Below are 121,896 nucleotides of genomic sequence, written 5' to 3'. Positions count from 1 at the left end.
GAAAAAGACAGTGCTTAAAAAAAAAAAAAAAAAAAAAGGCAAAAAAATTAACTGAGGAAGACCCATCTCTCGCTTCCTAAATAGCTGATACCCCTTCTGCTTGTTTTCACCTGCCCACAACACAACAGTTAAAGCCAGAGAAATACTGCGCAGCGGAGCATGGTGCACAAGGGAGCACATCCAGACAGGCACGAGCCAGACCAGAGAATGCAGGGCGGGGACAGGGAGGGGGTCGATGCTCTTCCTTGAAATGGTAGCTCCGGGGACAGCCAAGGGAGGGGCGGAGAGGGAGGGAGAGGGGGCAGGGATCTCCCGGCACTCCAAAAAACAAACAACACCCCCCCCCCCCCCCCGCCCCCATAAATAAGATCAAATAAAATATACACCGATGCAGTCCATGAGGAACTTCGCGATGACGAATTCACACAAGCGAGAAAGCATTCTGGGATGCCAATGACGACTCGAATGAAAATGAAGAAGAAAAGGAAAACAAACAAACAAAAAAGATGTCCGACCAATGGAATAAAATAAAATAGGTCACATGGTTAGAAATCATTGGTGCTTCCTAGTATCTAGTAGCAGATTGCTTCCCAAAAACAACAAAAAAAGTTTTTGGTCCTTCTATATATATACATATGTATATATATTATTATTTTTAAAATGCGTGTGTGTATATATATATGTATATATATTTAGTTGCAACAGTGCTTCTCCGAAAAAAGGTCCATCTATAAATATAATTTTATTTATTTTTATTTTTAAATTTTAGTTCTTTTAAGTTAAAATTCTCCATCTCTCTAGGTATTATTTTTTGAATGGTGTTAACCTGCTGAAGTTTTGCCAGAATGGCGCCTGGCTGCGTCTGGGTTCGGTGAACTCGAAGACCTGGGACTGGGATATGCCATCTGTCACCATGTATTGTCCCTGATTTAATGGATCCTGGGGTGGTGGGTAGGCTGGAGGAACCGACTTGGAGTAGCTCACACCTGCATCGATGATTGGGGGGAAAAAGAAACAGATCAGTCAAAGTGCAATTGGGTCAATAGTCTTTCTTCGTCATGCTATCGCTTCTTATCACTTAATAACCAGGGTCCCAAACAACAGGGAGATGTGCTAGAGACGGCAGATCTACGGAGGAACGCAGCAGCTGCCTAAACTCTCAGCTCAGAGGCTACCTATGCTAGACCACGAGTTGAAGCTTTGGAAAAGATCCATCACTTTTGTACTGGCAGAGTTTTGCCTGCCCTCATGGAAAAGTCCTGCGTGACCTAACGAGGCACGAGCGTGGCCAGGCCGTATGCAGTATCAATCTGCTCAGACGAAGGCAGACAACCGCATCGTTCAACCCGCTCGCAAATTTAACGCTTGCTGTTGCCAAGCTCGTTTTCACCCTCCCTCCCAGCTACGCTCGGAAAGCATTTTTGCCCCGACATGCCCCGGTGACCAGCCCCGAGCAGCGCGACCCCGAGGACCGCTCGGCGCCGGTTCCTGCGCCAGAACGGAGCAGAGCTGCTTCGGAGGAAGCGCTACGCTGCAGGCACCCGCACCGCTTCGGCGCCGTTCTGCCTATGCAAAGGGCAACTCACTCCTTGCTTTAAGAAAGTTGGTAGGACTTTTCCATAGGGTTCGGTTTTTCAATTTACCAGTTTGGTTTCAGCCAAAAACGGCTGCACGCAACGCAGCAAAGGCCGATTCTGCTCAATCCAAACTGGTAGCAATGGATGGACTGGCAAGGCTACGCTTTCAGGTTCTAGATGCAGAATTCCCACATACGTGAGTCACAGCTCCTCTGCAGGAACAGGGTGAGGGGACGCTGCCCTTACAGCCTTCCCGTGGAAAGGGGGAGCTTCGGCAAGCTGGGACCTACGCGACCCGTTGTAAAGGATGGTGTAGAAAGGGCGGCTCCGGGTGAATGGAAGTGGAACAGAAGGGAGGCATGTCCCCACCGAAGTGTGGACTACAGGGAACAGTAATAGAGCTACGTCTGGATTTCCTTCCCCGCAACACCACTGAGGAGGGATAATCCCTCCTTCAGCCTCAGGGCAGCGTGATCGGCTGGAAACCACAACTCCAGAGAAGGGCAGGAAGGAGAGAGGAGCAGGGCTCTGAAGCAGGTTGCTGTAAGCTCTGGCCATCTCTGGATCCCCTCTGCTGCACGCAGAACTGCTCTTCCTTCTGCGGGGAGGGCAGCCCCGGCCGCATGACGGGTGGCAGCTTCGCAAGGGCCATCTCGAGGCCATTGCCTCCCCTGGCTTTAACCGCAGGAGCGAGGCGACTCTACCCAAGTAGATCAGTGTCCTCATCTGGAAAGCGGGATGGCATCACCCACCTACCTCACACGAGGGTTGTGAAGCTAAATTAATTAATGTTTGTAAAACACTTTGAGATCCTCGGCTGGGAAGGTGCTAGAGAAGGCAAAATATGGTGATTAGCACCCAGGTACCACAGCAACGTGTGTAAAAGAAATGCGACTCTTTGCATTCAGTTAGCGGATCCTACCCACACACAAACACATGCTTTGCGGGACCAGCGCCGGCCGGCCCGGGCACAGGAAGGCTGCACACAGTCGGGTACTTACAGACAAAGGAAAAAGCCTCACAAAGCGCACTCGCGGAGCTCATCAGACAACCGTTATATGTTGCCGCGTTATAATTCAGGACCCCTTTTAGATACAAAGCTAAGGCTTTAGGAAAGAGAATTAATTCACGTCCCCTTGCTATAGAATTTACCAATCAAGGGTTGTTAAAGTCCTCAAAAGGTTCAGACCAAATGGAGGTATCATCTTGACTATGTCTAACTCATTTCTCCTCCTTTAAAGCAAGTACCATCAAATCATGCAGCGCTCTGTCCATGGTAGGGAGTAACCAAGACCCTTCCTTACGGTGGACAAAAAAAACGCTCTGTGATTCATACTTATCAACCTTTAACAAATTCATCACAATTAATATTTCAAACTTATTTGAAAAGAACAACCTGGAGATGTTCTGCATTTGTAGCTGCATGCTGGAATAGAGTTACTCATCAACAAGTTTTCTCCTCTGTCTTTTCCAGGCTCCTCTCTCCCGCAGAAAGCCTGCAGAGCAGCATGCAGCCGCAGAGCCCTTGCTGTCCTGGGGTCAAACCATCAGGCCAACTAGGAAACCTGAGGCAACTCCTGTACCATCCTTGTTGGCAGGCCCCATCTGTCAATTTGAATTTACCACACTCTGTGACTTAAGGCAATGATGTCCCATAAGGGTAGAGCATGGGCCGGAGCTCATCTCCGCCCTACCTCTTCCATCCCTTCTTCTACTGCTGGCCTGCTCGGAGTTGCCTTGTTGGAAGGCAGGTCAATGTGTGGGCAGTGGAACCCACTGCGGAGAGTCTGCTCTGGAGGGCAAACTCTAGCCCTGAACCCATACCAGAGTGTAGCCATTCTGCTGGAGGCCACCAGCCTTTAGTGCCTTGGCCACTTTCCCCAGGAGAGACTGGTGAGGAATTTTAGGATCTGTGGTAAGGATAGGATCTGGTACAGGTCCCTTACATGGCTAGACTTGGGAAATAGATCTTCTGTCTGGTAAGGGGTTTGGGTCTTCAACTGACCCAAAGGACCAGGAATTACTTCAAAGGCAAACAAGCCTCGTGCCACCAACATTACTAACGTTCTACAACACAAAGGAGCTGTGAATCTAAAGCTGCTACAAAGGGACATACAGCAATTGTTCCTAGCTTTTCAAGACCTTAAAACCACACTGCTTTAACGACATGGGCCCAATGTCTTTTGCATTCTGTGGCTGCAGAGTAGCAGTCAGCCTGGTGATGCATCCAGCCTGCCATGCTGAGCTGGGCTGAGCTCTTCATTGTCTCTAAACCAATTTGTGGAGGGTGACCTAATGTATATTAATCATGATACAGAAATGCTAAGAAATCTCCTGGATCAGCAAAAACGTTATGCACTTGGAAGGCTGGAGAAGTAGAGAAAGGACAGTCTGGCTGAAGTCCACTGACATTGATGGACTTACAAAGAATGTAATCCATAGTCTGTCTTCTCCAAAAGAGGAAAAGGCAGACTCCCCTGGCCAGATCACTAGCAAACCCCACTTAGTTCTTTCCCAAAATAGCCTTTTTGGTCCAAACTCCTGAAAAATATCTGTCCTTGCTTGAACCGTACCCATGCACACGCTGCCACTGCCCTCAGTGAAGAAGCTCAGACCCATATTCCCAAAGCTGTTTGTGTGGCCCTGCTCAAGGATCTAGGCTATTGACATTAACATCTAACCTGGATGAACGTGAAAAGCTCCTGGCTGGTTCTACTTGAATAAGCAGCCGAGGGTTTGCATATTTATCGTATTTATCAAATGGCGTCCGTGGCCTGAATGATCAAGACTGCGGATCTCAATGGCATGCATAATTACCGTGCGTTTGTGGGCATGCAAATAAAAACATTTGTGCTCTGGCAAGTCAGGCTGATAATTCCATAAGAATACATTTTCTTGTGAAACTGTGATACAGCACTTTGCAATAGCTTGCGGTGCCCCAAGAATGGCTTTTTTTTTTTTTTGACATACCCACGTTCTTGACAAGGTGGAACAAAGGAATTGGTGGGGGCAGAAGGAGGGAGCTTCACCTAATCTGCACATCTTTAACTCCTGAGAAAGAGCAATTCTGGGAAAAAGTACGACAGGTTGGTATTTTTCTATTCTGCTCTGAAGTGGTTTGCTCCCTCATCAGAACTCGGGGCCGTTATGCAAAATTGTCTCTTGAGGAATTTTTTTTTTATATGCAAAGCTATAACTCCACTGCAATTCAACAGAAAGCAACGAGCAAAGCCCTTTTCCAATGCAATTTTGGGCTGCCTGGCGAACAGAACCCAAAGCGCAAAGGGAAAGGATCGATAGGTAAGTATTGATTTCTCGACACAGCTGCTGCGCTGCGTTTCCGAGGCATAGGAAAGCAGCTATACACCAATGACCAGGCCTGGAGCTCCTTCTGCTGGTTCATGCATAATTCTGCACTGTAGCAGAATAGAAAGGCTGCAGCTGCACAGCACGATCGTTCGGCAGGGTGGGGGTTGTGGAAATCTGTTCAGAATGAGAAAAAGAAAACTCCAGGGTTTATAATTTGGCTAGACAAAACTGGTAAAGAGAGATGCTGCGCCGTCAGTTGAAATCATGTCTTTTTTTAGTACTAGGCAACGTCACTTGGAATCTTTTGGATTTCTCAGCTCGGAAGAAAACAATTAAAAAGATTTAAAACTGTCTCTTTTTTCCCTTCTAGTTCTTTTTTTTCAAAGCATCTCTTCTATCTTTTGCAACCGAAACGATTCTACGATTCTATGATTCTATTTGAAGTTCCAACACGACCAGTAGCATTTGAAGATTTAGGAGCATGCTATTAACTCACAGGCAATCCACATGGACACGTGCAGACAGAGCCGGTTATAATATAGCAGGACAGCTACATTAACAGTGCACCTTTCCAGAGTTCATACAAAACATACACAGAATACACGCAGATTTGCTTATATATAAGCATGGAAACTTCCCTTACAAGCTGTTTATTCCATCCTCAGCCTTTAAGGTTTTAGCTTATACTTTGATCAGGAGCTATTTCATAGGCTTTTCTTCCACCTAGCTGTCTAGCTATCATGCTGTCCATTAGCCAGAGTTGAGTGGGAGACAATAAAATATCAACCCCTGCTTTCTCTACTGGCCGAGCGGAGGCTGCTGGTCGGAAAGGAAGCAGTGCTGCGCTGAGGAACCTCTCATCTCCCTCGGATTGCGACAGCAGCTGACCCAACTTGCATCCTTCAGGAGCCACGCTCAGAAATCCCCTAAATTGTGTTTCCTCCTGAATATTGTAACCCATACACAACGTGGGGTAGCCAGGAACATACCTCAAGAACACTAATTGTTGTACGGTTAATTACTCCTGCAATAACGACAAGTTAAAGAAATAAGAAGCAGTAATGGCTGAACGGGTACAGCCCTTTGCCTTTCTTGAGCACATTTCAACAGAGGATCTCAAAGCACTTCACCACTATTTACTTGGTCGCTGTTACGTTTAGAGTTAGCAAACTACGCTGTGTCTGATAGTAGCTCTGCTCCCTGATTGCAGCCCTGGTTTTTACAGCAAGAGGTGTGGACGGCAGCTGTGAACAGGAAACGTCTGCCTCTGAAGGCAGTCCTGAGCAGCCGGGGACTTCATCGGTTCACACTTCCATGCTAAACTACCCGACTCAAATTTTGTCGTACTCGCCCAACGCAAGAGGAATTTAAGCGGTGCGTTAGCCATGGCTCTTTACACAGCCGGGGATTTCACTCAATGGCCTGGCAGAGGTAGGTACTGTCAGGGATGGTACCGGTACCGGTGAGGAGAACGTGCCTTAGCTCCCTTTTCTAACCACTAGCCTAACTTCTCTGTTTTGGAGGAAGAGGGAGGTAAAAGGGCTAACTGCAGCTTGAGAAACGCAGCAGAGGAAAACAGTAATCTTGTGTCGTGGCTATTCCAAAGCCAACCACCGTCTCTACACCTACGGAGGTAACTTGACCTTTCTGAGTCTATTTAACAAGTCTGTTACTGCAACCTGATGTCATCAGACTAGACATTAAGATAATGATACCTCATGTGATAAGCAAAAGCTAAGCGAGGCAAGATGGAATAAATGCTACTAGGGCTTTATCAGTCAAAGCCAGGTGAAAACTAATTTATCCCATCCTGTATTTATATAGCCTCCCTCTCCTCCAGCATTCTGTACACTGATAGCAAAGATCACTCCGTCCGTTTCATTGATGGGAAGAGATCAGTTCATCCATCAGTGCCCTGAAATGCAGCCTCTTCTGGGTAGCAACACTGTCCCTTACCTAAAATACCTCACCAAACTGAAAGTGCAGGAGAATCTGGGCTGACAGACTTATTTCAGTTGGAATCTCAACGTGACATTGACGGCAACATCTTGGCTCTTCAAACGAGGGCCAATGGAAAACCCAAGAGGCCCGTTTCACATCTCAACAAAAAACTCCCCTGGAGAATTTGCTCAGAAGCATGTGCCCATTGCCGAGTCACCGGTACCATCCTTAGAGGTCTCCCAGCCAAGAATTTACTCATGATTTTCCTTAGCTTGTATATCTGACTGGATCTCAGATGAAACTGCTGACTCCAGCTGGGTTACTGATGCCTTGAGCGAGAAGCCATCTATCCATACCATCATCAATGAGACCAGTGCTTGTGGACCCAAAGCACAAAGCGTTTGAGCGAGCCGCAGGTGGGCACTGCGTAACGCCTGCATTTTGGATGTTTTGGGTAGGGTCTGTATTCTACAAGCAATGGGATAAGCTCTGTGATTTCGCTGAATCTGTGGGGAAGTATCACGGAGAACATGATTAGCTCCATTCTTTCGCCTGCACTGTGGGAAGCTCTGTGAAAAAAGGGAAGTGACCCTGATTATCTGAAAATGCAAATGTCCCTCTTTGTTTTAAAGCGGTTAGTCTATGTGTTGCTCGGTTTCTTTGAGTCCCCCCCAAAGCTACACCTACATGTGTGAATAGGATGGGGAAACACGTCAGGGCCACATCAGTCTTGTTAGCAATGAAGATGCAATAAAATAGCCTTAAACACTCAGGAGAACCACAGGAGATACCTACAGGCTCTGTTACCTGGTAAGACCTGTCCTTGCCAGCACAAGTATGCTAACGTGCAGTCACCTCGTTTTGCTATGCAGACTTGCTGGGGGTGAGCTTGCAGTGCAGAGGTCTGAGAAGTCAGAGAAAAGCTGTTGGGTGTTTGGGTCAGGGTTTTTTATGACATAGTTTGCTGTGAGCTCAAGTGATCAGAAAGGAAGAAATTAGCAGGAAAATTCAGTGACTCAGAGGATGTTTTACTGCAGGCCAAAGAAGTTCATGCTGTCTGATGATTTAACCCCTGCTGGGTTTGCACAGCTGACTATTTATGGGCAGGTTGAATGACAGCGTCCTTCTAAGGTCGGGGCTCGGGGAGGTGGTGATTGAACGCATGTTTCCGTCTTTCCGCAAGTCCCAGACCACCAGGCTAAAGACTTGTCTGGGCTGAGGGCATCTGCTTTGGTGAAGCTGTGGCACAGTGCAGAGAAGAATACACGGGACAGAGAGAAGGGCATGAAGGAGCTGGCGCATAGCGTGGGTCTGAAGAGCTCTCCCGGGGCAGGAAACCCTCCCGCCTAGTACTAAGGTCGCTTCTTTCAATTTGAACAGACATTACATTTTCCAAAATGGAAACATCAGTGGGAAACGGTGCTTTAAGAATGGGGTCTCCTTCCTGGGCAGTGGAACCTCTAATCCCCCTGACACCCCCGGCTGACAGCTTCCAGGAACAAGGGCAAAAATCCCTTACGTGTACACGCTGTCCTGCCTGGGGACAGATGGGGACAAAGCTGAGGATCAGAAAAGTAACTGAATGTTTCTGAAAGCTGCAAACACTAATCATTGGAGGGGAGATTAAAAGTGGCCAGCAGAACAGAAGCCCTTGATGGATCGAGGCACTAAAGGAGCCTTCTGTTTTCAGACACTTAGAAATGGGAAAAGTACCCTGGATAATCCTGTGGCTGTGTTAAGGATGGACTGGAGATCCACAAAGGATCCATTTTCAATGGAACTTTAGACTTGTTTCCACTGCCGTAGTCAATAACGAGCGCAATTTGGAAGCACGACTCGATGCTATCTTAATGTTGCAGTGTCAGTGCAGGCAGCAAAGGTCCTCAGCGGTACCCGGACTTATCTGCAGAAAAGTTGCACACTTGACTGGCTGTAGCTTAAAAAGGGTTGTGGGGTTTTTTGTTGTTTTTGTAAGTCAAGACAAATCAATTTCTCTGTTACTTTAGTGTTTTCTAGGAGACACCACGCTGAATTCTACTCCCAGTTTCCACACTGACATTGAAAGAGGCTAAAGGGCAGTAACCGAGAGGCAAAATCTTGAACAATCAATGCAAAAAGAAAAAAACAAACCAACAAACAGTCCTTTTCTCTACCTGTTGGTAAGGTGCAGAGCCAACACTACCCATTTAGTTTATGTCTAATGGACTTAAAGAAGGCCAAAAATTGGTTTAACGCTGTCTTAAGGCACCTGATCTAATATCATTACATTTTGCCCAATCCAATAAGTATTGCAAATCCTAGTATATTGCTGAAATCTGACCTTGCGCATCATTAAATCGATTTGGAAGGAAGCCTGGCACTGCATGCGCGCACGCATTTCTGTGCAGACGTGAGCGCTCGGAGGGGGCTGCTTCCCAAGGGGGCTGACGTGCCCCACAGAGGACCCTCATTGCGGGATTAAAAAACTTCTCTAAACACTGAGAGCTGTGTTCTCTCTTAATCACCTGGATACAGTTTCCGTTAGTTTAAAAAGCAGAGTTTTAAGGTTTCTTCTCCCGCTATCAGCTGATCTCTCGGCGTCCCTCCCTCGCCCGCTGCAGCGAGCGGTAGTTTAAATGCTTCCTTTTCAAACGCACGCCAGCCAGCTCCCGAGTGCTACTTCTGGGAGGTGTGGTACAACAGTGCATGAAAGAAGCGGCAGTTTATACTATTTGAAAAATGTTCTTCTGCTTCACCTCTAACAAAGTTGATTGCATTTTCCATTTCACCTCCTTCACAGCTTTTCTCTCTTCCTTAAGTATTCTGTGACAGGGAAATTACCGTGGTTTCCCATTTAAGAGATGGAGGGAACAAGTGAGATAATCTAGAAACAAGTCTGTAATAGGCATCCACCGACATGGAGCAGGGCTCTCGACATGTCAGGTCGAGCTGTTGAGCCGTCAAGCCCTGCTGTAGCCTCTGAGACCTGTCCTGCAAAGTCCGTAAATTTAAATGAATAAAGAGTACAGTTGAATGCAGTGGAAGTATTCCTGTTCCTAAAGGGCTTCACTGCTTTCCAGGCATCACTGATTCTCCGAAACCAACTTAAAGCCCCTTCCGATGCTACCGTCATGCCGTGGGAGGCTGCGCGGGCAGGGCGAAGGCAGCGCGCGGTGCCTGCAGGCAGCAACCTCCTGGCACAGGCAACACCCCTCTGCCTCTTCCCAGCCCCGAGAGCTGCACCTCAGCCTCAGCAACACAGCCCCAAGTGCCTGCCAAAGTCTTTGGCAAAAAAAATTGTTGGCGATATATGTAAAATGCATATGGCAAGATTCAAAAAATCAGTCACTAAAAGCCAACTCTCAGGAATTTCCTCCTACCTCCCTCTTCTGAGCAATGCCACCGGCTCCCTGCTCTGGCAGCCTCATGCTTCTCTTTGGGTCGTGGGCACGAGACAAACCACAGAGTAAGAGTTTTCAGCAAAACGTTCAGTGCCGGTACTTAATTTAATTAATCTGAGACTGGGCTATGATTACGACAATGTAGTACAAAAGAAACACAGCTTCTAATTTAATGACCCTACTTGCTATTTTTCAGATTTCATGTCTTCAGTAAAACAACCCGGCTTCACTTAACTTGATGCTTGGGGTCTGACTGAATTTCTGTCTGACTTGAGGACTTCATCTCGTAAAAAGAACTGCCAGTGTTACAGCATGAGCTCGTTCTTCCTAAAAGAAATGCTGACTAATGTTTTAGGAGCTAATTAATTTTATAGTCAGAGAAGTCTAAGACAACAGCCCCTCCTTTTTCATCTCAGAGAGAAAGAGAGAGAAAGAGAGAAAACAAGAGAGCAATTGCTGTGTAAGCAGTACGTATGGTTAGGCATACTGTGTTTGTCAGGATGCAAGTCCAGTGATTTAAGTGGGCATACTGGTAGGCATGCTCAGGCACCTCTGAACTGTGTCACTGAACGACTGAACAGTGCCATTATTAATTAATTATTGCCTTAATTAATTAATAATATAATTAATTGAACAGCAAATAATAATTAAAACTGGTTTTGTCGTGGCCATCATGCAAGTCAGCTCCTCTAATTTTCCACTTGCAATAATCTCCGTGGTCGCTTCTGCGCCGAGGGGCAAGCATGCTAGTGGCGAGGGGTGCAGCTGCAAAACCGAGCTCGTGGAGCACCCGCTACTGCCTGAACTACACGTCCATTGTGGAAGATACGCGTTCCCTGGGGCCGTTTCTGGGTGCGTGCATACTTTAAGCTTAGAAAATCTGGCCAGGAGAGTTTTTAGAGAACATCTCAGAAGACAACATAGGAAGTTAGTAGAGAGGAGAAGACTAATGACAATGGAGAGACACAGCAAACCAAGGAGTTTACAGGTGGCCTAGCAAACCACTACTGGACCAGCAAAGCCAGTAGACAACAAACAGGTGAGGCAGAAAGCAAGGAGTTCCTTAAACTTTTGCAAAAAACAACCCAATGCCTGTACAGAGCGGGGACAAATCTGCCTGGAACTGACTGTAGCCAAGAAGCGATGAGTTATCTCAAAACCCATTTATAGGCCTAGTTGTGCCACGGTACCTCGGTAACGAATCGATATGCCTACGACTCTGTGAAGCTTGGGAAAACTTGAGAAATGACCTTTCTGACTTTCCCTCCGTATTTACTATTTCAAAACCTGCAGCTGCAAGAGTTATTGCGAGAGATAATTAACGCTGGCGGTTTCGCCAATTGAGAATCTGTTTAATATCTAGCATGGCATTTATTAGTTGGCCGTAGCCTGCCTGGGTGGGGAAATGAATCTGACATTAGAGAGATATAATGTCTTCTTTACTAAGATACTTTATTTCCTAGAGCTGATGCTACTATGCTGTCCTTAAAAAGTTACAGGTAGCCCCAGGAAACATGACTGTCCCCTTTCCAAAAGCAGGAAAGGGGTAGATCCCTCACCATCTCCAGTATTTTAGCCATCTTTCTTTCTCTGCTAAGGGGAGACTTTGGGAATTAGCAGAACCCCCCCCATCTCCGCACTCACTGCCATTGCAGCCTGAGATAAACAACCGAGAGATTTCTGCCCCCAGGGACAGCTTCTGGACATCAGACTGGAGACACGAGATCAAATTCATCTCTGGTGAAACTCCACTGGCTTCAGCCACATTAGACCAGAGATTAATTTGGCCCACAGATACATTAAGAAAGGATACAAAGCACAAACGGTATTTTATAAAAAAAGAGAAAGGGGAGGGGGAAATTCAAGGGGGATGCTGGATCCTAACCCAGCAGGATTCAGCCCAGCCCGCTCCACCCTCACATCACCAGGCACAGTGCATGTTGCCGGTTACCTTTTTGCTTACTGACTTTCTTTACTGTCATTGCCGCTTGCCGCTTTTGATTTTCAGAAATTTCAAAGCCTGAAAAAGGGAACACGGCAAACACAATTCAGAAGATTGCTTACAAAACCTCTTTTTCTTTTGGGGAGGGGGAATGTTCTGCACTGTTTGGCAAACACAGAATGCCCTAGGTGGCAAAGCATCACCCAGTGAGCTGTGGGTACGGGCAGGTATTTTACTGAAAAGCAAATCTTCCTTGAAAGGGCAGGCCTCTTTATAATCTCGCTTGTGCAGGGGCTGTATGGAAAGTAAGATTAGACCCGTTATTATTTATACAGTATCATAAATATGCCCAGTGCTCTACAGCTGAGCAACACAAACTGAGCCTGAACTGACGCTGGTTACAGTCAATTTATGGGCTGATGCTGAGGGAAGGGCATGGCTGAGAAGTCATTGACTTCGCCACCCTCCTACCCTGCACGAGACATGCGTAACCAGAGCAGCAGTGACGCAGCCAGGACGCTCTGAAGTCAGATGGCCAAAGACCTCCTTCTCCCACAATGCCCACGGAGGGCCAGGCTTGAAACTATGGGCAGAATTAGTTAACTGAGGGCCAAAAATAACGGTGTCTGAATTGGAAAGAGACCTATTTATGACTATGAGAGCAACCAAGGACATCTGAACAAGGTTGAACTGTAATTCTACTACCAAGAAAAATGTGGGCTTCTCCAACAGTTGGGGCTAAATTAAGCATTACCAACAATCTCCTTTCAGATTCATTTCATATTCCTCACCTATCTTTTCATCTTCTTTTACCATCTTCCTTTCTTCTCTGAAAGCTCTAAGCCATCGTAACTTCTCCTCCAGTTTCTTGGCAAAGAATAAGTGCATTTCCTCAGTCTCCTTGTTATGAAGTTTGAAGGCATTCTTCATGCTGACATTGAAGTCATCATCTCTCCCATCTTCTATATCAACCACTTCATACTTATCCATGTCTATGCGACCTTTGTAATACAGAATATCTCTTCGTATCAGATCCTACAGAGAGAAAAGGAGAGATGGGTTAATTGTAAGATACTTACAGAGCCTGAACTTAGCAGGGAATTCATGGGAGGGCTGAAGAAAAGAAAGAAGTAATGGTGAAAACTGGTCGGATTCCTCAAGCCTCATCTGCTGTGAATACATTTGTTGCTGGCTAACAAACAGGGTAGGTCATAGGCATAAAAGGACAAAATACAAGTCCTCGTGCTGCAAAATTTTGCTTGCAGGCATGAAGAAATGCCTTTGAGTAGGTAACATACTTCCGTCATTTCCCATGATGGGAAGTTTTGTTCCATAGGAGGAGAAACCTGAAAATACAGGCCACTGGCCTGATGGGATTCCGATGCTGCAAATGAGGCTGTGTAGAAGCATAAATCCTGAGAAATCAGCTCGGGCATGTTTGGCAGTGCAGACTGGGTGGTGCAGATCTCTGTTTTCCAAACGCATTGGCAGAGTCAGGGGAGATGAGGCTCTGCCCCTTCTCCTTAGAACCCATTTCCCTTTCATACACAACTCACTGGCGAGAAAGTCACCCTGATTCTCAGTTCAAAGAACTCCTAACCTTATCTCTCTGGTTTTAACCTCTTGATCCAGCTTAAATTTTTTTTCTTTTTCCCTCCTTGATGTTTATAACCTTTACAACAAAACCTGTTCATCCTCATCTCCTTTCTAAGCTGATTATTCCTGCCCCTTGTTTTTCAGCAAGAGCTCATTTCTCTATGTTGGGAAGGGAGAAGTAGAATAGTCTTCGTTATTAATTTTTCAGAACTCAGATGAGAATACCCACAGCTCCGTGGCTGTTCGACATGCCCAGCACAACCTCCGCTCCATGCCGGCAGCAGCTGGTGCCGTGTATCGGCTACCACGATCCCTCCTGCCAAACCACAGAGGGCGCGCGGTCACGGCAGCCAGAGACAGCGGTAGGTGGAGGCAACACTAAAAAAAGTGTTTTGAGATCTATTGTGTCAACTGCTCAATCACAGATGTGAAATTGTGGCTGCTGGTAAACTGTAGTAAAACCCAGGTAATTTCCTGTTTTCTTCCTTACCTCTTCATACTTGTTTTGGCTTTGCCCATCAAATTTTGTCCTGCCTTTACTAGAACTATTCCTGATTTATACTGGTGTGAGAGGAGCATTGGTCCCACATCTCTATGTCTTTATAGGAACAAAAAATGATCATCAGAAAACAGAATGTTAATTACAGAATCATGACCACATAAGGTGATTCAAGTTACAAGGCATACATATTTAAAAAGCCAAATTTAGCAACGCACAATCAAGATTTCCTTCCTCTACCCACTCTCAAAAGCCAGTATCTAGGTGTATTAAATTAATTTAACTTAAATACTTTTTGATTTTTGAGAGTGCCCTAAAGATAAATGCTATGTCAAAGGATTCATTTAAGAGGAAAAATAAAATCAATGTACAGCATTTATTTACTCAAATAAGATTTAGTAGTGAGGTTTTTTAAAGATAAGCAGTAGGCATTATTTTAAACAAATCATTAATCTTGGAAAATAAATTGTACAACATAATTTTTTTAGCAAACTTGCTCATGGATCTGCCAGACAGTATTAACTATCATGAGACAGGGTACTGTCCAGAAGCTCGTAGTCTTTAAAACCTGGCTCCTTCCCCTGGAATGCTCTAGGGGGGGAAAAAAATCCCATTAACTAATGTCTTGTACAAGTATTTTCCTCGTATGTAGGCTTTGAGTAGCGATGCTGTCCAAAACACGAGAAAAGGATATTTCAGGCTGAATATGAAGTAGAAAATCTTTCCTGTTTTGTCCTAACTTGGAAAATTGCTTCTTTCCTCTCCCTCTGCGCCCAGTGAAGTGCTGAGAAAAGGCTGTAAGCATCACACTAAACTTGGTCAATTAAATCAATACTGTGCACTGTGTTTAAATTTGAGTCTTGGACTAGTTCTTAGAAATAGCATTTATCTTCACCACGTTCTCCAAAAAACTTGATTACAAATCTCACAGGAAAAAAAGATGTGCTCCTTAAATTAGCTATACCGGCAACTATTCGTCTTCCCAGGCAGGCAGAACCAACTCACTGCTGATGAAAACTTCCAAAACACAACACTGAACAGACTGCCCTTGTGAAGGAGATGGGCGAAGCGGGATCGAACATACTTTTCTATGCAATATTTATGATTTTGTAGAGATTTGTTCATAGAAGGTATTACAAGAATAAATAATCACAATCCTCCTTCTCACCTGGCTCTGAAAACACAAGGCTCTGTGCATTAGCTTTTTTCTTACACATACTAAATATGTTTTTTCCTCTCTTATCTCTCCGATTTTGATTTAGAAAACATTACAGGCTATTTTTAATAGCTAATGCTAAGTGAATGCTTTAACAGCTTTGTGCTGTCACTATACTTCCAGAGGACAATACACGGGGTTTGGACACGTCTGACGGAACCGCTCCGTGCGTTTCCCCTCCAAGGCTGCCGCGGGAACAATCGCTGCCTCCCGCGAGGCTTCTGCAGCACGTTTTGGAGGCTCCCGCGCTTTGCAGGAGTTGCTGAGTACAGGATGCGAAGCTAACGGTGTTGCCTAGGAGTTACTGAAGGAGCAATGAGGAGATAATGGAATCATACAAGTGCTTTTTGGAAATAAAATGGCCCCAAAGAATATTATTGTTGGTGAGAGTGCAACAGCGGGAAAGAACAAGCTCAGCTATCGAGACTGCAGAAAACGCACGAAGAAGAAACACCACGTTTCCGTCCTTGAGCGTTAAGTAAGCACACGGGCGAAGGAGGGAAGGACAGCAAGCGCAAAGTCCTGCCTGCTGTTTTTACTTTCATTTGGAGAAGAAACTTCCATAATGAATGGAGAAGAAATGAATCAGCTTTCCTCCCATCGCCCTCCCCAGGGCGCTCAGCCTCCAGCTTGGCAGGAACCTTCCGGTGGAGAAAGAGCCCCTGGATGAAACCAGCCAAAGAGATGCAGAAAAGGTAAAGAGCTTAGAAGAGCAAGTCCATGCCTGACGTTACCCAAGTGCGGGTCGCTGCCCTGTGCCAACAGCGCATTTCCTTCATCCTTCCACAAAAGAAGGACCGTTCCCCGCTCGCTGACGGTAAACTCCAGCACCGAGACCCCAAGTTTTTAAGAGACCCTTTATTTTTCACCGAGTGGTAGAGCACGTAAACGTCTCGGTGAATAACACGTGTCTGCAGATGGAAGACGCTTTGTACACACCTGGTTTCGAGAAAGTTCAGTCCATACAGCAGATTAATAACTGTAACTGGATAATGTCATTTTGTACAGGTTAGGCATTTCCTACTACCACTTCTGCTTTCTTCCCCTCTTCTTGCCAATGCTCAATAAATGGATATTATTTCCTAATGGACAAAATTTTAACACCCGTAGTATGGGAAACATAATAATTATTTGATCTGTGGATATTTTATCACATATGTCCCTACAGCTCTTAAAAAGTAACATATATGCCCTAACTCCTTAGCGGAGCGTGGGCAAATGCACTTGGCTTGCACTGTAATTGATTTCAATAAAATTTAGGAATTCATCTGGGCTACATGAGAGACGTACAGCAAACAAGGCCAAACCCCTGTTCAGAGGAGCTTTTTTATGCATGCGGACAAGAGAACAAAAAATCAGGGAACAGGCAGGCAATGAAGGCCACGGTGCTTCGTGTGATTTCTGCAGGGTGCAGACAGAAAGCCCGTCGCAGTGTTGAGGGATGAACCTTGTTGCTCTGTTTTGTCAAGCGCACGGCTATCTTCCCTTTATTCGAGCACGTAAGCCGACTCTAACAAGCGCACGCAAGATAAAGGAAAGCAGATGTGTGGCTGGAGGTGAAAATGGATAGTTTAAACAGACTGGCATAAGTACTACATGTCAGAAGGACAACGCAAATATGCATGCACAAAATGGAGATTTATCAGCTGTATCAGCAGCCACACTGTCGAAAGGAGCTCAGGCTTAGGGGAGGGCAGAAATGGCAGCTGGGACAGGCTGCTGCTATTACTCCCGATTATCCCAGGGATAACATACAAGAGAATTAGGAAGAAATCATTACACTATAGAATTTACCTTCATTTATCTGCTGGATATATTAGTACAGTATTATATATTATCCTGTCCATCATTAAGCCAGGCTGATGACTAGCTGGTTTACACTGTCCAGTTTTGAATGTCATACCAAATTATTTTTTGTAGTTAAATCAGACGAGTGCAAGAAAATATAAAAAGACAAAAAAACTCTCAAAACCGGATCAGTGGGGAAAGGCCAAAGAAATGGGGTTGTTTAATCTAGAAGGGACATAAATCAAAGGTCATGTGCTATTGGTATTCCAATATGTGAAAGCTGCTTCTCTTCTAAGGAGGCTGGTGATCAATTATTCTCCATTTTGATTGTGGCTTGGCTTAATTTACCACAAGGGAGAATAGGATTAGATACATGGAAAAAAATCTTTCTAGCTATAAGAGTAGTTAAACACTAGAGCAGACAAAATAGGGAAGTCTTGGGACAGCATTCCTTGGAGATTTTAAAAAATAAGGTTAGACAAACATCCATCAGAGATGATCTCAGTATACTTAATCCTGCGAAGGGAATAGCTAATCTCCTGGGGTCCTTCCCAGCTCTGCATTTTGGTGATGTCTAAGAGAAAGGTGACAGATGGAGGAGAAAATGGGATGCGAGCAGGTGGGATCAGTAGGGAATTCAGGGGCGGTACGGGAGAAGCCCCAAGGCACAGACCAGGACGGGACCAGGACGGGACCGGGCCGGCAAGCACGAGGAGCGGTGACACAAACCTGCAGTCGCTGCAGACAGCATCCAGATTGTGTTGCATGGCTCTTAAGGAAATTGATGCATCTAGGTCATCTGCACTTATTTGTCTAAATATTATCTTTTTTTACCCTACAGCTTCTACGATTTCCTTTTCTTTCCCTAGCTGAGGTTAATTAAGTTCTTCTGAATAACGCTCTGCAGCCCATTCACGTAATTATGTGCTAAGGATTCACAAGGAAAAGACGAAGCCGAAAAAAGTAGCGTTTGATGGGAGCACAAAACAAAGTTTTGACACGTTACGTAAACCTACCACAATTCTGCTCTCTGCAGTCGCTCTGTCAGAGGTTTACAGCAGAAGCGCTCGTGCCCGCGGTAGCGGCCACGCTCAGGGGCACGTACCTGTCCGTGTGACCTGCTCAGGCCATTTTCTCCTGCTCTCACTCTGACTTAAATCTCCCCGTTTCACTGTCCCCTCTCTGAAGGGGGGAGGTGACTTTCTCTAGCTGCGCTTGAAAGAAAAGAAAATCTCATTTGCGACCATCATAAGGAAACCAAGGCTGAACTTTTACTGGAAAACCTGAAGCTGTGAAGCTGGGATATGGCTTCCACAATCAATTATGCACCCACCCCCAAATTATTGCAGTGGATGTAGCTATCTATAGAAAGGATTGCACCTGTAAATCAGACTCCTCAATAACTCATTATTACGTTGACTTCTACTTGTCTTTAGTACTGCTTTCTCCTGCTCCCTAGCTTTTTTTCGGCCACGAGCACCCTGGGCCATAGCTAGGTGTGCCAGGCGCTGCATCTGCACGCTGTGGTTGTGCAACACCCTAGAAGAGTGAAACCCTCCCGTGACCCTGCAGAGGAAATATAATATTAATCACAAGGAGGGCAATCTCCCTGTGCAGCCGATTGAAAAATGGCATCAGAATTAAAAGCTGTTCAACGGCTTAAGCAGCACCTAAGGAGGAAATTCTCCCCTCCATCAGAGGGCACAGGTAAGCACTTGAGAGGACCTGGCCTGGTGCATCTCCCCGGTAATTTTTCCTGTTAGCTTTGTGTGCAGCCGTCTTCAGGCTTTTCAGAAACTCCTCCGATTTATTTCTTAGCAGGTGGCGTGCAAGGACGGATGGGCAGGTCTTAAGCGAGGGTTGTGATTTTAGGATGGCACCTTTTTTTGCAAGTTACTGTGGTTTACTCTATGCTAGGTCACACTCTACTTCTCATGCATAAAACAAATCATCTGTAAAACACAAGCGGAGAAAGAGCCATTTCCAGCCATGAGTCATTAGAGCCTTCTTATGAGCTGACAATATAAAAGATGCAAACCACAGAATAATGTTACAGGCTTCTCATTGCACATGGAGGTTATTGGTCCTGCTGGTTACCAAAATCCCGCATGTTCTGATGGGAAAGTAGTTTCAAACTGACTTAGGGAGCAATTACGCACTCTGAGTACACGGATGCAGACAGGTCTTCTGAGCGCGGCTCCCGAGGCTGGCAGGGACCGGCTGCGGGCCTCCGGGTGAAATGCAATTCCTCCCTCAGTCCTTCCCCATCTCTATAATGGGATAATGACATTTGCTTATTTTACAGGGCAACTGGGAGCTGTAAATAAGTAATCAGTGAAAGACACATTGAAAGCCTATGATGGTGGATCTTGAACAGCTCAAAGCCTTGTAAGACTAGCTTAGCGTTACACACGCTTCGGGATTCGGAGCCGGCAGACGAAAGGGAGGCAGAGCGGAGGCTCCGCAGGCAGCAGACGCAGCTTTGCCTCCGTCCCTCCCGCGAGGCAACAGGCGGCCTGAGTAACGTGCAACAGGGTGGCCCTTCCGCTGGGCGTCGTCACTCCGTCCCCACCACAGCTTCGCAGAAAAGCATCCCAGTAGAGGTTTTCCGAGATATTTTCCTCTTGCGCTGAGCATGGGTGACAGCGGAATGTCGCATGAGGGGTTCCTCCCCTCGCTCCTCCCTACCCGAGAGCGTGGCTTGGAGCAAGGAGCGTCGCCGGTGAAGCAACAGCCCTCGCAAGCACTCATGGGGCTGGAAGGCCGAGAGTGTCACACTGCGTACACACGCATAAAGCAAAGCCAGGGCTTGCCTGAAAGGACTAATGATTGAAACGTAACACAGACAAGGCAGCAAGGTAGCAGTGTAGTCAGTATAGAAAGCAGCAATCCCTGCAGACTGTTTTTGCCCAGAAGATGATGTGTTCTTCAGATATCAAAGGAGAATGGGGATCCAAGGATGAGGCTGAAGGAAGACCTGCCTACAGGCAAGCTCTACAACTTGGGGAATAGTTGACGTAGGAACAGTTGATGAATAGCGAATAGCTGATGCTGAAATTGGGCAAAGACTAAACCAGGGTCCATAATACCTGCACCCAAACACCAACCCGCGATTTGGAAAAGGCAGAGATTTGGAAAAGGCTGAGTTGTCTTTTGCACTAAGGTGTGGGTCTCAGACCCCTCTCTGATGATTCCTTGTTGACCTGGGCAGAGCTGCAGAGCAGAATGGAAGAAGCAGAGGGAGCGAGCAGAGTTTTTCAATTTACTCCTGAAATTTGTCCTGATTTTCCTGCCTGCCTGCTCTCTATCTTCACTCTGCCCAGCCTGCCGTGAGCAATGAGAGCATGGCACGCTGCCACTTTGCCATGTCTTTGGGTGTCTTTAGTCATAAGGGCTTTCAACGTTCTTTGGCTTTTTAAAAAAAGATTCAGAGCCTACATTTTTAAAATCTAATTTACCTTAAAGCAACCCTTTGAAGAAAGCAGCCCAGCCTGCTTTTCATGAACACCAAGGACACAGTCTTCCATAGCATTTGTTCATTTAACTTAACCCTACTGCGGGCTGATTTTTAAGACGGGACAGTTACGCGCTGTTCTCATCAACCTCCCCGGAGCCCGAGCGCATTACAAAACTGGGCTTCTCTTCTGTCCAAATGAGATCTTAAAACTCAATGAACCCTTTCGAATGCTTTTGTCTTAAATATCCTTGATTTCAGAAAATAAATTTAAGCCCTGCTAAGTGGTTGGATGCCAGTGACTGTGAGCTTTGCTATCGGCCTGTCGGACACAGCAGTTTGGGCTGAGGCAGCCTTTAGGAGCAGGGAAATGTGGTCTGCACAGCGCAACCCAAAAATGCAACGAGGATCGGATCGTATTAGAAACGGGGTGTAACACCGCCTCCGCGACACAACCTCGGCCGCTCTCTTCCTACCGCAGACTTCCTAGGATGGGCTAAATTGTTTGCTACACATTTCCCTAGGGGCTGCCATGGGCAGAGGGCAGCTGAAATCCCTGCGATATCAGTTTATGTAACTCCTCCTTGCACAAGGACAGCTGTGCCGGGCAGGTCGGCAGATTCCTGCCAAATTATTCAGCAGTGTCTGTCTCCTGAGTTTGGAAAGAGACGTTTGATTCATCCTTGCCAGCTCCATGAAGCTGCAGTGTGGGATCCGAGAGGGGGAGGACTGGAGCTGAAAGCATTTATGTGGAAATGCTATTTTCGTTCAATGTATTTAGTGGAACATCAGTGGCATTTTGATGCCTTGTTCCACCTCAAGCCCAGTCACACTGGCTGCGAAGCAGTGAGGCAAGGGCGAGTGCGTTTCCAAAGAACTAATAACAGGAAGAGACGGGAAACCCTTCTGCAGACACGTCACTCGGCTTTTCGGGTCTCTCCAGTTTGCTCCCAGGGGCTTAAAATTGTGCTGCTGAAAGGCCGCAGCAGGAATGGGTTAGATTTTCAGCTTCTGAGGTTTTGCCTGTGGGCCAAATTTACACCCACTGCAATTAGAGGAGCGATAAATTAGTCACAAGAGTATATTGTATAGCATCTTGCATATCTGTATGGCTCTGAGTAGGCCAAACCTGTTCCCTATCCAGAAAACACAAACCGTGAAGGACTCTAAATTCAGCCCTTTCTGGATTTTACCACTGAATTAGCGACAAACAACCTAAAGCCTTCTCCCACCCTTCTCCAGCTGGCTCCTTTGGCTGCCCCTGATGTTCTTCTCCCTACACCTCCTGCATCCCAGCGACCCCTCCGGAGCCCGCTCTTCCCTCTCTGCTCTTGCCCGCCGAGCAGCGGAAGGGCAGCACCCGCCGCCCCACGTCAGCAGAACGGCAGTGGGTTGCTGCAGGGTGCCGGCTCCGCTCGGGACAGCCCGCTAGCACGAGCCCTCCTGCAAAACCCCGCTCAGGGCACATAACTGGCACGGGCACATCCCTGCAAAAGGCTCACCGAGCAATGCATTCGGGGCTAGTTTGACTATTAACAGGAACGTTTTCAGATACATTGCCGTATCTGAAAGCTAAAGTACTTTTTTTTCATAACTGTTTTTAATATATATCCTGTCCATTGCTGGAATTCCTCCTTCGTGTTCAGCTATCTGCTAGCCAAGGAGGCTGACAGGAGGAGCAAACTTCCTTGCCATGCTCTGGACCCCCAGAAACCTCTCATCAGCAAGACAGCACCGACTGATCAGTGGGGCATGAACGCAGGGCTACGTCAGTGGGGCGGCGGAAGCACTGTTCTCTAAAAACTTCATTTTATACTTTGCTTTGGGGCTTTGACCAAGCCCATGTGTTTTCTTTGGTCGTCTTCGTGCCCATCTTCAGCTACCTCACTAGCTGAAATAGCAGCACGCCTTGCCTGTCAGCGCAGCGCAGTGCCGCGTCTCTTCCGAGCTGCTGTTTGGAAAGAGTGAAACACAGCCTGACCCGTTTTGCCACCCTGCTGCAGGCTGGACTCAGGCCTGACCCAAAGCATGGCACTTCATGGAGATCTGCATTACTGGGAGGAAAAGAGAAGGGATGGAAGGTGCCGCGGAAGTCCAACAGCGTTCCTCGTGGGTCAAAAAACCACTTGAAGTAATAAGAATTGTCCCAGAGCTACTCTGCGTTTGCAAACAAGATTTTCGGCTAGCCCTGTGAGACCTATTTATCCTGTAATAAAAGCAGGGCCGTTGTTTTGGTGCAAAGATTACCTCAATGTTTTTAACAGACGCGATATGGGAACTAGACCTTCTTACACTAAAAGGCCTCAGAAATGTCTCTTCTATCTTCCCATTTGGAAACTTGAACTGCAATGGAGTTTGACAGGATTATTTTATTTATTCTATCTCCTATAGCACAGCTATTTCTGGCTGGCTGGCTGGCTATTGCTGTTAAACTGGTCTCATTTTGCTTCTCATCCAGCCTGCTTTGCTCTGAGAGCTCAAGGGAAGACAGCAATAGCAATAAACCACAAGCTGGAGTTTACATTGCCTCGTGATTATGAGAGACACATTAAAAGTGCAAATGAAAACTAAATGCGTTTCATGCAGCCACTGATCTTTCTGCTCTGTCAGAAAACACTAAACACGGAGCCCCATCAAGGACTGTTCAACTTGGTGAAAGAAAACCGTAATTTGGTGCAGAAACTCTGTTAACCCTTCATACTTCATACTGTCATTTCCAGCCTAATGCCACAGCGCTCTCGAGCCCGTTGGGGAAATCCAAACTATTGCCCAGAACAGAAAAAAGAAGATCCTCATCTATTACATGAGAAGCACCTCAAGCATCCCCCAACATAACCAGCTACGATCATAATTAATGCTGTGTGTCACAGTCCTGGATGTTAAGTCCTATAATTTGCAAATTTAAAGCATCCCTGTGTCAAACTCTCTCAACCTCAGAGCGATAAGAAAAGTAGACCCTGTGCCTTTAAGGCAACATCTTTTAATGCTACCATCATCAAGGATTGACTTCATTTCTTGGTAATTACGGTTAGCATACTGGAATATGTATTCTTCCTTCCTGATTATAGACAGATGGTAAGTCAAACTGAGGCCAGTGCTTGCTTCCTACACAGTTTATTCCCTTCTTCCTTTCCAAAAGGCATTTTTGCATGAGGGTAACCAACTGACAGTCTCTTCTGAAGAAAGCACCACTTTGTTTTCATGCACACTGCGATGTCCCAACCTCTAGTTCAGGAAACACAGGCAGAAAATTCTTTAGAAGAGTTTGGCATTAATCCAATAGCTGAACGTTACCCAGCTTTGCAAAGAAAATCATGAGCTCTCCCAGTGGCTCTTTGTCAGGAACCGTAGACATCCAAACTAACTCGGTGCTCCCCTTTTGACACAGGTTCTGGAGATGTTCTGCAGTACCTACCTACACTCACTGGTATTTCGGTATTCGGTTTATTGAACACTGAAATGGTTGACATGGCCACGTCATCTGATTAAACTTCCCACTTCCTAGCACCAGAAAATAACTCAGTGGTGATATTAGGAAGTGACCAGTGCCATCTCCGATGACAAAATCTAAGCCAAAGAGATTTATTTGTAAAGCTCGGAAACCAATTTTATTTGTGAAAAAACTTTCCCACAAGAGTTGCTTTGCAAGATGTTCGCCAGAATTGAAAGCTGGCTGCCATAGTGTCAGCTTCTCCACCTGCTGCTACTGCTCTTACTCATGCAGCCCTTGTAAATCCTAGTGCAAGTTTCCTGCTTGGAAGAAAGACTTAAATATACCCATACTGGCAGGGATAACATCTGTCAAGCGCGTTTGCATGCAGCCCTTTATAATTACTCATTTTCACAAACTAGGTCTCTGTCTGAAGTCCCGTCAGTTCTCCAAGACGTGGTGGTCATGGAAATGCATTTGGGGTTTCTCAGTCTGAGGCAGTGGAACTTACCCTGGCAACCAGGGAAGGCTCTGAGCTTTGCCACTGGATCCAACCAGTGCCATCACTCCTTTCCTGACAGCTGAAATACATTAACGCCTAGTTCATTATAGTCAAATAGTTCAATATAGTCATATTAATGACTATACTAATACCTGGTTCTTTTCATGCAAACCAGCCACCAGCCAGGTAGTCGCCCACATGCCCATTTGCAAAGACAGACCCTTGTCTTGGCTCACATTGCAAAAGCCCTTGGAAAAATCCTAGGAGATGCAGCCAGTGGGAAGACAAGACGAACATTCACGTTCAAGGAGCTGCTCCCACCAGCACCTCTCAGTCCATCCCCCCCATCTGCTGAGCAGCAGATCACCTTTATGAGACGAGTGAGCAATAGGATACAAGGGGGTGATTCCAACCTGCAGAGACCTGTGGACACCCACGATCTCAAAAGACCAGGCAGATGCTGAAACCTTGCTTGAAATGTTTGGGAATAGCTAATAAATACAGGGAATGCTGAAGAGTGAGCTCCTGTCTGGCAGACGGCTGGCCTGGCGTTGCTGATGATACGCCACTTGTGCAGGCGCATCAAGCAGGGGAACATCTAGGTGATAATCTCAAGAAGAATCACCCTGAGAGTTATCCGCCCTCACAGAAATGTCTTGGCCAGATGTTCAACAAAAAAAGACCCCATAACCTTGAAACATTTTCAGACATCCACAGAAAGGGATGGCAAAGCTTCTGGAAAGTAGGTCATATTCAAAGCAGGCAGGGGTTTATTTGGAAATATGTTAACCGCTGCTGAAAGCAGATAGCTGGATCCTGGAAATACCACCATAGCCAACAGACCTTGTTCCTTGAATAACAAGGAATATTAGAATAAGAATAGAATAAGAATTCTAGAATTAGAATAAGAATTAGAAGAAGAATAGAGTAAGTTCCTTGGGCACAGGCAACAATGGATGGATTGGGAAGAAGAAGAAACTTGGTAATTCTTGGTAGTGTATGGTAGGAGTCCTGCTGAAACTTTCCTAGGCCACCTGCCTGTATAGCTGATGCAACAAATGTCATCCAACATACGAAAAAAAAGAAAAAAGATGTCTTCTGAGACTGTGGCTTGTGCCTTGTCTTTAGAGCCACACAAAGGGCACGGAGCAGCTGAACTGGAGCCGTCCTCATCGTTTACTACCTGATAGCAAAACTGCTATGAAGAAACCCAAACTTATATGGGGGTGGGGGGACATACTACTTTGCCCACAGCACTCACCTTAAATAATGGGTGCAAAATGAGTTGTTACCATGGCTATAGATAGAATTTTTTAATACTCTGCCTGGGTTCGGCAGCAATACAGCCTGCCCAAAGGATCGGCAGCTCGCAATACAGACACAAACAAGGGTTGTGGGCATGTATGTAGCAGCGTGCTCTCTTGGGACTGATATATCCAGCGCATTGGTTGGCTGGAAGCAGAATGCTGCTGAAATTTTTGCAGCAAAAGAAAAACTGGCTTTCACCAGCACTTTTCCAGATATTGCAGGAATTCATAGGACCATCTTCCTGGACACACCATGCATCTACTAGTATCAGCGAATGCCACTAACACCTCACCTTAGCCTACCAGGGTGAAGCTGATTCCAGCCAGTTTTGCCGCAGAGAAATTATTTCATCTTCCACTGCATGACCTAGTGAGCAGGAATCTGCCAGTCTTTGCGATGTAAGCCCACCGTGTAACGAGTTTTGCAGACAATGGAGTTCAAAGGGAATGACAGAGAATACCAACACCCAAAACTGCCACAGAGCTTATGACATTGAACTGTGTCTGTTCCATCAGCAACTCACGTATCAGTATCTGTCAAAGCACAGAATCCATATGCATTACTAGGGGATTCAAGAGCACAGAGCTGTGGCAGCTGCAAACATCTACTGGGGAGGCAACAGGTAACAAAGGTGAGGATGACGTGCAGATAACTGCAGCGAAGATCTGGAGGAGTGGGAGATCTTGTATATTTGTCTTCTAGAGCCTCTCAGGATATCTAGAATGCTTTCATCAACTAAAGTATCTGTGATATATTTAAATAAGGAATTGGTTTTAGTTCCTTATTTCTATTAAAAATCTCTTTTGACCAATAAAGAGGTAAAATTCAACCATTATAATTCAAAAATGAATGTATTCTCAAATAGACTGTGTCATGATTAAGGATGTATCATACCTACTAATTTGTTTTATCTGAAAACCCACATATGCAGAAGATTTTCCGAAGAGGAAGATTCACTGAGATGTGCCATCGTAAGTGGTACCAAAGCTGAAAATTTTGATCAGGCTCAGTAACTAAACAAACCTCATGCAAAACAGGTCAGGTTGCCATGATTTTTCTCATTGCTTGTGTCTGGAATAAGAGGGGTACTGTTCAATCTGCTGCTCTGGAAACCTCTAAAGGACTTAATTCTCCCTGTACACAAGGCAGAGGAGTTGGCAGCCCTGGACCAGTCTGAACTCCGAGACCTTCTGGAAATCTCAAACTTTCCCTTCTGGACTCAGACAACTCCAGTTCCCGGAGGGGTTGTTCAAGTGGGACATGAAAGCACATTGCAAGCTCACGCCACTCTTGAGCACTTTAATTGCCATGACTGGCACAGGCTGTGCTGCAGATGACCGCAGGACACGGTGCCCAGCCCGTGCTGGCCCGGGGAGCCGGAGCACCAGCACCCCCGCAGATCTGCCGTCTTCTCCCTGCTCTTGGGGATGTGTGGGTCATACTTCATCTCCCTCAGAGAATAATTTCAAAGCATAGGGTAAAGAAGGCTGGCCCCAGCGTCCCACACCTTGATATAAACAGTGCTTCACTAAGAAAGCCCCAAGATATAGCGTTCTGGCTCTAAAGCAGGTTATCCTGCTAGATGGTTGCCTGTTGGGATCTGTAACAGCAAAGCCTGACACAAGGGTCAAGACAACACAGGCTATAAACCATTCAGATTTATTTCATATAGGATGCGTGATCCCAAAATGTGAGCTAACACTCCTCTGAATTCCATACTCAGACAATCTTTCTTAACAATGTTCAAGGAAAATGTTATCAAGACGGGAGAGCCCAGCTGTGACCCTGTCTCCCCTCCTACCCCAACACTCTGAAGAAGAATAACAACTGCAGTTTGATGCTGGAAAAAGAGATGTAGAAAGGAGAACCTACAACAAGGTGTGAACCCTGTGCCCATGGTATCGGGCTCACCAGAGGAGTTACCACCCTCTGCCCTGTCACCTGAAAGCTCAGCGGGCACAGTGTCCCACAAGACCTCGGCTAGAGGCAGAAGAATCTGCCAGATCCTGACATGGAGCCAATCTCTCTACCAGGAAGACCCAGACCACGGTGCTGCCAATGAGACAGCTAAAATCTGCAGGGTGTTTTCCCGTGAAGGCACCTCTTGTGCAACTCTATCCCAGCCGAAACCAGGCCAGCCACGCACGCACCACAAAATGCCTTTTGAATACCTGAGGGAAGAGGACAGTGTCACACTAACGCTGTTTGCATACCGATACAACATTTTGAGCCCCCTGCAGCCTGCTGTGAATTGCTGAACGCTCTCCACTTATCCTGATGACCACGGAAATCCCAGCTCTGATTTTCCCCGGGAGTTAAGGGAACGCTCGATACCTCTCTGGATAAGACCCAGTGCAAGCCAAACTGGATGCTGCCTTATGAATCGGAAATTCAGGGTCACAATCAAAGTGTAGGAGGTCAAGATTAAAAATTAAACCCAGCTGTGTACTTCCAGACTCATTTTGACAGTTCTCTGAACATCTGACTTTGTCATTGTTGCTCTGCGGTTCTTTTTTATACAGAGCCAGGAAAGAAGCAAAAGGCACAGCAACGAGGAGGGGGGAAAAAGAAAAAAAAAAAACAAACCACAAACCACATGCATTCCAGAAGGCAAAATTTCAGTCAACCATGACTCAGGAGAAGAAAGTGCCACCCACTGAACGGCACAGGCCGCAGCTCCGCGTACCGCGGCAGCGGGCAGTGATGCCGCGGTGAGTCAGGAGCCACCCCCGCGCCCGCCCCCGCCGCTCCCTGCGGCGGCAGGGCACTCCTCGGGGGGCTGCCATGCGGCGCGGGTCTCGCTCAACCTCTCCGTCGCGTACGAGATGCGACGGGAACGCAGCCCTGGTGCGTTTGGCTGGAGACGTCTGCAGCTCGCCCTCGCTCCCGCCTGAAGCCGGTCCAGGGGCCTCCCTCTGCAGAGGTATCTGTATAGCTGCAGCGAAAATGTCAATGAATCCCCGTCTGTCAGGAGACAGAGACACCCAGGACTCGTCATCTCTGTCACTTCACCTCCAGCAGTTGTGATGGTAATGAGCTGGGATCACCTTAGCGGGACTACAGCAATACAGCTGTGATGCTGCTGCTTAACACAGTTGCTGCGAAACCCAGTTCACCTGCTGCTAGCAATACCACAACACATTAGCATCAGCATTCCTCACTACCTTTTGCTACCTTCACGATGGGTTTCACGGCAGAGATATGCCTCATAAAAACCAGCACAGCAGCTACGTGAGGATGAGGCTTAAAAAGCGTTTTCACCAAGTGACAGCACATAGACCCTGCTACAGACCAGGCTGCTGCCTGGTATTTCTTCAAGAGGCAGCAAACATCATTTTAATGCAGGAACTGAGCTGTCAGGCTTCACAGTTCATACCGAAATTGTAGGGCTATCTAATCGCAGATCATATGCTGCAGCCAAAGCCCAAAAGCAGAAGTGAGGCGACGAGCCAAACAAGGGGCACATGAGAAAAAGGCACAAAATGAACAAGCGGAGGCTGGGTTTGCTACGAGCATAAAAATCGCTCTATCAAGGTATACTCACCATGCTGTAATTCAGTGTTTCTAGCATGTGGATTGCCCTTCCTCAGTGCTTTCCGTGTCCTCTTCCGCATGCGTAGCAAACAGCCCCCTTGCCCTAAAAACCACTTTGGACTGGAAAGCCTGTCCGCAGCATGTCCTTAGCTGTGCTGCTTTCTCCCTGGATGTCCTTACCTTCTTGCAGAGAACCATCTGGTGATCAAAGAGAAAGAAAACACGCTGCTGGTTCCGTCCATAAGGCTGGTAAATCCAGGACATCTCTCCCGTGTAGATCAACTCTGAGCTGCGGTCCAAGATATCGTCTCCCTAGAGGGCACAGAGAACGAGGCCGAGTGAACCGCCGCTCCCAGCCAGGGCAGTGGACACGTTTCTCTTTGCAGGACGGGGAGGAGCAATAATTAAATGAGTTTTTGGCCCTTCCGCAGCTCTCAAAGCTGCCCCATCTGACTTCAGCAACTGGAGATAGGGGATAATTCTGAAGGGAGGGAAATAAATGCAGTAAATTCTGGACACTCGAAGCACCGTCGTTACGGTTCACATCGCAATGACGAAAGAAAGGGCAGAACCGCTGCTCCAGGCGCTGCCCCTGTTCCCCCCTCTCCAGGTACCAGCAGACCCTGGGTCTCACTGCAGGTGCCGGTGGCACCCTGAGAGCAAAGCCCCTTCCTCCTGCCCACGGCAGAGCCACTTAGGGTAGAAAATTCCCCGGCACCCCCGCCGTTGAAAGTAGCATCCCAACGCACATCCCCTCCGGAGATCTCAGGGCAGCTACCAAAGTCATCTACAGTGGGGTTTCGATTCCGCCGCCCGCGAGGCTGCCAAAACTCAGCCCTCCAGATTGTGGCCTCTTCCCACTCATTCAGGCGACTACAGTCCCTTCTCCCATAGCTCATTAGAGCTCCCCAGCTCCAAAAAACTGTCAGGACCACCCCAGCTCCTCTAGCAGCCTCCGGCCCCCCCGGCTGGCAAGGCCTTCCCGGCCGGCTGGCAAAATGCCCTCACCCTTTCCCTGCCTCCGGCTAACGCTTGTTTTCCTCATGGATTTTTTTTAAGGATTCATGAGCAGATGGTCTTGCAAACACAGCGCTCGCTCTCCCACTCTCTGAGAGAACAAATGCAGTCACCCTCCACTAATTGGGATGAGCTGGACTTTTCAAAACGTTAATTAAAATCTATTTATTAAAAATGGGTGAACTCACTACCACCTGCCCTGTGGGCATCCCAGTGCCTCTCTCACTCTGAAACGCCACAAAAGGAATGAGGAGGACTTCAGCTGAAAGGTAAGGAGCAGGATTCAGGAGCAAGTGAGAGAAAAGTTGTTTGTTTTTTTTTTTTTTTTTAAACTTTTTGGCTCTGAAACTAGTGCAATTCTGGCTTTGATGCCAAACTAGAACCAATTTCTGGGACAAGACCATCACAAAATCTCAGCAAACAGCTTGTAAAGGCTCAGCCAGCTATGGGGGGCACCTAGACAGACACGCTTTTCTGGTAGTGCTTACACTTGCAGGTGTCAAAGCAACCAAGAGTCATCCCCACTCCTAATTTCTCGGTGAGGATTTCAGACTGCTGTTCAGGTAAATGTGTAATTAACCTCTCAGCATTGATTGGAAGCGACTGCCTGAGTCCCTGGGCCCTGTGACAACAGCAACTTCATTAAGTCGCTGCATCATCATGCTGCAGCACAGACTTTCAAATCGCCTCAGCGAGGTGTTTATCCACCTCTCGATCTCACTTCTGTGGCTGTGGTATCTGAAGGCCTAATTAGGGATAACTTCCCGGGAACGCAGAGGGTCGTTCCCAGAAGGGATGGGCTGCGCATCTTGCAATGTCTCAGGGTCCGGTTTCGGCCGTGGTACCTCCTGGCCAGACACCGGGGACCGTGCGCTGCTGCAACAGCTCAGGTGTACGCCAGCCCTTGAAAAAGAAGCCTCTGAAGAAGATACACCATCTCCAGAAATTGTGGGCTTCCCTGGCTAAACGTGAGCTTGTACGAAGAAGATTCATACAAGCCTATGGATGGGAGCTTTTATGAGAGGGGGCGAGCCTAGAAGAGGCTGGCTGCTAAAAATAGAAAGCCAGTTTTGTCTTTTACTCCTGTGGTAGCGTCTCAAGCCTGAGGACACACAGAGGACTCTGTAAACACTTCTACTTGATTAGCTGAATCCAAACTGCGTAGTCCCTGCGAGCAATATAAACCAAAAAAATTTAGATCTGAAATGATAGGATTTGTATTGCCTTTTTTTTTGTTGGGAAAACAATTTCTATATACAGTCCATAGGCTAGAAATAGATGATCTCCAGTGCCTGCTTAGCAAATTTAGAAATATATATTGCAAATAGTTTTGGACTAGCACACGGCTGGCCAGCCTTCAGCCCCCAAGAGCAGCATATCTCCATGTTCCTCAAGCCCTCGGCTGCTATAGCAATACGCCAGCGTGGTTGCGCTGCCAGACCTCCTAGAGCAGATGCAATGAACCTTGAAAGGCTTCTTTTTTTCCCCCGACACAGTTACACCACCTCTTTGAACAGCACGAACTGTCTTCTGCTGGTGGAGCGTCCCTACTGGGGAGGCTCATGGGGTCAGTTGCAGGGTGGCAGGCAAGAAGGGAAGCATTTGCTTTTCTGCTCCACTGCCAGCGTGACTGCCCCAGCAAGCCTCGATATTTGGTCCTGACTTGAGGCAGGCTTTCCGCAATGCCTCTGCCAGTCCTTCTCTAAAGCCTGGATCCCTCCGATCCTATACAAAGCCAGGAAAAAATTTTCTTTTCCATTTTTTTCTCCCAAGCAACTCCTGGAGAGGCTGGATCACCTATATCCTTCTGTAAGTTAGGAGGAATACCGCTAAAAAAGGAAGAGAATGAACTTTTAGTTATTCTGAACTGGCAGATATCCTACTGACTTCAGCAGAGCACAAGAGCAAAATGGCCAAGAGACGACCAGATGACCTCCTGAGGTCTCTTCCAAACTGAGTTATCCTATAAGCCTATAAGAAAAAAACCCTCAGACCTCTCCAGCCTGCATCAAGGGTTTGCACTGTGCATCCTGCTCCATACAAAGGGCAGGAAACAGAAAGCCGACTCCTCTTTTCGTCATGCAGTCCCAGGCAGAGTCCTACTGCTCAGCGTGCAGTAATGGGAGCAGAAGGTCACCCAGATCTAGGCTGGACGTGTGCTTCATGCTCCCTCGAGCTTGCCAGCGCTAGAATGACACAGAAAGTCCTGGGGCTAATCCTGACTGGTGCAGCAGAGGGTCAGCTCTTCTGCTGCAACAGGAAGAAGTCATAGAATCATAGAATCATCAAATCGTTTAGGTTGGAAAAGCCCTTTAAGACCATCCAGTCCAACCATTAACCTACACTGCCAAGTCCACACTAAACCAATCATCAGCTCCCCAGCTACGCTATAGGTGACCACCGCTTTCTGTAACGAGGAACTGGGAGGAACTGAAGGGTTTTTACTAGCGTCACGGAAGAAACGCTGTTGGGAGCACCAACGTTACAAGGAAGGCACGGCGCAGCGAGCTGCAGCACGTTACGCCTCCCAGTCTGCCCCGCTCCTTCTTCCCGTGAGCAATCCCGGAGCAGCCGCCGTCCCGGGCTCAGAAATGCTCATCAGCCCACTGGGCCCGCTCCCCTGCGCCCGAGCCCACCTCCTGACACGGCTCCTTGCTGTCGCTGCTGGGCACAAAATCCCCTTTACTCGTTAACATTCAGCGAGCAGGGCTCTCTTCTGCCTGACACTGCTGTTCTTTAATTAGAGACTGACAGGCTGATTAGCACTCTGGGCTACGGAAAGATCAGAAAAAGGAAAGCGAAAGGAATGTTGTCCTTTTCATCAGGCTCATTTTTTGATACCTTCTGTTGCTAGGGGGGAGGAAAAAAAAAAAAAAAAAAGAAGAAGAAGAAAAAAAAGAAGGATCTGTTTCAGTCCCTGATGCGATTTTTTTCCCACGAGGATTTCTCATCAGGCTGTCCTCACTTTGAAAACAGTACGGTGGTTGCATGCATCTTTTTTTTCATGTCATTCTTGGATTCAATAACGTAATATTAGGCTGAGGCCAACTGTTGTATATTACATAATTAAGGGCACCAGGTCTTGATTTAAAGGCCTTGTAAATAACAAGAATGGGAAGAAATTTAAAAGGACAGTGTTCATTATATTTCTCAATTATATATATTTTTCCCTTCATGTAAATTTAACACTCTTGAAACCTGCCAAAGCGGCAACCCATGGGAATCTTTGGTAGAAATATCTGAATATCTACGTAAACCAAAGTCATCTGTTTAAATAGCAAGTTAAAACTAATCCGGGCTGACGAGCAGGGCTCTCTCCTGTGGCAAACATCCCGCCACCGGCTCGGGGGCCTCCACGGATCCCCTCCCAGGGAACGGGTGCCACATCGCCTCCCTCCTCTGGGAAAAACCTGCGCTGGAAGGGAGGAAAACGCTGCTGGCAGCTGCCACGAGGGCCGGAGGGGGAGCCCGAAATGCTGCAGGGATCGCTGCCTCATTTTGTTTTGAGGTGGTTCGAGAGCTGTGTGGAAAGGTGTAACAGAGCAATTCCGAGGCGCGCCGCAGCGCAGACCGGCCTTCCCTCTCCCCGCCGTCCGTCACGGGCCCTCGGCAAGGGCGCAGCTGCACTCGAGGCTGCGGTGGGCACCGCCGTCGTGCCCGAGCGAACGGCAAGCGCGCAAATCCTGCCCAGGAGCGGGGCGGCGGCGAGCCGGGCCCTGCGGCACGCTCACGGCTCCGTGGGCTGGCAGGAGCCCCGAGGAGGGCAGGAGAGGGGTGGACGCGCTCCCGTGACGGCCGCCCAGCGACGACTGGGACGCCGGGAGGAAGGCAGGGACGTGCCGCCCTGCGCTCCCGCTGCCTCCTTTGGGCGCCTGTAAATCCAGCGCTGCCCGAACCGGGGCTTGCGAGGACTTAGAAACGATGATGGGCTTTGTGGAAATAATCTCTTTGTAGTACTGTATGTGTATATATATCCAGATATTACCCATTAACCTCTGAGATGTGTAACTCTCTCCGAGGGCAGGAGCGCGAGAAGGGCCTGCCGCCTGCAAAGGCCGCCCAGGATGGGCTCCGTCCGGCCTCTTTGAAGCCCGATCCAGAGGAGACTTCGCAGGCTGTTCTGAACCCGCTCCGGCTAACTTTGCGTGCCCGTTTTGCCTGCCTGCTTTTAAATGTCCCTGTTTTGATCTGAAGGTCTTTAACTCCAAGGAAGGGGATGACGCTGAGTGAAGGGAAATAGAGGTTGAACATCAGGAAACACTTCATAACAAGGAGAGCTCTCAGGCATTGAAAGGTCTCGGCAGGAGGTGGTGGAAGCCCTACACTCTGCGCCATTAACAACCGAAAGGACAAAAGGCACTGGAGAATTTGGTGTAGGCAGGGGCAGCACCTCTCTAGGTCTGTTTATATATTGGAAATTCACGTTACAGACTAAAGAAGTGAGTCATACCATGGCAACGGTCCAATCCAGGCTTTTCGGGCAAGACCGCATTCCTACGAATTATACAGGAACCCATTTCAAAGTGACCGGGATTATTTCTCATTTACAGTAGTCAGTGAGATCTCAATCTCCCCTCAAGATTCTGCGCAGTCATTACTTGTATAAAGCTGCCAATAATTCCTTAAGACTTCACGCCCTGCCAGAGCATGGGGATCAGCTGCCCCTAGAGCCAGGCCACCCTTTCTTGGTCCCCTTCGCAATTTAAACCATCAGACCCTGCTTACGTGACCTCTTGGAGACAAAAATCTGGCCTTGGTTAACTCGAGGGCATTCACATTTTTCAAACGCTGACCCTGAAAATTCACCTTCACAAGGCCATGCAGAAAATCTTGAGGGATGAAAATGATTCCTGAAACACACAGGCACAACTCCATGGGATTCAGTAAAATCCCTTCTCCTTAAATTAGCTGGGACATGGCCCCGACTTTTTCTATTTGTTTTAGGATCAGCAATATGTATACATTCCCAATAACACCCTCTCTGTGCAAGAAAATGTGTATATACACTTCGCATATTTCAAGGAGATTTCAAATATTCACTCACTAAATATTTTTTGTTTGGTTTGAATTTTTTCTTCTTCTTTAAAAAGCTTTTTCCAACATCTCGTCGCAAAACATGGGTAAATTTAGAAAGGAAAATGCAATTTCAAATCAGGGAGTCAACATCGTTAGTCTAGGGATGTTGAGGAAAACCAGACATTTCTCCAAATGAAAGATTTCAACGGGCTTAAACGTTTAGCCTTGGTTGCTGCTGAAATAATTCACCAAGGGCAACACACAGTGGGAATTAGGGATTATCTCTATCTGGTGCCCTGGCTGGATTTCGGGGGTGGGGGGGGAAGCCTGAACTGATAATTTTTCTCCTAGTTCCTGCTTTCTTGTACGTAGGGTTTTTTGCAGATCATCTCAAGGAAGACTGTGCTGTCCACCCCGGGCCCATGCTGCTATTGCTCGTTTGCACTGCCGGGCCGGCCGGAGAGCTCAGGAAGCTGCTGTGACACGCAGAGGGCCAGAAAGGGAGCGCTTTTGGGTGCAGACTCTCATTGGAGTAGGAATAGGGCCACAGAAAGAGGGGAGGGCAATGCTGCGGGCTCCTGTCTCTCTTTCAGTGAGCACTTAATATAAACTGGATACGCATTTGTAGAAGCACAAAGCTGATAGTAGGTCACTCTCTCAGCTGAGTGTCCTCCACCGAAGACGAACTGGGAGTCGTGGTCTCCTACTCTCTGACCCAGACAATAAAGGCATGTTCCCCACAGACTGGAAGAGGCTAGGGAGATGTACCAGGAAAGTCCTCCTCTACTCCACAACTGCCTACGCGTAGAAGATGAGAGCTTGAACCCCACAGGCTGGGTGAGAAATCAACCCCTAATGGCCTGTGTCCTGGGAGACACGTCCTCTAGACAGAGATCAGCTGAGTGGGGTTTTTGGAGGTCAGCAGCTTGGGTTTGCAATGCCTAAAGAGAGTATCTACACAGATCTAGGACAGATCTAAGCATCTGGTGCTGCTTTTGATTTCTCCCGCTCTCTTCCTGCATTATACTATAGTTAACTTCTGGGTATTTTGGTTTTTTGTGCATTCTTCTGGCCATTACATGGACATCTGTGAAGTGGGGGCTGGATCTGATGATTCAGAAGTTGCTTTAGAGGAAAGAATCAAGCAGTGAAGTCCCCTGCTGCATCTAGCGCTCATCCTCTAGTGTACTCATCACAACTCTATGACTCTTCTTGATCCAAAATACAGAATAAAAATGGCAAGAAGGGTGTTCTCCTTTGAATGGAGGCAGTAGCTGTATTCCCATCAGATCTCTGAGCCGTAGCAACAGCAGGTTTTGCTATATGATGAGAAGCTGAAGGATGTTGCTGCAATATTGTGCTTAAAATCTGGAATAGTTGGAAGAATGATTTGGCAAGTTCCTGAGAATAGGATGGAGATAAAGAATAGGTACTGCTAAGTAGGAATGAATTATGAAGGATATGGCTAAAGCTAAGCAGGAATGAATTATCAAGCATAAGGCTAAATAAAAATGAATTATCAACTGAGCTAATGGAAGAGAAAAAGAAACTGCTATTCCACAGATCCTAGGCGGAGGTCACCTTGGCTTTCCACTCATACACGAATATTTTACTGACTTGGAATTGATCCGTCCTTAATCTAGATTTATTTACAATGAGGGTCTTGGCATTTCTCACAAATGACACACATTAGCTCATCACATGGAATATACTGAAGGCTGAAGATATATCTGACGGTCCTTTGCCTCCTTGAGAGCAGTTTTCTAATTCGGAAAATGATTCTGCGTTTCAGTGAGACAGAGGTTTCTTCGCAGTAAACAACAATAAAACAATCAAGCAAATCATCTGCATTCTCTGCTCTCACAGGCAGTCATAATGTAAGAACCAACTGTGATTGCTGAATTTGTGTGTTCTAGCAAGAGACCCAGGGTTGAATCCAACCTTCGTTATAGCAACGAAACTAATTCAGTCAAGGAGGATACACAATCAGAAGGTGAGGCACCTGTATTTCTCTCCCTCTCGTCCCAGCCTTCCTAGCTCTTTTCCGGAAAAAAATTAATTAAAGGATTAATGCATCTTTCCCATATATCAATTTACATAGTATGATCCCATTGACTTGAATGTGGAGTTATTCCAGATCTTCACGACTGTGAGGAAGAAGAAAGGCTGTTCCATCACTCTAAGTATCCACTTGCTAAACACACGGATCAATGAGAACATAGAGAGGGATTTACAAAAACTTGTCCTCTGTCTGCTTCAAAAACCCTATTTACAGGTTACATTCATACAATGGTTTTTAAAAAATCAAGGACAAAAAGAAAAGGAGAACATAATTTTAGTGTGGCTTTTTTTTTTTAAACGCATGGCAAAACTGTAGGAGACTGAAGGCCTGCTAGTCAGGAATCCCTCTGCTGACTTTGCCTTGCCTGTGTTTCTCAGCTCCTCAATGATACGATCACTACACATAGGGTTGGTTCAGAAATATCTTTAAGTGGGTACTCATTTTAAATGTGCAAACAGCATCTCTAATTTCAGCTTAACGTTTTGGCTTCTAATCATAAAGCAACCACCAGAAGAATTTTCTCCATTTTCTTAACCTGTCACAATTTCTAGGGCTTTTTGCTATCTCTTTTCCTGCTTCTTCCTCAATGACAAAGCACAGAGCCAGAATGCACATAGAGTTTGAGCCAAAATCTCACTTACTGCCAGGACAACAGCATTGCAATTGCAAAAGTTACTCCAGATTTCTGTTGATGAAATTGGAACTGGACCCTAGATTTTCTTCAGGCTACCATTAATGTTGTACAGCTTAAGTACTATCTCTAACGTCTGTAAATGTGTCTTCTCTGTCCCAAGCTTAATCCCAAGAACAGGTTGTGTGAAATGAACTATATGGTCTCGGATAATTCAACAACTGCATGAAATTTACTTTTTCCAGGTTTATAGCACCTAAATCAAGGCTGAGCGTTTACTGTACCTCCCAGTCCAGAACGGAGGCCTGCCACTGAGCTATCTTGTCAATGTTCTCCAATCTCCGCTTCCGCTCGTTGATCTGTAGGGTCACGTTCCTCATGACGGCGAGAGCAGCAGCCACATACCTGTAGTCGCTGTTGAACACAAAAGAAAAGTCCATGAAATGGAGCCTCATGTGCAGTGGAAATGCTCAGGAGTCTTATTGTTAACAGCAGCATAATCTCAGCATCCCTGTAAAAAGAAGGTATGATTTGCCACTCCGTTCTATGATGCCGTGTTTTTGCCCCTCAGGAATGTCTTTCTGGATCATCACAAAAGAGCAGCTTGCTTGAAACTGAAATCGCCTGTGTATGAGACAGCGAAGCCAGCCAGCTCCTCAGCTTGTTTGCATCAGGGTAGCCCCAATGAGTACAGTCTAGCCTCTGCCAACCCAACGTACGACAGCTAGGAATATTGCTCTGTAAAGTCTTAAGGTGCTCAGCTAAAGAGCATCCTAAAAGAAAGTCTGAACATTTTTATAGCTTGTGTCTTTGGGCCTGGATTTTTCCACTTTTTAAAATGAACCTATTTATCGATCAGGCACAAGGCGAGAGCGCCTTCCAAGCCATAAGGTGACTCCAAGAGTGCCACAGAGCATTTATCCCATGGCATTCACTCTTACTGCAGACTTCAGGTGAGCAAATCAAAGCAATTTTTTTTTTTTTTTTTTTCCCCTGGATGGGCCTGTGAGTGTAATAACAAAGAGTGAAAATAGCCTCCTGCCAGGACCAGCAAAGATGATGATCAGTCTTTTTGAAAAGTGATGCTGAAATCAATGCTATTGATTTCCGCCCTGTGCCTTCTTTTCCATTCCAAGGAACCTTAATGTTCATTTCAATCGGAAAGACAGACAAGGCCAGCTGCCATAATGCTACCATAATATATTATTAACTTAAGGATTGATATTGATTGCTGACTAATGAGAAAAACTGTGATCTTGGGCAGCTGCAGGGGGGAATGGCTTTATTGATTATTGCTAAGAATTGCACTGGTTACAGCTAAAATAGGGGTGAATGCTGTGAATGAGATCCATTTCCCCATGTGATCCAAACAGGATAAATATTAAGAAACAATCACAATATGATATACAACAGAATATTACTTGCTATTTTGCCATCCTTTCTTGGGTGAAATCTTGAGATGCATTTTCAATTTTTATTCAATTCTTATGTCAAAATTCCAGCTGAGGTTAAAAAAAAAAAATTCTACAAATTCCAGAACATAAGGACTGGTCCTTCAACAAAGTGAAGGAGACTAGAGGATGTCTGACATATCCATCATGATAAACAATGAAGAATTTCTTGTGCCTTCCTTTGCGGGGCCATCTGTATGAAGCGAGCGCCTGGTTGTGTAAGGGAGAAATGGAGCTACACCAGAGAGACATTAGTCTGGTCTTCAAAATGTCCATGAGTTCTTGTAGGGAAACAGGTAAGTCACTATGGTCAGAAAGGATCCGCAGAGGTAGGGAGTGGTGTAGGGTTCAGAGACAGCCCCTAATAATCTCCTAGCCATTATGCTCATGCAAAGAAGGGAGGCTAACGTCTGTCCACCCGTTAGCGGAGTCTCCTCTTTCTCACGTAACGTGTTCCTACACTTCTAACTCCAGCTCAGTTCTGCAGCAGGAACGCTCAGGACACCAGCAAGCTGCACTTAGGACCTTCATATATTTAATTCATATTAAGCTGGAATAAATCTTTAAGAGGTGAACAGATGTGGCTTTGTGAAAAATTCAAATGAACCAGTCTCAAAACAATAAGCAATTGAAGGGAGCCAGGCTCTGAAAACACCCCCATGCCTGCCTCCGTGCGGAGTGGGCCGGTGCCAATCAAGCTGGGTTTTATCTTCGTAATGCTAATTCACTAATTCTAATGTTCTGTTTGAAGAGAAAACCCCATGTGCATTTTTCTTTCACGCAGTAATGAAGAAAGAGTCATGACTGAACTTTTTGGGCTCCTAGCCCATGTCTGTGGCAGAGCTGGCAAAAACTTAGAAGAAAAAATAACAGAAGCAAAGCATTTGGCCAGTGAAATAATAATAGGATAGCATTAACTATGAAATTAATTGTTTGTCAATTATATTGGGGCTGCAATGACCTCTTTGCAGTGCTCAATCAGAATGCAAGTCTAGACTCTTGTCAAATATCACATACTAACTTGGGGGAGAGTGGTCAGGTTTCTGGTTTCAGCTCTGTTGTCCTGACCTGGTACAGGGAAGATCCAGAGCTCTACAAGTACGGTATTAGTGAAGAGGAAGAAAAAAAAAAAAGGTAATATAAAGCCCCACTGTTAGATGAAGCTAGTGTATTTGTTTTCATTGGGATTCCTGGTCCTTTCTGAGTTTTGCCTTACTCCGTAAATGGTTCAATTGATTTAAACAGTATTTTCTACATATTAAATTCTAATCAGAGTGCCCAAGAGACTCCTGATCCAGCCAATGATGAGCCTGATTTCACTGGGAGTATTAGTCCACTCTGTCATTTTCTAGCTTCAGTTTCAGACTCGCAATCTAATTGCGAGCGCTGTCAAACTCCGACCAAGTGCACGAGGACAACTCACCGCCTGATTAATGGGCCCAGCTGAAGCTCCCCGGCTGGCTTCTCAGTTTCTCTCATTCATAGCTGACCCTGACGATATCCCAACACGCAGGTGTCCGGCTTTTCCCTGTGTCTGATATTGTCATGACATGACATTCCCCAAAGATTATTTGCTCTTCCCATCTCAGGCTTTGCTCATCTCAGCCCCAATCCCAAAGCCAGAATTACTGGAGCAGAAACTATTTGTATTTCAAGCAGGCAACCACGGCAGCCTGGGCTTTCTGCACAGCCCCAGTGCAGAATCATCTGGTGGTGGGACACGCTCTCTGCGCCCCACTCTCCCCGTTCGTGGCATTGAGCTTGTCCGGGACGCAAGCTGGGTTGCCGGGAGGATCGGTCCCTCCCAGGCAATTTGAGGGCGTGCATCGGAGGAGCTAGACCCCAGGGCGGTGTGGGATAACCCACCCCACTTCTGCGTTATCACACCATTCCTCCACGAGCCAAGAAACTCTCCAGGGCATGCCCACGCTATCGGAAGAATGCCACGCTCCAGGGCTGAGACAAGGCACAGGGCTTTTGCTGGCTCTCTGTGCAGGCACGAGTTTCATACATGCGCTGTGTTACAGCTTCAGGGGGCTTACTCTCTGCTAATGTGAGGCAAACAAATATAATCCTGCTTTCCCTTTTCAGAAAACGAAGAAACAAGAGAAATGAAGTACCCATGGCTGTCCTATCACTGCCACAATCCAGTAAAGAAGAGCTCCCGGTTTGAATCAACTAATTTTACTTAACCATAGGGAAGGTCCCAGTCTCCTCAGAATATGACTGTATCTGATTACTTAACAACATGTTGATTTTAAAAGATCCCAAAGGAAACTCCCAAAATAATTCAATTCAATTTGTACTCCCAAAATAATTCAACCCTTGTGTAATCACACTGTCCACATCCCCTTTGGTATTGCTACCAAATAACTCAGAGAAGGTCACTTTAAACACAGACCTCTTCTCTCTGAGGCTGCTAATGTCCTCCCGCTGTAAAGCCGCATCTGAATCCACACTGTAAGTACTGCAGGGACATCACATGGCTGGTAAGGAAAAAAAGCCACAACATTTGGGATCCTAGGGCTGCTTTTTGATATCCTAATGTTCCCCTGAGTCCACTCCAAGTTTGATTTGGTCTCGTTATGAAGGGAAAACCAGAAATTGGATCTTGGAGCCAAACGAACTGGGCATTCAGCTAGTATGAATCAGTCAAACTCGTGAATCAGGTCAAAGCAAATCAAGGCATCTCTCTGCTCACATCATGTCTCTCTGCACTTCTAGAGCTGGGTTTGGGGAAGAACAAAAAAAATCAAACACTTGCAGAAGTTTCTGAAACATCTGTGGTCTTTTTTTGTTCTCTTCCTTTTAAATGGGTTTTAGAAAAAGAAAGAAAACTGGCAAGGCAAGAGAAAAATCTACTCTTAGGGGGCCTGATTCTTCTTTCGCCTAATTTTTATAGCAGTATATCACAAATGGTATCATAGGTACTACTCTTGGTTTACACTAAGTCAGAGAGTCAGGCTGATTGCCCTCAGCAGCAGCAAAAGAGATCCTGGAAATTTTGGGAAGTAATCAAACTGCTGGGTGCTCCTCTGAACCTAAACTCAATGGCAGAATCAGAGACAGAATCAGGCTGAAAAGCAGAGCAGGTTCTGAATTCCCCCCCAGATGTGAGCATATTCAGGTTTGAGTTGTGGATCCTGGCCCTCTACTTGCTATGTGCTGAAGTCCTCTTCAGGATAAAGGAACGAGCTTTTCTGACCACTGAATGCTAATTAGTAATTTTTCTAGTGTAACTGGTAGCATCAGAAAGTACATCCAAGGGTAATTAGTTCACATGTCTGATTATAACAGAGATGAGTTTGGCTCCATTGAGAATCAGTGCTTTGAGAAGCTTTCTAACTGTCTGCTGAACCTTTGCCCTGCTTCAATTTATACAAGATGTCATGAAGAGAAGACCGGGAGAGAAAAAAACCCCAACCCCTGTGTGTGTGCAGAGGCCACGTAAAGAAGCAGCGAGCAAAACCTTTCCATGTAATCAGGGATGGGCGTACCTGTGATCCTGCGCGGTGTACTTCAGTAGCTCCGCGAGCTGCAGGGGGTATTTGCAGATCTTCTGCACCGGCGTCAAAAGGAAACCGTCTATGGCAATATCAATCATCTGCTGCAATAGACGACACGCTTCGAAGAAATGCTGGTACCTGCTATCTTTCATCAGCTTGGAAAGCTCCATGCATGCATCCAAATGGTTGTTACAGTACTCCGAATAGATCCAGAAGCCATCTTGCTGTGAGAGGCAGGAGAAAAGGGATGCACACAGAGGGGAGCACACGTCAGACCAGTGCAGCGAGCAGTCAACCACCCGGCTTGCCAACAAGGAGACGTTACAACTAAAGAAGAAAGAATACCCCAAGCAGGAGGAGGAAGGACTGATCCTAGAGTACTTCTCCTGCTTGGAGGAGGTGCTGCATGGTTGCTCTGGGGGAAAAGGGAGGCGGAGAGGGACCTGCACGCTGACACGTCGCTGAGGTCTCTGTAGGTACAGGGTGCGTTAAGGTGAGCCCCTGTGCAGCGCTGTGGGTGTTCTCAGTTGCAAATTGTGCGGTGGGGTTTTCTTTATAAAAGGTAAAGGTAGAACCAAGCAGAGCTCTGGCCTTTAGCAATACAAGAAGACAACCTTGTTATTTCTACAGCTCTTTCCCTGAAAGATCATCAAGCACCTGGCCAGTGTTTAGGAGCTGGGTATATCTGAAATTCTCTTCACCAACAGGGAACCCGAGGCACCGACCACTGTGTGGATCTCCCCAGGACCAGAAAGCCAGAAAACACCAGAGACTGGAAAAACAAACACAAAACCACTCACACATGTGCCCACCCACCCTTTGCACCGGTCTAACAAGTCTCTTTGTGCTAATTTTGTTGGAATCTCCTTTTTCTGCCTTCACTGACCAGAGATGGGGCCGTGGCTGTTGGTCACCCTGAAACTCAGGCTTGATTCATCTGGGCCACACGGACAAGGCAGACGAAAGGTCGAAGAGAGATTACACTGGAAGGGAGAGACAGACACAAACTGCCTGCCCAATATCACAAATTAAGACTGGAGTTGAGACAGCCCGGATATAAGCCCAGGTGTTGCAGGTCAACAGCCTGAGATGCTACATCAGGTTGTGGTCGATGCCTTACAGACTATAAAAAGGACAGATTGTTTTTTTAAAAAAATACACTTGACTGGCAATTCTTATTTCTCAGTCCCATAAGGGCCCAAATAACCTGCCTTTCTGGGAACAGGGGAGCCTGGTTTCCTTCCCATCCCCAGAGCTGACCAAGAACCAAGCGGTGACACCTCTCTCTTCCTGAAGCAGATCAGGAACAAGATGCTTTGCAGATCCATGTAACAGGATCTTAACGTCCTCATCCCTCAGTTTCCCCAAATGGCTGAACAGGGATAATTTATCAGGAGTTTATTAGCCAGCTTTCAGCCCGTACCTGATGACAGGCAAGTGTCAGATATTCCTCCAAATAACGGTAGTAATTCTTACTATTGACACTGTAAATGAATTGACAGCACAGCCTTGAGACATGAAGTTTTAGCTACTGATTCTCCCCAAGATTTCTTACACCTTTTTAGCAGAGAGGTGGAATACGATGCTGCTTTGGAAGCAAGCAGCAGAGATGGCACGCTCTGATAAAAACGAGCAATGCTAACGCCATCACGCAGCTTCTCAAAAAGAAACCTGCTTTTCAACGAGAAGACCAACGATGCTTAAGAGATGCCGTGAACCTTTTTAGGGACGCCCTGCTGAAGTTTCATGAATGCCTATCAGAAATTTCTCTAATAAGAAGTGAACTGTTGCCAGCTCAGCCCCGACTGCAAGTAATGAGGTGACAGAGTACAGGATCTGCGTGCCGGGTTGGAGCACCTCATACGTAAGCTCTGATACAGCACTTCCCTCTCCCTTAAAGGAAAGCCTAGAACTGCAGGACTATAATTTTCTTGACATTTCCTGACATATTTACAACACTGGCCAATTTATCAGCTCCTGTAGTATGTGGCTTATGTAACAGTACGATGGGCCGGGCAAAAGCCTCCGGGGCTATATCATCAGCTAAAATGTCCCGTTCAGTGTGCACTTAGCGTGAGCGAGTATCTGCTGCCCTGCTGCCACCCGGGCAGCCAGAAGCACGAGCTGACACCTCCCCACCCGGCCCAAGAGCTCCGCAGGGGAAGGCAACTGAAGCTGCCTTGGGTTTTTCATCCCTTGCAAGTGCATCTCGGTGCCACAGCGACCAGCCCAGGCGTTTGCTCTCCTCTGCTTTTTTTTGTGTAACACACAACTAAGGCCTCTTTTCACTCCTCTGGACTTTCTTACCTCTTCCAACCTTCTGGTCATCCATGACCTGATGAGGATGGCCTGTGAGTGGGTTTAAGTCTGAAGAGCAAAAGAAGGTGGGGAGAAGGTAAGGGACATCGCGCCCACATAATATGATTAGGGGTGAATGTGAAAAGGTGTCAGGATTCAAATGCACTGGGGGATTATCCAACTATATGCTTCACTTCAAATTCTCCCTTCTCTATATCTCACGAAGCAAACAGAGGGCCATGGAGTAGTCCCTGATATGCAACCAGAACACTACTGATGCACAAAAGTTATTCTGAGTGGTTCCTGCCTCCTGACTTTTTCTGCTACTCCTCCCCCTTGTCCCCCACCCCCCAAAACCAACCCCAAACCTCCTAAACAAAAGTGCTGAATTAACTTACGTGTTCAAGGAAACATGGTCCAATTTCACTGAGATGGGGGTCTTCGTTGTTGTACTGTTTCTCCAAGTCCCGGACAAAACCCATCTGAAATCTGTAGATATCTTCGATGTTACCAAAGATGATTTTTAGCTGTTCATCACTGAACATATCCCTCCTCTTCCGGCACTGCTTTAAGTAACCCTGCAAGGAGTAAGAAAGAGCAATTCATAAAATAACCCAAATGCTTATACTGAGGCTGCTCCCAGATTATTCTTGAAGAAGGAGCAAGTAAAAACAACATCAGAAAATGGCTATGAAAACAAAATCCAGATGTTATGACATGACAGTCTCCATCAACTCCTGTCTATGAGTAAGCATGCAATATGCAAAACACGCCTTGAAATGCTATGAGTCCTTTTTTGATTAGACAACATCTCATTTGCAACTGCTGGTTCCCCCCGCAACCTACAGCAGACCCACCGCAGTGCTCTTGCTAAGGACACGCTAGCCCCAGCATGCACAGGGCTCCGCAGCCTGCGTCGGGAGGTGCGGGAGGCCGCGCGTGTACAGCGCGCTGGGAGGACAGCGCTGCGTTCTGCCTCAACGTCCCTCAGCATTTTGCATGGAACAGTTTTGCAAAGGGAAGGTTCCCCAGAGATCTCGACCAGCACAGCCTGAACGGCTCTGCCCCTACCTGTGCTGCAGAGAACAGCAGAATTTGGCTGATAGCTCCCAAGAGGTGTGTTACAGTACTGTATGCCCGTTCCTTCAAAAGTCACTGCCTCGCAATACCAAATACCCAGGATAGCTCCTAGAAACATTGCTGTTTCCACGTCCTCTTCAGTGGCACATGGCAGAGAAAGCTGCGAGGGGCTGTTTGATCCTGCCCACTCTGATTTCTCCTTTTAGCCACGGTAATCAGGACAAGGAAGCTGATAATCATGCTGAGAAATACTCTATTATTGCATGCCCTTGGTCTAGGCAGAGGGTATGGAGGGTGTAACCACCCTAGCTGTTCCAGCACCAAGTGAAATGTTGAAGGGAAACACTCTTCAAGCATTTCCTGACTTGGGAGGCAACGTGGTTTATCCGCCCCATTATTCATCTTCCTGAGTCTGAGGCAATGGCAGGAGGGCTGCTGGCCTGCGAGTGCCACGGCGGGGAACCCCGGAGGCGATGCAGTGGGTTGGGTAGGTGTTCTGGCTTGCCCGAGCAAGGCAGCCACAGTGGGAGCAGCCTGAGCTGCTGATCGATGCCATCTAGAGGAAAGCAGCATTATCTTAATTTTGTTTTCTATACCCTCCATTCCATTAGCACAAATATGCTATTCCAAACAGCATAAAACGAGGGAGGATTTTCCTGCTGTCTTCTCAACTACCGTCTTTCATTGCTTTTCTTCCTTTTTGAAGTGGGACCAGAGGAAAAGGCTTTGTACCCTTCTCTGTAGAAACATCAGGCTCCCATACTGAGTCTACAGACATGTAAGTCAAATGGAGAAAGAGAGAGGAAGAACTAGGATGTAGAGAGTTTAAGGAGACTCTCCAAAATCACAGGATGAATCTGCAGTAGATTTGGAAACCATTAAGATCTCCTGTGTCTCGGTCCAGCACAATAATAAAAAGATCCTCCTTGTTTATTCTTCATCTGCCCATGTTACCCATTAGTACTGAGCCTGAGCTTAGCTGGACATCATATGAACACAAATCAGTAGGCGAGCACTGCCCTGAAGATCTCCTGACCTAAAAAGACTGAGTGGATCAATATTCTGGCGAAAAGGATAACACACCAAGTTCTGTCTGCCTCCCCATTTTGCTGACCCTGCCTTACCCACGAACTCGCCATCCTGGTTGCATCACAAGGGCTTCTTCAAACACACTTGCCTGAAGCACACGTGGTCCTGGGGACGGGGTGACACATGGAGGCTCTGGGTGCCTGGGCTGAATTTCTGGCTCTGCCACCGACCTGTGCGACACTGAGCAAATCACTTCATCCCCCCTGACTTCGCCTGTCTGGATGATTTAGACTAGAAACTTTGCAAGGCCAAATATCCGATGCTCTGCCAGCCGGGTCTGGACTGCGGCCTCTTGACTGCAAAGAAATAACACGCGGGTCATCATGAGATGACTTTGCCTGCCTTTATTATATAGGAAGAGGGAAAAAATGCCAACAGCTCCAGTTGAATGGCTATATTTGGGAACTCTAGATGCTTAGTCACACAGACAAACCGCCAGCTGGTGACACGCAGCTGCTGGTCCACAATGGGAACTATCGGAACGCTATAATAAACTGTCCTTCAGCCTCACCATGTGGTTCCTGGGAGGGGGAACTTCAAACAGATGAATGATGAATGCAACTTTGGCCGACCTGGCAAAGAACCAACCTCTGCGATGTCCAGCTTAGCTAGAAGGATGCCACTACCCTGAATTTGCTGGCTTTTTCAGCTGGGAAGCTTGGGTTATGGAATACCTTCCGTATTTACTAAATCTAGGTCTCTCTTCTTACAGGAGCTCCTTGATGACTCATTTCCCTGGGTTTCCCCCTTTTATTTTTTCAAGGCCAGGAGGAATGGGAGCAGGCTGGTTCCCATGTTGCAGGGCAAATTAAATTTGAAACTAGCAAGGAATAATGCAGAATACCTTTCCATGCTGCTTTTCATGTTTACCTGCTTATCTCAGAACAGCTTTCAAAAAAAAAAAAAGAAGAAAAAAGATGTGCACCTGCCCACGAGGCCGGGCTCTTTTTGACAGGGGCTTTGGTGCTAGCAGTGCTGAATGACTGCCGCAAGCCATTTGTGTTAGGACCTTCGCCACGCTGCAGGCTGCCTGCAAGCCAGCCTCCCCTCTCGCATACTGTTCTCTGAAATCAGTCACTGGATGATTTATGTGAACATCTTTCAGCCCTGGGGTTGCTATTGGCTGCGACTACCGTCTTGAATATTCCCCGTCCTCCCGGTGCTGGTTCATCACTTTGCCCGAGTCACGTGTTCCAGGGAAGCTGAAGCAGCACATTTGTGTACAGGCACCTATAAAACCACAGGGAAAATAAAAGAACGCGCGGAGTTCCCAAGCCTTATCCTCTACCCAGCCTGTGCGTTTGGATGGTTGGTTTCCAGCACAAGCCAGCAAAGGGGAGACTGAAGATTTATATATAACACGCAGCAAGAGCCAGCTAGAAGGCTGCTGCGTAGTTTTTCCAGTAAATTTACTTCTGTTACATAAAACAATGTCATCTTCCTTCTGCTCATCCCTTCAGGTTTGCTCAGAGAAGGAATAGCTGACTGATGAGCAGATGTTGGAGAGTGTTTTGCTCAATGAATACCTAAAAATAGCTGTCAAACTGTCTCCCTTTAAAGTACTTTTCCATGTAGTCCCTGAAGTATAGGCCAAAGTTGGAAAGTATTTGCAGGAGGTTAAGTGCTAAGTTTTCTCCAGCCCGGAGTGGGTTTAGAGACAGTCAGGAGAGGTGGCCCGTCCATCCATCCGTCCATCCTTCTTCTTGTCCAGCTGAGAGCGAGGTGAAGGAGAGAACGAGATGAGAGCCACTGCAGGCTCTAACTTCAAAGGCAGTTGTGATGATATTCCAGTTTCTTTCCATCTCTGAGCCAGTCTGGGGGACACACTGTCCTACGGACCAGCCCACAGTTTGGACCAGCACCACTTGAGCTACCAAAATCCTGTTCCCTAGAGCAGCGCTCACAGCATCCAGGTGAGTGTTGCGCTAATACGCACATACCAAGAATAAGCACAAGAACAAAGCTGAGACTGTTTGAATTGAAAAGGCAAACTAAAGCCAAGTCTGGTCCCAGGCAGTCAGGACTCTAAAGCACTTATTCAAATACCAGTCTACAGCAAGTACGGAATGTCAGGCACCGTGATGGCACTGGGGCCTACCTAAAATATAAATTAAAGTCCCGCAGGAACACAAGCCTGTTCCTCAAAAGGGCAAGAAGCAGTCAGCTCCAAAACAGAAAAACAAGGTGTGCACAAGCAGGCTGTGAAAGACAGCTACAAATTGCATGCTGGGGAATACAAACAGGTAGTATATGTATCCCCACTGATCCGAAGAGCTTTCTGCAGAGCTGCCCTCCGCTCTGGTATCCACAGGTGAGAAACTGCTCGCACAAAGGGGCCAGCAGTTCCTCAGACGTGGTCCTCTGAAGGAGGGCCACGTTGCTGCCAAGAAGGTTTTATGCTGCTTCGCTCTGAGGCAGCACAAAAAAGTGGCTTCTGTCCGTCTCCGAGAATGAGTCAGGCTAATGCCATGCAGACCATGGGAAAAGTCGTCCCATCAGCTCTGCAAAACAGACTCAGCTTGACAAGCTAAGATGCAATGAGGATGTTTTCCACCCGGCATTCAGAGCTGTCCTGGCACCAAAGCAAAGCTCAGGTGGAATCCAGTCAACATTATTAAAACATAAATTCAAAGTGAAATTGCTTGGAAATGAGCAAAACGCAACACTGGAAGTTGGCTGGCCTTTCTAACCTCCCACCCTCAAATTACTCATAATACGGAGGTTTCCTTTGATCTCCCAGTCGCCTCACTGTTCCATCCAAGCTCTGTCGCTTCTCGCTCTAACACCTCCTTAAATTTAGCCTTGTCTTCCTAATCCATACACTGGTCCAAATCCTGCCCATTTCTCAAAGCACGGCACCCTGCTCTTCGTAGCCCTCCTGCGTCTCCTTCCACCTGCGCTCCCCACGGCACGCCGCAGCTCACACCACCTTCTCGGCCCCCTGCTCTCATCGAAGTTACCTGCCCTGACCGAGCGCCTGGGCTGTGCCGCCGGTGCCGCTGGTGCCACGTCATGGACAGACCCTGCGCCCTCCTGCATCCTCCCAGGATCCCAGCCCAGGCGCGGGGCCGTGTCTCGTCAAGCCTGGGGATGGCCACGCATTCATGTGGTGCTTTAGAGGACGGTGAGGGAGCAGCACCGCCTGCCAGCACGGCTGGCTATTGCTACCCCTTACAAAAGCCTTAGTTTTCAGTAGCTCAGTATTTTTTTGAGCTTGAATCCCTAAGCCTGAAATTCTTATTGCTGGGTATTTCCTTAAGGCTAAATTCTTTCTTCTGTCTTTTCCCCTCGGTGATATTTCAGAATAATGATCCATCCACTCCTGATAATGCAGCCCAAGGAAAACTCTACATTTTACCCCTACTAAAAATCTTCACAGAACTGTTTCACCGAGCAGCAGTCAGTCCTTCCTCCTCCAAGCAAGGGCACGACAGCAGCAGTGGTCGGGCCAGTACGGCTTTGCTGTGCTGGGGAATTCCCCTCCAAGCCAGCTGCTTCACACAGGTCTTGGCTTGCACAGGTAATTTTCATTCTGGTGCTGGCTAGCTTGTGAGCTCCTGACTTGGCAGGACTAGTGCCGTGGGTATTATGAATAATAACAGGGTGTATAATAATATAGTAGCAGGTAGGGGGAATACATCCTGAAGCAGAAAAGAGCAATTGGAGGGCTCTTAATTGCCTAGCAGGTACTACGGCCCTCCGCTAACAACCACACATCTTAAGGTGCCTCGCTGGTATTAGGATTTGTTATTCATTACAGCTCAGCAACAAGAGTATAACTACACACTGCTAAGCTCAGTACTAAATCAGGCTCAACCTCCGCCACCCAGCCAGAACTCCTCTTTCATCCCCTCCAATACGTCATATCGCTGCTGTCTGTCCTGACACCTTAAAATAAAGAGCAAAGGGAAGAGGGGAATTTGCCGCTGTCAACGGTACTTCTGCATCTCATCAGCGGTTGTCTGGTGTCTACTCGTTCTTCGGCACAAATAACGCCTCTGGACAAATTCATCTGGTAGCACCGGGAGGAGCTCGAGCCGGCCCGCGTCCCTCCATCTCCAGCCCCCCTCCTCTTATGCCCAAACAGAAGAGTCGCGTCATGCCATGCTGAAATGCCTGGGACGACTGAGCTGTCCCCGAGCCTTCTCAAGGCAAATAGATTGCTCTGATTAAAGAGCACAATGAGGTGCTCTCCAGCAAGAGACAGCCCATCATTTTGCAGATGAGAATGCCTGTTTCAGTCTTCCTCCTTCTTTAAGAGAGGCAGCTGGATCATTTCACAGTGCCCTACCTGGATTTATCCCCTCAATACCATTTTGCATCACACCGAGCAAGGCAAGAGCTTTAGAGATCTCACTCATATCTGGGACATATCATTAAGTGCTGTAAATCAGCGTTACCCCAGAGATGTCACCAAAGCTATACCTATCTGTACCTCCTGAGAATCTGATTTGGCAAAAGCGTGGTGACATGGCTGGGAAATGCAAGTTCAGGTTTATTTAGTTTTTCAACAGAGAAGTGCAAATGCATGAAAAGAAACACTATGTGGCAAAGTTCCTGCAGTTCTTCCCTTCCTCAATGCAAAGCCCTCTGACTGAAATAGCACAGCGAAATTAAGCTCATTTGTTTCCAAACTGAAATCCCAAGACTCTTCCATATTTGCAAAGCGTCATAGATGCTTTTTGGATGGCTGCTTTGCCTTGTCAATAGAAAAATAGCAAGTATGGAGGGAGGAAGACATTTTTCTAAGCACAATTCACAAGGGGCTTCAGCACATTGACTCTGTAAAGACTGGGCACAGGCTCACTAAATCCTAAACACTCAGAGGGATGAGATGAAAGCCACGGACTCTGATTTTAGTGCTAAAAAACTTCTGCCTCTTAGCAATAAGTATATGCCCAAGCTGTCCTGCAACGCTCTCCGGTGCAGCCGTGCATTCTCCTTCCCAAACACCCAGCACCGCACGCACTGTGCTTTGGGCTTAGCTTGGGGCACTAATTCTATACGCTGCAGGACGGTCAGGGGTTGTAGGGGTTAACTGTAACATTACGAAAAAGAACCAAGTTGAAGGTGCGAGGGGTCAGTCACCAAAGTTCATTTGCTTGCTGGTTCCCTTACACCGGATAAACGTAACTTATTTCATTTCCCATGGTGAAAATGCTTTGCTCTCAGCCTCACCGTAAGCAAAGGCAAATGGGGGCCAGCCTGAGCCAGGGGAAATTGTGAACCCAATGTGAAAGCCAGAGATGAAATAGGTAACTGATTGGTTTAATTACAACCTAATTTCCTCAATCACAAGTTCAAAAGTAGATGGCATTGGGTTTTAATTAAGAGGACTGCTTGAAGGATCTCAACCTCATCATTTTTTAGCCAAAGAGGTATGGAAAAAAGGTCAGAAAATTGTACTTTTTGTTAATACAAACTGAAGGCAATTATCAGATCCAGCAGAAAACTCTCAGAAGTATCAATACTTATTGACAGATGCTGCTCCTCTATTAGACACAGTACTCAAACACACCGCATCTTTTTCCCCCGTTACCCAAGGACAAACCCCGTCCTCAGCTCTCAACAGCCCATCCCAGCTTCCGCTGCAGTACCCCAGCGCCACAGCCCCCACGTACCTCGCAAATGTCCTTGAGGTGCTTGATGTAGTGGCGCTCCGTGCTCATGATTTCATTGATGACGTTGGCTCTCATCTGGTCTCGGTTCTGAACGGTCCTGCCGAGACAGAGGCAGTCGGCGCTTGGATCCAAATGGCCATTCTGCACATCGCTGGTTCCCTCCTCCACTCCATCTTCTTGGTTCACCCATAGCTGCGAGGAGAAGAGGGGAGAGCGACAGGCTTATTCATAAAAGCATCAGGAAGCCAACGCGTGAAAGTAGGCTGGGTCTTGGGTTGCACGATTCTGGGAGATACCGGATCGATTCCCTCCTTCCAGCAACGGTGATGCTCTTGCCAGCGCCGCACCGTGGTGTCCACGGCAGCTTACAGCCCAGACGGTCCATTTTTATACTGGTGCAACCAGCCCCAAATGCTTCCCCACATGCTGCCAAGCTCCTCTTGCAAGCAAAGGGATTTCAAGTGTTGACAGTTTTGACCCCAAATATCAAATAATCACGTGAGAGGGTAACTGGACTGTTGGATGCTGTGGAGTGCTCCGAACCGAGATGTACATGTGTAAAACAGACCGACCTAAAGCAAACTGCAGTTATGAGCGTAAAGCACTGCTTTACAGCTCCCGCACGCCGTCCGCTGGGGTCTGCCTCAACAGGAAGAAACCTCTGGGAGGAGGGATAAGCCCCTTACGGCGACTGATTTCAGAAGGTCAAGACACGCCTGGTTCAGAAATCTGAATGAATGTGAACATCAGTCCAGGCTAACCGGGTTGTGGCACTGAGTTGTCTGTAAACTTCCCAGGCCGGGATTTGTGAATGAGCATTGATTTTCATTTCACAGCAGCTTTCCTCATCATTTCACATGAAGAGCCTTTCTCACCCAGGCAAATGCCCTGTCTCAGCATCCTGAGATGGCGATCCCTAAGCCGCGCTGAGATCAGATCAGCTGAATAAGTCTCCTAAAATGGGGGGGTGCTGAGGGCAGCTTTGCACGGGGTGCCCAGCACCCCGGGGCACTGCATACTCTAAATTGGAACAAATTGCAAAAAGCAATGAAAAAGGATCACTGCATTTTCAGCACGCTAAATTGTCTTTCCATCATGGAACAAAAAACATACATTGAACTTGGAAACTAAAAGATAACGCTGTCTCCAGGCCTCTGCGTCTTTGAACAAGACGACATATGGATCAAGTGCCTCCTTTTGTTACCTTTTCCCCCAAATAAAACCTGCTTAAAATAACTCTCTGCAACTCTAACCGGGCTCAGCGTAGTTTGTAAACAAACATTAAATAAAGCTTAAACCAGACAGAAATACTGCTATCTTACACAGATCACCTACGTTGTTACGTAAATGAAGCAACTTTTCTCCTCAGCATTTAAAGCCCCAAATACTGGAGACTTTCAAACATAAAAATACATCTACCTACAGTGAAACTGTCCACGCGAACAGAGCAGCACCTGGAAAACCTCATCTTTCGGTCGTCTTTTCAGTGTTAATAGTTTCTTAATACTTTCCCATTATTCAGCTTAAATTCGGTTTTAAACAGATTGTAAAGGGCTGTGTTCCTGTACATTAGTAAAGTACAAAAACCTAAACCTGCCCATGCTCCTTCCCTGCTTTCCTAACCAGTATCATGTTTTGCTAAACCACTTCGTACAGCTCCCACGTTTTGTCATCCTACAGCGAGTTATAAAGGCCAGGAAGCCGAGACGTTTGAAGAAAACCCGTCTCTTCTCTAGCAGAATGTTCCCGATGCCACAAACTTAGGGGATAAAAAAACCCCCAAAGCAATAAAAAGCCGGACTTTGCAGCCTGCTCACGACTGTGCCCTGTGTCCGGGACTTCACACGAGGGCGCGCTGGGAAGCGGTGTCTGGTTAAATGACAAGATGCCCTCTTTGCCGGCAGCGGGGCAGGAGCCGGTGGGGCATCAACCCTACGCTGAGCGTCGCAGAGAGCTGCTGACCCCAGGCTGTGCTCACGCCGCGTCCTGGCAGCGCCAGGCACTCTCCAGGGCAGGAAACCCAGTGCAGACCATTTGCCTGAACGAGCGAGTGGCAGAGCCAGGATGGATCCGGGCGTCCTGCCCGCCCTGCCCACGCCATCTCCCCCCTGTCCCCCACCCCACACTGCCAACATGGGACCTCCTTTTGCACATCCAGAGACCAGGGGGATGCGCCGAAGCCTGCCAAGGAGGTGAAATAGCCCCCGACGCGGCTCCCGGTGCAGGCAGGAGCCACCCTCGATGTACAAAGGCTTCATACCTTTCCCCAAGACAGTGCAGCAGAGAGTCAATTTGATGTCTTGCATGACAGAGCAGAAGCGAAACCCAGCGAATACGGCTGTCAGCTCGCGTTTCCAACATCATGATGCGCTCCAGGGGGAAGGGGTGCGTCCAGGCACAGAACGGCCGTGCGGTCCTGAGGCACCGGCAGCACCCAGGGTGGCTCGGCTGCGGTCAAAGCAGGGCTGGTCCTAAGGGCGAGCAGCCCTGGGTGCTGCAGAAGGGCATTTCATAGAATCATAGAATCGTTTAGGTTGGAAAAGACCTTTAAGATCATCCAGTCCAACCATTAACCTAACACTACCAAGTCCACACTAAACCAGTCCCCAGCCAGGTCCAGCTATGCCAGTTTGGACACCGGGAAACCCCTGGGAGATGCAGCATGCCTGGGAGCAGCTCTGCATCCCTTTCCCCAGGTCCTTCCCACAGGACGGGGTTCTCCATGGCAGTATCTGCTGCAAGGATGGACTAGGTCATGTTGTCTCCCAATTGTGGGGCTGCATGTGGATCTCTGAAAGGGCTTTTTGTAGGATTTCCATCAGCACTGGGAGACCTGGTCGAGCTCTGGGTCACTGCGAGGGAAAGCGGTGAGCTAGTGATCTAATCACACCCAAAGATACGGGCACCCAGCATGCAAACCTCTCCTGGCGCACTGAAACAACCTTCAGAAGAATGGGACTTGTCCAGCAAAACAACCCAAAAGCCAGTTAGAAAACATGCCTCTTCCCAGCAAACCCTCTCTGCTCTGGAAGTGCTTCAGTTATGCTGAGACAGAGCAACGCTTCACGCACAGGAGCAGCGTATTATGCTGAAAAATAAAGGTCCAAGCGCTGCTTCTGAGTAACTGCCATGCCGGCGTAAGGCTGCCAAAGCGACCTCAGGGGCCAATTCGCTTACAGCGGTGACGCTGATTTTAGTGAGGGCTCTGCTGTGAAAACCTGGGGGCCATCCTCAGAAGAGAAAATAGGCTAGACCTGGGAAGGACAGAATTGCACCGGGAGTCCTTTGGGGGATATGTCCTCATGACCGATTATTGGCGTTCCAAACCAAATATATGTTGAAAATCAAGCAAGACCAATGTAGGTATTAAACCCTGTTGGCTGGAGTTGAAAATAACTTCCCATCCTACCTTCCTGCTACTACAAAACGGTATTTCGCAGCTCTCCCAAACCCAACTGGAACAGCTTGTTTCCAAGTTTCATGACACTCCTGCCAGTTTAGCAAAAGGGGATATTTTTAAACCTCTACCTCCTGGAGTCAAGTGAGCATGAGAAAAATTCCAATTTTCATTTAAAAAATAAAGCAGGGGAGATCTAATCATAATAGTAGGGGCGGAAGCTTGAAAGCATGAATCTTAAAGGCTTTGAAACTCTAAGGCAAATAGCAAGCTTGCAAACTTCCATGATTTCTAAAAACCTCAGAATTTGGTCTGCCTTTTGTACACTGCAGGAGCACTCCCTGCTTCCACATCTGGGAATCTCAGGAGTCCTGCCTTTTTCCTTAATGAAATTTTTGCTCCTTCCTGCTAGGAATCATATTCCCAAAAGGAAGAAATTACAGTTCTAGTCTAGATGTCTTCTGCTTTAGATTAAAAACAAACGCAACAATTTTACTGGTAGCAGAGGAAGCCGAATGTGCCTTCCACCCCGTGCTCTCCAGCCTCAGCTGCTGAAAGGATTAATCCCACTGCGCTGTTCAAACACTTCTGCTTTCTGGCTTAACCTCTAAAGTTCTCCGTATCGTTCTTCCAGGGGATCAGTCGAAGCGTGGCCCGTGACTCACAAAAGATGAGGTACATTGGCAGCTCTGGTGCTGACCTTGGGCCAGTCACTTAAACTGGCGGAGGCTTTCCCCCTCTATAAACAGGGATAATATACCTTACCGACGACATTTTTCATAAACATTTTGGAGGCTGACAGACTTTACGTGGAAGCGAAGGGCATAGAAAAGCTCAGGCATACTTCGAAATATGGACTTAAATGCATCGCTGTGGGCTCGCCGCACTCTCGTACTCATCCACGAGCAACAATTTGGCTAGACGGACCTTTGGTCTGATGCACTGCGGCCGGTTTTGCAACTTCAGCTCTCAAATCCTCTTGTGCCTGTGCTGAGGAGGAGCTGGGCTGCGCTGGGGCAGGGGAAGGCTGCACCTGAAGTGTTAATTGCGTCCTCTGACCCAACACCCCCACCCCAAGCCAGATCCTCTCTGCTTGACCGACCTGCTCGCTCAAACCGCGACGACGGTGTGCTGCAGGTGACAGCAAGGTGACAGAGGCAAACTGGGGGTGACACTGGTTTTTCCCAGTAACTTACTAAATGTCGTATGTAGTTGACTTAGACAATGCTGCACAGGTTCCTATTTTAGCCCAGACCACAGTCACCTGTAAGTAGGGTGTTCGCTAGGGTTTAGACGCGCACGACTTTCCCAAAAACGCTCTCCTGCCTGAAACGCTTGACTTCTGCTGCTGCGGATGCCAGCTGAGATACCACTAATGGACAAAGGGCTCTCTCTTGCCCAGCTTTTCCAACGTGCACTGGACACAAATGCACAGGTGTACCTCCCTCCCAGTGCAAATATCTCTCTTTTTATTAAAAAAAACCCTTCAAAACTCTAGTTTTCTCCCAGTTCCACCTCATCTCGCCAGTCTTCCCTGCTCAGGATGGGTGGCTGCCACCCCTGTGAAGCTCCTGTGGGGCTTTCCACAGAGCAGAGATGGGACTTCAGTTGCCTGGCAGCTTGTCAGCTCTGCTGCTCACTTGGGTTTCAAGAAGTCCTTGGCAGTGTTGGGTTAATGGTTGGACTGGATGATCTTAAAGGGCTTTTCCAACCTAAACGATTCTGTGGTTCTGAGTCTCTCTGTCCTCAGCAATTAGGGGCTGTGGCTTGGCACAGATGGGGGGGGGGATTGGGATACCAACCTGAATTGCTACTTTAAAAAAAAAAAAAATTAATAACAGCTGTTCGGCAATCATCAACAACCCTACAATAACAAATCAGCTTTCAGTGCCTTTTTAAACACCTCTGCAAAGCAAAAAAGCGTGGGCTCTGAAATAATACGGCACTGTGTGGGTCTCCCCCACGCCGTTAAAAAGGTCCAGCATGCCAAACAATGAAGCCTGCCCCGAGAACCATTTCAACTGCTCTGCATTAAGAATGACTTAAAAGAAACCAAGAAAAACTACAGGGAGAAAAAAAATCCAAGTTGCATAATGCTAGTCCTCAGTGATGTTTCACACTGAAAGGCCACCCTACATGTGGGGAGGAACAGGCTTATCATGCGGCTCACAGTCCTATTTCAAAATTCAACCCTAATTAGGAAGTCATGACCAGCTCCTGCATAACATAATAATTTGCAGTGGCAGATAAAAGTAAAATAGTCAAATAAAAAAGCCCCTTTTGCCTAAGGACCCAGTTCTGGGAGCCAGAGCGAGCTGATCATTTCATTGTGCTAGTTAATATTATATGTGATTTATATAAAATCTGTAGAAATGCGATTTATCAATTTGCAGCTATACCCAAATGGTGCATAAAATCACCAAATGGCACCATTCCAACATTAGCTGACCTGTAATTATTATATATTTAGACTGCTGAATGCATACACTGTATATAGAGGACATTTTACTTGAATAGGCACTGAGGGCTGATAGTCTCATAATAATCAGAAAGCATGATAAAACAAACATTTTACCAGCCATCTGGATTATTAATCTCCTTCCATTGGATATTCACAAGGACAAAACTAGCAGATAATGTGCCATCCTGGATTCTAGCTCCCAGTTAAACAACGTGGCAGATTAATGACACAGGCAGATCCTTCCAGCGAGCTGCCGCCGCTCCCCTCAATCTCTGCTCACCGGCGACTTTACAACAAACCCCAGAGTGAGCAGCCCAACCCTTCCCAAAATCTGGTACCAAACAGTGGTATCGCAGTGTCATTAGCCCTGCAACAACTGCAAGGGAGTGCAGCAGACCCCAATAACCCTACAGAAAGAAGCTGCGGCAGAGCCTCAGGGCTGTTTTACCCACCTTGCCGCGCCGCCCTGCTCAGCGGAGCTGCTCTGCGAGCCGCGGGCTTTGCCCCCTTCTCCCTTCTTCCAAAAGCTGGTGGCTAGCTAGCGCTGCGCCCTTGTTTTCAGCCACACGCGCTGTATTACATGCATGCTCTGCTGGAGACTATACTGGATTAAAAAGATCACTTGCTTATTTGCAATCAAGTAGGGCTCATGGTGCAGAGCTTTGCATAAGTGAAACAACATCAGCCTCTGCGTGTCAATCCAGCGCTCCAGGCACAGCGTCTCTCTGCCCTCAGGAGGAAGCACAGACTGTCCCGGGCTCTACGAATGCCCGGGAGCAGATGCTTCTCCCTTCCCTGCCTTCAGAGGAGGTGAGGACCGGGCAGGCGGCGAGAGGCGCAGGGATGCTGCCTGGCCTCCCGGCAGCTGCCCCGGCCGCCCCAGCCTCGCTGCCCGTCTCGGTGCAGGCTGCAGGCACCGGGAAAGTTGGGATGCTGTTCCTTGGGAACATCTCCCTGTATCCTCTTCCAGGACAACTGGCAGTAGAAGGAAAGGCAGTTGAAGCAAGTTGTTTTTCCCTCCTGTGGTCCTACCACTATTTTCTCCCACAGCCCGAATTTTTCCCTCTGTAATTTGGCTCCAGCCTCACCATCCTTGTCTTCCCTCCAGTTCACAGGCTCTTTGGTACCTTCTCTTTCCTTCCTGCAACTCCCCAGCTCCAGCAAACCCACTGCCAGCTCTTCCTTCCCCTCTAAAACTCTCCATTCCCAGCCTCAGAACACCCCTTTACCCAAGCTGAGAAATACCCTTCACTCGTTTCTGGAAAAGGAGAAAACAGCGTACTCTATGGGGACAGCTTCAGACTCCGTATCCATGAAAGGTGAACAAAAATGGCTCCAAAGGACTTGCCCTGTGCTTCCTCCCTACGTTTGCTGCAGTCTCAATGCACAGACTCCCATGCGCTGGAGTTCCACCACGCAGCAAAAGTTGCGTGGCCGCTGCAATAAACTGGATGTGCTGCACTACATCCACCAAAATGCTGTGAGTTCGGGCTCAGCCCTCCCCATGTCCTAGAAACTAAAAGCCCCCGCTGTGGGATGCTACGTGTGATGCGCAAGGGGGAAGAGCGAAAGCTCAGCTTGCTCGTTGCAGAAGCCGTGCCAGGGCGAGGAAGCCACTGCTTCCTTCAGGGGAAGGATCTTTCTTCACCACCCGTTTGGCAGAGGAGAGGCAAGGGGCTGCGAAGATTTGTGCCTAGTTTGCCTGATTCGAAGAACAGCCTCAAAACACTGTTTTTGCACCTCGTACGAGGAAGGGCCTCAGTGCCGGCATTTGAACCTTCGGGGATCTGGCGGATGCTGAGCTGTCTGAGTGGCACGAGTTGTCATGTTAATGGCAGCTGCAATTAGCACAGGCAGCATTTGGATGCTTGACTTTAAAAAACCAAAAAAACCACAACCCCACAATTTGTCTGCAGTGCATCCTGTCGCTGTGGAGCGCTGCTCACGCTGTGTGTGATACCTCTACCAGAAGCTATTTTTATGCTGGATTTGCCACGGGAGAATAAAATCTCCTTTACAAGGCACTGACTGCAGCAGACGCTGCAGCACATACCGTTCTGTTTGTCCAACAGGTGAATGCTACTTCAGCACCATCCTCATCTCCCTGAAAAATCTCACCTAGATGCCACCGCGCCTGGCGCGAAGTAAATGCTAACGCAGTGACTGCAGCAGACAGAAAAGCGGGTGGGTGACGGGCAAGATCCCTCCACAGAGAGGGAGATTTTAAAGGGAAAAAAAAAAGCAGACAGGGCAGCAAGATGCGGCTGGCTCTTGGAACAACACCTGCAACAGAGAGCACAGTCACAACTCCTACGAAAAAAAGTTAAACCCGCCTACCCAGTACAGTGTACGAGCTGCTAGGCACTCAGACAGGACCCGGGTTTCGAGTCTCCTACTAAACAGTGCTTAAAAAGCTTATACCGATTTATCTAGCACTTCTCCTTTAGCAGCAGCAAATAAAGTGGGTCAAAGGCAGTTTTTCAGCAGGAAAATCCATCTAAAATTACAACACTTGGGGAAACCGAGGCAATGGTGAGAGAACAAGGAGCTGCTGCACTCATCCACGCCTGCGTCTTCTCCTGTGTAAGAGGTGCAGACCACCGAGCATTTACACAGCACCTTTGCTCAAGCCTTTGGAGGACCGCTACCCTTCATTTCTGCACAACAACTCAGCAGTCACCGGGCACTCCCAAGAAGTTGTAGCAAAACCTCCTCAAGCCCAGATTTGCTCTTTCGCGTGGCTTAGTAAATGGAAGGAAGGAAGACACTGCTCAGGTGAGAAGAAATGTATTCTGGAAACGCAGTCTGCCTCTCGGTATCCAAAGAGATCCAGGAGAGCTTTATAACAAAATAAATCCCCTTCTCTGCCCAGGATGGGTGCATTCTGCTCTGTCTCTATGGAAAGATTTCACAGCACTAAACATCCATAAGCTTTCATTTTTTTATCTCTTTTTTCAGGGGAAGTATGTCAGAGCCCAAACACGATGCCATTTGATTTCCTGTGTTTGGAGTGTTTGAATCTCACCCGGGCCATTTTGGAGACTTGATGTCAGGCTCTGCAATCAAAAAGAAGTTTTGAGACTTACCGTATTTTCTAAAGGAGACGTTAAGGTATGACAATTGATCCATCTGCAGTATTGGAGTATTATTCTGTGCTGTAAATTCCTCCCTACGAACACTAAGCTTATTTTTTTGAGTGGATGTGGACACTGGATGGGCTGCTATGCAAAACCTCATTTGTACCACGTCATGCAAAGACAGACCGAGGCTACACCATCCACAAAGGAGAGAAAAGCAACAAGTAGCACCACCACTACAAGGATATGAAATCCTGTTTAAAATTCCTGCTGTTTTTTTCCAATCGTACCTCCCATCCTTTCAGACCCCTAAAAGTTGACAGGACATTCAAAGACACTGTGCAATCACGAGATTGATGCTTGCACCCTGTGGTGGTCCGCCGTGCTCACTTGACAACACTCGCTAAAATACAACATAGCTACCTTCATCTGTCCTAAACTCTGCTCACTGTTTGGCCTTAACCCAGTTCTAGAGTTCTCATCCGCCTCTCTAATGACTTACAGGTTTTCATAACTTTCTCCTTGAGCGCAGCAGCTTCCTGCAGGAAACCATTCACCATTGCTTACTAGCTCCAAATTTTCCTTCTCCGATGTTGTGCTTTTCCCCAAAAAGCATCGCTTTATCATCCAGTTTCTCCTTGAAAGTTCCTACGTTCCCAAAACTTTATGGCTTTCCTCTCTCCCCTTTCTTTTAGCCACATCTCAAGCTCCTAAGAAGATAACTGCAGGTGTTCAGACAACAAGTCCTGTACGTGCAGGCAATTCAAGTGCAGTGTTTGTTTGCAACCCCCCCAACTATGCATGTAAAAGAGGCCAAGGGAATCAGCAGGTTACTGTTTTCCTCTGCACTTGCAAATGTGAATTTTTTCCTGCTATGAGATTTTGTGAGTGCCAAATGCTTTGCCAAAGATTTTCATATGATCTGGCTGGAGAGCAAGAAGCGTCAGACGTCTCATTGCTAACTAGGTTTCCAGCCCAGTTTTGTCCTCAGAAGTGATCCAAACGACTTTCAGAGGAATCTGACTTTGCAGTGATCTTCTGCTGCACCCCCTCTTAGTATCTACAAGAGACCTGCGGTCTCAAATATCCTGAAATTAATCCTATTTGGTTTTATACCTGTCTGGTCTGTCCTCTCATCCCTTACTTGAATTGCTTTTCATCCTCTGCTATGCAACATGTTGTTCCCTTTTCCTCCTGTACTTGCATAAGAGAAATACAGATATAAAGGAAAGCAATTATTTTGCAAGTAAAACTAGAACCACCGAGGCTAAATCAGGCAGTTTTCTGGCATCCTCTTAAAAAAGCAGGGCTCAAAGTACAACTGAGAAAAAAACCCAGCCTCCTCATTATGAAAGAGCGATCAGCTGAATAAGAAATACGAGGAAAAAAATGGAGAGAAGAGCAAAGTGAAAAGGGTTCAGGTTAAATGGTCCTCGACAGGACCCTGAAGTAGCACAAACCGGCCGCCATGGTTCTGCAAGCAAAAAGAGGGGCGACAGGCACCTTCTCCTACGGCCCCGAAGGCTCCGCAGGCATCTGGTTCAAATCACTTACCAAGACAGACAGAGAGTGAAGGGGGCGGGGGGGAACATGCAAGAATAGAAATGAAGAGGCAAGCGAGCGACCTCAGCCAAGAGAGGAGAGGAGAACATGACAGCCCAAATGGCAGTCGTTTTCTCAGCACAGGACAAGCAGCGAGTGGGCTGCCTCGTGGCAGCGCACCCAGAAGTGCCGCGGGGAGAAGGCAGCCCCGCTCTGTAAACCCGAGGGGCAAATCTTCCCCTTCAGCCTCCCTTGCAGAGCTGCGGACAAACTGTGCCAGAACTCCGCTTGCATATTTTTTGAAATGCCTGGTACTTATTTTTAAATATTAATTATCATTCATGGCAGCAAAACCATGCAGTTTCCCCCTCTGGGAGCGCATCATTTGGTCCCAGAACAGGTGTCTGGTCCCAGCCTGCGCTGAAAAAGGTGGAATAACCGAGCCGGCCTCTTGCAGAGCTGACGGAAGGATTGATTTTGTCGGAGTAAAGTCAAGCCGGGGGGTTGCCACATTAGACAAAATGGGCAAGAAACTTGCCTGGTAAGGCCATCACGATCCTAAGCACTAAGATTTGTTCCAGGATGTTGTTCAGACATTTGTGTACAACAGTCTGAGATTCATTGATTCCTCTCCTTTGTTTTCCCCAGTTTCTAAAATCATCCTCCCGGCCTTTGAAAAGCGTAGGGAGAGATGGAAAGTTCAGCCAAGTCAAATGATCCATGGGCTTGGGCCTTCGAGTAAATAGGCTTGTTTGTGTAGTTGTTTGGTGTGGTTTTTTAGAAAACAGGAGAGCACAAAACAAGACTGTTATTAAACCTACCGTGAACAGTATGTTTACAACATCATGCAAAAAAAGGATATTAAACCTTTTCCCCTGAATCACAAAACCAGCACTGGTCAATGCACTGAAAAGTTAAAACTGGCCCAGAATATTTCAGTCTCCAAATTAAGCAAAAATTATCAGACAGACCAATTTTTCTAATTCAGCCTTTCCAGCCAGCAACGCCGATGAGATGTGCTGGCGATACAGGTGAGAATATTTTCAGCAATACGATTATCATCTTGATCACACCTGATGCAAATCCAGTCTCCAAACTTGTTACCTCCACTGGCTGTGGGGGTCAGACTCGCGGTGTCCTATTCAACGAAATACTGACTGCTGCTTGTTATTCTGGGCCAGAATAACAGCATAAGCTTTTACAGGCAGGCAGCCCAGGCTCCAGTTCCAGTCTTGCTCTTAGCACTGGCCAGACCTAGGAGAGACAGAAGAGCTGCATCGTGTGTCCCAGGGGGGAAAAAAAATTGTGCACTGGCGAGGCAGAAGCAAGCAAAGGTCTGGGCTCCCTTATCAGTGGTCATTGTACATCTCTAGGAAACACCAGGTCATACATTTTAACCCAGTTTTCCTCATCCATATGGCTATTTCCCAGATGAAGCGATCTAATCAAACAGGGCCGGTGATGATGCGGGGTTGCCCAAAAGAGGGAGGGTTCAGAGGGATGGTAAGACAGGCAGAGAACCAAAGCGAACGTGGTGTCTCCTTGGGATGCGGCGCGGTCTTCAGCGCGCGTTTCCGAGAGAACCGTCTTCCCCTCGACCGCCACGGAGCTTGTCAAATTGCCTGGGAGGCTCAGAGGAAAGAGTCATCTTTCACACCATTTTACAAGGCAAAAGAAATCTTCATTTTTTGAACCATATCCCCTAAGCTTCTAAAGGAATTAAATCTCTGATCCCGCCTATTGAACCCTGCGCTGAAGGGACAGGAGAAGGAAGCGCGCAAGGTCAAAGCCGACGCCTTGACTCCCCGAGGAAGGCTCGAGAGCGCCCAAGTAATGTGGCAGGAGCTGATGATAGCAGAAAGGGCATCTTCTTGTCCCTTTCCTTTCTTAACACATACTGAGCAAAAAAAAATGAAATGCTCAAATCCTTCTTATTTGTGAAAGGCCAGATCGCCACTGGAGGTGGCTGGGTATAGCAAAATCTGCTTCAGCAGAAAAACAGAGACAAGCAAAACGGTTCCTTGTCCCCTTAAAAAAAATAACCAGAGCTGGTCATGGACTAATTAGTGAATTAATTTTACATCCGGAACTGCTGAAGAGTCAGAACGCAGCCCTGCGGTCGGAAAGGGGAGGGCTGACACCTCCCTGCGCGACACGCAGACCAGAAAGCTCTTCGAACGCGGGTCGCTTGTAGCTGCTGTGAACTTTTAGGCCCCACCAAATCATCTGCTCCCATTCTGCACAAGGCTTCACTGGTTTTCCAAAAAGCAGCTTAAGGAGAGAGGCCACAGCATGTTGAGACACACAGCAAAGGCCACTCCATATCCCAGGAGCTTAAAAAGCAGAGGCAATAGCTACTCCAGCCTCCCTCCACCCCAGCTCTCGCTTCTTTTGAAACCTTTGCTCCCCTTTTTTCGGACAGAAAACAGACACATTGGAAATAAGCATCACTGATAACAAACACAGTAACCGGTTCAGTGCATTGACCATTCCGAGCAGCCTCGGCAGTGATTCATTGTAGTGGTAAAAAGAAGAAAATCACTCACCCTCACGAAGCTGGCGGGAAACCATCCTTCTTCATCATCGATCTGACCCCACCACCAGTCCTTGTTGGAAGCATCCAGGACCTTGATAACGTCTCCTGCTTTAAACGCCAACTCCCGGTTGGCCATGGTGACGTGATCCCATACTGCCTCAGCACTTACAATAGAACCACCACTGATCAGCTTTGAAAACAGAAAACCAGCAGTCAATAAAAGCTCGGTTCCCCGACGCAAGCACATGCACAGCAGCAGCACAGAAAAAAAGCGCTCAGCCAAAGTAAAACAATCTTCCTCCCTTCCAATCCATAACACTTTTCATCCGCACGCGATGTAATCCAGTCTGCGGCCGTTTCTGCAGACTGCCGTCCCCCCCGACCACGCCACGCAAGCCAGCACCGCGTGCGGACCTTCAGCACCCCTCAGGTCCTGGCCCCAGGCGTGGGAAAAGCAACACCTCCCCTGCCACCGCCACCACCACCGCACTTGTGAGCATGCACAGCTATCGAGGCATGTGGCTTTCAGGTGCAATTCGGTTAGCGTAATGTATAGCTGGGTGTTCCCAAAACTTGGCAAAACCAAGCGATGGGGTCCTGCAAAGGAATTTTTGTTTCAGAGCAAGTTTGCTCGGTTAAAGGATCAAATGTCAGCTCCAGGCTCAGGCGGCCTTCCATGCAAATCCAAGCAAAGTTTGCAAACATATTTAGAACACTTTTTTTTTTTTTAAAAAAAAAAGATAATTCAGTATTTGTTTAGTGCTGGTGATGTACTGACATCCCTTGCTTTTTGAAATCTTCAGGCTACACAGCAGATAAGAAGGGCCCCGTGGCACCCTGCCGACCCGCTGCAGACCTGACCCGGAGCAGAGCCCGGCTCCACGGCACATTCAACCCTCGCTCTGCCCACAAGAAACCTGCCGGTGCCGGCCGCTGCGACAGCCTTCGGGGGAGATACCTGCCCACTAGGAACCGGACTGAGGCCAGACTCGTGTCCGACAGGACCTACTGAACACCCCTCCACGTGGAGCACACGGATGCCTCAGAGCTGGACCAGCACCATGGCAAGGACCCAACCGCTTGTCATGTTCGTTGCGAGCCACCCAGTTTCATATATATATAAAACTCCTGCTTAACGCTTGCGGGAAGGACTCATCCGAGCACCGATGCTTGTGCATCCACAAGACAAATCATCCATCCGTGCCTGGGATACCCGCTGCTCCTCAGAACGACAGACATGTATTTTTTAACAGAATAATAAATTGTGTTTATGTTTCATCCACTGCAGGAATTCGGCACTGAACAGTAAGACTGCCCTAGCAAAAATAGACTTTTACCCATATGCTTATTAGCTTGTCAGAGCCATCCTGAACCTTGTTCGTGAATTCTGCCGTCTGAGACGCGCTGAATATGCACTTGGGCTCGCCTCCAAATCAGAATTTCAGCTCACAAAGAAAGAGCTCAGCGCTGCAACCATTACAGACCTGCCACATGGCAAGACTTTAACAGCCGCAGATATCCTTTCAATTTAGGCAAGCAATACAAAGCACCAAGACAATAACCCGTCGCAGCGCTTATGCAAGCGCAGAAGCACTGGGAATGGGTAGAGAGCTCTTAACAGCTCTTTTATAAGTTTGGCTTACCAAAATGCCTGCTAATAACTACCTGCACAGTAAGAACTTGCAGTAAACCTTCTAGCGCTGCTGCAGGGTTCTCAGCATAAACGTATAAGAGCATTCGAGTCCCTACAGGCAATTCAGTCAATTAAAGGACCTGATTTACTGTTTTCCTTGAACTGATTTTCCTTTAAGAAATCAAGCTCCTTAGGTTTGTGACAATTACACTTGCAGTTTCAGCTCTTCAATTATTAGAGTCGGTTGCACATAAAGCAGCATGATCTAAGAGAGCCTAACTTGACACTTAGTGCCTTTCAGCCTCAAAGCCAAGATGTATCTCGTCAGCGGACCTCTTCTTCCTGCAGTAGATAAAGTAAAACCATGTTCCTCCAACTTCCATTTTGACAAATCCTCCTTCCTAATTCAAAATCAGCTGTACAAGAAACACGGCTTCTTCGTGTATCATATAGGGGATTGCTGCACACGAGCCTCACAAGACCACCTGATAGACAGAAGACAAAGGCACGGGTTAATGCCAAGCTCTCATTGCAGAGCCAAGCAGTGGACCTAATCGATGCGCTGAACTTAGCGCAGAGGGCAGCTACTGCGTTAGTGTGGATTTCTCTCACGTTTGGGCTTTTGATGCAGAGCTGCATGGAGGTAGGCACCAGAGGATCCCATCCAAACTAACGGCAGCTGAAGCCAGACGGCGTAGGACCCTGGGTTCACCCCAGCTCCGGGCCCTCACTTAGCGAAGCAGGGTAGCTACGTCTGCAAAAACAACAGTTATAAAGATTGATTTCTCTTTCCAGTGCAACAACTGAATGCTCAACCCAGATAGCGATATGTTTCAGTGCTTCCTCACACCACCTCGCGTCGCTCTAAATCAAGGTTTCTAGATGCTTTCATAAATATGAATCAGTTTAAACCACAAAGAACCCCAAGACAGATCTGGAAGGAATGAGGACTTCACAGCTGAAGAACACCCCCTTAATACATCCAAGACCAGTTAACAGTCATCTGTTCTTCCACTGGGACTGAGCTCTTCTCCTTCGCTGGCGTTTCCCCTTTGCCGTATTTATGGCCACCGTCACTCCTCGCCCCAGCCTGCGTTTCCCACGTTAAGCAAGCTCTGCTCTTCCAGCCTTGTCTTGGCAGACGGCTCTTCCTTCCCCCGAGCTCTTCACCAGCCCTTTTAGGCATCTAGATATTTTGCCTGTGTCTTTCTTGAATATAGATGACCAGAACTGTAATCACTATTCCCAAAGAGACCTTACCAGAGATTTGTGAAACAGCATGAAATATTTATTACAGTGTCACAGAAATCTTGCAGTAATACATAATATCTCCCCCTTTTTCCCATGGCTACCTCCCACCAGTGGCTCGTTGTGATCTTGCATTTAGCTTATCTAAATAAACGAGGTAGAGTACGTTCTCTTTGGCTAGAAAATCAGTTTTCTTGTCACAAAATAAATCAGGTTGGCCTGACACTTGTTCATTTTGTTAATGCCATCGGGTATTTCAGTCCATTTTTCACCGATGATGAACCAGGAACGGAGCTATTACGCAGAAGCCGTGTTTCTGCTTTTTCTGCTTCAGCTGACATAGGCTTTGCTGTCACTTCACACACAAGCAGTTCTGGGCACAAACTGCCACAGAAACGTCACTGAACCCAAACTTCAGAGGGACTGTGTTTCAGAGCTTCCCAGCCTACTTTGCAAAAGCGCGTTTCCGAGCCCGAGGCACAAAACCCCAGCTCCAAGGAGCACAGCTTGGCCAGCGGCAAGGGCTGGCCGGGGCTTGCAGAGGGCCAGAAAAGCAGCGGGGTGTGCTCGGCCTTTTTCTGCTGCTAATGCAGGGATCTGGAAGATGCTTTCAGTGGATGTCAGGAGCTGAGGTGGCTTTGCAAGGCGTTTCTTGATACTCAAGGAGGAAGGCTGTAAGTTCTTGGTTTTCGCGGTCTAGTGCCAGCAGATGGAAGAAAGGCCCCTTTAGCTGGTCCCTTCCAGCCCCTGGTCCATATCGTAAGCCCAAGAAAGGGATCCGCATGCCAGGAAGCCTGCAAACAAGCCTTGGCCTTCCGAAATACAAATACAGCTCAGCCTGTGAAAAAAGGACAGCAGCAGGATGGCAGAATTTGAGTTCCAGCCATTGCACGTGCCAGGTCCATTGAGAGAACGTCACAGCCTAAAATTAAAAGATCCACTTTAATTTATTTTGCAAGACATCTTGCTGCATCTGTGGAGCCGTCTGACTCTTTCAGGGCAGGGTTACAGAGACAGAACCTGACATCTGCAGCAGCAAGAGATGATGAACTAGAGAAAGGTCAGGATAAAATATTATTTTCTGAGAGAATTCAACATAGGCGCTCTCCACTCCAGAAAGTTCACGTCTCTTTGTTTCAAATCTGGGTCTTAGCATTGTGGTCAGACGTACTCAGACCTTGAAAGGGACTTATCTCCTGTAATTTTGGATGTCTACCACACAGCATCCGAGACAGTCATCTGGACTCCTTTATAATCAGTGAAGAGAAAGAGACACATCTGGAGTGTGATTCATCTCGGCTATTTCAGTTGTCTACCTTCAAGTGAGGTGAATCATGCCCTAGAAATTACTATTTCTCTGCGTTTAATTGGGTGATGCAGAAGTTTACATTTCCAACAGTTTACATTCACCCCATCTACAATTTGGCCATGACTAAAAAGGGGTAACAAAGACCTGGATTTAACAATAATAATGACGATAGGAATAGTCAAATATTAAATCACGCTCTCCCAGGCACAGCAGTTTCTCAGTATGCAAAGGTTGTTGCAAATAAAATTCTCCATGCCCACCGGAAGAATTCACAAAATCTCAGCCTTGTAAATTTACAATAACAAGGGCTTAGATAGTTGCAAAAAGCGTCCTACTCATAAGAAGATGGAGGCAGCTAGAAGAACTGCAATAGGTGATAATGTACATTTGGTTTTGACGTACCCTGAATACAGCTTGTCTTCCAAGCAAAAGTCCTAGTTCCCATTCAAATCAATTATTCTTGTCAGTTGGTTGTTGCAAACTGAAGAGCCCAAAGAGAAAAGTTCCTCAACGCTTTCACCATGTAACAGTGCAGGAGAAACGCCCAAGAGCATTTCTTAACAACAGACCTAAGAATAATTTTTACTGTTTTATGGAAGACTTTGGAGCACTGCCAACCACTTTCTGTCTGGGGTGAAGAAAAAATTCTCTCAACAGGCAGAAGACCAGATTAACTACCGGGATGCTGGGCATGGTCTAGGGACCAGAGTTCATCATGGGTCCTTCTTCACCTCCTAGCAAACACCTGGTCATGGCCGAAGGTAACTACCAGGCTAGACAGATGAAGGACTGCTTCTATGTCCCAGCACCACAAATAAATTTACTTAATGAAGAAAAGAAAAAGGGAATAAAGACAATGCTCTCTCTAATTATATGCACAGCTGACACATTTCTGGAACACACACTAAGAACAAGAACGTGGGGTATTATCAGTGTATCGCCAGGATCGCATCAGCCTTTCCAGGGATTTTCACTACAGGTTTCCAAAGCGCTCTGTAAACCTCCAATAATTCAGTCACAAAGCCTCACTCTACAGATGCCTTATTTAAGACCCTCCCAACACCCATGTACAACAGGTGAATGCTTTCACAATAGCAAGTAAAGTCAGAGGAAAGGAATTAAATCATTCCCACTTCAGGTCCATGTGGATTTTCCTTTCTCTTCCAGTCTGGTGTTATTTCCAGGATGGAACGTGGCCACTGGAAATACTGAATTACATTAGAGGTGCTGCCAAAATAAAATGACAACAACAACAAACAGTAAAAAGGGATTTCAGAGGACTCTGCAAGTCATGACCTTGGCGATGCAGCGCCATCAGCACGTGCCAGCTGAGAGCTCCTGACCCTGGCACACCATGGCATGCCGTGGCAGGGATCCTGAAGGCTGTACCACAGCAAACATGTCGTGGTACGTCGTTGCAGAACCTCTGCTGAGCTCACCTAGCTGTGATTGTCCTCACTAGTGCCAGGAAAGCTCAGAAATGCCCATCTGGCGAATGATGGCAACTGTCTCCTCCTTCCCTCACGCTTTCCAAAGGCCTCAGCCAAAGGGGAAGGTTTATCATTAATGCCACGGGGGCAGCTTCCAAGGAAAATAAGAGAGGAGCTCTAATGTGGTAGTTTGGCACGGGAATTTGCAAGTTTTTTTTCTGTCTGTGGCTTTGTGGCACTGCTATCAAGACTAAATAACTCTCCCAGCCAAAGTAAGCAGGAAAATAAAAATAGAAGGAATAACAGGAACAACACCTTGTTACTTGACAGGGTGGAATCACTCTGCCTACCCCCATTACCAGAGAAAGTCGGGAGCAAACCTGTAAGACCCAAAGGAGAGGAGGGGAAGGGGGATGCCATGAAAGACCCTCCTGCAGCAGCAGGTCCCAGGCACCTTGTCACCACTATTTCACAGTCTATATCTACAGCACATCCTGATCAAAAAAGCCCAGGATCGCCACTTAGGATGTTTTTCTAAAGCATGTTTCAGAAAGTGACCTCTAAACCAAGGTTTACAACTTCTTCCAGGCTACTGCAGGGTTTAAATCTACCAGCCATGAACTGGCTGTGTCATTGCAAAGGGACTTTGCTCCAGCTCTACAAGATGGGGCAACTTGGAAGAAGAGTTCGGGGAATGGGCGAGCCTCTGCCTCTGATCCATCTGGTGCGTTCCCCCTGACATTACTCACTTCCAAAGCCATGACGCACGGCTGGAGGCCAACATCTGCTCCTTCTCAGCAACTGCCCACAGTGAGGCAGCCAAGTATGAAACATGTTTTAGTGAAATCAGCCACTATTGCAAAATTTTGCTAAGTATTCCCAACTAGTCAACACTTACTGGCTTCTTATGGGCCAACTTGAAAAAGAAATCAAGGGCTTACTGGTCCCCGGAGATGGAAATGGGCACAAAATAGGAGAAATCTTTTCAGGGAGGTGATTTGGTTTGAGGCTAGGCCACACAAATCACTATCACCTATCCGTACCTCTTCCAGGGACAACCATTGTCAGCTCACGAGATTCTGCATTGAGTTTCCAGCACAGAGTTTCTCACTAGTCCAAAATTTACTTAATGAAGAGCCACCTTCTCAAAAAAAACCCGAAGAAATCAACCATAGATCACTATCTCCTTAGAAAAGTCTAAGTACTTTTAAGAAATTTTTTACACTGAGGGTGGTCAAACCACTGAGGGTGGCTAAACCACGACACACTGGAATGGGTTGTCCAGAGAGGCAGTGGAGGCCCCATCCCTGGAAACATTCCCGGTCAGGTTGGACGGGGCTCTGAGCACCCTGGTCTGGTTAAAGCTGTCCCTGGCACTGCAGGGGTTGGGCTGGGTGGGCTCTAAGGTCCCTTCCAACCTAAAGCATTCTAGGATTCTACTTACAAAGTTTCTAGAACCATAGCCTCTGGGTAGTATGAATAATCTTAAGGCAGGCATATATTTCTCTATTAGATCTCTTATTAATGCATCAGCAGAGTTATAATAGCTTAAAAAAAAAAAAAAAAGCTCTGGGTAGTTCCCTTTCAAATCAGCATTACATAAACTATATACTCCTCCACAGGAATAGGGAGCAGGCTGTAAAGGGGAGATGGAGACACATGGTGAGACTACGCCATTTGTTCAACTTGTTCTTGAACAGACATGCCCTTTATTCAGACAACATAAAAGCACTGTAAAATAACAATAGCATTTCCCATTGTATTCAACAGGCCCTTCCATAACGGCAGCAGCCAAAACATCTTCAAACAGAATATACAGAGAGCTGGCATTCAGAGTAAAGAAACCAATGCTCAAAGTAACCCCAGCAGAACAGGAGACACAAACGATCTGCAAACCCCCAGCCAAATGAGAATACCACTTCACTTCCCGTCTTCCCAGAAGAAAGGCACCTCATGCTGCTTTGCCCTCCTGTGTTTTAATCGCATTGCTCCTTCACGAGCAGTAACGCTTACAACACAGATTGATAGGGCTGTTAATCATGGGGCCATTTATTGCAGCAGCAATGCTGTCATCTTAAAGATTTCCCAGGGAGGGCATTTAGATCTCTGCTGAGATCCACTTGTACGTCTCCCTCGTGAAAGCCACGTATACGGTACGAGCACGGGAGCGGTGCAATGCGGGGCTCACCTGAGCTGCGCAGAGAACAGAAGCGGCAGCCCATGTTTCCATCCAACATTTCGGCGGTTTTCACAACTAGGGCAGGTTCGCTCAGTTGACGGAGCAGACAAAAAGGAAGCAGACAAGAAAATGTCACCCCACCCCATCATGTTGTACTTTTGCTCTTGTATCATCTCCCAATAGTCCCTTTGATTGTGTATTTATTTTTGAACCTCTCGTCAGAAATTATACAAACTGAATAATGCCAAATCATAGTGAATTCGCTGCACGGCTCGTTCGCAAAACAAATGGGAGGGCATTTCCACTTGATTTGCTTATTCTCTGAAGAGGTGCAATCACACAAAGGTTAAGCACGAGGCAAAGAATTTCCCTTTCTGCTTTCAAGCCCTTTGATGAATTTGACTAATGGCTGGATTTCAGCTGAAAGAGGCTGATTGGCGCGAGAAAGCCTCTGATATCCCTGTATTCTGGAAAGACTGTCACACTTGGTTGGAAGCTTTATATATATATATATCTACAGGTGGAGAACCAGTACAGACTTAAAGGTTCATTAGGACTGGGTTATTATATTTTTTATTGATTTAAATTTTCTTGAAAAGATATCGCCTGGCACACGTGAAATCACCTGGCCTTGTCTAGGGTACAGTAGTAGACTCCAGGGTATGGTATTCGCTTTATTCTCCACCTTATTATGGTTATTGTCCATGTCATTCCTCTTAATAATAATAGCTGCAGCACAGAGCTGCCTACGGTAACTGGACAGCTGAGGGTGCCCATAAAACCAAGGCAGTGATGAGGAAAAGGGCTAGTAACAAGCCAGAGTTACCCCAATAAAGCACTGCCCATGCGGTGTTTAATTGGCTCTCGAGCACCGGCGAGCCCTCCGCTTTGACGGTGCATATGTCACCGTAATTGCTTTCCAATCCCTTTTGCGTACTGGGCACATTAAGCCTCCCCTTGCCTGATGACATATCTTTCATGGAGAGTAATTACAAATAACCACTAACCGTAATCTTTTAACTCGGATAAATTACGAGATCGGTTCTGGAACTCAAAAGTTGAAACTGCTCCGGGGAAAGCAGCACCTTTCGTCAAACGCAGCCAGAGCAGCTCCCGGCACCTTACTGACTCGGGGCCAACGCAGGCTGTCAGCATGAATCCCTCGTTACAGCACACGGAAAACGAACGTCTAAATACCCTCCAAGACCTAAAGCTAAAGTACCTGCACAAGTCCCAGTCTTCCAACCCCAGAAGGGACACCTCACATTCCTAAAGGAAGGCTGTAACTGCCTCAAAGACCTAGAGATGCCCTGGAAATCCTTGCTGTGATCAGAGGGCCAAAGCTGCGCTTTGATTTATGCCCAGTTTAATCTTACTGGGCTGAGCCTGCAATATGCTCTGGGGGGGGGGAAGCAGCCGGGATTACCGAGCAGCGTTTCCAGCGTTATTAAAGCATCAGCCCAGCCCCATCGCTCGCTGCGGCAGCAAACGTCGTGCCAGATAACATCGAAGCATTGTGTACAGACCACTGCAGGACTCGGGAAAAGATTGATGCAGTTCTCTCCCAATTACCCAAGGTGCAGAATAATGCAGATAAGCAAAACGGATATTACAAAATATATACATGTTAGGCTCTGGGAATGTACGGTGAGGGGCAAGAGGCTGCTGCGGAGCCCTGAGCGAAGGGACGCAGCGAGGAGGTACAGCAGGCAGCTGCATGGAGAGCGTCCTGAGCATCCCCATGCCCACGGCGTAGCTAATCCCCAACATCAAAACCCATTCCTGGATAACCAAGACTTGACTGGAAATGGCAGGAATGCCAAATCTAGACTCATTTTACCCAAGAAGCCTGTCCTTACTGAAACTGGGAAGCAAAAGGCTTCTCTCCCATGGAGCAGACTGGCTGACTGTAGGCAAACTGAGTTCATCTGAGCAACTGAACAGTTTTTGCAGGAGGGAAGATGAAATTGTAATTGCTCTGAGGAAGGCAAGAGCGCTTGATGGTTTAGAGATTATTTATTTTGAAACGTACATCACCTGTTACTCTGGGGCATGGGAATTTCCAAAGCAAAAAGGAATTAAGGAGCAAATTACATAAATTACTCCCAGCGGATTGCATTATTCAACACAGCACAGCTATTCACAAACGCAACAGCACATGGATCCGCTCATCCCAGACGTGGGGTCTTTACCCCTGAAGCTGCAGGAGAGCTGCCATCAGCCACCACAACGCCAGGGACGCGCAGCGAAGCCATCCCAGCTCTGCAGAGCAGGGGGCAATGGCACACAGGCACCCGCGCACACGCCGGGACTACCGAGCGCGGCAACCTCGCTTATCTAGAATCAGGCATTCGCAGTGAAATGAATAAAGTGACAGGACCAGAACTAATGACAGCGTAAGCAGATACTTTGTCCTATAAAAGCTGACACAGTTGGCCAGGGTCTAAAAATCATGAAAGGAAATTAATTCAAATGTAGGGCTGTTAATACAAAACAGAAAGATTATTCCTGGATGGCCGAGTACAAGGAACAAGCAGCAAGAGCCCCTTCATGATATCAATCACCGCAATGTGTTTTGAAATACCTCTTAAAAACGAAGCAGATGCCTTGGATTATGTCACATTAGACCACAACGTATTAAAACACATCTTCAGGAATGGACTTAATAATGCGTAATTCCCATATATTGGTATTGTACTACAATGCCAGAATGATAACGTTAAAAAAAAGAAAGAGACATTTTTAGTAAGTGATGAGAACTTGGAATTTAAAAAGTAGTCGCCGTTCTTAGTGCAAATCAGTGCCCAGGCTGGATCGAAGTCCAGGGGAATGTATTACACTGATTACGCTCACTGCTCAGGCTCCTTATTTGCTGTTCGGATCTCTTGATTTCTTAGCATAAGTCACTGCAGCTCACGTCTAATACAGCCAAGGAGTGGCTTGTTGGCAGATGAGCACGAAGAGGGGAGTGCCATCTCCAAATTGTTTTGCAGACCTGAGCTTACAGAAAAGTTTAATTAAATGCAATGGCTGGAAAAACAATGCATGACCCCCAGAAACCACCCCCAGCTTCGGGTGGCTTTGCAGGGGCAGCAACAGCCCTGGCTCAGCCGGGTGGCTGCCAGCCAAGCCAGCGGGAAGCGGAGCCCGTCCAGGTGCTCTTGTGCAAACCCAGAGGCACCCAGTGAAAATCCCCTCGCTCCTGTCTCAGGCAGCAAGAGGACAAACCAGGATGAGCACCCAGAATAAGAAATGGCCGAAGCCTCTGACCCCTACATTGCGATCTTCAAGAGAATTATTCCAGCAAAAATGCAAGTCTCCCTCACATCTTTCAGTATTACAGCACCTGGACCAAAAAGCAGCGAGAGGCATCCTGAGCTCAAAGGAAATGCTCGGGCGTCCAGCCTCGGCTAGCCACCACCCAACGCGTGCAATCGATAACACAACACAACAAACGCAGCAAGACAGAGCTCGAGTCGTTATAGCAACCACATCTTGCATTTACATCTCACCTTTCATCCGTGTCAACTCCCGAGAGGGCAAACAGGCAGCACTTAGAAGTCAGCCACGTAGAGCAGCTTCTCCCCTTGAGACGGCTGTAGAGCCAAACCCCGTGGTGGCCTCCGGCTCTCCAAGCCCCGAGCTCACAGCCCAGGGTCGGCACAGCGCCCTGCCTTGGCCTCGCCTCCGCGGGCCGAGAAACTCGTGCGGTACGCGCTGCATCACTCGCACCTTTTGAAAGCAGTTAAGAACCTCGGCGCAAACCCCGCCGCGACCGCTGCTCTTGGGGAAGTAGCACACGGGGCAACGGGAAGAAGGGCAGCGGCACAGCGGGGCGTGTATCACAGCACGTACCTTGGTTTCAACAGAGAGATACCAGGCATCTGGCACGATATTCCCATCCAACTGACTTGGCATTGCCATAGTTTTGTCCTGCTAAAAGCTCAACGCACAATGCTGGATGTAAAAGGCCGCCTCATCAGTAAGGTAATAAATTGGTGCTAGTTAAATGTGCGTAACTCTCTTGCAGATTGTCATCAGAGCCTGTAAGCCTATGACATGGATTGGCCAGATCAGTAAGGGGATATGCAGCCTTCCTCCTCTAAGCTGCTTTTCTCAATTCAAAGTTAGGAATGAAAGAAAGTCACTGTCTGATGGCTTCTCAGATTTTATGGAAAATTGCCACAGCCAAAATGTCCTCTTTAATGGAGTAATTCAGAGCCGACATGTGCCACAACCCTCTCCCTCAACTGGACTGCAGCTTGGATCTACACTTCTCAGCCTCCAGTTAAACCAGGGCGGAAAGCCCCTGATACCACCTCTTTTTTCAAGTCATCAACACCCATTCTGAAAGATGAGTTATCACCACAGCCTCCCGGGCTGCTCAGGCAGCCAGCAGCCATCTCCGTGGCACAGCAAGAGAGCAGCCGCGAGCGTCGGCGTGCTCCTGCGCTCCCTCGCTGCCCACCTCCCGTCCCCGCAGCCGCCGGCGGCCACGCAAGCCCAAAGCGCCCCGCGCTCCACCCAAACCCCTGTGCAGGTCAGAGGCTTGGCAGGAGCTACGGAAGCCCCGGAGCCGGCAACGTGAGCTTTGCCCAAGCACCTGCTAAGAGTGAGTCGAGCCATCGGCATGTTGTTTCTTATTTTAGTTTGTGCAAAACGCTGCTGCCAAAGCACAGCAGAGAGCAAGGCATGATGTGCGGTTGGCTCCACCGTGCCAAACCGGTGTCACCTCCCCGCTGCTGTACAACCGTCCCCTTCCCCTCTCTCCGGGTCACGCCGCACGAGACACGTGGGAGTCCTGTCCCTCTCTGTTCCACCTATCCTAGTCATAAAAGGCCACATCTGTGGTCTAGTGTAACAAAATTGTCACCTGGATGGTGCTGAAGAAAACAGTTACGTACCAAGGTAATTCTGTTCAAAGTCTAGAGGTCAAAGTTGTCACAGGTGAAATATCATTATCTGTTATCTGTTGGCAAACGCAGCACCTAATGGCAGCCACTCAACTTAATGGCTTACATTCCAGCTCCTTCAAATGTGCCCATCACCACTGTATGTAATCACAGTATATATTTAAAAGTATAATTTCCATCCAAAAAGACCATAGCTGGAGCAATATGACTCATACGGTTCCCCGTGCATCAGAAAGCATGTCATGAAGACTGGGGATTTGTGAGCCAGTTACCATCTGTGTACAAATGAGGCCATGGACAGGATTCTTCAAACCGGTCGACGGCAAAGTCCCTCTGACAGAAATGGCAGTTTTGAGGCTGCTGAGACCCTTTGCCTCTGCATCCAAGAGAACAGACACATTCTCTGAAGCTGCATGTGAAGTAAAGGGATACAAACAGTAAAGAGAAATGCAGTGGAATTAAAAGGCATCTCTCCCCATATACCTATTCCAGCACTTCATAGCTGAATAGTTATAGCTGCAAACTCGGTTTCATTTCTGCCATAACAAAATCATCTCCACAGCATAATTAGTGTGTTCATGTTAAAATGGGTCCAAATGCATGGAAAGAGGCATCCAAATATGATTTGTTTTTCAAGACAACGCGATGTTTTCCCTGGCGAATAGATTCGATTCATTAAGGAACAACAAGAGCCAAGCAAACTATTTGCAGCAAATGTTTGCTGATTTTAGCAGCCTTTCCTCCTTGGTGAATTATCCATGAACAGACTGGTTTTCACATTGTTATTTTTTTACCTGCTATGATTTGATGACCTTTTTTAGTCCAACTTGGTTATGCATTGCTTACAAATGATCTGTTCCATAACTACTGCTTAAAATAGTGATTATTCCTAATTTCCTTAATGGATCAATTAAGTCACCCGGCACTATTTTCCTCCTGGACAGGATGACTATCACGTTCACGCACAATTTTCAAGATAGCTGGATTGAACATTCACGTGAGCAGGTATTTGCACTAGGATTTGCAACACTATCTTAAGGCAAACATCTGAGTTGTCTGAAGGGGTTTTGAATGAATAATTTTCTGCATTATTCACCTACCTCTAGAAATAATGCTCCATCTGTTCATGGAACAGTTCCTTTTTCTTACTTAGGTAAAATGAAGGTCACGCAAGTGAAAGAAAAATTTGCACATCCCCAACACCCTACAACCATACACATCTACACAAACGCACGCGTACCTGGTCAAGGTCATTAACCAGTCAAAGCAAGAAATACAGCTGTCAGGTTAAGGGGAGTGAGTAATAACCCAGTGCATCATTGCTGCGACAAGCACCCCAGGACACAGGCTGGAGTCAGAACATGTCCTTTGCAATTAATCATTAATCAGGACATGTTACGACAAAGAAGTCAAACGGCAGCTCTAAAGGTGAACCAAAACATTACTTTTAAAACACCTACGCTTTTTTTTTTTTTAAATTAAAAAAAAAAGTCAACTCTCAAATCAGAGGGGAAAGGCAAATGGAGTGTATATAAAATCCATACCAGCCTCTGGGTGGAAAACATCCAGCTCAGACTGGGACATGATTCACCCCAGAAGAACCGGCAGCAGCTGATGTGAAGCTAATCCCTGGCTTTGTGGGCTTTCCTGGTATGGGAGATCCTTCCTTCCCCTGGCCTGTCCCATTTCATTGACCTACAGAGGACTGGAGTGAGCCTTGGTTGCTTCGTATGAAAATAACAGGGCACTGCTTGTGCCGGTCCTGCCCGGTTCCCCGCACAGAGCTCCTGCTTGGGCGTGACTCCCTGTCCCCTGCGTGCGTGGGATAACTGGTAGAAATACAGTCATTTATAGTAGATAACCCTCAACCCACGTGCTGAGCGCTTATGGTCATGGTCAGTACTCGAAGGAGCATGTTAAAGGCAAGTGCTGCTCTGGCCTCAGAGTTCAGAAACAGTATTTAAGAGCAGAGGAGGATCGCGGACACCTAGGCTCATACCCCGAAGAAAAGCAACCAACTTCTCAGTGCAGATCTTCAGAGCAATCTGAACTTTTCTTATTTCCCCATAATACTGTCCTGCCTAATTCTGTGTCGAGCACAGCTAGCCTGGTTTGTACTACAGGGCTCCTAGAAAGGTGGTGAGCAACCAGGCAAAACGTAAATGCACAGGCATCGGCTCCAAGGGCTCTGGGATCCACCCAGGGGATTCAGAGGGTATTTGCAATGAAAGAACATTAATTGATAGGGAAATATGCTCTAATCTCTGAAACAGAAAACTTTAGCTAGAGCCATTTTGACTAATTGCTGAAGACAAGAGCAGGTACCCCTCACTGCTCCGCAGCCCGTTTAATTTCTCCTTCCACCGCTGGAGCAACTTCCAAATATTCCCAAGGCTTTAAAAAATGCTATGGCAAGGCCTGTCCACACTATCTAATCTAGCATCGTTAAGAATTGATATCGTTTGTTGAAAGCATCCAAGATGTTCTCTTTGGGAAAGTACTTGGTGAGTACCCTCTGGAAGACATCTGGTAAGGAATTTTTACTACTGGCCTAGATATGTACTCCACCTAGAAGAATTAAGTGGCTCTAAGGAGCTTTTAGTCTAAGTAAATCTTCATTTCAAACAAGCCCTACGAAAATGGACAGGAGCTCCGATTGCCTGATTTGGTTTTGGTTTATGGTCTGCTCAGAGAAAAAGAAACAGGAAAGATGTAACGTGATTTGTCTCTCGCAGGTTTCCATTGCTACCGCGTATCTCACATCTCATTGCTTCTCCCTCCTATAGCACACTGGCATGGAAACAATAAATTACCCTACTCTCACAAATTTTCACATTATTTTTTATGGCCAGTGTTGCTCAAGATGACAGCTGCCTTCATGCAAAAGCGCACAGCTGGAACAGCCAGGAAGCGTATCCAAAGGGAAGGACTATGGAAAGGAGCCGATGCAGCGGAGAAATTTGACCATGGTGGCAATACACATGGCCAAAGGGTGCCACGTGCAACAGCGCAAGTGGCCCAGCGGTCAAGTACGATGGGAAAAAAACCCTTCTCCTTGCTCTTTCCTCTGTAATAGGTGGAATCAGGGAGAACCTGGACATCTCAAAACCATGGAGAGATTTTTCCTTGGGTTTATGCTTGGACAAGGAGAGACTCTTGGGACAAGGAGAGACTCCTGAGCCAAAGTTCAGCTCCAGCTCAGAGGAGTTTGGCTTTGAGGCTGTGGCTCAGCTAACACAGAGACAGAGGTCCTCCCTCGTCAGCTGCCCACTCAAGGGACTTTGCCATTTCCTTGCCTGGGAAGCACCGCGGCTGGTGGGAGCCCAAACAGTAACGGTACCAGCGCAGGACAATGAATTCGGGTTGAGAGGCTCACAAACGGGCAGGAGGTGGCTGGTTCAAACCCAACTCTAGGGAAGGTCAGAAATCTCAAAGGTCTGCTGGATGGTTTCACAGCACAAGTCCTGTTTTTTCAGACCTAATACTTGGTAGAAGAGGCTGTCCAAAGTCTGCTACTGCCTCATAGGAGAGCGTGTCATTTCTACAGTGACGTGATGGAAAAAAAGATAATTTCCCCTCCAGTTCAGTCGCACTCTTCGATAACCTGGATCGCAGATTGAGCTTGCTGTCACAGAGGCTCAGGGATCCTGCAATGCAGCGCAACGCAAGGAAAAAGAAGCACAAGAAACTAGAAACGGGACCCAACGTTTGCTGCAGTCTTTGATGCCTTTACATCTTCATGGCAATGTGGAAGAGGTGCTATTATTCACTAACGTTCCCTGACGATATCAAATAGGGAAACCTTGCAAATACATCTGAGAACCAAGAGATAAAGCTAATAAACAGGAGGCAAGCTCATTCCAAAGCCATATTCAATGGGAGAGATGCTCACAGGGAAAGAAAGGACGGGAGTGACAGTGGCAAGAAATCAGAGAGGAGTTTGAAACGCACTGAAATGAGAGCCAGATCTGCAAGAAGCTGTAACAGTCCCTCCTCCCGTGGCTCGTTCTGCACGAAGCAACTCATTTCAGACAGATATTGACAGCGTGGGAGGGATTCAGAGAAAAGCAACAAATTTTATCAGAGGTTCTGGAAGGATTAATACCCAGAAAGAGATTAAACCTGTTAAAAGCTCAGCTAAACTACCATTTCAGACGCTGCGCTAACACAGTTTAAATAGTTCCAGGAGAGGTATTATTTATGTATAATGGGGAGTCTGAAATGGAGAAAGGCTCCATTTTAAAGGTGTAGAATAAAAATACCAACAAAGGATTTCAAAACAAAGGATCTACAAGGTGAAGAAGCCTTTGAACAAGAAATAAATTAAACAACTTTGCCCAAAAGGAGGAAGGGGCACAAGAGCTGTAGCAGCCCAGGACAGGCAGGAGGGCAGCGCAGAAGGCCAAGCACAGCGCTGCAAGCGTGCCGCTGTAGCCAAAGAGCCCGGTAGGACGGAAGGAAGCCCCTCTCTTTGCCTCTACAGCAGGTAGAAGACCTGAACCTCTCCAAACCATGAAGAGCTTTGGGTGTGGATGTCTAACTATCTACAAAAAGCTTCTCAAATGCAAGATTCGCAGGAGGGGACCGTGGATGTAGCCCGACGGTGCCAGCGGCTGTGCCCAGGTGAGAGCTGTTGCGCGACGGGCTGAGCAGATTAACGGGCTCTTCTGTGGCTTCGCAGTCCAAGGACAGACCACTGAAAGTCTCCTTGGTGATGTAAGGCAAGGACCAAACCCATCCCTGATGCTTACAGTGGGTCCCACCATGGCCTAAATAATACACCGATATAGTCAATACTGGCTGTACCGCACAGGCGCTGTCATTAACCGGGCTGTGACAGCAAGAGGACAGCATTGTACGGCACAGCAGTAATATCTGTTCACTTATTTCAAACAAGAAAACACTCCCGGAGAGCCTAGTTTCTCCAGATCCACTCTCCAATACATCTGATTTTGGAGAACCCAAATGTTCGTCCCTTCTAAACTGCAGCACACGGAGCAGGGCGGCGGGGCTCGCTCCCCTGACCCCAGCACGTGCCACGGGCTCCCCGAGGCCAGGTCTGCCTCGCCGCAGCGGTAGCGGCGATGCCACCGTCCCGGAGACCCGCACCTCTCCCACAGCAGCCCCAGCCTCCTTGCTGGAAGTAACGCGGTGCTGCCGAAAGCTCGCGGCAATTTGCCACAGTAACTCCCTCGAATTCTTCCGCTTCACCGTGCTGAAGGGCCTGTGGCGTTTTGGGTGTGCAGCCTCACCTTTCCCAACCTTCCAAGAACTCCCTTGTCCTAAAAGGTATCTAAGTACTCGGACACGTTCTCTTTCTCTCCTCAAGAAGGCAAAAATAATCCCATCTCCATCATTATTTATATTCCTTGGAAATGCAGCTCCTCAAGCAACTTTTAACAACTCAAGCCAGCAGGCAATTAGGTCCAAAGGAGATTTGTGAAGGTTTCGAAGCAGGTCATGTCAGTGCCCAAAACAGCCTTAATTAAATAAGAATATATAAAAATACAACAGAATATCTCAGTAAGGGTGTCTGAACTACCATTAGTGGCAACTTACAGCGTTGTTTACACTGCCTAAAGCCCCCCAAGCCCTTCCTCCTTGGGTCACTCGGCGTTAGAGGGGGAACCGTGAATATTTTTTGCATTTAAATTGAGCTGGGGGAATTAAAACACAGATCGTGTGCTGGTATCAGGTTTTGGCGTGTTTGTTTTCAGATAGCAGGAGCTATCCAGGGGGAAAGGAAGGTGTTCCTTGATGCAGCACGCCTGTTTCACAGGGGCAATCATGTAAAGAGAAAACAAATGCACGCAGTTTTCTGCGAGCTTTGGACACCGGGAATCATAGAATCATAGAATCGTTTAGGTTGGAAAAGACCTTTAAGATCATCCAGTCCAACCATTAACCTACACTACCATGTCCACACTAAACCAATCAAGGGTAGACCAGACTAAACCATGTCCCCAAGTGCCACCTCTGCCCTTTCTTTGAATGCTTCCAGGGATGGTGACTCCACCACCAATCTGGGCAGCCTGTTCCAATGCTTGACCACCCTTTCCGTAAAGAAATTTTTCCTAATTTCCAACCTAAACCTCCCCTGGCGCAGCTTGAGCCCATTTCCTCTCGTCCTACCGCTAACTACATGGGAGAAGAGCCCAACACCCAACTCACTACGCATTTTCAAGCAGCTCACGCGTCCATGGCACAGCTGCGCATGGGCTTGGGGGACCCGTGGGTCCCCAACGTACCTGTGCACGTTGTCATCTGTACAAATGCCTGTAAGGACAGTTTTCCCGGGGGAGCACAGAGATGTCACCAAGAAAGGTACAACCCCGTAGTGCCCAGGCGCTGCCCGAGATCAGGAGGGGCTGAAATCTCTTGACAGAATCTCTTCCAATCTTTCATCCCGCCTGCCCTTCTGCAAACCGAGGGGAACGGCAAATGCCTCGGGGCTGCTCGGGATGGCAGGATCCCACAGTGCCCTGGCCGCTGTCCCTGCTCAGTCTCCAGCTCTCCAGCCAGGGGCATGCACCACAGCAGCCAAAGCCGCAATTACCCCCAAAACTGCACCCACCCGCAACCCCAGCAGCAGAGCCACACGCCAAGCGCTCCGGCTGACATCCCCGGCTGCGCTGGCTCAGCGAGACGACTGCTTTGTCCTGAAGCCATGCGGTCTGCACAACCCTGGCTGTTGCTGGCCATGGGGAAAAAACCCAAAAACCCCCTCGCTCCCCACGAGCTGAGTTTAAAGCCCTCAAGTGGCAGCAGTCAGAGACCCCAGGACATCTCAGCGATGAAGGCAGCAGAGTGTTTGGCTGGGGCTGGGCAGAGGACAAGCCCAGCAGCACCACGCAGCAGACGAATGCTCCGCACCTCGCACCCAGCTCAGGGCTGCTCCCGAGCGGCCACGGAGAGCGAGAGCAGCAAGACTCTGCAATCTTCTGCCTCTCTGCTCCTTCCGCTGCTCCTCCAGGCCTGCAGGACCCCGGGAGGTGCGATGCAGCAAACTCACGACCCTGCCGGTTTGCAGGCTCTGGCCCGGGGTACAGTGGATTCACGGGGCGCTTGCTGGCGGTTTTGCAAAGAGCCGGTTAGCAGCATGGTGCCCTCACTTCCAGAAGTGAAACCTTATTAAACAGCAGCTAAAACACACTCATTAGTTCCCTAACGCTACTTTTCCGCGTAAGTAATTGCTACAGTCACAACAGGATGGGAGGCAGGGGCAAGATCGCTAGTGGGGTGACAAGTCTCTACCAAACTCTCTATTAGGTTGTGGTCCACGCAGTGCAGAAGTTCGTGAGCCACAGCTCTGTCCAATTAAAACCGTAGGAGGGGAGGGATTCAGGAAGGCTGAGTACAATTATCCAAGGAAGAATTTAGCCAGGACACTGTGACTTAACCCACTGCCTTGTGCACAAAGCGCCGAAGGAGTTTAATTGCCGCCACTGATGGGAATCCACATTCGTGACTCATCTCCCACTCGCACCAGAAAGTTGCTGTTTTTCTCGCTCCTGATTTACTTTTGCTAATGTGCTTCCACGGCCACCGCTTCGGTGGTCAGGACCACGCTGTGAAGTTGCATTTGGTTCTCTTTTGAATTTCAAAAGAACAGGCTCAGTCCCTGGTTTCATTTGGGCCGGTCTGTTAACAGCCACTGCTGATTTCCCACGCGCGCTGCTGGGGGAATTGGAGCAAGAGCGAGCAGAGTGGGTTGAAATTTGGGAGGAGGCATGAGGAATTGGGGTTTTTCCTGACATAAAATAATGTAGTTTTTAAATGTGAGTTTTCTGATTCTTTCATGCATTTAACTTCTTAAATTCACTTAGTTTTTATTTAATCTTTTAAACACCATAAAATGAGCTAAAATGTTTTACCAAAAAAAAAAAAGGAACAAAAAAGCATAACCATTTGAGTTATGCTCTTAGACATTTTTCAAGGTAATTTTTTTCCTTCTGAAACACAAACCCTTTCAAATTGTGAGAAAGATTTCAGTTTGAATGCTGCAAGGCCAGAATAACAGATTTATATTTTTCTTTTTCCCAGTTATTCTCCTTATAAGCAACGAGCGTGCTCACATCCCTGCCACACACCTTCGGAGCGTCTATTCAGAACTCTTCTTACCATAACAATCTTGTCAAATTAATTCATCATTAAGGACAGATTCCCCTCCCCCCCCCCCCGCCTCACTACTGTGCATTAATTAGCAAACGGGTTGCCATGGCAACCCAGCACCACGACTTAACACCACATCATTTCCCATGCTGGTAAAACGTGGACCTAGAGCCCTGCAACAGGTACAACAACAGGCACCAGTGCCCGGGGTTCAAGCCAGATGTGCTCCTTTGATGGAGGCTTTGACGTCTCTTCACCCAATAAAAGTCGGAAAAACTTCTGAAGACCTGGACATTAGCACTAGTTATTCTGTGCACGAGTCTGAGGGCAGGCTCCCATTTTCCTGATGTTTTAGCAAACACAATTTTAGGACACTGGTAGGAACCAAAGCGAAGCAGAAGAGGTTGAGCTGAGCGCATATGAAAAAAGTTAAGGCACGTGATGAGACCCAGGCACTCATTTTCAATAATTATTGATAAACCATGGCCAGCTCAAAGCCTGCGGCCGCTAACTGCTCACAACGGCTGTGTGAGCCGTGGCGGGGCCGCACCGGAGGGCTCCCCAACACGTCTTCCAGCTGCCATGGCTATACCTGGAGGGATCTCTGCTCTCGAGCCTCCATCCTTCTGGGTTTGTACCCCTGCGACACCCTAAGGGAGGCTGCTCCACCACCACACTCCTGCCTGATGAGCAGAAACCACCTTCTAAGGGCCTCGATTTTGCTGTGATCACCCAATACCTCCTCGTTCTTCCATCTTCAGCAGTCCTTCTGCCCAGCAAGTATTTGTCCTCAGAGCATCTGTAGCGATCAGCTGCCCAGTCGCCACTTTGCCAGGCTGGACAAGGCACTCTGCAGCTTCCCCTTCACAGAATGATCCTCCATCCCCCTGACTGTCCTTGTCCCTCTTCCAGTTCAAATTCATTTTTGTTGAATATTGGCAATCAAACAGTCTATTCTAGGCCAAGTGAGGTTGCAGCACTGTCTGGTACAGCAGCATTAATCTCTACTGGAAATTCATCTTCTAATACATCCTTGGATCGTACCTTGCTTTTTTTACGGCCGTATCACACTGTCAGCTCATCGTCAGTCTTTGATCACCCTGATACAGCTCAGTTGTCTTCCTGCATGCACGACAGAAGGCTGCAGCGGGCACTGCTCTCCCTGTGAGCCACATACTGCTCTCTGCTGTTGCGTGCTGCTGGTAACCTCAGATCTGCTGTCTGGTTATTTGGTTACCCTGGTAATATTCCCTTCTCCGCTAATATAAGAAGCAGAAAAATTCAAGGCTTAAACCACCTCTTTAAATAGCCGTTTCTCACTATCTGGGTAAAATTAGACCCACATCTCAGCACCAGACTAACGAAGGTATTTCAGAAGCAGAACAAAATCACAGTTTCCGCCAGCCAACCAAAACCTGAAATAAAGGCAGGGATTTGTCTGCACCTTGCTGAGCCAGCTCCTGAGGAGTGCAAGGCCAGGCACTTAGCAGCAGGTCACCTCAGCATGTCAAACCAAGGCAAATTCCCCCCTCCCACACTTACTGGAAAAGAAACAAATTTGGCTATTCCAACCTCTAAAACACCAGAGAGCAGGCAGAGCCCAACCGCTCAGAGCCGCCCCGCTGAACGCACCGTGCTGAGCGCAGCCACCTTCCTGCTGCACGTACAAGTGTTTCACTCGGAAGGAGGGAGCCAGATATGGCTTTTTTTTTTTTTAACCCTTTTCACCTTCTTTCGCTCTAGAGGGATGCACATGGCTCATGTCAAAGCTGCCTGAACAGGGAACAGGGAACCGGCCGGGAACTTGCTTCTACGGAAAGTCCTCTGGCTTCACACAGAAGCAGTAAGAGGCGTATCGGAGCAGTGGCTTCCCACTAGCAATGCGCAACGATCCCACCTCCAAACACCTCCTCCCACTCCAGGACAGGATTTGTTACCGCACCACCCTGGAAGCATTCAAGAAACGGGCAGACGTGGCACTTGGGGACATGGTTTAGCCTAGTCTACCCTTAATTGGTTTAGTGTGGACTTGGTAATGTTAGGTTAATGGTTGGACTGGATGATCTTAAAGGGCTTTTCCAACCTAAACGATTCTGTGATTCTATGACCCTTTTCTACTCATGCCTCAGTTTCAGCAGTTGCTACAGCTCAGCACATCTGTGCAACAAGTACTAGCCTACAATAGCTCTGTATTTTAAAAAAGGAAAGGGACGTTCAGGTTCACAAAAGCAGGGTACGTGAGGAAGTTCAGCCTCTCCGTGAGTATCCACATTAAGAAAATGGAATTTGACAAACCCATTGAAGAAATCAAGCTGAAAAAGGTACCCGCTGCCAAGTTTCTCTATCTCTCCCCATCATTTTAGCAATCCACCCGCAGAATCATTTTCTCACCTTGAATAAATAGTTATTTTTGCACTTAAGGAAAGACGGGAACATTTTCCATACTTTCAAACTTTCTCTGGCATCCCTATCAAGCTCAAATCCCTCCTCAAAATACCCTTCAAACTCTGGGGAAAAACATTTGTGGCTTGTGCTAAAAGCTCCAGAAACTTTCTTTCACAGGCTGATGTTTCTTCAGCGACTCACTTTCCTGTTAAATAATTCAAGGGCCCCGTAAAGGCATAAATATAGCGAGGAACAGAAATGCTAAACCAAGGTTGGTCTCCAAAGCCCAAGTGAATAGACAACCTGAAACGAGAGAGACTCAGCTTCCAGAAAGACAATCTTTTGTCGGAAGAAACAGCCAACGGGATCTCCCAAGCCCCAGTGCCAGCGCACGTCGGCCCACCTTAGGTCAGAAGAACACAAAGCTTTCATGTAGCGTAGGTCAAAGTGGAGAGAACTCTCCTCCAACCGAGGGCACTAAGCTTATATTAAGGAAGGCTTAAGGTCAATACATCCCCATCAAGCTCAGACTGCTGTTTCCTGAATTAATAGTTCTCAGTCCGGTTTCAAGTAGACAGGAATCCGGACACCACCAGCAGAGTCGGGAAATCAATGGCAATATGCTAGATTTCCCACTTTCCAATAGATTTTATTTTTGGTTTATATGAGTGTGAATGAGAAGAGGATTGGGCCTTCTTGCCCCAGGGGAGGATTGGGTTACCTACTCCAGCAAGATTTCTGGTAAAGGGAAGAATATTAGGGGGAGACCAAGAATTAAGGGAAACAAAGAAGGTAGACAGCTCATCCAAATTTGAGAAAGGGTACGATTATACTTGGGTAATTCCCAGACATTTCTGTGATTACCCAAGCCAAATTTGATTTTCACCTTACTGATAATAAAGAATAAAAGCCATGTGCAGTATTCCACACTGAAAAAAACAGCAACAAATAACAAACGTGCACACACCCCACGGTCCACATACATGCACTACAAATCCTACACACTCCCATGCAAACATACAGGTACACACCCCACACACAGACACACACATGCAATCGGCCGCATCCAGATGTTTCAGACTATATAATTTCCTTACACAAAGCGGTGCTTATGGACTTTCTAATACGCCTTTTGTACAGAGAGTACCAAGAAACTTTGATAAAATTCTCTAACTTTGCTCAGTGGTTCGTGCAGGTGCGTGGTTCTGCCTCTCAAATCCAAGACTGGATTAACCCAGGGGCTGAGAGCATCCACCAGCAAAACTTCGCTCTAGACATTTTCCACTGTCGGCTTTGCAGCCAGTTCTCCGTCTCATCCACCGAGCAGTTCCCCCAGATTTAACTGCCGTCACTGAGGCCAGGACCCGGCCCAAAGGAAGAGGCAGGGAAAGACAGGCAAAGGTTAAAGCAGAGAAACAAAATGTGAAGAGGAAAGCAGAAGCTAGAGGGGCCTTCAACTGCGATTCAACAGTCGTTCGGATCAAGTGACCTGACACAACACAGCTGTTTGGACTTCTCAGCAGGGATTTGAGGATCTGCATCCAAAGAGAAATCCTCTTCCCTTGTGTAACCAGTGAAAAGCTGGTTAGTTGACAAGTCCTTCTGGTTTCAGACCAGCTTGGGCTACTGCAGCTCTGGAACACATTTAAATGGGGGAAAGACCCATGGCCTGCCATTCTCTTCAAGAGGAGTGATTTTTGCTCCTGTGTCTAACCTGAAAACATTAAATACCACCAAAACTAACCAGCCGTAGGAGACAAAGAACATGCCTGGGGAAAGAGCGCACCAAAACACAGATGAAGGTAACGCAGCGCAGCAAAACCAGCCATGTGCCCCAGATAACTTCTCCTCAGCACTGCCTTAACGATTACTTCTGCTTCTGTCTTTTGTAGATTTATTGAGTGTGTCTATCAACCTCCGCGCTGCAAACCTCTTGGATAAGAGATGAAAAACCCTCCTGACCCTTCGTCCAGGATTTAATCCCTCTTGATTATGGCCAGATTGGATGCTCTGCCAGTTTATTCTCCCCCCAAAAGCCCCCAGTCTCGGGCAGGCAGAGGCACAGCGCAGACGTGATACCACCCGAGCTCAGAGCTGCAGATCAGCTGCGTGCCGACAGCTCTGCAGCTCAGACGCTCTCCTTATCTCCCCTCTCCGCTTAGTGCTCTTCCTACGAGTCTTTTCTCTAGCAGCTTTAATTTAAGCATTGCCTTGCACCAGAAGATGTGGTACTCTTATTGACAGAGCTTTATTGGGAAACGCAGATTTATCCTTATGCATGCAAATGATTCAAGCGTGCAGAAACTTGCTTCGGACAGAGCTGGGAGTTTGCTCTGCAAGGCTGCTCTGAAAATGTCATAGAATCATAGAATCATGGAAGCGTTTAGGTTGGAAAAGCCCTTTAAGATCATCCAGTCCAACCATTAACCCAACACTACCAAATCCACCACTAAACCAATTCAGGGGAGAGTAGCAACCCCACGCCTCCTGGCTTGGTGGCTGGATCATTTATAATGAAAGTAAAAACTAGTAGAGGATCTACACCTGCTAACTCCACCAGCTCCTCGCTCCCCAACGCGACCGAGGTTTGTGCAATGCTACTTTCACCTCGATGAAAACGCTCGCAAAATCGTACACCCATCCCAGAGGCCTTTACAGTCTCAAGGCGAACGCCCCAGCGCTAAGCCATGAGGCAGCAGCACGGCGGCTGCGGCTGGCCTCCCTGGGGCAGCTCAGAGCAGGGCTGCAAAGCATCACTTGTCTATGGTTTCTCCCCCCCCAAAAAAACCCAAATTTCTCTGTGGTGCCTAAAAGGTGATGCAGGGGTCCATATGCAGCCCACCAGGTCTCAGACATTCTATGATTCTATGATATATGAACTGCTACTGACCTTGCATTTTAAGCTTCTAAGCACTTTACAGCACCTCATCCCAAATTCCTTGCTTCAGCCAGGACAGAACCTCCTCTTCTCTAACAGCATGGATATTTAATAGAAATTAAGCTCAACACAATATAACCTCCCCCCCACATCCCCTAACTTGCTCTTCTCATACTGCAAACGCAGTACAGCAGGGCTTAGGAGCACAGGACGATCCTAAGAATGCTAAAGAAAAATAAAGAAACTGAAGAAGAACTAAAGAAACTAAAGAAAAATGAAAATGAAAACTGGATTCCCCCAGCTGGACAATAAGGAAAGCACCTGCTGTCCACGGGGAAAACTGCTGTGCACGTGCAATTCCTTCCACTGCAGCGCCCAAGGCAGTAAGAGGAGTTTTTAAATTACTGTTATCTCAACCACCCTCTTTTTATTTGTGCCTTGTAGAAGGGAGACTTCTTTCTGTTCTTTTTAAACTCTGCTGCTCGATCCCTTAAAGATGATAACCTTTGCAACCGAGCTGGCAGACCTCCCAGCTCCCCACCGGCTGGATGCTATTGCCAGAGCTGCCAGGCTGCTGCTCTCCTGCAGCAGAGCTCGACGGCTCCTGCCGAAAAGGTGCCGAATTTGCTGGGAATAATACCAGACTGAGAAGGACCCAGGGGATATTTTGCAGAGAAAACCATGGGCAGCTGATACATCAAGGTAATTCTTGAACTGAGACCTGGAGGGAGTTTCCTTCTTCCTGGCTTTTTTGGGGTGGGTTGGTTTGGTTTTTTTTTGTGTCCTGCATGAAATTCTCTTTCTTTTGGTGGCGTTTCTGGAAAATTAGCAACAGAGCTTTGCTCTGAGCTTTTAAGCTTCTATTGATTTCTTTAATTTCCAAACACTGACATTAAGACTTTTTTTGGGTGTGTGCGCGTACACGGGCACAAGCGTGCGCGCCTTGTTTCCAAGAGACCGCAAGCGGAACAAAGGTACCACGACAGTAATGACTCAGTCATCACCCATTCACTATTTAAGAGTTTCACATAGAACATAACGAAGGCCCCAAAGAAACGGTGCACACACCTCCAAAACCTCTCTGCCATCAAGATCAAACGCCTCGGTTGCTTTCTTTCGCTGTGTTAATGATACAGAAAGGCAATCGCCTTTTTTCTGCGGCAACCGCAGGCGTTAGGCACAGGCCTGGCGAGTGGGGACTAGTGCAGCCTCGCAGGAGGCGTAGCATATTAATGAACCCGGAGCAAACCAGCTCAAACTCACCTCGGGGAGGAGGAAGGACAAGGAGACGGTTGGGGTGGACAGTCGGCTTGGTTGCCTGCCAAAAATGTTAGTACTGCGGTGGCTCTGGCGAGCGACATGCCGGCCGGCGAGCACGCATCCGCCGTCAGAGAGGAACGTGGATTAGGGCTAACTGCAGCCCGAGACCGATCCTGCCCATTCTCCATCACCCGCAGGATCTCACGGTGTGGTTTGCTGCACCCTGACGGGAAAAGCAACTCTCCTGGCTGCTCAGTCCTCTCCCTCCCAAACAGCAGATTTTGCTTTGTTCTTTGGGATTTTTTAAAAACGTGATTTAATCCCTGCTTTCAAAGATAACCGTGCAGGAGCACAGCTCCCTGGGACAATCTGGGATTGTGCCACTGACTCCAGAGCACGCGGATAAATCCCCACGGCCAGCGCAGATGAGTTAAACCTATCGGGAAGGAAAGACACTGGGGTTTGCGACAGCGTTAGCAGCCCCTCCTGGCCTGGCAGATCCTCTTCTCTCAAGGAAAGCATTTCTGCCCTAAACAAGCTTCCAACCACTTCTTTTGACTCTATCTTCCCAACACCTTGACATAAAGGCTCGTGGACGTCAGGAGAGGATGTTATCTTAACTTACGGGTAATGCGAGCGGTGCCGCTGCATTTCCTACCTATGTCTTTCCGCGGGCGGCCTCACAGCGTTGCTGAGAATACCGCTGCCCGTCCAAGCAGCTGCGGCTTCAAGATAACCACATGCCAGACCTGAGGTGGAAATCACTCTCACTTCTTACGTATATTAAGATAGCTCTTGAACTGCTTTGGTTTGAACATGCACCAGTCCTGAGTAGTCATTACTACACGTTGAAGGCTGCCCACTCTCTGGCTTTGCAAGGGACCAGCCTCGGGGACGGAGGGTTTGGAGGAAGAAAGTTAGTATAGTAATTAATTCTCAGTTCAGACTCAACTCATCAGTAAGGCAATCTTAAAAAGAGGGAGGTGCTCTGTGACCCCTAAGGAAACTCCCCGTCTGCACTGAACAGCAAAGAATTATTCGTCAATTAGAGAAAGGTTAAAAGACTGAAAACTCCTGTAGCACACTATTCTCCAGCCTCTCTAAAAGTTCATTTCAGCTTCTTGCAGGAGAAAGGCAGCCACATTTGTATTTCACCTTAGGAAATACAACATATTAAAGAAATGCACTAGTATTTATTCTGGCTGCTCTTCCAAAGTGCCACTGACATACGTACGTGCAAAGACCAGTGCTCATCCTGCCAACACACAGAGCTTTAGCAGCAAAATTCACAAAACAGGGAAGAGTGCAGGACACGGAGTATTCCACTGGCAGATGCCACAGTCCCAGCATCCTCTGCCTGGTGCAGCAAACTGGGCAAATTTCATTTAGAAACAAAGAGAAAACAAAATAAAAGACAAACCTGGCATCCCGGAGGAGGAAAAATCACAGCGCCACAGAATTCTGATGCGCACCATTTCTTATCTTAAACAAATTGGTTCTTCTGATTTTCAGACATATAGCATTCAAAATTCCAGCTGTAGAAAAACACCTCTGTTGCTGGATTTCAGGCTTGCAGCTGACACGCTTTGGACTTGGGTCTTCACTTTAGGTCTGGTGCAAATACGCTGCTACCCCCGAGACGTCAGGTAACATCGGCTGGCACACGACGAGTATGTCTCCTCTATATCCACAGGGTTCTGTATTCCCCGAAACCCCCAAACAACAGCATATTTTGTTCCAGTGGCCAAAAATAACCTTGAAAATATGCAAAGACTGACAATTTCCGACCTCCTTCAAAATACTGTAGTTACGACATTTCACTTTGTTATTCCAGCCACGGACAAATGGTTCTGATAAAATATCTGTCACAAACTAGTCCCTTATGCCCAGACCACAACAATCTCTTTTTTAGCAACTAAAAGGTTCAGTTAGACCATTATGAACTTAACTCTAGCCAGAAAAGAGATGGAAGAGCTGGAGCACCAAGGCGGCAGCTATTCTTGTTAAATTGGTCTCAATTTTTCAAGTATCCTGTTGAACATTATAGAGGTCATACCCCTACACTGCTATGAAAACATAAGAAGTCTCTAAAACCCGTAGAGTTTAATAAGGAATGCTATATTCCCAAATCGCCTCAAATGTTTTACAGGGTATTATGACTTTCAGTTTTATAGGTCCAAAACACTAACCAAATAAAAAGTCTATTTCTTCCGCATTTTCTAGCTTCAGTTTTTAAAAGGCCAGAAGCACAAATTCAGTTCCTGTGAACCAGGGAAGCCTCAGCCGTTAGCTTTTATCAAAGATCCAGCCGTCTTTCCCAGCTGTCAGGTTCTGTGCTTCCTACGCTCAAGAGTTCACCGTTCCCCGTCTTAACCTGGTGCAGTTTACTTTTTTCTGCTTTCCTACTGTTCTAAGCTCTTTGCATTCTTGGGATAAAACTCTTCCTGAAAAGCTAAAATAACCCGTCACGGGACCCTTCGGACTTAACAGCATCGGATGACAAACCTTAGCGTCACGCGTGATCATGCTGCCTACCTTCCCTTGTTTCCATACATCTCCTACGTGCATGTAGGTTCCTATTTCCCGTAAAGCATGCTCTGAATTGATCAAAGGGGTTCATCCTTGCCTTTTTCTCCCTCTTCCTGCCCTGACGGACACGCTGTTGTTTCGCTGACAGACTGAAGCCCTGCCATACGCACACAACGTACCGTAGCCGCAGCAGCCCAAGGTTGCGCCGCACCAATCTACTGACAGATGCAACGGGCAATCCCTTGGGCTCAAGGCAGTTCAGTCTTTGGCCTTGACAACTACATCTGACCTCTAAAGGTCCCTTCCAACCCAAAGCATTCTATGATTCTATGATCTTCAAACAGGGACATGAATTATGGTAATGGTGGTGGTGGTGTGGGTATCTGTCCAGTTGGACTGAAGCTGCAACATTACTTGGGGTCAAACAGTAACGCTTTCCAGACACTACCAGCCAAGGCTGGATTTAGATTTTTCATCTACTGTATGTTAGGGTTGTAAAATTTCATCTTTCCTTCCATGCTGCCCTTCCCTGCCAGATTAATTTTATTAACAGTTCTTTTTACGGGCACTATAAAACACCGTTCCACATTTGGGCCCCTTTTAAGAGGACAAATTTCTACATAAGATCTTCTGTTATCTGAGGGCGACTCTTCAAGCACACTCCTCATTTCCCTTGGTTCTTCTCACTGGGCATGCATCCTCTCTTTGTCCCCTTCAACGGAGGTCAAACCAATGACACAACTAGTCAAGTACTGAAATACCGCGGCTGGTTTCTCTGAGGTGCATCTATTGCACATTACTACTCCCAAAATGTAAGCAAGGACGCTGAGGACCCGTGGCTTTCAGGTCCCTTGGGTTAGCTCAAATCAGCTGCTGGAAAACGTAAGCGAATGCTGCTTTTTTGTGATTTATACTTTATGTTCCCACTCGTGTTTCACAAATAAAAAACAATGTCTTATTTTCCACGGAATGACAGCACTGCAGTTCAGCAAATTAATAAAATCACTCACCGGCTCTGTACGTTGATTACTCTCTCTCTTTTATTACAAAAGAAAACGTCAAATCCTCAGACCTTTAATTTGAATCTCTCAGAAGCATCTAGTAGTTTAGGAGCAGTTTCTCACCTCTGAAACAACGGGCTCACACGGGCTGCTCCATACACAACCCTGAATCTAATTTCCGATTTCATCATAGCTGCAAACCAAATCATAGAATCATAGAATCGTTTAGGTTGGAAAAGCCCTTTAAGATCATCCAGTCCAACCATTAGCCTACACTAGCAAGTCCACCACTAAACCAATTCAGGGGAGAGTAGCAACCCCACGCCTCCTGGCTTGGTGGCTGGATCATTTCAAACCTACCAGGCTGACTCCCAGCACAGCCCGGTTTCAAGCAGCGAGACTGAATCTCCGCTGTCCGGGACTGAAATTGCTGGAGAACACGCTATCAGATACAGAGACTTTAGGCTCGATTTTCATCTTGATGCTGAACCGCAGACACCAGCCTTAGCTAAGCCTGAGCGCGGAGCCCTCAGCTTGCATGGTGCTATCTAGCAGCCATCCAGCTAAAGTGTTTAGGAGGTATCAACCACTGCAGTGCCTAGGTGTCAAACGCTGCGGTTAAGATTAACCAAATACCGCGGCTAAGATTAACATGTCAATGCAGGTCAGCCCCAAGCCCCCGCACCCTACCTGTGCTCTCCTCTGCAGCTATTTCTCCACTAATAGTAAAGGCACGATACGTTTTTTGCTCTCTTTCATCTAGTGTGGTCCACCGTGTTCCTCTCGCTAGCGTTTGCTAGCAGGCTGTATGCAGCCGTGTGTCTCTAACGGAACATATTAATGAACTTTTGATGGAGCGCCCGAGTCCTGCCAAGTCAAAGAGGATGCTTTACAGAAAGCAAGCGAGACCACGCTGGTGGCCGGGGGCTGTGCAACGCAGTCCTGGTGCACAGCCCCGCCGCTCAGCAGCGGTGCCAAGAAATCAGAGCCAGCAGCACAGTCCTGACAGCACCGCTGCCTCGATCCACCCTGCGCCACAGCTCCTCCCAGAGAAGCCCATCCTCTAGTGATAATTTTACATGAATAAAATGCTTCTCTTCTTGCTTTCCAAGTGCTCCGTTTCGCTAAGGCGTTGCACATTTTCTCCAAAATGCATAACATGCACACTGCTAAATGTTTAGCATCTCGCTCCCTCCTCCTCTCCTTCTGAATTTTTCCTACCTTGTTTGAGCCAATCATACAGGGGAAAATTCTAGCCTGAGCCTCATTAGTATAAGATATAAAAATAGAAGTGCATTATCTTTTGTAGTTCTCTCAGTTGATTCATCAGCAGCATGAAGGTAAAATAATTAAATGTTTGTCTAGTAAAGAAAAAACACCAAACCCACAAGAGAGACTGGGTTTGTGCTTTTCTTGAACCCGAGCGTGGAGATTTGGGGTCTCTTGTGCTACACAGACTTTGCCCTCCCCAGTCTCCATAGCTGTAAAAATGCCTGGTGATGATACCTCCCTCCCTCCCTCCTCCTCAGTTCAAAAATAAACACATGATGGAGACTTCAATTCAGGAGAAGCTGGCAAAATGTCTCTGCTGCAAAGCACAACCCTCCAGCAAATCCCCTTCAAAACTTTTACCCAAATCTCCCCCAAATCCTGCCCGGTAATTCTCCCAGAACCACCAAAAGCTCTCCCAGAGACAAGAGAGCCGGAGACGCAGGCGTGTGTCTGCATGGACCAAGGTCAACACAGGAGATGTTCAGAAAACATTAGTGAGTTGACTTGATCCTTCATCAAAATACTTTTCGCTTTTCCTTCCTAACACTTCACTGCCCACGACATGGCAGGCTGAGCCAATGTGACAAACTGTCGAAACACATTTTTTTAACAGAAAAAATTAAACCTAGACTTAAAAGGTAAAACTGGCCCCTTTGAGTCTCTCTATCATACGTGACATACCTGCTGGAAAAACCAAAGGCTCTGAGAGCAACTTGCTGGGAAAAGGCTCCAACGAACTGGTTAGAGCTCCAGTCTGCAGCAGCAGCGATCTCCTGGGTTTCACCCTGTCTTTGAAGCTCACATTAGATAATAAAAGTAACCGCAGAGGTTCAAAAGCACCTGAGCGTTTGTCAATCCCCAGACACAAACCTATGGTAAGATGCTGTTCATTGATTCCATAAAGCAACAAGCAAATATTCCCTAAATCATTCTGCTGGCACTAAAAATAATAACTGCCACCAAAGAAAGAGGACCACAAACACCATCATTCCTAACTCTCTAAATTCACAGGCTGTGGTTTATTACTGCTGTTCTATCAGTAACGACCTATTTACCACAAGGCTATTGAGGGTGTCAAACCCAAAACGCCGTTGTGCTCCCTGCTGGAGTCTGAGACGGCTATCGATGAGCTTCGGGATTTGCGGTAAAGGAAGTTAGTTGAGTTGAAGGCTATTGGCACTCTTTTTGGATAAACACCAAGGAATTTTTAGAGGGAGTCTTCAAAGCAGCAATAAAATACCACGGGTCTGAGCCAGAGTGGGCAGACATCTCCGTGTAACTCCATGAGCAGCAGAGATCTGCCTCTGTACTTGCAATAACCGTACACATAAGAAACTGCGTAAGAATCCCATGTGTCCGAACTCGTGTGCAGTAATGTGTTTGTATTTAGTTCTCTGAAGCCGCACACAAGTCAAGATTTCCTGCATGCACAGAGGGTCACCCTTACATTGCTCTGTAGACGCATGACTACACATCCACACAGCCACACCACCTGTGCAGGGAATTTCTGACGCGCGTGGCTGCAAATCAATGTCTTGTTGCACACTACGTGTGTTTCTGAGCGTGCAACAGCCAACAAGAATTTTATATTCTTTGCTTTTAATTACATCGGGTAGTAAAAACAGAGTTTTCTCAGGGTTGGATGGTAGGGAGTATGTGCAGAAAGCACCTTACAAATGCCCTGGGAATAGGCAAATGCCTGGCCATATTCATTAATACAAACTCCAAAGAGACGAAATCTTTTTTTTTTTTTTTTTTTTTTGCCAGAAACTGGTTGCATATTTACTATTATTTCAAAATAATTCTCCTGACAGTGGAGTGGATAGCTTTAAATTATTGAGATCTTTTTTTTTCAATACATGATAGTCTAAGATGAAAAATTAAAATCTGATAGCTACAAGAATCTTGTGACTTCCTAACAAATGAGGAGAGCTCAGAAGCCTTAGTTGACCAAGAATCTGATTCATGGTTTTGAAGGTCCTGGGCTGCTTTCCAGACTCCCAGAATCCCTTCCCAGTGTTCTCCCCCGTTAGGTCCACCAGGATTTGCAAGAACCCTGGAGTTTCAGCTCACAGTTTTAAAATGGCTGGTGCCTACTGCAGGTGAAGGAAATGGGGAAAAAAAGTCTGTTCTGTATTTATGCATCAGCAGAAAGTAGGGAGAGTTTATGAATAAGTAGCACGGGATGGGACCGAACTATGTAAGAATTAAGGCCTTTTTTTGTGTTAGAAGAAGAACCCAATGCTCTCGGCAATGAATATAGGAGCCTTTTTAAAAATAAGATATTGAGGCTGCTGGACACAGATAAGACTCTACAGCCCTGTCTCTAGCACCGCGGCTGACCAAGTATTGGCTGTGCTTTCTAAGGTCATACATAAATCCAGGGGACTTCTGACTACACTGCAGAGATCAGGAAGGTTTGGAATAGGCTACCGAACTGCCAAGATAAATCTTTTTCTTACAGCCAAATCCACCTCTATCAATCTTCCAAAAGCAGTAATCAAAACACTGATTCCAGCGTATGAAATCTCTCACTTATTTGTTTCTTCGTCTTTAGGACCGGTGCCAAAACCAAGACTTATTTGCAGCATAAGCTCCTAGCACCTATAACCACAGACTACACCGGCATCACCACCAAACCTTGACCTTTTACTTAACCAGTCCTTCCAGGTTCACAAAGCCTGGGTGGACACAGGACCCCGTAGCCAGAGTGATGGATGGGACTGACCGGCTTGCGAGTCTCCCACACCCAGCTTTCTAGCACAGCCAAACTGGCAAATCCTACCATCTGTTTAAGGCTTGAATCCACTCCAGGTAACAATAATAAAATATTCCCTTCCTCTCTGCTCCAGTGTTACCAACGGCCCATTTCCAGAGCCCTTCTACTCGTGAATCCATCTGTCCTTGGGAGGTCTGCTGCTCCTCTCTGCAGTTATCATTACAATAAACTCTATTTTGTGCAAATCCTGCTGGTGCTGCCCCTTCATTAAGCTGCGCTGCCCAGAGCTGCCTGTACGTGAGGAAACGCGGCGCTCCTCGCAATTCAGGGGGCTCTGTGCTCGAAAAAACGGATTTGAATCATCTGTTCTGCTCAAAGCCAAAGGAAGACCGTCCCCTTGAGCACCCGTTCTGGTATTTTCTCCAGTCTCACCAGAACTGTCCCACGCAAAGGTACTTCAGTTATTTTCCAGAAATACAAACCCATGGCCTAGTGGATTATATTTTCTGCATGTTCTAATTTGTCCTGATGTCCAGCCCCAGTTTTCCCATTATAACACCACTCCTCTGTACTTAATTTTACCTTCTCCCTCTTTCATCTGCACTCTTTCGATTTGGAAAAGCCTGCATCTGCCCTTTCCTCACCGCCTCCTCAGACTACAGACGGTTTCTCTGCAATGCAATCTCTTCAGATTCAACCCAACCTGGTAAACTTACTGCAAACCCTCTTTGCATTTCTCTCTGTTGCTCTAAGCCAGTAATTTAAACGTGAATACATTTACTACCCTGTCAGCAGAAACAAGGACTAGAAACTGCATCTATCACTAATGCAAAAGGACTCATCAGCCAAACCGTGCTGTGCTGTCCCACGAGGGAAATTTCCTCCTTGCCCAAGCAGGGAGGTCAGCGCGGCTCCTGCTAACAGCGTGCAGCACCATCGTTCCCCAGATGGGATGGAGCGGTGACAGATATCTGCTGGGCATGTGAGGGCAGCCCCAGAGAGACAAGGTGAGGGGGACACACTTGGAAGCGAGGGGGGAGGTGAGAGGAGATACTGCATGTCTAGAGTTGAGTGCTTATGTTTTGGGCCATTCTGCTGGGAAATCTTTCTAAGAGTCTGGCTGTCACAAAAATCTCCCGTTTCCTTGGATTCCTGTCTCAAACCCTCACCTGTCTGTAAACCTGACTTCCAAACAGATGTCTGATCTTTGAGGAGCCTGCTTTGCCTCCTAGGTTGCTTGCTTCTTGCCCCACTGCTTGAGTCCAGCTCCCAGGACTGCACCCCAGGCAGTACGAGAGGCAGGAGGACACCAAGTCTAAAGGGGCATTCTGGATTACAGCGAGTGGTTAGCTCCTCGAGTCCCCGACGCACAAAGCACAGGCACTCAGTCAGCAGTCTGCACAAGCCAAAGCCGAGCTGTGAGCTTGGGTAAGCAACAGCTCACAACAGCCCCCGGCAGGCAGAGCGAAGCAGAGCCTACCTCCCAGGAGGAGAGGAACGCTCGTCCCACGCGGGAGGGTGGCTTGGCAGCAGGGCTGAGCTCTGCCCGGACACATCGCTGCTTTAGTCTCTGCACGGCGCTTGCCAAGAACCAGATTCAACGCAAATCACTGTCAGCAGCCCCGAACACTCAAGATGGCCAAGGAGCAAGGTAAAACCTCCTTCACAAATGCCACCGAATACAAGAGAAACGTCAGGTGCACCATGCTGGCCTTTCAGGAACCTGCCAGGAATGATGCTGATGACATCTGTTAGATTCAGGACTTAATTCTGCCAAGACAAACGTACCATACCCTGCCAGATACCAGAAGCCTTTAACACGGATGGACTTCAAGCAGTCTCTTAAGCACGCCGAGAATATATATGGTGAAAGACAAATACCAGATGACTGGGCAGCTACAATGCCTGTGTTGCAGGATCTGATCTAATGTATTTAAAAGAGGTGATCAGAGCAAACAGCACGGTATGGCCCCAGCTCTATCACTCATACAGAACTATTGTCCAGGGAAAACAGGAGCTCCCTGCGTGAGGGCAACAGTCCATCCTGACCATCTCGGCCTAGCCTGGAAGCCATAGCGTGGTCCTCTCCAAAGCGGGGTTATCCTGTAGAAACCCTGGGGTTCCACCTTCCTACCCTCCGTGCTCACCAGCACAACCACCTCATGGCGTTTCTCGAGAGATGACAAGAGGGAAAGTTCAGAGCGGAAAGCCCCAGGATGCTCCACTTACTGTCCCATCTGCAACACAACCGGGGGGAAGTCTTTCCATGGCCACCGCAAGGAAGAAGGAATTCAAAAAAGCTATGGAAGGAAGCTGAAAATAACAATCCAGAAAGCTGCGAACATCTGGAAGACCAATGGCTTTGCTCTACAATTTTGAATTGATTTCTTGCCTCAAACAGATTTCTAGATGGATTGCAATTAAAATGAGTTATACAATGCTGTAAAAAATGATACTCGTTTCCGCTTCAGATTTTATTTTTGCATCTTTGCTTTCTAGATCCTTTTGCATTTCAACAGCCACTCCTTGGGTGGATTTTAACTATCTTTTTCTTTCCACTCTTCTTCTGGCCAAATCACTCTGCATCCTTTTTTATCTTTTATTACTACAAGGATTATGCTGTCGGTGGCTTACACAGCCTTGCAACATTCCCAATGAATGGCTGGTCAGTGGTGAAAATACCCACTGTGAGCATTGACTACGGCTGCTGAGAAAACTCACAGAAACCTTTGAGCATTTATCAGAGGCAATTGTTCGTGAGCAGCCCTGAACCCTCAGGATACCCTTGTCGCATGCCTCCAGGACATAAATTTCCATCTATTGTCCTGATTCCTGCTCATAAGCCACAGGGAGGGAGGAAAATGGTGAGGAAGGATGGATGACGGGAAAACAGCTTTGCTTTTCTGAAAAGCTTGTGAAGCAAGTCCAGCTACCCCTGAAAAGGGCACTGCTACCATCAGCCCCGCTCCAGCCGCTTGCTGGCCATCCCTTGCACAGGGATGGACAAGAAAGCAAGATGACAGAACACGGGATTTCCAGCCAGGCCAGCAGTGGGAATGTCAGACACCAAGCCCAGCCCTCAGCGGCATCGGGGTTGAGTTCTACAGGTGCGTTGGGCTCTTACCAGCACAGCAGTCCCTTTGCACTTGTCCTGTACAACCTTACTCTCGAGGTCCTGTGGATAAGAGAGAAAACTGCTAGTAGTCCCAAGCCTTTGATCTTCATTTGACTTCTGAGGGTTTTCAGGCACCCATTTCCATTTTAAAATAGAAAAAGTACTCGAGTATTTATATAGCACAAAGGCTTTTAAGTAACCCAACTTCAGAAAACAGATGCTGGAATGAAGGATGTCAAGTATTATTATTATTGCTTGAATTTCAACCTGATTTGGAAAAAATCCCGCAAAGGTAAAACTGCCTGCAGTAGAAACAGAAAGGAAGAAAGGGCAATAAAAGAAACCTAAAACCACCGCTAGCGACAGTGAGATGTTTTCAGCTGTGGGAGGACTGTTCAAAGGAACGAGTGGAAGTCTTTCATGACCATCTGAGAGTAAGCACTACAGACGTTTCCTGCCAGGCTTGACAAAACAGGAGGGAACACGCCCCAGGGACCAACCTTCCTTTTGGGGAGAGGATGGCCAAACACAGAAGCTCTGAAAGGAAAGATTTGGGAAGTAAGCCGTGAGCGCCGGTCACTCAGTCAGAGGGACAGCATGTCCCTAGGAGACTGCACTTCCAGGGAGATCCCACCACTGCCTTGGGCTGCCTTGGGTGTCCTCTGAGCGCCGGGAGCCTCTCCTGTACCTTACAACTGGCTGTAAGGTGAGGATTATCGGCTACCCTGAACGGTTCTGCCCTGGAGATTACACCATGAAAAGACTGAAAAGCGACTACTGCAAAGCGACTGTTTTTACTTAGGTATTTCTATTTAATGCAGGTTAATTTCTTAAGCGTGCAGAAATACCACAGAAGGCTTGGAGAAACAAAAAAGCCTAATTTGGATCAATTAATAATGGAGAGCAACTGTATTATTAATGAGTAACGACTGAAGGCTCTGAAGAGGTATGGAAACCTTATCTAGCTGAGTGCTGTTTAAAACAGTGAAAATAATAAGGATGCAATCTGATGTTGCAGATGCAAAATATCTGAGGCCAAATTAATCTTTGGTGGAACCCCGCTGACATCATTTGGCATCTTGTCTCTGTTGGGATCGCGGGTGGAATTCAAGACGTTGTTTTTAACTAAAGGAGGGAGCAGCCCGGGTGGGAGCTCCAGTCTGCCAGAGGCCCCCTGCAAAACCTATCTCCCTCTTTCCTCTTCGCCTGCGAAGGGCAGGGTGGCATTTTTCGGCGCTCCTCGGTCTGCTATAACCCCGTCTGCCTTGAATACAGTACTTTTCATCCTCAGCTGTCAAACCGTTTAACAGGAAAGGGCAATTTCCTTCTGCATGCTTTACAGAAGGAGAAACAAAGATGTAGAAAGATGAAATGGCCTCTGCAGCGTCACCCGTGGGGCTGCAGAGAGGCTGGAAGCGGGGGGCAGCTTCCCCAAACCCCAGCCCCGGGAGCACCCTACCATTCCCCAGCTGCTCCAAACGCTGGGCAGACACACATAGCTCAAACCGGACTTTTGGATAACATATGGAGAGCCCTGATGGGTGGGGGACTGAAGAGCACATCCCCTCTGCTGAGCTCATGAGAATTTCCTGGTTATAGCAGAGATTTTTGTGGTTTTAAAAATACAGAAGATTTAAATTCTCTTGTCTCCAAGCATCAGAAACCCACGAGCTAATGGGGGTGAAGACAGAGTGCTCTGGATAAACAGGTTATTCCGTCACCATCAATTATTGTGTCTCTCTCAATTTTCTCTACAGCGTGTCTCTCAGACGCTGTCCCAGACAGGGCACGGAGCTACTTGCACTCCTGGTTTCAGCCAGCATGGCAATTTACTGCCTCCTTGGGAAGGCTTTGATATTTTAAAACCACAACAGAGCTTTCGCTTCGCTTGAAAGGCAACCACTAGCTTCGCCACAGCGGAAGTATTTGCAGTGCCCTGGGAGATGAAAGCGGTTCAAAACCTTTCATTTTTATTGGGCAAATTAAAAATAAACAAAAAAGTCCTTTTCTTTAATTCCGTTAATTCTGCTAGTGCCCCTTTCCCGTCCTAGGCTTTCGAAGCATCTTTCAGAAACGCAGGGATTTGACTGCACAGCCTGGAATTAAGCCAGGCATTAGAGACGCAGAAGCTGAGATACGGCACCGTCGAGAGGATAAGAGCACCCAACCACCGCGCTCTGCTCGGTGCCCCACTGCTTCCCATCGCCCCGCGCCTGCCGCGGCTCCCAGCGCCCGTCGTGGCGCGGGAGGTAGGATTCAAACCCCTGGCGTTACTGCTGGCTGACTTGAGCCAGATCCACCTTACTTGGTTTTTTGTTTGCGCTCCTCGGTCTCTCCATAATTCATGATGCTCCCCCCCTCCCTGTGATGCTTAGTGAACAAGAAGAAAACTGCGTGTCCTCTCTCGTCCCCTTACGTTAAGGCACACGATAGCACGACTGCCGATGGCACCAGCACTTCTTATGGCTGCAGAAGCCGTTAAAACGGTGTTCGACCCCCTCCGAATTTCACCCTCAGCGCGTACACCAGGCACAGCCACCGCGCTCCGCAAGGCGTTGGAAATAAGCTCGCGGGGAGAGCCGTGCAAGAGCAGGAGACGAGGGCTAAAAGTGGATGTTGACTTCACTCTCCCATTTGGGTGTAGGCGGTGGAGGTGGGTGGCCGTGAGCAGAGGGGAGGCGGAGGGGGCAACGTTTATTTCCAGCTGCACTCATGTGCGATTTCTCTCAGCACTGAGATTTTATAGAAAACAGCAGGAGGTGGGGAGCGGGGGGAACCAAAAAGGAAAAAATCGCAGAGTCTTTGCAGGAAAACATGTTAAGGACGAGGAGAAAAGTCGTTATCACCACCGCAGCCCTGAGACTCCGCTATTGTTACTGCGGGGTTTAAAAATATAACAAAACCCAAGGCTACCGGGACCACGTTTCTGCATCGGACACAACTGCGTGCGATGGAAATAAGGCCACTTGACCGAGAGGCACACACCAATGTGCGGTAACAAAACGATGTTAACAAACGCTGCTTGCAGAAAGCCTGCCTCCTAATAAATCGCAAGGTTTTCTCCGCTCTCAGAGATTATGTAATATGTTCTTGCCTGCTGCTGACTCATATTTTCCAAAATATATCTGGGAAGGAAAACATATGCACATGTGTTTTAATCTATACGGTTCCCTGCATATGTAAAAAGAAATACATACAAAGACGCGCAAATGCCTGCACGCACAGGCACGCGTATGCACGTTGCTGCGCGCGAGGACGAGAGAGAGGGCCAGCCTGGCATCTGTTCTGAAAACGCACGCTGGAGACAGATTAAACCATCGCCGTTTTCTGGGGCAAAACACGGCAACTGTTTAACGCAGGGAGTGTAGGAGGAGAACAAGAAACCGGGAAGCTACGGGGGGAGATGGCAAAATAAGAAGCACCGGGAATGCGCTGCCTACAACCTCCAGCCCAGCCTGGGCTCTGGGGACTAGACGCAGTCTCATACTGAGCTTAAAATCGAGCTGGGAAAATGGCTTTTGTGACAGCTGGGGGCACCGTGACCATTTGCAAATGGCAGCGGGCTGAGAGTGCCATCCCGTCTCGGGGGGGATGGCACCGGCACCCGGCTCGTCAGCACCCGCTCCTGCAACGGGGTGCTGGGTGCAGCGGGGGGAGCGAGGCCGGTGCTTTCTACATTCCATAAATCTAGGGTCTCAGTCCTGTTAACGCCTGTGAATACACTTCCCGGGCTCCAGGTACGCACCGAAGCAGCCAGGCTCCTCCTGGTTGAAGACGTACAATTTTAAGGCAGCCGGTTAGTCTTAAGCATATTTGTTCCCACCCTGCAGGTTTGCGAGGTTTGGTCTCTTTGCTCTGCACACGCCTGTACTTTTAATTCTTTAGGAAAGACTTTTAGACGCTTCTGCAAAACCCTCGGTGTCCAGGAGATGGGATCGATCTGCTGCTAGGCATCGGATGAGAAATTCATCTACCTTGGACCAGAGGAGACTGAAAAATCTATCCGGATGTCAACTCCTGATCACGAAATCAAGGCAGACGCTCTCCGCCGATGACAGCCGAGTTTCCTCGCCACCCCAGCACGGGTGCCCCTGCTTGTGGCGCCTGGCAGGGGTGGGAGCTGCCCACGAGGCCACCGCGGCCCCGGCGAGCCCCCTCCTTGCCGAGAGCGACGGCTGCACCCAGCGGACGCGACCGCCTTCCTCGCACCCTCTCCTCCTGTGCCTTTCGGCAAAAGCAGGAGGCGGCTCCCCAGTGCAGCACCCCGGGCCCCACCGCCCTGCTCGATGGTGTCAGGCAGAGATGTGAGGCTGCCCCGACCCTCCTCACCCTCACCTTGCACATGCCTACGGGGGGAACAGTCCCTCTCCTTCACCCCTGTATCGGGCACGTACGCGCATATACACGTTCCTATATACGGGCACCGTCAGTATTCTCAGCTTTATGCATCCAGCTTTGCATATGCACAGCGCTAGAGAAATAAAATTCGTATTTAATCCCTAAAACTACATCCGAGTCAACTGCCATTTAAAGGGTGCTCTTTCTGGTTTTCCAGAAACTTTAAAACGTTTCATCTGGATTCCAAACCCGTTCTATAATTGTTAGTGTTTCACTTAATTCTCATAGAACTTCACAAGGCACCAAACATCCAGCACGCCCAGAAGGCTTTGGAATAAACCTTAAAAAACACACATTAAAGATTGATCGCACTTTTTCAAGATTACACTAAAACTGACTGAAGCTCCACTAGATAAGGAAAGCGAGTTGCATAAAATTAATCAGCACCTTATCAAGCCAGGAAGAAAGAATTTTAGATAACAAGCCTTCCCTAAATTGGGTATCAGAACAGAAACTTCAGCGCACAACCTATTAAGAAAACATTGTCAGATATACTGAATGCAATACAGGAGAGTGGAAGCATCAGAAATAGCACGGGGAATGTGGTCCATAGAAATCCTTTGAAAAAAACCAGTTTTCTGATAAAGCCAGCAAGAGCCTGATGCTTTTTGGTTTTTTTTTTCAAATGGAACAATTTTACTTGACAAAACTTTTCTACAGATATGCCCAGCAAATTAGCCCACCGCTTATCAGGTAAAAGATTCATCCTTTGGGTATTTCTCTAAATTTCTATTTGTGTAGCTGTGGCCATACTGCATTTTTTCCAATTATAACACCCCCTACACTTCGGATCTTTGCGACTTTCAAAATCCTCGTCGTTTGGCTGATTCCATCTTTTGCGTGTGAGCCGCAACCGCTGTCCCAGCCACGAGCTCCGAGCCCCCCGAGAGCAGCTTACGGACCCAAGAGCCGGCACCAGGAGAAGCTTAACCCTTTCGAAAGAGACGCTCTCGGGGCAAACACCCTGAGTATCGAGAGGGAACTGATGCAAACAAACCCCATCGGCAACATGCAGGGAATTGTACTCGATGCCTGGTGAGGCCGAGCCGGCTCGCTGGTGGCACAGGGCACGGCCAGGATGCTCAGGTACATCCCTGCCCACGGCACAGAGCCGATGACATTTATCCTCATCGTTCCGGGCAGGACGTGCTCCGCAAAGGTCACCACAGGAGGCAGGAGAGGAAGCAGATCTGGGGACAGGGGCCACGGTCTTGAGAGGCAACAGGATAGTCGGGCACGCTGCTTTCCCCACCGAAAACAAAGCGGAAGGACCGTCTAGAGACCCCCACCGGCCCCGCGGCAAAAGCGCAGACCTCCCCGGAGCACGCCGGGGCACGGCAGCAACGCGGCGCGGCAGCTTAACTCGAGAAGGAATGGATGCCGGAGCGCGCAGCTGCCCGTGCCTGTGGTGGGGCAGTACGATAATAACGATAAATGACCTAGAAATTACCTGTGGGTGTTATATCCCCCACACACAAAAAAGGGGGAAAAAAACAGACGGGCTGCCAGGTCGGGCTGCAGCACTGGGGTGATGCCTGCACCTCCGCGGCCGTAGTGCCGCCACGGCAGGGCTGCCCGCTCTCACCCCAGCAGCCGTCGGGGCTACGGCCGTCTGCCTCGCGAGTCCTGGTCAGGCCCTAGAGGAAGGTGAGAGGGCTGGAGAAACAGGTCAGCCCTCAGCGATACGTAAGATCGCAAAGTGGCTCGCAGCGTAGCCCCTGCTTTTCTTAGCCGGAGACGCTGCCGAAAATAGAAACGCAACCGTTGCCAGCAGTCTGTACGGTATGTTATATATGTCTCAGCTGATGCAAAAGAAGGGGCAGGCGCTAAACCACATGGGACCTTCCACATGGGCAGGGACCAACTTGTCTTCTACGCCGGGAGCTCCAAAATACCCTAAAAGAGATCCTTCCCCAGCCTGCAAGCAGCTCGCTCCACAGCTCCCCAGTGCAAGCCTGTCCCTCTGACACCTCCAAATGGCAAGGTTCAGCTAAAAATGCACGAGCCAGAAACCGAGCGGCGTGCCTGCCCGCCCCGCTTCACCGAGGACTGAGAGGAGGCAGCAGAGCCAGCGGGCAGAGCGGCCGACGGGCCCCCGAGCTGCGCCCCTGCTCCCGGCTCCGCCACGAACGCGGAGCCCGCTGCGCTCGGACCGCCGCGTGCCTCAGTTTCCCCGGCTCTGCGATGGCAGCAGGGGTGGGCAGCTCACTCCTGTGAAATTTGCTGTATGAATAAACCAGAGTCAGTTGAAATCCAGACCTCATTCTTTAAATACCTTCACGCAGATGCTCCTTCACCCCCCCTTAGGCCCTCTTTAATTCAGGCCTGCCCAACACGTTCATCAGTGGGAGAGCTCTGAGGGCTTGCCCTGAGCTCAGGTGTCCTACCGAACACACCGTCAGCGCGGTGTTTCCGACAGCGCAGGAGTAAAACTCTACAAAAACTGGAAATGAGCAGTCGAGGCTGCACAGTGCTTTGCTGGTGAGGAGGACAGCAGGGTTAGAGACAACCTGGTCATCCGCGGGCTCTTGTAGGTTAAGACTCATTTCCACTCAGGAAAGACATTCAACCATAACCAATAAAATACAAAAAATAAATCATGGTTCCTCCAGCAGCTCTTCCTCCAGGAGCATCTATTTTTAGTGAGAAGCGTAAATCAGTACAGCTTGCCGTCTACAACAGTTCCAACAGGCAAAATCCAGCTCCACACAGTCGGCCCCCACGGCCACGCACACGTTGTCCACCCGTCCCCGCCACGGCCCTGCCGCCTGACCACAACAACACCGTCTGCAGCTACAGGACGCTGCAGAGAGGGAAGAAGCCGGAGCCGATCGGTCTCGCCTACGCCTCGGTAGCAGGTGATGTTCCTCTTCAAGTGGGAAAGAGGAGTCACAAGGCGGCGAAGGAACGTGCCCAAGGCCATACCGTGAATCTGTGGCAAAACCAGGACCCGGCAGAACTATCCTCCGCCACCGCTGTAACCCCTAACAAACATCCTCTTCGCAACAGGACAATTCTTACACAATTATTAACGTCAAGGAGTTTTCCCCAAGCTTGCTAACTTCTGGTCATTGGAGATTCCGCGTTAGAAGAGACCAGTCCCTGCATTTTATCAGAATAGCTCTCCTAACGTTTCACTGGGAGACACACGTTGAACACGGTTATCACACCCAGTTGAGAAAGAGACACACTGCAAATGCAAAATATAGAAACCCCCCCGACACCGACGCCTTACGAACAACATACAGCACGTACAGATACAATACGGGCACCATACATACATACATATATACATGCAAGCAAGCACTGTGCACAAAGAGCACCGGATCTCCCATCACAACCAGCATTCATTAAATACAGAAATCAAAGAACGACAACAAAATGAAGTGAACAACACAGAGGAGGGGTTCTAGTCACAAATTAAAACAAAACCAAAAAAAAAAAAACCAAACCAAACCAACCAAACTTACATGGATTTTTGGCAATTTTCCTTCAGACATTATACACAGCAGTTGGGCTGTGTACTGAATACCTGATCCAAAAAGAAATATAACCACATTATGCAAACAGATGGGGGCAGGAGTCAGGTGAACATGCAGCTCTTAACAACATTCATCTACGGGATGAGAAAGCACCTCTGCATTCCCACAGAAGGGCTCGAATCTGGGCAGATCTTCATTCACTACAAAGCATAAGCAAGGGCTGCGCTGCTGCCATCCCGGGGGAAAATCCAAATGGCAGGACAGAAAAGAGCCATCACGTCAGAGACCTCTGAGCTGTCCCGTCCCCCTTTTAACTTGTCATGTGAGGTTTAAAACAGAGGTGGGAAATATCCAGGGTGGGGGAGGAAGCCTTTAAAAAACCGAAAGGAACCCCCCCTTATCAGCCTTAAAGGAAGAGCGCTAAAATCACGGTGAGCGCAGGACTAGCAGGGATCACCCTGACACATCTGAAGCATCCGGAGAGGGAGAAATGCACCCTTTCCCCTTGGCGAGAAGGGTGCCTGAATCTTTAAGACGGCGGATTGCCGCTCAGGAGGAATGGACTTTTTATGGAGTGTGTGAAACGGGGTTGCTATGATACAGTCGGAGGCATTTTCATGAATCCTGTGGCAAATAACATTGAATCCTGCTTAAGCAGACAAACAGCAAGGCAGGTCTCCCATCACCCAGCCGCAGCAAATATATAGGAGCAATCACCGAAAGAGATTTTATGCCTTATAAATATGCTATTTGCATACAAATGAATTTCTTTTTTTCTCTTTAGGGACGTATTTTGCAGAGGGTCAGTGCTTTTATTTAAAGGAATGATCCCTCTTCCTCATCCCTGGGCTTCAGCATCCCCACAAACGCTGAAGAACTCAACATCCACAAACGAGGGGGGGAGTTACGGGGCCAAACTACCCCAGGAACCCGACCGCGACCAGCCGCACGCGTGACCCGAATCATCCCACGGAGCTTAGGGAGAAGGAAAGCTCCGCTACATGTAGATATTTTACAGCGTGCAAATTACACCCCGAATTTTGCAAGCACGGTCACTTATGAGTACAGGGGATCTACTGCAAAGCGACTAGGAACGCGGTCGCCCCAAAAAGCTGCTAATGCAGACCGGCATGGATTGAGCCGCTCCTGAAAAGTATGGCAAAACCGAGTTGTTTAACTCATTGCTCCTGCAAACCAGGCGGCTTGAGGCTCCACTGCCGACTTGGAAAATGCAAAACTACAAAAATGGGGTTAGGGCAGGTGGCTCGAGGGCTGTTTGAGAAGGGGGCCACTGAGGACGGGGATGGGAAACAGGGAGCAAACGAAACAAGCAGAAACCCCAGCCCTTGCTCACTTTTTAGGCTTATTTCCTCTCTTTCCCCCAAAAGTCCAGCGGGAAGCCTGATATAACAAGAACAGTGTTGCTAAAATAACAAAGTTTTCTGCTCCCAACTTTCACGCTCGTATTGCTCTGCATAAACTTGCTTTCCTTGACTCCACCGGCCTTTGGGAGAATAAAAGGCGAGAAAGTCGTAATAAAATTACATTAATTCTCTCGAGCACGTTCCATGCTGGAAAAACCCAAGCTCCCAGTGCTCACTCCCCCAGTAGCCGAGCGTGCCCGACACCCTCGTCCTCCCCACGCACCCCACCAGCCGCAGACGCCCCAGCAACACACGACTCCGCCGACGGGACCAGAAGGGGCTTGCAGGAATTAGCAATCGGACACGGCAGCTCCCAAGGCATGCGGTAACATACGCCGCCGCGTAGACGCGCGCCTCTCAAACACCACCCGAGAAGATTCCTCCGGATCGAGGAACGCACTTTGCACGCACTAGAAAACCACATTAGGTACCGAGCGTTCCTCAGAGAAATCTTATCGAAAGGTAAACCTGCACGCCGGAGAGCGAACCGTGAGGAAAATAAACGTTCAGACACAGTTGCATCCCGTTTTTAACTCGCTGTTTTGTTTGTTGTGGTTTTTTTTTTCTCATTTTTCCACCCTTACTCCTCCAAATCGCTATGTCTCTTAAAACTGTTTCACTGAAACAATTATTTCGGCTGCTGTTTGATTGATTCCCCTTCCATGGTGATCTTTGCTCGTTTATTGTATTTCCAGGAGATTCTGCAACCTATAAAACTAATGACATATGATAGCTAACAGGAAGATAAAGCAAATTTGAGCTGTTTAACAACCCAAACCAACCTCACCATCAATTTTTTTTTTTTTTTAAAGATAAAAAGAGGATTCACTCAGTCTCTTACAAAGTGAAGCTGATATCTCTTGCACAGATAGCTACAAGTGAAGAGGGGGAAACAGCAGGCACCGGAGCATCTTCGCCGGGCTTGTACCACCGGGTCTTGGCTTTTCAACCCGTTAAAATGGGCTACTGCCACCGAACACTTCTTGCCAGCTCTGGGGGCCAAATGTTACCCCCCCAGGACTTGGGAACAAATTTTTTCTTTTTTCCCCTCTTTTATTTACAGCTAAAACCACTTTGAAAGTGCCAGATTTGCAGCATTTAACTCAATTTCCAATTCTGCCACCAGCCGAAATCAGCTCCTAAGCCCAGCTCTGCATTTAACTTGCAGCAGACAGACTCTCACATGGAAATAACCATACGTCTCCATCTATAAGCTCCAGCTATGGCTTTATGAATCAGTTACACGATTTTTTTTTTTCTTCCCCCCCCCCCCCCCCCCCCCCCGATTAGTAGAGGACATCAGACAAATAACAGACAGTGGAATTAGCATGAACTAGTTAAATTATCAAGGCAATATCACTCCAGTGAACGTTAGCAAGAGATGTAAACATTTTCAAACTGTGATTTTTTGTTTGTTTCGAGCAATTCTGATTTTTCCGGAGGTGAAAATAATATATTAAAAAAATCCTTAAGATTTCTAACAGAAACACAGTACAGAGACATATTTTCAAGAGGAAAAGCCATTACTCTTTCCAGACATTCCCTTCATATTCTCTCTAAACTTCATGCACTGACACTCAAACCCCCCAGCCAGCTCTGCTTGCAAGCTGTAAACATTGCAATTTTGGTCTAGACATCTTTCGACAGAAGGACCTCTAACTAGTGGACACCTTTTCGGCAAGCCTATAATATACAACTTAGCACTTCATTTTCAAGAAAATCAATGTAAATAAAGTCACGCAAAACAACCCATCTCAAAACCTTGTTATCCTTGAGGTGGGCAAAGATTTTTCTTACATACATTACCAAAAATCATATATATATACACACATACACGGAAGGAAAGAAAGCCAAAATAAAATTTCTAGAGAAATCAAAGCAAAACCCAACCCCTCCGTATCTGTTGCTTTAGCAAAGAAAAACAAAGCATGCATTCCCCTTTTTCTCTTTGATCCCTCCTTCCCAATTTGCAGAGAGATAAACCACATACAAACAGAAAAAAAGCCCAGCAGGTTATGTTTCGGTCCCTCTCAAATCTCTAAAGAAAGGAGCTAGGCTACATCAGTGTGGACGCAGAATTTGGAGGCTTTTGGGCTGAATACTGAGAAACCAAGGCAGATCATCAAGGCAACACAGATAAAGAAAGAAAGTAGAATTTCTCTCCCTCTTTTGTGGCTGAATGCTATTTTAGCAAAGATTTAATCCTTTAACAGGATTTCTCATACCCCCTTAAAAATGTCCAGAGCTCGATTCAATTGCACACACCACCACCTCTCGCCTGGCAGCTACATGGTTACTCTCACAGCCATTGCACATTAACTGCTTGCTAGAAATTTCACACAAAATGACTTCTCATTAACTTGAGCCTCTATTTTAAAGGAAGCAAAATAACGCAGCCAGTGCTTACCACAAGAAAGATATTTTCACTCTGCTTCTAGCTAAATATGTACAGCTCTATCTCGCCAGCACAGAACGATAGATGAATGGATGACTATTATTTAATCACATTTAAAACCCAGGCAAAAGCAGCTACACTTACAGGCATACTTAAAAGACAAGACATGACAAAAGATTTAGGGAGAGATAATATACCAACGTCATACATATCACAGCGAGGCCATGTTGAAGCTCAACGCGATTCCCCCCTCAGTAAGAAATCTCTCTCTCTCTCTTTCTCTCTCTCTCTCGCGCCTTTCGCTCTCTCTCTCTCGCTCTTGCTCTCTTGTTGAATTGCTAGTGGTAGTAGTAGCCCCCAACAGCTCAGGAGAAAAAATCCATTTAACGAGTGCCCAGGAAGAACATGAGTATGACATTCACAAGCAATAGCACCACAATCACTGCAAAAACGACCACCGTTTGAACATCCAAGGTCATGGTGCAATGCAGAACACTGTAGTGTTCAAGATGTGGGGCTGGTAGATTTGGAGAAGTCAACCTCTGCTCTGTAAGACTGTCCATACATCCACCATGCTAGAATAGAGGAGAAAACTGTTCCTGGTTTTGGTTTTGTTCGTAATGCTTTGTGGTCTGCTTTTAGTTTATCCCCCTATCTGCTGTCTCTAGCTCATCCTGGAGCCCGCTAAGTGAAGCATCATCACAACCAGTGAGCACTTAAGATGCAAAATCCTTCCTTTAGGAAAAGAAAGCGAGCGCTGTCTGCAAGCTTCTCTCTCTCTCTCTTCCCCCCTCTCTCTCCCGGTCTCTCTCTTGCTGGCTGGCTTGCTTTTTAATTCGTCAAGCCAGTGCAGATAAGAAGCCTGGGTGAGTGTGACAGCTCTGCAAGCTGCTGCGGCTGCATCTCTCGGTGCGAGGCGGACCCTTTCGCATACTAATCAGCTCCAGTGACCAGGCAGCGAAGGGATCCTGGCTGTCAGTCAAACGCAAAAGGAAGCGCTGGCTCCATAAATACGCGAGTCTTCCGCCCGCCGTGATAGGGAGCACCACGCAGGCATGTTTTTCCCCTCGACTTTTGCGGCAGTTCGGAAAACGGAGCTGTGCGGGGGGCCGGGAAGCCGGCGTCGCCGTCGGATGCCAACGCTGAGCTCCAGGAAGGCGTCTCCGGGCTTTCTGTGCAACGCAGATCCCGTTCCTCACTGCCTTTGTACGGCGGGGACACGTCTGCCCCGTCTGTACCGCCTGCGCTAAGCTTCGGATGGAAAATATTAAATGCCAGCAAAAAGAGCCAGTGCTGCTAGGAGCCTGCTCAGACCAGGTAGGGGAGCAGGAGAAAGAGCGGGGAAGAAAAGCAGCCGAAATAACAAAAAGGCAACCCCTGGTAACTTGGAAATTCATTGTGAGCCTCTAACGTGGGGATTTGGTAGGGAGAATCACTTCTTAGCTCTGTACAATACTATGCACATCATCCCGTCGTACATTTACCACACAGCCTCTCCCCTCCGCACTGGGTTTCTCCATGCTAAGAGTTAAATCGAATTCTGAATCTCCAGACAGAGGTGTATAAAAGGGGGGTGGGGGAGCAGGGGGGAGGACAGGATGGGGGATCTTTATTCCTTCTACAGCAGCCAGAAAAGCTCATTCCTACGCTAAATTCACATACACGCTCAGGGTTTATGGTCCAGCTGCCAGCTGCTGTCCCAAACCTTGCTCTCAGATCCCAGGACCAGCAGTTACCTTAAGACAGGCACCACACACGCACACAAAAAGATGGGCTCAGCTGGAAAAAGCAAACGGTTTTACAGGCAAAGACAAATATAGACATGTTGCCAATGCATACACATTACACGCTAAAATGTGCATACGGGAGCTGAGCATCCGCACCTTCCAGGAAACCTGCTCCTTAAAACACAGCCGGGACGTTCGCACACGGACACAAGGCCAACACGCACCCAACAAGCGCTTATTTTCTTCGCCAGTAGCAAACAACAAGAGATCAGGAGCTCTTTAATGTTTCAAACCTGAACGGGCAGGGCCTGGAGTTGGCTCGCGCCAACGAGCGGCAGCCTTTCCTCCCACCGCAGCATCCTTCCAGGGCAGATATTTTTCGTCACTGGCATTTGGGGGAGGGATGGGTTGGATTGGCTCCTACCCCACCTTACCATGCAAACCGACACGAAACCCAGCTGTTTACCGCAAGGCTTATTTTACTCGTCTCCCTTTGCTTATTTAGGTTGCCGGAGGGCTCCCTCAAAAGGAGCAGGCTTTTTCTATATCCGCCCCCAAACGCTACCAAATGAGAGACCGTGTCGGGCGGGCGAGGACGGAGTCTCCACAGTGCCTTCCCTCCTTGGCCTCCACCGAGAGCCGGTGGCCTGTGCGAGACCACCACTTGCCCAACGCCCCGTCCTCCCGGTTTCTGACCAGCTTTGGAGCACGCGTGGGCCGTGATGTGTTCGCAGGCGCAGAGAGCGGGTTGTGTCGCGCAGTGTTAGAAATAAGAACAGTTTGGGTTAATCAGGCAGTTTTTCTTTTTTCTTTTGTGTGAGAACTAAAAGCCAGAGGCTATCTCCAGCAACTGAGACCCCCTGCTCTGCTCAAGCAGAGGATTTCTCATTCAGGACGACGGCGAAAGGCCATTTTTCACCTGCATATTTACAAGAAGCTGCTTTAAACCTGCCCCAGGCAGGCAGCCCGGCTGCCCCGTTAGCACACGTGCCAGGCTCTGTCCAGGCGATGGATCTGCTGCATCACCAGCTTCCAGACCTGCATTTCCTACCAAGTACGCGTTTTTAGGATAGTCGGTCTGTCTGATGCAATTTTAGACTAACGAGAATAACGAACATATAACAGATGTGGAGTATTTATTATTGCTACCACCCTTTCCCAAAACAATACAGGCAATTTTCCAAAGCCCAAGCCTGAACTCCCGCAAACGTCCAGGAAATTCCAGTTTCGGTCTCAGTAATAGCAGTGACCTCTCCAAAGCCTACAACAGGCCCAAATTTAGAGGCGTCTTTACAGCCGGATATTCTTTACCTCTAAACCGGAATGAGCACAGAGAGGGCCTGGGTCTAGAGCCCAGCCTCAGACTCAGCCCTACTCCTCCAGAAAGCACAGCGGAGATGTTCTCCCTGCCCACAGCAGCCCCGAGGGCCCGCAGACACCTCCGCAGACCCAGCCCGTCCCTCGCCCTGTCCTGCGCCGTTCGCCTCCTCTCAACGCCAAGAAGGGGAAGCGACCGGCAGGTTTCAAGGCAGACTCCTCTGTGCCTTGGCATATAGACAGGGGGAGCAACATTTGGGCAGGTAAAAGCAGCAGAGGCCTAAGAAATATCGAGAAAAAAAAAAAAGGTGCAGTAGCTATCACACATGCTCAGTGGCCACTTCCGTAGCTGAAAAAGGGGATTTCATTCCCAGCAATGTGCCTGGCAGGTCGCAGGCAGTCATTCTGCAAGAGCTGAGCCAGTCACAGCACAGGGGAGGGCAGAGATTAGCAACAGAGGCAACGAAGCCAGCCCCCTGCCTGCAAGTGCCTGCCAGCCGCAGGCAGGAGGTCGCCACCATCCCGCTCGCCGCGTACAGCTCGTGCGTCACCGGCAGCCGCAGACCGCAGGGCAATAGCTGCGGAGACCCCGCTGCCGTCCTCCCTGGCTGGAGGGTTCGGGAGAGAAGCAGCACGCAGTGCTGGTGCAGCCCGGGAGGCTCCGGTCACAGCATCCCGTCCTCCCCAGGTCACGCTCCGGAGCAAACGCCCCAAAAGATCAGGCAGGAAAGCGCCGGGCGCCTCACCGCATCCAGATGCAAATATTGGGCTCCTGTGAAAGTTGTGTGGGTAACGGCTACCAAGGGTGATCAGCACAAACAGATTTACCGCACAGAAGCTTCTATTTAAATTATATTCACAGTATTCCCAATGGTACTCGCTGCTTTGTACAATTTCCCGTGCCTTCTGTGTGCACTAGATGTTAATTTTACTGTGAAAATGGATGATACTTTCTCTTAGAAGCCTTACTGAAAAAGAACACCTACACATCAGGGGTTTATATAAAACCACCGCAAAGTTTAACTTCATGCAATGCTTTCTGAAAAGTTTAGTCTAACCCTCCGTACAGAGCTAAACCGAGGAACAAGAAGAAAAGATTTGTAACAGTTATATAAAATACCACCTCCCTTGCAGCACAGCACATGCCCTGACACCACGGTAGCTTGCAGGAGCACAATTTGTAATGCAAGATCAGCGATGGCAGCGATGGCTTCTGTATGAGAAAGCAGTTTTGAGCTCCAGCCAGGGCTGCCATTAACACATCGCATCCATACATCTATATGTACAGGTAAATCTGTGTATACACAGATATCGAGAGAGAGAGCGTATTCTGGACTCCCAAACAACGGACAAATCAGAAGGGCCACGACAATAACATTAATTACAATATGGTAATTTCGAGGCAAGCCTCTGAAGCAGCCCATGCCAAGTCTTGCTTCCTTATGTGCGTAAAACATTGGGCTCAGCCATGTGACCACGACTCCCTCCAATGGATGTCTCTAGTAATTGGCACAACCCACGACTTCCAGCTAAACAAATACAGCTCTTAACTCAGGAGCGAGGATTTATAACCTGAATGCGTGAAGGTCCTGTATTCCCCTCCCACGGACAGGTACGCTGTCTCCGCATGAGCTGGCAGGACAGGCCCGGGGCGTGTGGCTCCACGGGGTTTCAGCTCCAGCTCCCTGTTCTGCCGTAGACCCCCCGTGCAGATTAATAACTCCACCGCAGCAACCTCTTGGACACGCAGAGGCAGCTATGTTTTCCTAACACATCAGCTCCATCTTCCATTAACTGCAAAAATGAAGCACTCAAACTCATAACCCCAGTGCAGACCCGGTGAATCCTGTTAATGCCGCTGTAGGAGGCGGCGTGGCTGAGCTCTGGGATTTGGCACGAGGACCCCAACTCTGCCCGCTCATCAGTCAGCCAAAGGAGATAAATTTTTTGGTGAACTTGGGAAAGTTTCAACCAAATCCCGCAGTGGCTTGTGATTCTGAGTGGGAATAAAACTGTGGTCGTGTCGGTTTGGACTGGATGAAACCCATGGCCTAGGGGAAAATGGCGGCCGGCGACCATCTTCCTGAACCGCTTCGGTTCTTCTGTAGTCCCTCTTGGAGCACAAGCCCCACCCCAGACCTATACGGCACCATAAGAAAAGTTTAAACTTTTCATTTGAATTGACACTGCCCCCAAAGAGGAACGAACAGCCACGGTGCCCAGGGGCGTGTGGGCAGGAGACAGGCAGCTGCTCTTCCGTGCCCAGTCTCATCTGTGGGGCACTTATGGACCGCTGCCCGCTACGTCAGGCACCCATGTGGGGTCTGAGTCATGGACTCTATTAATAGAGATGATGATAAGGCCATCAAATTCATTATTTTTTCTAAATCTCGCCAGGAATTAAGCTCAGGACTTCAGAGATTAAAGGCCAGTGGGATTATGATTTGCTAAGTTTCCAAAAAGGAAGATTTTCTTAAACTGGGAGTTGCCTCTTTTTCCTTCCTCTTCACAGTAATCCTGACACAGAGCCCTCTGCTCCCATCCTTTGGCCAGAGGCGAGGCACCAGCCTACGAGCTGCAGAGCTGCTGCAAAAGGCAGTTTTTTCCTCAAGCATCTCCATAATCTTGTATGTTCATGGACTGGCTTCACAGGAAGCTTTGAAAATGCCCAAATGCCTAAAATTCCTTACCCAAACTGAGGAGCATGCAAAATGGAGGAATATCTGTAAAGACTCAGAGTCAAGGCACTGATTTTGGCAATTAAAAATTATCTTTCCAGTCACCCACTGCTCCTTGCCTCTCCACTCCATCCTTCAAATGCAAAGGTTCCTCACTGCCCATGTGCATTTAGGACTTTCTTCCAGTAACTTCCTCTATTTCTTTCTTTTGTCCTTCTTCCTTTTCCTTGCT

General features: G+C 47.7%; 2 protein-coding genes across 3 annotated transcripts; both read right to left on the bottom strand.

The window, feature by feature from the left end:
- Positions 1-804: 804 nt before the first annotated feature.
- ARHGEF9 (Cdc42 guanine nucleotide exchange factor 9) lies at positions 805-66,396 on the bottom strand. 2 transcript variants are annotated; one of them, XM_075720598.1, is made up of 9 exons: positions 66,271-66,396; positions 53,248-53,439; positions 45,856-46,035; positions 43,151-43,383; positions 38,487-38,616; positions 29,657-29,788; positions 12,941-13,184; positions 12,159-12,227; positions 805-986 (listed from the first exon to the last, which is right to left on the bottom strand). In XM_075720598.1, the coding sequence occupies exons 1-9, from the start codon at positions 66,394-66,396 to the stop codon at positions 805-807; spliced, it is 1,488 nt and encodes a 495-aa protein (XP_075576713.1). The 2 variants fall into 2 exon arrangements, with proteins under 2 accessions (XP_075576713.1, XP_075576714.1); XM_075720599.1 differs by lacking the exon at positions 29,657-29,788.
- Positions 66,397-116,325: 49,929 nt separating this feature from the next.
- LOC142594816 (uncharacterized) lies at positions 116,326-116,505 on the bottom strand. Its single transcript, XM_075720509.1, has one exon. The coding sequence runs from the start codon at positions 116,503-116,505 to the stop codon at positions 116,326-116,328; it is 180 nt and encodes a 59-aa protein (XP_075576624.1).
- Between the last annotated feature and the right edge of the window lie 5,391 nt (positions 116,506-121,896).

This window comes from Pelecanus crispus, chromosome 13 (genome assembly GCF_030463565.1).
Source record: "Pelecanus crispus isolate bPelCri1 chromosome 13, bPelCri1.pri, whole genome shotgun sequence".
Lineage (NCBI taxonomy): Eukaryota > Metazoa > Chordata > Aves > Pelecaniformes > Pelecanidae > Pelecanus > Pelecanus crispus.
The sequence above is the reverse complement of the archived record's forward strand: the minus strand, read 5'-3'. Positions and strand labels throughout refer to the sequence as shown.

Excerpts from the sequence above, each read along its gene's own strand:
- ARHGEF9 (XM_075720598.1), bottom strand. The coding sequence starts at position 66,396 with ATGGCCAACCGGGAGTTGGCGTTTAAAGCAGGAGACGTTATCAAGGTC. Across the intron at positions 29,789-38,486 it reads CCTCCGTTCTGGACTGGGAG|GGAGACGATATCTTGGACCG; the intron begins GTACAGTAAACG and ends TGTGCCCTCTAG. Across the intron at positions 13,185-29,656 it reads AGATGGTTCTCTGCAAGAAG|GATCTGATACGAAGAGATAT; the intron begins GTAAGGACATCC and ends TTCTCTCTGTAG.
- LOC142594816 (XM_075720509.1), bottom strand. The coding sequence starts at position 116,505 with ATGGACAGTCTTACAGAGCAGAGGTTGACTTCTCCAAATCTACCAGCC.